The sequence below is a fragment of the Dama dama genome, chromosome 9, assembly GCF_033118175.1.
Source record: "Dama dama isolate Ldn47 chromosome 9, ASM3311817v1, whole genome shotgun sequence".
Classification (NCBI taxonomy): Eukaryota; Metazoa; Chordata; class Mammalia; order Artiodactyla; family Cervidae; genus Dama; species Dama dama.
In genome coordinates, this window is record NC_083689.1 from 75,504,674 (window position 1) to 75,648,852 (window position 144,179).

Consider the following 144,179-nt stretch of genomic DNA (forward strand, 5'->3'; position numbering starts at 1 on the left):
ATAGTAATAGTAATAATAACACAATATCAAATTAAAATAATCTTCATTCAGATAAAATTAGTCCACCAAACAATTTCCAATATATTGGCAATGGCTTGTTTGAATAAGAACATGCAGGTGGTAGTTTTTTCTTTCTACTTTTTAATAATTTTAAAATTTTAGTGTAAGTTGTGGCTCAGATGGAAGAGAGTCTGCCTGCAATGTGGGAGACCTGGGTTTGATCCCTGGGTCAGAAAGATTCCCCTGGAGAAGGAAATGGCAACCCACTCCAGTATGCTTGCTTGGAAAATCCCATGGATGGAGGAGTCCGGCGGGCTACAGTCCATGGGGTTGCAGAGAGTCGGACACGGCTGAGTGACTTCACTTTCACTTTTCATTCAGCAATATATATATTGTTTGCAGTGAAAATATGAACATAATATTTATCAAATAATGGTTGTTTAAATATGCATCAAACATAAACTTAAAAATGGGCAAAAATAAAAGGCAATTATACTCATAACTAGAAAGTGATTACAAAAAATTATTAGACAAAGTCTCTTATAAATACCAGTGAATATGTATGTGGTTAAATCTTAGAAAATATATTAAGATACTATTTTTTTTTTTTTTCAAATAGCAGCCACCAGATAGGAAAGTACCACCAAGGCAAATTGCAACTTGCAAGCCAGGAATAGCACAGTTAAAATTGTACCCAGATATTATAAATAGTAAAATATTCTCTATAGATTTCTCTTAATATTCTGGCATTTATTCCATTATTGAAATAATTTATAATTTACAGGGATCATTATGATACCAGTAAGGAATCAAATTTGAATTACTACTGTGTGAATGTGATAGCATTCATTCTCCCTGCTTCACTATGCTTGTCACTAAATTCAAAGGAAAAAAATAACTTACATTGGAAAATTGGAAGTGTTCTATTTGGAAGAAGACAGGATTGTCACATCAGTTTTTATTTGCAACTTAATGGTCTGTATATCTGTTCAGTTTGGCCTCCTTTGTATTTGAAAAATTAGGATATTTCTCATAATTGTATTCCTGTTTTCTCTGGCAACTGACTGGAACAGAACAGTGGCAACTCCATTCAGATGGGGTACAACCAGCCCAGTATGCATGGTTTCCACTACTATACTGATTCAGAACTAGCTCTTTTTTCTTTTTTTTTTTTCTCACTCGTCTCACTTGCTTGGTTTTTGTAGGCATGTGAACATGTAAGCTTTGGCCTACAAAAATATGATAGAATGTCTTAACTGAAAATAAATACACAGCTATTAACAACATAGACTTGTTTTCTAAAAAAAAAAAAGATAAATATAAGGAGGGCCAAAATTCCTTACAGTGCAGTAAGGAATAAGAAAATTGCAAAGGAAGAGACTTTCATCTTTTTTCTGTCTCTAATTTAATCACCACCACCAAAAAAAAAAAAAAAAAAAAGTTGACTACTACATGTGAATGCTGTTGTTGTTTTAATTGGCTTTTGTTCAAATGCCATAAATAACTGTCTAAGTTCTGAAGGCATGCAGGTTTCCAGGCATGTCTGTTAGGTGTTTTTTGCTTTAGTGTCAGAATATGTTTCCTCAGTCTAAAGGAAGCCAACAGTTCTCTCTGTTGTTAAGTATATTTTATGTTTGCAGATGAAGTGTGCATCTACTCATCCCATGTTCTATTCCTATGCATCCTGGACTGTTTACTCAAGTTCCCTACCAGGAAGACTTTATTGTGGAAAAAGCACTGGTTTTGGACTGACTCCCTGCTGTGTTCCAGGAAGGGGTCTGATTGGTCCTCTTCACTTGGAATTTTACGTGAACATCTTTGCTATGGTCTCAGTTTTGCAGGAACTTTGAAATACTCCTCCACTTGCTTCTCCATGATGAGTGAATGGGGTTTCCTCTGCAGTGGATGAACTAAGTTGACATAAAAGGATATCTCCTATGTATCAGTATCCATGGTAACATTCTAGACAAGAAAGCAGCATGCTAACACCACTCTTCCACTCCAGAAATTTTCAGAATTATCACCAAGCAGAACAACAACAAAAGTCAAATCCCACAGAGCAAATAGAATTCCCTTTACATTGTTAATGTCATCTTGACCTTCTCCTTTATCCACCATCCTTTCAAGAAGCAGGCCCCTATAGGCTTTAGGCAGCTTTTTTCATGCATTTATATTTATATTATTTAATATCCAAGTAGTTTGTATCTTTACACTTTCACTAGGGATGGAGAGCAGAAAGAGGAGGAGTGAATACTGAGGAGCATAGCTTCTTCTTGTTTTGTAATTCTATCAATGTTTTCTCCCTTCATTCAAATTAAAAATTCACCAAATCTGTTTTCTTAATGGGTGGTTTACAGAGAAACAACCACTCCTCCCCCACCCCCTGCTCTCCCTTCCCCTACGATGTAACCATGATTTCTAATGTTGCATGATTTTAAATAAGGATTCTTGGCAGATCTGAAGAGATACCTTCTGTCACTGGTGATAAAGTATATAAATTACTAAAGCATCTCTTGTCCCCAGGAAAGCCTCTCGTTGCATGCATGTGTGTGCAGCAAAGAGTTAAAAAGCGCTGGAAAGATACCACGCATGTGTTAATTCCTTCTGCAGCAGCACGCATCGCTTCCACTTTGACCTCATAGTTAATCTGCGTGATAGTTAATCACGCAGAGACTCGAGTATTTCTTTTAAACACATACACACACCCCCAACACCCATACATACTTGCTGCCCTCTAAAAGAAAAATCAAAACAAAGCAAACAAATAAACAAACCTAAAACGATGGACCTGGGAGAGTCTGTGTGAGTGGTGGTGGTGCGGGGGGTGGGGGGGACGTGAATATGTGTAAGAGTGTGCCCGCGTTTCTCATTCTCTTATTTGTCTCCTATGCGTCTCCCCCTGTACCCTCCCCCTGCCTCAATTATATTATTCCCCTAGACTTGAAAGCTGCTCCCTGAGCTGATGCTTTGATGGGATCTGCAAGCGTTTGTGCTGATGTTATTTCTGCCCTCTGAATATTAATTCCCGAAGCTGGTAGCAATACAGCTCCCCAGTGACGGACCTACTAGAGGCAGGTGGGGGGAGCCACCATCAGATCATAAGCATAATAATAATACAAAGGGGAGGGATTCTTCTGCAACCTAGAGGCTAGAGGCAGGGGAGGGAAAAAAAAAAAAAAACGATGAGTTTGACAAATATATGGAGCACAGGAAGCTCAGTCTACTCGACTCCTGTATTTTCACAGAAAATGACGGTGTGGATTCTGCTCCTGCTATCGCTCTACCCGGGGTAAGAGATGCCCTTTTCGGCGTCATTTTGTTTCAGAGAGGTGGGGGAAGGGGTGAGGACCAAGGAACTAGGGAGACCACCCAGATTTGAAAGAGTCTTCTGGGCTTTGGGGCTTTGTTATTTAGGAGAATGTGAACATGTGGGGCAAGAAAAGGAGGGAGAAAAAAGGAAGGTCACTTTCATTTTTATGTATTTATTTAATGGGTTTTATTTATTTATTTTAGAATGGAAAAGCTAACGTCATAAAGACTTTGCGTTTGGGGAGTAGCATTTTGATAGTGCTGCAATCTGAGGTCTAGGTGGGCTGTGCCGATACATGCTGGCATTTGAGGCCATGTTGGAGGCGTTTGGGTGGGGGTCTGGGAGAGAACACTGCAGATGGGGTCCTGGCATACACCCGGCAGATGTGTTTGTGTGTGTGTGTGTGTGTGTGTGTGTGTGTGTGTTGGGGGATGGGCTCTGCTCCTGTGACCAAAGTATCTCTTGTTTCTGCACCTGAGCATTCTTAAGATCAGTGAGCCAGGTTTTCCATCCAGCCCCATTGACCTGGCAGCAGACTCCCTGGTGGGTAACATAGTTCAGCACCAGGGACAGCAGTCCTGTTGGGGCCAAAGAAAAAGAAGCTTGTCTGATCCCATAAGACAACTTTATATTTACACAGGACATTGTCATAGTGAAGACAGAATGCCGGTGGAGCAAAGGAGCACTGATGATGTCTGGGGACCCTGTTTTGATTATCCATTCCCCCTCCTTGAGATAGGAGGAGCACTGTTGGGCAAGGGGTGGAGAACGTAGTTAATGCATGGAGGGATATAGGTCTGGGAAAGAGTTGGCTTTGCTGCAGTGTTGAAAAATATGCTGAGCCAGGTAAATGTGATGCCAAATTGGGAAGTTAGGCATTAATGTCTTAGAGCCTTATTGCACTGAATGGAAAAGATGGGAAAGGATTGTGTTGTAAAGTGTTTTGCACCTAATTTTTTTTTTAAACTTCATTGCCCCAAAGATATCAAGGATATATCCCTTCACATATAGTTGATCATTTATCTACCCACAAAAATAACCCCCTTGACCCAACACACACCATCAGGATTTCCAGCCAGATCCAAAGGCAGGTTAGAGGTCTATTGTACTTATATTAGTTGCACTCTTCTTTACTGTCACTTTGAGACAAAACTCTAAAAATACCACCCCTAACCCTTACTCAAAAAAAGAAGAAAAACTAGCTATAGAAGAAACCAAGCCATTGCCTAGGGTATTCCTGGGAGTTGATACTGTTATGTAGTAGTTGTAATAAAGGGAGATAAACGAGATGAAGATTAAAATAATTTCTTATTGTATTGAAAAGCTAACTTTGCTGGTCCTCCATTCTCTAGAGTAGATAATGAGAGGAAAAGATTTCCATAAAAAGGAGACCCAAGCAAAACAAGGAGTGAAAGTCTTCTCTTTGGAGTTTCTAAGTAGACAGAGGGGCCTGCTTAAACTACCAGTACTTTTCATACCTTCCTCCATTACTATAAAAATTGAATGCATTTTCTTTAAGAGTGTAAGATTAAGAAGCTTTCTCAGAAGAGGGCCTTTTACTGAAAATAGTTTATGTGTTATGCATTTTAGTGGCATACTGGAAAAACAATGTTTTTAATTAAACTTACACATACTTTACTATTTAATGTAGTATGTAACCTTTAATTTGTTTCAAAAATTGGGGAATTTATAGTTACTTGTTGATAGAAAAACATCATTCTCATGTTCCTACCATTTATGAAACCTGTGGATTAAAATATACTTTCCTTCCCACACACTTATATTCATTTTAGTAAGCAACTTTATAATTAAATAGATGAGCACATTTTTATGTATTTTATCTCCAAGGGACTTATTTTAACCAAAACCATGCAATTTTATTATTTGTAAGAGTATCAGATTTAAGATGTCTTCTTACAGCAACAGTCCTACCTTTTCTTTCTAAATATTATATAAAAACTAATACTTAGGGATACATTTTAATTTTCAATTCTTAGCATAGTAACTAGATGAGCTCTAAATAATGGGAGTTATGTGTCATGAAAACTCTTTAATAGGAGGATTTTCACATTTTCTCAGTAATGACAGAGAATGGAGTCATTGTAGTTTGGTGCAGAGAATGTGATCAGAGTTTTAGTTTGTTGCAATCCCATAAAAAGAAGAAAAAAAAAAGCCATTTGAATGGCTGACTAGAACTGGATGAAAATAGTAGCTTTGATCTCTGAAGCTGATCCTGAAGAAGGACAGCAAGTGACTAGAAAAATGTGAGTTTCTAGGAAAAATTCAAAAAAGGCTTTTTGGGTAAACAGTGGTAGTAGAATCAGAAAGTTGAAGGAATATTAAAAAAAATTAATGACTTTTTATTTACATAACTTCAAAGAATAAATTTCCCCAATTAAAAATGACTAATTAGATTGTGTCTCTACAACAGTAAAACAAGGGGGAATATGAATCATTGGTATGAGGATGTTTATAGCTAATATCTCTTCTGTGGGGGATAGTTAATTTCTGAACTATCTAAACTGTCACATATTTTTATACAATGCTATCATATGAATCATCTGGGAAACTTTATAAACTTGTATGATTCTTGAACCAAACAAGCTTGTTGTTTCCTATCTTTCCAGATTTTCCACTTGGCCTTATTAGAAAAGAAGAATCAAAATCACTTCCTCAGCATATTTACTTGCTTAGTTATAGATATAACATTTCAAATAGTGTCTACCCTGAGACAAACATCTATCTGTTAAAAAAAAAAAAAGAGAGAGAGAAATATTTATCACTCAGTATTTCCCAGGATCCAGCTGCCTACCACCTTCTAGACAAAACATCTGGATGGTAGGCAGAAATTTAAAAATCAGCTTTTAATTTAGTTACATAAATGCATCTGATATCTTAGACTCAGTTTAGAATAATCTCCTCAAGGTAATTGAATTACAAACTATTTAGCAAAAGAGGCCTCTGTTCTACACATTTTAAAATTTGCATCATATCAACAAGGATTTCTCCTCAAACTGGAAGAATGTAAGACTGAGTTTAGAGATTTTATCTTTGTTGTAAATATTATTTTGCTAGGACCATGACTAGAATAACTTCCTAGTAATTCCAAGACAGACTTTCCACAATCTAAGTACCAATGGCTTTACCAGGGCTTCCCTGATAGTTCAGTTGGTAAAGAATCCGCCTGCAATGCAGAAGACCCCAGTTCGATCCCTGGGTTGGGAAGATCCCCTGGAGAAGAGAAAGGCTACCCACTCCAGTATTCTGGCCTGGAGAACACTACTGAGTGACTTTCATGGGCTTTACTGAAATGACATATATTTGTTGAAAAGAAGCAGAATTTGTCAACCCAAAATATGCCTCTTCGGCATAAGGATTATTTTAGGCTTATTATTTTTAACAAACAGCACATACAGGTGTGAAGCTTAACACTGAGTGGAAGTTTCCTTTTGTAAGAGTCATTCAGATACCAGAAATCTCCATTTTTATGAGTATCTCCATCCCTGTACCAGAAAGAAGAGTTTGGGTAAATATCTCAAAACTTACAATGTTGAAGGCAGAGACCTGAATCTGCCCAACAACCATCCCCTTGTTGACAGTGCTTTACTCAATAACTGCCCTCAACTGGCTCCCCCTGCTCACATCTTTTGTCTTTAACCAGACACTGAATATAAGGAGGTGTCTTGGGCCATTTGAAGGACTTAGCTTTCCTGGGTATCTCCTGTGTATACCAAAAGTATACATGTTACTACATTTCTGTTCGCTTTTTTTTTTTTTCCTTCTCTCTCTTGTGAATCTTATTAATGCAATGATGTCTCAACCAAGAATCTACAAGTGTAGAAGGGAAATTATTTTCCTCCCCTACATGACTGTCCAAAGTACTTCTGCTAAAATCACAGACCTTGGAAGACTGGGAAAAACTTTATAGTTAGTGCATTTCAGGAACTGTTTGACCATCACAGATCCAAACAATTTAAGTGCTTAAAGATACAGGATTTCAGTTGTGATGGGCACATTTCTTATTCAGGCAATTATGAAAGAAAGAATTCATCTTCCTGCTACTGGTTATAAGAAATCCATGTGAGTTATAAAAGACTTATGTGACTTCTTCAAAGTCAGAAATAGTTACAATGAAACATCAATTTCAGATTTTCCAATCTACTTGTGTCATGTGTACACATACACGGAACCAGATTTTACATATAAATATTAATGTATAATATAGATTTTAATGAACATATGCCAAGTTATGCAATCTATTTCAGTGTATAAAATATATTTATTTTATATCATGTGTATATATACACACACACACAAAAAAAAAATTTTACCAACATTTGTTAAATAGTTTTTGTCAACAACATTTGACTTGGAAACCAAGATTATAGAGACACTAGACTTGCTTAAAAGCAACAGATAATTAGAAGTAACAAAATAATGATTAGGTATGTATGTGGACAGAAATAGAGATATATAACGATAAATGTGCACACTTACATACACTTCACACCACCCTGGGGTTCGTTCCTGTGTCTCTTGGTGGGTGTTTTCCAGGAACCAGGGTGCAGCTCTCACTCCAGTTAATAGCACTAATTTCCCCCACCCTCCTCCCCGCCCCAGCCCTACTAGTAGCAGTGAGTGGATGTGAGTTCCACGCATGACCTGCCAACTTCGTTGATGCAACTGGAGCTTTCTCCTTCCTGTGGCTGCCAGCACTCACAACTTATCATCTCATCACTTTGCCCCAGACCCCTTCTCCTGAAGCAGGTTCTCAGAAGGCCTGTCACCTCCCTGCCTTGTCTCTTGGGCCATAGCCACTCTGACCTTGATGTGTCCTTTGCTAAATACAACTTTTCTGTATAAATAAAAGGTGACTTGGCATGTTCTCTCAAAAAATATTTTAGAATTATATGTTCATACATGGTAATGATAACTGGCTACATTTTATATCTGTCACTATTTTCCAAATTTTGTTTTCTTTACTCTGATTTTTTTCATCAGGTTCATTTGCTCAGTACTGCTTGCTTATAAGTGTAGTTAACTGATCAATTTTAATTTTTATAATTGTCTGATTCTACCATCATACAATAGAAGCTAGTATGGATATACATTCTATTAGCCCACTAAATAACTTTAAAGATTGAATTTACCTAGTAGTGTGGCTTGAGGTCCTCAGTCTGCATTAGTCACTCCATTTTAAAATTTATCTTGCACTTTTGATTGAAAGCTCTAAAAGATATGCTTAGAAATAATCCAGTATTCAGTTATTTTATTAGTTTAATAACATATTAAATGATATTAATACCTGGGAAAAATGTTTAGAAAGTGTATTTTCTTAATGACTATGTGTAACTAAAGAGTAGTTTAATCTGCAATTCAGTCATTACCCAGAAAGTTAACCACTCCTTGTCATCCCATTTTCAAAAAAACTTTGTCTTCTATTGAGAAAATTTATAGGATGACTTGTTGATTGTTGTCACATAGTTTTCCTACAAAAATTCTATATTGAGGCAACCATACTGAATATGAAAGTAGAAAAAAATATTGCTGCTTCAATATCTGGATATCTTTATCTTCAGTGTATAGATATTTAAAGTTAACAGTTTTAATCACCTCAATCATACAAGCAACAGCTTGATTAACTTCTTTGTTACGTGAAAACTTAAAGCACTTTTTTCATTTCTGGAGGAAAACAATTTACACTTTCTAGATATTGGGGCTTTTTTTTCCTGAAAATGTTGGTATGCACACTTTTTCTCCTTCTATAGCTTTGTAAGTTAGATGAGGAAAATAATATTTTACTTTTCTGACTCTTAAAAACAAGATATAGAGCAGTTCTGAAAATGGCCCAGCTCTTCTGAATTTTGGTGGTGGAGTAGGGGTTAAGATTTCCCCAGTCATATATTTCTAGTGTAATACACCACACCATTCACCATTCACCTGTCTTTCTTTTTCTCTGTAAAAATAAGAAAAATACTTGGATTGTTTTGAGATGTAAAAGACTTCTCCAGTTTGCTTTACTGGGAAGGTTATTTGCTATTCATTTCTTCTGTATTCTAGAGAATATGTATCTTTTAAAAGGAAATTAAAAAAAAAAAACTACTTTTAAGTTACACATTAGTGATTTAGGGTCAAAATAAAATTTAACTCCAAATCACATTAATCCCTACAGTATAAAATAAGTGGGCAAATATGGTAATAATTCTATATTATTATGAAATTGTTATGTAACTCTCAAGATAAAGTACTATAATAATATAATACATAAATATGTAAATAAGTAGTCCTGATATTATATTCTCTACTCATTTATAAAGAAAACCTTATGAATACCAAATAACATAATAGTGGAGAAAACAAAAGATGCTTTTTAAGCCAAGGTCCTTCGTAATAACTGAAACCCTGCCATGAACACAAGTATCGTAGTAGCACCAAAGTCTATGTAGTGAGACAGATAAATAACAAGTTCTGTAATTTATTTAGGCACATTTAAATTAAATGGCCCAAACAAACTGAATATAACTTGTCAATATAACCTTGGTAGAAAGAAATAAATGAATTATTTGTGTTCTTTTGTGCAGGTTAACAGTCCCTTTTTATAAATTGCTTTTGAAAACACATTTGAAATACAATAAGTAAGGGAAAAACTCTAGATATAAGCTATAGAAGTAACTAGTATTTCAGCTAGTTCTATGCTAGTAACTACATAACTATGGGGTAGCAAAAGCCATAATTCTGTCCTCATGGAGTTTGCAGTTTCATGGGGTGGCAGGCAATGATCAAAGTTTTACTAAGCTTTAACTTAGATAAATACTACATAGCAAAGGCACATGGTGCTATGAGAGACTATGACAGTTTTCTAACTGGTGAAAGCATAGGACAGAGAAATTAAGTTAGATCCACAAACTAGCTAAAACTGATCTAATTTGTTGGTAACATCCTTTTCTTTGTTATAATAGTTATTGCTGGTTTTTTTTTTTTTTTTTTTTTTAACCTCAGTTGAAGAAGTTTTTTTCACTTGAAAATGAGTAGTATTTTTTGGAAGAAAAATGGTGAAAATTTTTTAATGTTCTAAAAACAATTTCTTTTTTTGCTATTTAAAAGTTATGCAGTAGACTAGAACTATATTAAGGATAATTAAATAATGTAACACATCATTTGTGCCATTATTTTAACACAAACTAAATTTACCTGTCAATGGCCAGTTGAAGGACTTATGCTCTACTCACCCCATCCAGTAAGTAGGTCTTCAAGTTACAGATGCAAAAAAGTAGACATTCTCCTACCACTGCCTCCAGCTGAGGCATCTTCCCTGATTCTTTGTCAATCCAATATAGTCAACTATGTCAAATGGGGAAAAACACACACACACACACACAACCATCTTAAATATAAATACCTGTTGAGCATCAATTAATTTCAGAGTTGGATACAATATGGTAAAAAATATAGTGAGAGTTTTGAAGATTTTAAAGTTATGTGCAAAATGTACTGTGTATGACCTTTAAAAATATGTACAGAAGGAGACTGGGGGGCATGTAGGATTTCAGTTCTCAGACCAGGAATTGAACTTGGGCCATGGCAGTGAAAGCCCAGAATCCTAACTACTTGGCCACTGGGGAACTCCCTCAGTTACTTTTAAATAATAATAAACTATAATCTTTCAGCAAAAGAATAGATGCTAGGAATTATGTTAATAAATTATCAGTTTTTAAAATCTATTTTACCTGTTTTAATCTAGCATCTCCTCCCTTCATCTTAGTCTTAGAATAAGCAAGTATATATTTAACTTCTTTAAAATAATCATCATTCTGAAAGCCTGGTGTCCTATACTTATGCATGTACACACAAACCTGCAACTTTGGATAATGCCTTTTTTAATCTTATGAAATATATATTATATAAGAGAAATTGAGTAAATACATGTTCTTAAATAATTCAAAATGAAGAATAAGACATTTTAAATTTGAGGTGGTGGTGGTTGGTGGTGGTAATAGTTTGAGATAATAATCATATATTTCTTATTTTTAATGGAAAACTAATTTTCCATAGTAGTTCTTAGAAGGAAAATTCAAAGTGATGATTTTTAAAGTCAATAGCAATATCTTTATAATTCCAGGTAAAAATTATCATTTAACCAAATTATCTCCCTTTAACTTTGTTAATAAACACCTACATTCTTTATTTTAAAATTAGTTCTTAATAATTTTCAGAAAAAACTTCCAAATTTTAAAGAAGTGTACATTTGAAATTGATTATTCTTCATTAACTTCTTCAACATATATTTAATTAATTACTTAAATTACTTAAATAATTACTTTATAAGCTTCATAAACCCATTATTTCATTAGTCAAATTATAAGAAATTAGAAAAATTTAGACACTTTTAGCTTATTCTACATCAAGGTAATTTTTAATTTGTTTTTAATTTTTAGAACTTAAAACAATTTTTACTTTATATTGGAGTGTCATTTATTACCAATGCCACAGTAGTTTCAAGTGTGCAACAAAATGATTCAGTTATACATATACAAGTGTCTATACTTTCTCGATTCCTTTTCCCATTTAGGTTATTACAGAATATTTAGCGGAGTTCCTTGTGCTATATACAGTAGGTCCTTGTTGCTTATCTATTTTAAATATAGCAGTATGTACGTGTCAATCCCAAACTCCGGATCTATCACCTCCTTGACCTTCCCACCCTGGTAACTGTAAATTCATTTGCTACATCTGTGAATCTATTTCTGGTGTGTAAATAAGTTTATTTGCATCAGATTCTGCATATAAGGGCTTCCCTGATAGCTCAGTTGGTAAAGAATTTGCCTGCAATGCAGGAGACCCCGGTTCGATTCCTAGGTCAGAAAGATCTGCTGGAGAAGGGATAGGCTACCCACTCCAGTATTCTTGGGCTTTCCTTGTGGCTCAGCTGGTAAAGAATCTGCCTGCAATGAGGGAGACCTGGGTTCGATCCCTGGGTTGGGAAGATCCCCTGGAGAAGGGAAAGTATTCTGGCCTGGAGAACTCCAAGGACTATAGAGTCCATGGGGACACAAAGAGTCGGACGTGACTTTCACTTTCACTTTCTTTCTGCATATAAGCAATTTCATATGATATTTATGTTTCTGTGTCTGTTACTTCACTTAGTATGATAATCTCTAGGTCCATCAATGTTTCTGTAAATAGCATTATTTCATTCTTTGTAATATCTGAGTAATATGCAATTGTATATATGTCCCACATCATCTTTACTCATTCATCTGTTGATGAACATTTTGTTGCTTCCATGTCTTTGCTATTGTAAACAGTGTGGCAAGGAACACTGGGGTGCATGCATCCTTTAAAACCAAGTTTTTCTCCATACACATGTCCGGGAGTGGGATTGCTAGGTCATGTGGTAGTTTTATTTTTAATTTTTCAAGGAACCACCATACTGTTTTCTGTCATGGCTGAACCAATTTACATTCCCATCAACAGTGTAGAATGGTTCCCTTTTCTCCACACCCTCCCCAGCATTTATTGTTAGACATTTTGATGATGGCCATTCTGACTGGTGTGAAGTGGTACCTCATTATAGTTTTGATTTGCATTTCTCTAGTAATTAGCAATGTTGAGCATCTTTTCACATGCCTCTTGGCCATCTGTATGTCTTCTTTGGAGAAACGTCTATTTAGGTTTTCTGTCTATATTTTAGTTGGATTGTTTGTTTTTTTGATATTGAGCTGCATGAACTGTTTGTAAATTTTGGAGATTAATCCCTCGTCAGTTGCATCCTTTGCAAATATTTTCTCCCATTCCATGGGTTGTCTTTTTGTTTTGCTTATGGTTTCTTTTGCTATGCAAAAGCTTTTGAGTTTAATTAGGTCCCATTTGTTTTGTTTTGTTTTTTCCTTCATTACTCTAGGAGATAGATTGGAAAAGACATTGCTGCAGTTTATGTCAGAATGTTCTGCCTACGTTTTCCTCTAAGAGTTTTATAGTGTCCAGCCTTACATTCAGGTCTTTAATCCATTTTGAGTTTATTTTTGTGTATGGTATAATTTGTAAACTAAATTATCTCAGGGAAGTCCCTTAACCCTATAATCACCATTTGTTTTATATCTGTAAGATATTTAATTGATATTGATATATTGTGATAGGTGATGTTCACCCCTAATAATTTGGAGAGTGAGTGGTAACAGAAATACAGTCATGTTTAAATTTAATGTTATTAATTTAAACATCTTTCATTGTGTGCCTTCTATTATGAAATTATACTTAAAATATGGTTGAATTTCTCTGTAACTGATTTATTGAGCATGATGGAATTAAATAGTCATGGTCCAGAAATTGTGTTTCTTTTTAAACATCATCTGTTGAATCTACCCCTCCCCCTGCCCCCGATACCACATCTGGACAATATATATCTAATGTCAAAATTTTCCATTCATTTTAGAGATTGCAATCTCATTTTCAGGTATTAAATTCATCTAAATTGATCCTTCAATCTCTCACTCACTTTAATTTTTTTATTTTTTTTTTATTTTTTCTGTTCTCTCATTAGGCCTGACTTAAGATTTCTGCAGCCCACCTATTACATCATGTTCTAAAGGCTCCTCCTCTTTTTATTAAGCTGCTTTTGGCTTTTTTTCAAGATTAGAGTCGAGCTAGGGAGGATGGTTACATTTGCAGAAAGATCTTACTGTACTTTCTGGGTGAAAGATGCTTAAATGCGGAATCATTCTTTCATGGGGGGGTTATATGGGTTCCGTGAAGCTAACCCTCCTCCTTCCTCCCCCTGGGAACCTTGAGACTTGCACTATCCCCTGACATGGGTCATGCTGTAGGGACTTGATGTTTCACGACAGTCCTTCGTTCCATTCCAAAAATACATCCACTCTGACTTTCTATTAGCATTTTCTTACTAGAGTTGCATTATAAGCTCTAAATAAACAGTCTTTTCAAGATGATTCCAGCATGACTATTTTTCTGGCATCCATTTAGCTCAGGAAGAATGAATGAATGAAAAACAGACTCTGAAAAATTACTTGTCAGCTTCTGAAAGTAATGGTGTTTTTCTGACTCAGATTCACTATAGGGATTGTTCAAACCAGCCTATCTTCTTTAGACTTTTTCAGGAAAGAATCAAGCTACATTAGTCACCTGGACTGCTTAAATTATAGAGACCACAGGCCAAATTTTGCTAAGAATTCTCTGTCTACGCTGTGCTGAAACAGCATTAAGAAGTAAATAATGCAAGTTCTCTGTTTTGGGTAGAGATAGCAGTTATCTCTGTTAGTCTTCGCTAAATGGTAGACATCTATGAGTAAGTTTCTTGACTTTGCTTTTCACTTGCCTTGAGGGAGAAGTGGAACATATGTCACTGTGAGGAGGGAACATGAAACTGCTGCAGCTCTTTCTGCACTTAGGCCAATAACCTTATTCCACAAGAAGTGCTCTCTCATTCAATCTTTTAACTTCCATTATATGATCCCAAACTGGGTGAAGGAAAAAGAATGCAGGACTGGATTTTGCTTTAGCAGGTTCTGCCTCTTCTTGGGAATCCACCACATTTGTGTTAAATGAGAGTATAACATCTCTCATGTTTTCTCAGTTCTGTTATGATAACATTTTTTTTTAGTATTTAAGAAAATATATTTAGTATTATGTTCCCTATTTGATTCATTTCTCCCTGCCTGATATCCACTACTTTATTCACCTTCTTCACATCTTTGCTCAAATATTGCCTTCTCAACGCCTACACTGATCATTCAATGCACTATTGCAAATGTCCCTCAATCCTATATTCATAACTCCAGTTCTCTTCTATGTTTCCCCTTTGCCCAGTATTTACAGTCTTCAGTAATTAGAAAATTTTTGTATTATGACACCTACTGATTTAGTATTTTAATTTTTTACTTTCTGTCTCACTCAGCTAGAATCCAGGATGCACGAGAACAGAGATGCTGTCTTGTCCACTGCTATACTCCAGACTTTTAGAGAAGTGCCTTGCTTCTAATAAATGTTCAGTAATTACTGTTTAATTAAATAATAATAATGGCATATCCCTTTCCCTGAAATTTATCTTCTTTTAAAAAAATCTTTTCATCTTTTCCATACCACCTAAGTTCAGCATACACGGCTGGTGACCAAAACAAACAAGCAAGTCCTATAGTATAGCGCAGTCCTTAAGAGCATAAGTTATGGACCTACACTTGACAGGTATTCATATTTCTACCCTTGACACTCACTACTTGATGACCCTCAGTAAATTTACTTAACTTCAGTCATCCTTAGTCTCTTTGTATAAAAACGAAGAAGATAATAATTCCTCCTAAGCTTATTTTGAGTAGTAATTGACATAATACATTGAACATGGCATGTATTAAGCTTCTCTTATATGTTGTTGTTATTGTTTTTACTACTACAGGATCATTATTTATTTCCTGGGATATCCCAAGAGGCACAAGTAGCCTCTCCACCCCTATTAAACTTTGAACTTGGGGAAAGTACAGGAGAGGGGTTTTTTGATAAAAATTCTGTGATTCTCTATTCCCCTGTCTTAATTTGTATAAGATGAGAAAATTGGATAAAGCCCCCTAAGTTTCTGGAATGACCATATTGTTCATTCATTTTTAGATCAACATTATATATAATAAAATTTCTATTATGTATGGACTAGGTCCCAATAACAATGAAATATGTGTGAACACATGGGACTTCTTCCTGAAGACAGTTTTTTAAACTATATGCGAAGAAGAGAGAGCTGTATTTTTCTATTCAAGTTTTTGACTGATTCCTCATTTTTTGTGTGTCCCTTATGGATCTGATAATAGGGTAAAATTCAACTCCATCTGTCTCCTAGGTTACTGTATCAGCCATCTAATGTACTTTTCTGATGCCAGTTTTGCTGCCTTCTGATTCATTCTCCATACAGCAGAGAAACATTTTTCCTAACAAGTATTTTCCTAAATACAGATGTAATTTAGATTCAATAAACTGTTAAGAATTTAAGTGTAGAGTTAAAATTTTCTCAAATGTGTGCACCAGGAAAACCACCACCTATGTGTATATCTCTACACATATATTAGTTTTCAATATAATGAACATAAAAAAGAGTCAAGCTCTCAAGTACTATGTTAAATGCAGAATGAAAATAAATGCAAAGTAGACAAATTTCCTCCTTCTTGCCTCCTGCCTTCTTGCTATAAATAGTTATTACATTCCTAATACTTGTTTGGCAATGTACTAGGGATTGAGATTAAAACGGAAAAATAGACATCTTCTTAATCCTCTTAGACATTGCAATCTAGGAACAGGCAGATAGTAAATAAACAACTTTTCAAATTGTGATAAATGTTACATAACTAAAAGGTGTGATGTGATGAAAAAAGAAACAATCTATATTAGAAAACGCAGGAAAGTCCTATATGAGTAATGGATAAGAAGTTGAGATTGTAAGCATATTAAAAAAAAAATAGCCATGAAAAGATTGAAGAGAAGCCCTTTCTTAGTATGGGTAACAGCAGGTTCAAGGGCCTTGGATAGAGGAAAAATTTGGTGTGGGTCAGGAAATAAAAATAGCCCACATGTCTAGAGGACAGTGATCATGGATGAAGAGGTCAGGATATAGGATTTGGGAGGCAGCATGCTACTTTGTATGGTACAGTCTTGTGGCCATAGTGAATATTTTAAATTCAGGAAAATACTTCATATAATAATACCATCAGTTTTGTTCTTATGGAAGAAGTGTGCCTCTATGATTTGGGGAATGGTGAGAGTTGCAGTTTGCCTAATAATTTTCAGTTGCTTGACAATTAACTAAACTGTTTACCTATAGCTTCCTTAAAATTATATATAGTGTTGCTCTACATCTTGCTGCAAAATCCTAGCAGGAAAAAAAATGAACTAATTGAATTGCTATTATATCAATTACTTAAAACATGGTATTATTTTGGCATTATTATGAATGCCATAAAATTATGGCACTATGAAATGATTACACTATATTTAACTTGTGTGTTTAAACATATATTTTTATAAAGATAAATGTTTTGCATCTAAAAAATGGAAAAGATAGTTTAATTCCAAATTAATAGGCTTTCTGGGAAACAGTTATTGGCCTGAATGATTTTTAAATTTTAACAGATTCTCACAGGGAACATTAACAAATGTACGTTTATTCCTATCCATAAAATATATTATTGAACTTTATCTACATAAAATAGAACCACAGAAGGTAATACTTCTTAGAGCTTGGGTGGAGGGGGAGGTGGAAGGGGGGATCGGGATGGGGAATACATGTAACTTCATGGCTGATTCATGTCAATGTATGACAAAACCCACTACAATATTGTAAAGTAATTAGCCTCCAACTAATAAAAATAAATGAAAAAAAAATAAAGATCTTTTGATTAAAAAAAAGAAAGATATATAAAAATATACACATCAAATAAGAAAAAAGAAAAACTACCATTTTATTAATAAAAAGTTTCCTTTTCCCCAGGAGATTTTTTAGTGCTTAGACTCACCTCATACTTTAGGAAATTTCACAAAAGTCTCATGTCAAAGAATATTTTGAAAAATTCAGTGATTTTCTTTACAGCATAATAGTTTTATTTTTAAGTTAACATACAGACAGCAAACTGACCTGTATCAGTGTACAGTTGTATGGATTTTAACACACATGTAAATTCTTATAATTCAGTATCCCAAGTCAGGCCGCTGAACAGTTCCACCAGCAGCCACAAGAGTTCCTCCTGTAACCCCTTGCAGCCACATCCTTCCCCCACTCTTAAGTCCTGGAAACAACGACTACTTCAGCACTGTAGTTTTCTTTTCAGGAACGTCATATATGTAGGTTCAGCATACTGCCTTTGAGATTCAGTTAAGTTAGTGTGGTGTCAATAAGCACATGAAAATAAATCCCACATTACCTTGAGATAAATGCAAGCTAAAACCACAATGTGGTTTTTAACACTACACACCGACCAGAATGGGTAAAACAAAACCAATACTGAACAAGACCAGGGGTTGGTAAGTATGTGGACCAAATGGAACTCTCATACATTACTGGTGAGAATTAAAAACAGGGAACAAAAAAAATAAAAATGGGGAACAATTTGGCAATTTTGTATAAGATTAGGCATATATCTAACATTACTGAACAACCTCACTCTGATTTGCATGGAAGAATTGAAAACTTATGTTCTAGAATAATGGATTTTATACTTATGTGATAATTTTTTTCAGAAATGCTTACATAAATATGATCATCTCAAGTTTTCCAGACAAAATGGTGTTTTCCTTTATTTGACTTGAGAATACATTCTTGATTGAGTTGATACATTTCTTAATGGTTATATGATCTGCTTTGATTCTACTTGTGACCATGTACCTGAGGATATTGGAAAGACTGGATAGAATAATGATAGAGGTAATGCAGAGAGAAGCATGGATTCTGTGGGAGCTCCTTTTTTAATATGTGCAATATGTTTGCAATCTCTTGAAAAAGGTAAAAATCCACTACTGAGAAAAGACAGTAAGTTATTCCCTTAAGACATATATTCTTTGCAATATGAATTCATTATCCTATAATGACAACGATAAAGCAGTCAATCTATTGCGTGACAAGTATCTAAATTTCTAAAAATATAAATGACACAAATTGACCTTTTTTCTATCATATAAACTTTTAGTTTCTCTACAAAGCCAGCATGCTGATTTAAAACACCTTTAAGCTTTGGGTGAAGCTGTGATATTTCAAATTCCACTGGGAATTTCTTTTACATTGTTCCAGAATTCTAAGAACAAAAGTAATTTTGGACTATGTTCACTGCCAGCATGGAACTTTTTAAAACAACATCTACTATATTTTCATAGGCAAAAAATGTAATATTTCCAAGTGCTGAGAATACTGTTTAGCTCATAGACGATGTCTGTGAATAATCACAAATGAGTGAATAAATACACAACTTCTGTGATCTGGAGTATTCATAATTCTTAATTATGTAAATTTACATGATGTGGCGTACAGACAGAATGGACTATTCATGTAATGAAGGAGAGGGAAGGGGAGGAAGAAAAATACAACAAAACTGAAACCTAAAACTTGATTAACTTTTTTAAGTGATTGATAACACATTGATTTTGAGAAAATGCTTACCTAGGAAGAGCCAAATAATGAAAACTTAAGAATAGTCTTCTAAAGGTGGTCACACCACAGGAACAAATTTCAAATTTGCCTGACTTGAACTTAAAGACTATAGGACAATTTTAGAAAAGAAAAAAAAGAAAATTTTCTTTCTCTAAAGAAAAATTCCCAGACTCATGGTCACTCAGATGTATACATATTGGTAAAATTCCCATGTGAAAATGAAAATTCAGTCAGTCCCCTAAACAAATTTGCTCCATAGTTCAACATCTGTATATTAACAAAATGAGGATAATATTTCATTTCTTGCTATGACAGAATAACATAAACTATAGCAATATAAATGTTCCATACATCTAAAGTATATTTGAATACATATCTGAATACATGTTGATAATGGATGCAATATAACCAGGCTTCATTTTTATAAACTGGTTCTCCAGGACCTGTATACTACTTTGGAGCTGTTTGACCTCTTGTTCAGGGACCATGAGAAAATCCACATTAGTTCTTCTATCCACCTGTTGCCCCCTTGTAAGTGAGAGGACAGCTTTGAGTGTTCACGTTTATTACCTTCTGTTTTGCTAGAAGAGGAAGCAAGAGTTTTATCAGTTCAGTTCAGTCGCCCAGTTGTGTCCGACTCTTTGTGACCCCATGGAATGATGGACTTTTTTTGGCAAAGTAATGTCTCTGCTTTTTAATATACTATGTTGGTCATAACTTTTCTTCCAAGGAGTTAACTGTCTTTTAATTTCATGGCTGCAATCACCATCTGCAGTGATTTTGGAGCCCCCCCCAAAATAAAGTCTGCCACTGTTTCCTCTGTTTATCTATTTCCCATGAAGTGATGGGACTGGATGCTATGATCTTTGTTTTCTGAATGTTGAGCTCTAAGCCAACTTTTTCACTCTCCTCTTTCACTTTCATCAAGAGGCTCTTTAGTTCTTCTTTACTTTCTGCCATAAGGGTGGTGTCATCTGCATATCTGAGGTTGATATTTCTCCAGGCAATCTTGATTCCAGCTTGGACTTCATCCAGCCCAGCATTTCTCATGATGCACTCTGCATAGAAGTTAAATAAGCAGGGTGACAATATACAGCCTTGACGTACTCCTTTTCCTATTTGGAACCAGTCTGTTGTTCCATTTAAGCAACAGTTCTAGCTGTTGCTTCCTGACCTGCATACAGATTTCTCAAGAGGCAGGTCAGGTGGTCTGGTATTTCCATCTTGAAGAATTTTCCACAGTTTATTGGTATCCAGACAGTCAAAGGCTTTGGTATAGTCAATAAAGCAGAAATAGATGTTTTATCAGTTCCCCCAAATATCTTATGCTCTAGAGAAAAATATTACTCTTACCATAGAAAGGGAGATGTGGAAGTGATTACAGAGGCATGTTGATACAAATAACCCTTCATATCAAGTTGGAGGTGCTGGCAGACAGAGATCAGTCACATTATACCATGTGACAATGTTTCTGTTATTGCCTTGCACTGTGATTTAAAGTTGCATTTTCTTTCCTAGCTGTTCAGGTATTTGTCTCCCAAAATAGATGAGAAGTGTTTTGATATCAGCATGTGTTTTGCACATCTTTCCATCTGCAATGGTACTTTGCACAAAAGATTCTCAAATACAGGCTGATTAACTGAAGGATAGAGAAATCTAAGTTTACAAGGCATTATATTCCAAATTCCACCACCTTCGTGACTTTTGCCACATTTCAGTGACACTAGGTTATTTTTTTGCTTACTATTTTTCATAAAGCATTGTCTTTTAAATCTAACTTGTGCTTAGTCGCTAATTCATGTCCTCCTCTTGCAACCCCATGGACTGTAGCACACCAGGCTCCTCTGTCCATGGAATTCTCCAGACAAGAATACTGGAGTGGGTTTCCATGCCCCTTTCCAGAGGATCTTCCCAACCCAGGGATCAAACCCAAGTCTCCGGTATTGCAGGTGATGCTTTACCATACGAGACACCAGGGAAGCCCAAGCCATCAGGAACCCCTTAAATCTAACTATTTTATTTAATAAACTTAACAAAAGTAATTAAACCCAGGAAATGGGTTTCATTTTTCATAATAGAAGAAAACTGTAAAGTAAATACAGTGAAACCAGAACAATGTTATTAAGTTTTCATTATACAGTATTGTCTACCAGAGGTGTAAAGCTTGTTGGTGCTCCTCTTGAGAAGGCAGGTTAGCGAATTGAAGAATGTGGGTAAAGACACATTACAGATAAACTGAGACTTAGTCTTTAATATGATTGAATGAGCAGGTAAAAAATTGAAATGAGGAAAAATTTCTAATTATAGATTTCAGTGTCTTTTGACACTGTGCATATAGGACACTTAAAATGTGTCATATTTGGGTACTATCAGCTAGGGTCTCAGACTTTGGGAAGCACTGATATAAAGTGATCTTAATAAGACATAGGATCTTGATTCAAAATGATGCTAATTTGAATTTTCAGTATACCTTGAAACACTGTAGTAAGTGGCATTTATTTGATCTGCTTACGAGCAGTTACCAACATGCTGTTGATTCAGAAAAGGAAGTCCAGGGAGCTCTGTCACACTCTTGCAGTAGCTCCTCATCCAGGCTGCACCTTAGATTTGGTGAATATCATTGTTTCCATCTCATCCTAGTCTAATTAAATTAGTATCTTAAGCAGTAAGCTTTCAGCACTGTTATTTTTTTAAGCCCTCTAGGTAATTTTAACATGCTGCCAGAGTGAGAACAATTGGTCTGTATCCAGTATCAGACATTCAGTGTAGGCTGGACATTTTACATTCCAAGTGAATGACACTCATCATATAAATGAAGAAATTCAGAGTATTTCCTTCTTAAACTATTTTTTTAGGGTAAATAATTATATTCTTCTCTGATATTAAGTTTATAGTTTGCTGTCTTCTGTGGTTAAAATTGGTCTTGGATGTTGGTAGTCAGAAAATAGCAAGAAAAGCAAACTTCACATGTGTTTCTAGAGTGAGGGTGAGTGACCCCCAAAATTGTGTTGGCCTCATTTATCACCATGTTGTCACAGTCCAATAACAATGCAAGTAAAGTGTCTTAAGTTCTGCTGCCTTGTAGAAAAATTTTTAGTGCATAAGAGCAACATACTTGGAGCTCCACATCAGCTAACTGCCTTCTAAAAATTCTGCATTGGTGTATAGTGTACAGGATGAGTTTTGTCCAAATAATTCAGGTTTTGAAGACGGCTTCCTATTTGCAGCAAAGTGTACACAAGCAAGAATGTGAGAATATTGTTTTTCCTTCTAGTGTATTTTTCATTTTAGTTTTTGTAGTCTTCATCTCTTTAGTTTTTCTTCATATTTTCTCTTTGTTAAAAATTACTCAGCCGTTAAAAAGAATTCATTTGAACCAGTCCTAATGAGATGGATGAAGCTGGAGCCCATTATACAGAGTGAAGTAAGCCAGAAAGATAAAGAACATTACAGCATACTAACACATATATATGGAATTTAGAAAGATGGTAACGATAACCCTATATGCAAAACAGAAAAAGAGGCACAGAAATACAGAACAGACTTTTGAACTCTGTGGGAGAATGTGAGGGTGGGATATTTCAAAAGAACAGCATGTATACTATCTATGGTGAAACAGATCACCAGCCCAGGTGAGATGCATGAGACAAGTGCTCGGACCTGGTGCACTGGGAAGACCCAGAGGAATTGGGTGGAGAGGGAGGTGGGAGGGGGGATCGGGATGGGGAATACGTGTAAATCCATGGCTGATTCATATCAATGTATGACCAAAAAATAATAATAATAATAATAAAAAATAATTAAAAAAAAAAAACGTATAACTTCTCACTCTCTGTATCCATTCTTCTCCTGAGTTCTTTAATCATCTTTAGATCATTTTTCTGAACTCTTTCTCCAATAGAATGCCTGTCTCTATTTCACTTAGTTTTTCTGGGGTTTTATCCTGTACCTTTGTCTGTTGCCTCATTTTGTCTAAGTTGCTGTTTGTATTTTTATGTCTCTGGTAGAATAGTTCAGTTTCTTGACCTTGGAGAAATGCTATGAGTCCCAGCAGAGCAGTCCCCTCTGGTCACCCAAGCTATATACTTTAGGAGTTTCCCCTAAGAGGTCTGCTTGGGTCCTTCTGCTGTGGCATCTGACTATGTGGATGGTCTGGTAGGCTTAGTTGGTCCCTAGTCTGGTTGGCTGCCAGGCCCAGCGTTGTTCGGATGCTGCTGGGCTATTTAGACTTTAGGCAGCCTGTCTGCTGATGGGTGGGGCCATGTTCCTGCCCTGTTAGTTGTTTGGCCTGGGGCATCCCAGCACTGGCACCCACAGGCTTCTGGGTAGGGCCAGGTCTCGGTACTGATGAGCTGATACGGCAGCTGCTGTGTTTCTGCAGTCCATCTGATGCCAGCCTCTGTGTCCCCAAAGTGAGGCACAGCTCACACCAGGAGACTTTCCAAGACCAGGTTAGGTCTGGCCCATGCTCCTAACAAATTACTGATCTTGCCCTTGGGTTCCAGTGTGCATGAGGTTTTTGAGTGCACCGTTAGAGTGAACTCTAGTTTTCCTTACTCCTGTGAGGCTCCTGCAGTTAAGCCCCCTTGGCCTTCAAAGCCACATGCTCTGTTGGGCTTAGCTTCCATCTACCAGAACACCAAGTTGTGGAACCTGACTCGGGGCTCATAACTCACTCCTGTGGAAGAATCTCTGCAATACAATTATTTTCCAATTTGTGGATCTGATTATATTGTGAGTCCACCCCTCCTACCCATCTCACTGTGATTCTTTATGTCTTTAGTTGGAGAAGATCTTTTCTGGTAGGATTTAGTCTTTTTTTTTTTTTCTTTTTTCTTTTTAAAATTATGATAGTATAATAATACATTCACATGAGACTTGGAAAATACAGAACAAAGTTACATATAGTTCCACTATAGTACTTATTTTTTAAATAGATAAATTAAAAATTTTAGTTGGAGTTTCAATATCAGACCCTCAAAAATTAATAGAATGAATATACAGGAAAGCAGATGGATATAGTAGACCTGAAAAGCACCATGATAGTGTCCAGTCCTTTTCAGCTATGGTTGTTCCACAGAGAGTTATGGTTTTGCTGTGCTTGTGAGACTGCTAAATTTTTCAGATTTGTTTTGCTGCACATAGCAGCAGTTCACTAATTTGTATTGTGTAACACTTCACTATGTAAATGTGCCATATTTTATTTGTGCATTCTGCTATTTATTTATGTTATATGAATTTCTATTATCAATAATGCAGCTATGAACATTCTTATCCATGTCTTGTACTAGATATATTATGCATTTCTTTTTGGATTAAATTGAGTAATAAACTTTCTGGGTAATAGGATACACACGTGTTCATCATTAGCAGATAATGCCAAAATGTTTTCCTTTCAGCTGTGCATGAGCCCTAGCTGGTCCATATTCTCTCACTTTTATTTAACAAATAAACAACAACAGCAGACCACAGTGAGGGGGCTAACCCAAGAAAATGGACTTTAATAATAAGCCTCGAATAGGACCTGACATGGACTTTTTTTGTTCCTGTTTACACCTTCTGTTCCTACTGAATGCTATGGTTGTCTTCTCCACATTTTCTCTCCTTATCTTAAATATCCCAATTTTCATTTGGTTTCTGAATTCCATATGTCATTGGGGATGACGATTTCATCTTTGATACTAGTGGTAGGATATATAATTACAGCAAAATACTGAACGTAGTCCCATCCTCTAGGTATAGATTTGGTTTCTTATGTATGAATTCATATGTACTCAGGCTAGTGATTCACAAAATGCAAACTTCTAGGGACTTTTAGAAAACTAAACATCTAGAAGAGTTTCTCTCTTTTCATGGATGTAAATAAGGAAGCATAGAGAGGATTTTGTTAGCATCTTCTGACCATACAGTCCTTCCTTGTGGCTCAGCTGGTAAAGGATCTGCCTGCAATGCGGGAGACCTGGGTTCGATCCCTGGGTTGGGAAGATCCCCTGGAGGAGGGAAAGGCTACCCACTCCAGCATTCTGGCCTGGAGAATTTCATGGACCGTATAGTTCATGGGGTCGCAAAGAGTCAGACATGACTGAGCAAATTTCATTTCAGTTCTGATCATACAATTAAGCCATCTTTGGGTTGAAGCTGATACCATGGAGGACAGAAGGACAAGACAGAAAAAATCCAAGTTGTTAAATGCATAGATGAGAAGCTGAATTGAAGCACCAGAAAGCTTATACTACACTAGGTTTAAAATTATATATCCCTCCTAATTTAGTCTGAATATTCTGATGCTGTTTGCTATTTAGTCACTAAGTTGTTTAACTCTTTGTGACCCCGTGGACTGTAGCCTGTCAGGCTCCTCTCTCCATGAAATTTCCCAGACAAGACTGCTGGAGTGGGTTGCCATTTCCTTCTCCTGGGGATCTCCCTGACCCAGGGATTGAGCCTGCATCTCCTGCTTGGCAGATGGATTCTTTACCATTGAGTCACCTGGGAAGCCCAAATATTCTGATACTTGCAATAAAATTCACCTTTGCTAATAAAACCCCTCAGACATTTATTTGATATGGGTCTTCAGCAATTGTTAATAAATAGTTTGCATTTTGTGCATTGGAATATATACATCTGATAGTTGACTTAGTCAAATAAGCACACCAACAGCTACTGACCTAATTATCAAAAAATTGAGCATGGTATGAGCTAACAGGGCGTCACTGTAAGTAGAAGAGTTCATCAGAATTGATCCTTAGATACACCCCTACCCTTACTCTAGCCTCTATGCATGTATACACTCGCTTACACACCTGTGCATAGAGCACCCTTCCGGAAGGTTCTGCACAGGCTCTTACATGTTCTCCCAAGGAGATACAGAATTCCATTGGCCACTAAAGGCCGCATGTGAAAGAGCAGCTTGTGCCCCGGTTCTCCTTCTCACTAAACCACAGTGTTTCTCAAGAATCCCTCATCCTTCAGGGAGGTACAGAATGAAGTCTCCTCCTCCTATGATCAGATTCGAAGTCCCCTCGACCCCCTGAGGATATATACTTACCTAGCATAGCTGCTCCTACACTTTATACCAAGGCCCACCTTTTGCAGTAGCTAGAGGACAGTCTTTGAAATACACATGCCTTACCACTGCAGCATGCACTGCTTTTCAAGTCATGAAAGAACTTAAGAGAGTAAGTTGATCACATCCATTAAGTTAAATTACGAGCTCCACTTTTATTCCTCAGTGTGAGAAGATCAAATCATTGGTATCTGCAATGGGAAGTTTATGAGATTTGAATGTTATTAACTTTGTGCTGAAGGTGCCATACTCTTATTGAACTCAGGCATAAACGGATTTATTGGCCTAAGGGAAAATGAGCTTGAGCAACCGTTTGTTTTAGATGATCTTACTTTCTGATAAGTGTAAAATCGCAGATTCTTTGGCCCCATTTCCTTTCTCAAACCCTTGCAGTATAATGGTTAAACATGTTGGTTTTGGCAAACTAAACAACTATTGGCAAATATCACTGTTCTTCTTCATCTGTAAAATGGAGATATTTATAGGAGCTTCAGGGTTTTAAAGGTAAAAGTGGGAGAATGTATGTGAAGTCCTTAAAGTTTATGTGTAGAACATGGTGAATACATAACAATAGCCATTGTTGGTATTATTTACCTTAGGAAAACTAGTCAGAAAAAATTATTCTTTTCATAAATTTTAATTATAAATTCCATATGCACTCATGGAATTTGTAGTTTAGTAGTGGAAACAGGCAATGTGCGAATCAGTAAATACACATTTTGACAAACGCTATGAAGCAGTCGAAGGACTGATGAGAAAATATGAAGGATCAGGTGGGTGACAGAGGCAGAGAAACCAATAAGGAATGACCTCTGCTGATACTGAGAAGGTGATTTCTGTGTTGAAAATTGAAAGCTTATAAGGAATAAGCCATGCTGCACTTTGGGAGGTGGAGGGAAGAGATTTTAGGTAGAGAAAGAAAAATATATACCCTGTATTTATCATGCCAAATACCAATGGATGTGAAGATACCCAAGGAAGAAGACAAATGTTTTTATTGTTTCTCATCCAAACATGTGCTCTTATAAGGCCCTAAGAAAGTACAATGACTAGATTTTTCTTCCTACAAAACTGAGAGCTTTATTGAATCTGTGAAAATATGAAGTACTTGGATTAAAATTTTAAAGTGTATAAACTTCATGATTATCTTCACAGTGTCAAGTATCCAAAATATGTACCAACATTCAGATATTTAAGATCTACTGTCTAATTGAGAGCAACCTCTCATCTCTTCACTATTTATTTTTTTGTCACTTTTTTCTTAAACTGATTTTTCTCATTATAAATATGAACTCATTACATTCAAATCATGCATGTAACTGTAAGGATGAAAATCAAAAGTAATATTCTAATTTATAACAGAGAATTTCAGTCAGAAAAGCTGAAGTAGGAAGTTGGAAATCTGTGCTTTTTTATAGAGCCTACCTCAACACACCATACACATACACACACACATATACACACAAACACTCGAGGGTAAGCACCCCTGGTTCACTCTGTGACTGAGATTCTCAACTTTTAATATGCATATGAACCATTTGAAGATCCTGTTAAAATAAAGATTCTGATTCAAGAGTCCAGGTTGGCCCAGGGTTCTACTTCTCTATAAATTTCCCAGGAAATTCTCATGCTGTTGCTCCAAAGCTCTTGGTTGGATGGCTTTCTAACAGGTTTTTTTTGAAAGTTTTCAAAGATGAAAACTTCTTAACCTTTTCTGGCACTATCTTTTAGGACTTATCACTCAGACAACAACAAAATGTTTTTCATTATGGTAAGTTAAGAGTAATGTTAATTTCAGTCCTTTTCCTCTGCAAGATTATATTTAGTTTATAAAGGGTACAAGAAGAAATAATCACTTCTGTAGGCCATTACATTTAGGTAGGTGCCTTTAGCCAGAAGTTCAAGTTTGCTCTCAGCCCACGCAACTGTTAATCAGTTTTCTCGCATCATTATCAACCTATTTCTGCCTAGGCTTTTTCATGGAGTTCACAGTTCCACAGAATGCCTTATCTAATTGTCATTATTACTAGAGCTCCCATCTATAAGTGAGGAGGCCTTGACTCCAGAGAATTCTGGAGAAACAGCCAATTTTGAATGAGAGAGGTTCTTTTTTTTTTTTTTTTTTAACAAATCTGGAAACAATCCCAGATTATTCATCAGCTCCATTAATTTAGACCTCAGCTGGGAACACACTAAAGAATAAAAACTTCATTTATTTATAATGTAGGGGTTCATTATTTTTCTTCCTGGATAACATCTGTTTTTAGTTCTTCTCAGCCCATATTAGATCAAAGCCTGGAAGCAGTGTCTGAAGATTCAGGTTTTAGTTATGAGGTTGAAACTTTTTATATGAATCTACTTTCAGGGCTATGTGTCAGGTTCTGTGCTAAGCACTTAACAAGCATTAGCTTGAAAGTGTTAGTCACTCAGTTGTGTCCAACTCTTTGAGACCCCATGGACTGTAGCCCACCAGACTCCTCTGTCCGTGGGATTCTCCAGGCAAGAATACTGGAGTGGGTTACCATTTCCTTCTCCAGGGGTTCTGCCCAACCCAGAGATCGATCCTGGGTCTCCTGCAATGCAGGCAGATTCTTTACTGTCCAAGCCACCAGGGAAGCAAGCATTATCTTAACCTTGCACAAAAAAACTGTGATAGAATGCTAGTATTAACTCTGTTTTAAAGATGAGAACTTTGTGAAGCTTAGCAAGATTAAATCATTTGCCCAAGATCTTAGAAGAGTAAGTGACAGGCAAGATATAAAGCCAAAAGTCAAACCTGGTACTTTCTAACTCCTGAGTATATGCTCTTGATTTCTGTACTCCACTTTACCTCTTTGTGGCTAAGTAGACATCCCACAGTATGCCCAAATCTGTCACTGACGCTTTTACCTGAGATAATTATTTGATTACTATTTTGGCATCCAACAGATGATGACTCTAGGAAAATTACTAGGTGAAATTCTAGAAAGTAGTATTCCTTTAAAGAAGTATCCCTTTTCTTTTCACTTAATGTATTTTTCCTCCTGGTTTTCCAGAAAATAGTAATAAAGGTAACATGGCACCATCATACTTGGATTATTTATTTGCTAGTATGAGTAAGTACTATGAATAAACATAGCTATTTAATACGTATTTCCTTTCCCTGAAGAAACTTTGATAGGGTACATTTTTTTTCAGAGAGGAAAGAAGGAGGGAGAGAGAGAAGCTTCAGGGGAAAGGAAGCAAGAGGTTGAGATTCTTTTGAAAAGGCACTTTTGCCTGAACAAATTAAACAGTGATAAAATTTCATAATGATGACATCCAACATCCAATGGGTCAACTACATTCTTTTCTCAATGAGTTATGAGAGGGATTTGAAATTTTCTTTATCAGATAACTTTTTTTTTCCTTCTTAAACTAGTAGGATTCAGGTCATGGGATTAGAACTCTATTACACAGGGTTCATCGTGCTCCAGAGAAACGATGAATTGAGGCTTAAGAGGAATTTTCCTTGCAGACAACTGCTCTCTGCCTGCACTGAAGTAGTTTTGAGTGCTGGCTGAAGCTTTGTCCAGCCCCTCACACATACCCTCTGTGGGTGATCTATGAAATTCAAATTTTGTTTAAGTTCTTATGCTAACTGAAGCGCAAGATTTAAGATTGGCTATGTTAGGTTTCATGCGAGTGTGTGAATCAGTTTTTATGTGTCCTATTGTAAAGCTTTGAAGGGATAAAAAGATTACTTACTTACTAAGTTGATCCATGCCAGTGATTACTTTTAAAACTTCATCTCCCATCCTCATTCTCAAACCAAATTAATCACAAAATCAGCTTACCATCTTTAGTCATCTATCTGTCTATACATACAAATATATATCTGTGTATATATATCTATATTGACAGTTGAGTATAATACATGGTTTGAGAATATGATGTATATTCAGGGTAATGTGACAGTGATTTGATTTCTGACAAGATTCATTCTTACCATATCTTTAAGAAAATAAACTGAAGATAAGGATTGGTATGAGAAAGTATTTTATAATTTTTAATTTCACCATAAACATCAAAAGTAACCAATATTTACTGAGTATTGATGAAAATGAAAATGGCAAGGTTTTGCATTCCCACTAGGTCTGGAAACTATGATCATCTTATGTGTATGTGTGTGCCGGGGGCAGTGGGATGGAGTTTGGGGCAGGGAGGAGGCAAACTATAGGAATTTCAGTATCCTTCCAAAATCAGCCTTAGCTTCGGGTTCAGTTGTGGGTTTTCTGACAGGTTTTGGCATAGAAAACTGAGTCACAGAATACTATGTCACTTTTTGATCATTCAAAATAGACAATTTGATTTCTATGATTATATAAATAGTACCTTAACCATCAGTATGAATTTCCAGCTTAGGAACTTAATACTCTAATACCATAATAAAGAGTGTTTTAAAGTCTACAGCTACATCTTTCTTCATAGGACCAGGTTCCTAGCAATCAAGGATAAATGAACCACACTGGCTTTTGGTGCAAGTGAGGGGAGAAAAGTACATATACACACACCCCGGAGGCAGAAAACGCAGCAAGGCTGAAGCTCTCTTTAGTAGTTCAGTTGAGGAGGAAGAGCTTTGTCTGGTGGCTTGTGGGAGTGAATCTAATTATCAGTCTCTTACTTTCATTAATAGGTTGGAACCAGTTAACTTCTCAAAGGAGAAAGAAGTAGACCTTATGCCTGAACCCCTAGACTAGATTATGATCATTTAAGCATTGCTTTCAGCAAAATTCTTGTAATTTTTTTCTTAGTAAGTGCTTTGTGAAGTTGGGCAGGTGGACAGGAAGAACATCAATTTAGGAAAAGGCAAAGATAACTGCTAAAGCATGGTATATTTACAGATGGGAGGACAGAGCATTCTGGAAAACCGCAGAGTACACCTGAATAGATTTTAATCTACCTTGGTGAAGTTTAATGAACTAGACTAAACCTCAGCTGAGAATTTCACTGCAATCCATTGTAACACATTCCCACCATCCTACTTTGTTTTTCATTTTCCACCAACAGTCTGTGACCAAAAGTCAACTTGGATGGAGTCTATGTGATTCTTGATCAATATTTTTTTTTCCTTAGCCTCACTAGACAAAAATCTGATGATGACTATGAAGATTATGCTTCTAACAAAACATGGGTCTTGACTCCAAAAGTTCCGGAGGGTGATGTCACAGTCATCTTAAACAACCTCCTGGAAGGATACGATAATAAACTTCGACCTGATATAGGAGGTATGTTAAAGCCTCTTGTGATGTGGGTTTTATACAAATGAAGAGGCCTACCACATTAGACGAAAGCATCAGCCTCTTTCAGTAAATAGAAGGATATAAATGATACTTTTACTCAATGTAAAAATAATGAATAAACTGCATTCAAGTCTGGGAGTAGATGGAGCATTGATTAGTTCAAAATGAAGAAAGATGATTTTCAAGCTAACTTGAGAAATAGGAATTTGAAATTTCCTAGACTGAGAGACTATAGAGAATAAAAAAGTGGCAGCTTCTTTATGAAGTAACACCAAAACCAAGTACACACCTACTGTATAGCATAGGGATCTCTACTCAATCTGTAATGACCTAAATGAGAACAGAACCTAAGAAGGAGTAGATGTATTTGTATGTATAACTGATATACTTGGTTAAACAGCAGAAACTAACACCACACTGGAAATCAATGTACTCCAATCAAAAGTAATTAAAAAAGAAAGGAAAGATATACTGATTACCTATAGCTCTGGAACAAGCACAAAATCTCAGAGGTATAGAGTAATAAGCATTTATTCGGCACTTTGCTGGGGGTGGCCTAATCTAAGGTCAGCCAGGTTGAGGCTGCTCATTTAAGAAAGCTTTATTCTCATTCCCCTCCTGGGGACTAGCAGACTAGCTAGGAGTATCCTTCTCATGATGATAGCAAAGAGCAAGAGAAAAAAATAGAAGCTCGTAAGGCTTAATGCTTGGAATTAGAGCTAGCACACTCACCTTTGTCCATATATTATTAACCAGTGTGAATCAAATGGTTAAGCTCAAAGTTCACAGTCCGAGAAGTAGCCTCACTAATGTGAAGGCAAGGATATAGGTGAAGAGTCCAATCCCCCACAGAGAAATGGAGTGTGGCACTTCAAGGAAAATGGATAAAGATGAGAGAGATGTACTTATTGAATTGAAGCCCAGAATGATGTTATGAATCCTTGTTCATTAAATATTAAATGAAAATGGAGTGCATTCATTAGACCATGGATGTAATACTACATGATTCTTACTATCAGTCCTCTTTGACAAATAGGTGTGTATTGGGTTTCCATATGGTTTCTCATTTGATGAGTCACGGAATTCATTAAATCATTGAGGAAGATTGATTTTGTGTTGGCTAGAGGTGAATGAGGATAAAGTGGTCATAAAAGGAATCAACAGGGAGCAATATTTCAATAACAATTCATAATACTTGTTGCTTTTTATGTCTACTTCATATTTCTAATGCAGTTTATTCTCTAGGTTACACAATAGTTAGCTATTTTTCTATATGGGGCATGTCAGGTTACAATGCCCAAATTGATTGAAGAGCTTTAAGAAAAAAATAATAAAAGTCATGATATCTGAAGAAGAGGAAAATCTGTGCAGTATTTTCTTACTTATTCATTTTTATATAGTCTTAAAAAGAAAATCACTTTCAAAACTGTGCTATGCTTAGTTAATGCCTTAATGTGTTTAAAAGGAAACATTTCTTTGAAAGCAAATAGCTAAGTGTAGTGAATTAGTCACTAACTCCACATTAGCTGTGAATAAATCACTTCTAATGTAGCAAAATAAATATTTCTAGAATAACAAGGACTAAAGCGTTAAAACATTATGCCTCTTCATATGCATATATTTCAATGGTTCTCTTTACAGTGAAACCAACATTAATTCACACAGACATGTATGTGAATAGCATTGGTCCAGTGAACGCTATCAATATGGTAAGTTTCTAATTGTTTATTTCATTAACAAACTAGAGAGGTAGTATGTTACCATGGAAATAACAAGGACTATCCTTACAAAAAATTTGAAAGAGAGAGAACCTTTCATATCTTTTTTTTTTTCCCTCTTGTAATATAATTATTTTTAATGATTTGTATTAAAAATGAAATGTGATCATGTGTATAAAATTAACTTGTGTAAAATGCTGTAATCTTAAAATTCAACAGTCATTGCTTATTTGGTAGGTATTGCTTACTATAAAATAAAATATAATGCTTTACTATGTTTTAGAATATGCATGGTGTGGAGAGGTCACACTTTACTTCAAATCAGAATTGTTTCTCAGAGGAGAAATAGTGCATTAGATTTAACAACAAATGTAACTTTATTTTTTATAAAGCTTTCTATCCAAATCTGAAATAACAAATTAGCTTGGAGCAGAAGAGGATAGAGTAGAATAGAGTAAAACAATGTAACATAACGTTAGTGATAGTGTAACTTTAAAAGACCATTTACCAAATAAGCAATAAGGACACTCTGCTAAGTCAGATATGAAAACCATTTATTGCTCTCAACGAGGTTGATTAAAAAAACTGTACCACCACCTGCACCCTCCATGCAAACAGGTTTGCTTGTTTAACCATGAAACAAATGGCAACATGTTTCTCAGACTGTTTAGAATTATGATGAAGATTGTGAATATCTAAGAAGAATCAGTTATACATGTAGTTTATTTTAACACAAAACTTATAATTTCAGGAATACTGGTACCCAGAACTACTGTTCCAGGATCATAGTTTATGAAATGATGGTTTAAAGACTTTTAAAACGTGTTTGTGTTCGCCAAAATGTAGGTCAGAAATTATTGAGTTACTCTATCTACTAGCACAACAGGTTCTCCTTTCATTACTTGTGGACTACAAATATAGAATTAAATTGTAAACAAAGTGGTGTGACTTAACCTAGTGGAAATGCAGCCAATTCCAGTGAGGTACAGGGCAGGGGTGCAAGGATACAATCCAGAACAACAGAAATCAGGCAAAGGAAGAAGATTCTAGTTTGATCCTGACAAGCTGTGTTTCTTAGGCAAACAAACAATCTCCTTGTGGTTTCTGGTGGTGTTGTTTTGTTTTTTCTTTTTTCTTTTCTTTTCTTTTTTGGTGTGTATCCTTCATCATAAATGGTGATAGCTTAAGGGGATTAGATTAGGAAATATGGATAGTTTCCATTCTTCAACTCTCATATTCTAAAAACACTAGGGTCATGCTCTAAGAACACTAAGGGTTTTTTCCCATTAATTTTCTCATGTGTATACAGATTAAAATCGAGCTGTAAAATAATAGTAAATAAAATCTAAATATGACAGCCAAATAGATCTTGGGTGTTACGGCTCCAGGTCTAAATCACATCAAACTTCCTTTTCTTTGATTAAAGTCAATCATGTACATGAGGGTAATCATGAGAGTCACTTGTCACTTTTTGAATATGTTTTGTGACAGATTCAGTTCAGTTCAGTTGCTCAGTCGTGTCCAACTCTTTGTGACCCCATGAACTGCAGCACGCCAGGCCTTCTTGTCCATCACCAACTTCCGGGGTCCACCCAAACCCATGTCCATTGTGTCAGTGATGCCATCCAACCATCTCATCCTCTGTTGTCCCCTTCTCCTCCTGCCCTCAATCTTTCCCAGCATCAGGGTCTTTTCTAATGAGTCAGCTCTCCGCATCAGGTGGCCAATGTATTGGGGTTTCAGCTTCCACATCAGTCCCTCCAATAAACACCCAGGACTGATTTCCTTTAGGATGGACTGGTTAGATCTCCTCGCAGTCCAAGGGACTCTCAAGAGTCTTCTCCAATACCACTGTTCAAAAGCATCAATTCTTCTGCACTCAGCTTTCTTTATAGTCCAACTCTCAAATCCATACATGACCACTGGAAAAACCATAGCCTTGACTAGACAGACCTTTGTTGGCAAAGTAATATCTCTGCTTTTTAATATGCTGTCTAGGTTGGTCATAACTTTCCTTCCGAGGAGTAAACGTATTTAATTTCATGGCTGCAATCACCATCTGCAGTGATTTTGCAGCCCAGAAAAATAAAGTCAGCCACTGTTTCTACTGTTTCCCCATCTATTTGCCATGAAGTGATGGGACTGGATGCCATGATCTTAGTTTTGTGAATGCTGAGCTTTAAGCCAACTTTTTCACTCTCCTCTTTCAGTTTCATCAAGAGGCTCTTTAGTTCTTCTTCACTTTCTGCCATAACCGTGGTGTCATCTGCATATCTGAGGTTATTGATATTTCTGCCGGCAATCTTGATTCCAGCTTGTGCTTCCTCCAGCCCAGTGTTTCTCATGATGTACTCTGCATAGAAGTTGAATAAGCAGGGTGACAATATATAGCCTTGACGTACTCCTTTTCCTATTTGGAACCAGTCTGTTGTTCCATGTCCAGTTCTAACTGTTGCTTCCTGGCCTGTGTACAGGTTTCTCAAGAGGCAGGTCAGGTGGTCTGGTATTCCCATCTCTTTCAGAATTTTCTTTTTTTTCTAAATAAGAAGAAATGCACCAATTAAAATATTACTCTACTAATCTGTCACAGTTTTTTTTTATTGTGTGGCTAACAATAAACTGTGACAGATTATTACAGTAATAAAGATTATATTTTAATTGGTGCATTTCTTCTTGTTTAGAAAAAAAGACATTTGTAATAGTAAAAAAATGAAATTAGTTACCGTACACTGAGTCTTTGCCATCTGCCAGACAGGGCACAAAGTGTTTTTTGTATAGGGTGTCTTCCCCTTTTCTATCTTCAAGCTGCTTAGATCTTCTGGCGTCCTCAATTTATTGTGAAGCAACCTAAACTGCAGAGTTCCAGTTTAGACCCATTTTTGCGTGTTCCGGACTCTGTTTTACTCTGAGGCAGTGGTGTTTTGAACCTGACTGATTTCCTCAGAGGACAGTTGGCGACGTCTGCAGACACTTCCGGTTGTACCGCTTGGGGGCGGGATTTTTTGTTGGTGCTTCTGGAATTTATTGGGTAGAAGCTAAGAATGCTAGTAAACACCCTAAAATACACAAAATTGCCCCCACAACAAAGAATTAGCTGGCCAAAAATGACATGAGAAACTCTTCTCCATAAATACCAAATGCAAACAACTGTACCAAGGCTATGATCTTTTGCCAGAATTCATTTACACAGGTCTGTTTGTTCATAATGTATTAACTTGTCTGCAAAAGATGGGTGTGTCTCCTTAGCCAAGCTTTTGCTTTCTTTTGGATCATTCAAACCCAAAGTAGCTTTGCTTTGTATTGGCAATGAGATCATAATTGATAAATATAAACAAATGATCTATAATACAATCCTACTATATTAAAGATATTCCATTTCACCTTTTTCTTTAAAACAGGAATATACAATTGATATATTTTTTGCCCAAACATGGTATGACAGACGTCTGAAATTTAACAGCACCATTAAAGTCCTCCGACTGAATAGCAACATGGTGGGGAAAATCTGGATTCCAGACACTTTCTTCAGAAATTCCAAAAAGGCAGATGCACACTGGATAACCACCCCTAATAGGATGCTGAGAATTTGGAATGATGGTCGAGTGCTCTACACTTTAAGGTATTCTTTTGGAAAAGGAAATGAGTAATTGTTGGGAATAAAACAAAGGTCAATTATGTTCTCTTAGAACAAAAAGAGCTAAGATGTCAAACCTAAATCAGGATTGGCATGCTTGAGCAAAATAGTGTGTGATGCTACAAAATTAGGTTGTTTTTTTCTTTTTTCTCTTATCAATGAACTTTTTCAAAGGATATAGGTAAAACATTTTCTGTGACTGACGTAGGAACTCTTTTCTCACAGGGATATGAAATTTCCCTTGCCTTTGTGAGATCTTCTGACCTTTACATCAGTCTTGGCTTTTATGTGTATGTCCTGCTACTTTAAAATATGGACGCTAAAAAATAGTAATCCTTAGGAGTTGATATGCTTGGAAATGTTTCTGTTTCCAAGGAAACCATTACTAAAGGAGAATTTTTTTATGTGGGAATCTGTACATCCTTTTCTTTTTAGCTGCACAATGGTGTAAGTAGAATGAATTCCATCTCCCAACATCCACCCCCCACTACATTGATAGGCTGTTTGACTTCCTTTTGTGTGTGTGTGTGTGTGCTATTTTTGGAATAGATATTCTTGGGGAAAACTTTAAAAGGAAGTATCATTTACTTTCTGAACTTAAATATTAAGCCAACATTTGACAGGTTTTTATCTTAAATTAATGCCATCATCTTAGCACTTCATAATTGCATAGTTAATTTTTTTATGTTGAAGTTTCTCATAGGTGAGAGTATGGTATGAAGTCAACATAATAGCTAAGTACACAGACTTAAGAATGAGACAAATCTGGCTTTGATGATTAGCTCTGTATCATATTGTGCTGTGTTCACTTGCTTCAGTTGTGTCTGACTCTGTGCAACCCTATGGACTGTAGCCTGCCAGGTATCTTTGTCCATGGGATTCTCCAGGCAAGACTACTGGAGTGGGTTGCCATGCCTTCCTCCAGGGGATCTTCCTGACCCAGAGATCAAAGCCATGTCTTCTGCATCTCCTGCACTGAAAGGCGGGTTTGTTACCAATAAGGCCGCCTAGGACGCTCCTGAATCATATTATTTGTAGGTATTAGGGCAATTCTCCAGGATTTCTACAGGAGTGGCAAGGCTTCAGAATATGTACAGAACTAGAGGCAGCTATCTGGTAGCAGGGGTCTAGCTGCTAGACATATCTCAAAGTTTTATTTGTATGGTAAGTTTGATGTTTTTACTTAGTTGCATTTTTATTTAGAGGAATGAGGTGAGAATTGATGGGGATTATTGGCAAAGAAGGCACCTCTACCGCCATGACATATGCCCCTACCCTAGTACTACAATTGAGCACCTTTCGTTTATTTTAAATTTCTATAAAATAGAGTTAATGATTTTTACCTTAGAGTAGTAGTAAGGACTAAATGGGGTGATATGCAAAGTGTTTAACATAGAACCTAGTAAAAATGTAAGCACAAGCAGACATTTAAATTATTTGTATATATTTTCAGTAATAAATATGAATAATGTGATTCTTCTAGATCTTAGTATCCATGATCTTATAGCTTCAAAATATTTCATGTTAAATGCCCTTCTGATGTATATTTTATGCCATATGTAATATTCAAGATATAAAATTCAATACTTTAAACTGGATCCATAGCCCTTGTCATCAGAGTTACATCAGTTAGTAGGAAAAATAGCCACAATTGCAAAAGAAACTCATTGCATATGTTTTGATTTCATAATGGGTTTTATTAAATTATATGTGAGGTAATGATTGGAATTAGAATCTAGTGGAAATCAAATTTTGCATGCTAAATAAGAGCTCAGTCTAGCTTCTGAAGTATTAAGTAAAGTTATGCTATCTGAAGTCCCTTTATCATTCCCATAATATTATAGTTATTTTTTCACTTCTATTAACTTGGAGAATCACTATACAATATTTAATTATGGAAACCACCTCAAAATTGTCACTCATGAGATTCATTCCAGATTTGAATGAGTTTGCTAATCTATATAAAGAGATGATTTTATTCTTGTTGCTTATCTATAATGAGTTACAAATGTGTATATATGTGCATAGATATATATCTGTGTAACTATCTGCAATCTGCATTATCTTCAATTTTAACAATTCCAATTTAATTGGAGAAATGATACTAATAAAATATCAAATTTAATTATAATTTCACTTACGAATAAAGCTTATCTTTTCTTTGGAAGAGCATGTAATTACTGAGTGACAATGATAAAAACTTCTAGCTTTGGAGACACAGTTTTGGGCTCACATCTCAACCATGACACTAGCTTTGTCACTTCGGACAAGTCCAAGTATAATAAAGCCATAATAACACTTACTAAATGAGAGAAAAATTCACCTTACCTAGTGCCATGCCAACAATTAAGGGCTCAATTATGATTAGTTATATCTTAGGACCAGTAATTGCTCTATTATACCATAGAAAAATTAAATTTATGCTGAACTTTTAATATAAAATGTTTATAAAATATAAAGTTTTTTACGTTAAGATTGATATTTGTAATTATAAGAAATATAGCTAACAAATACAGAATTTTAAATATCATTAACCTGTCACCATCACAATTTAACATTATAGTCATAGTTCCCCAAATGTGGTCAAAACATCTAGGACTCCTTTAAATTTTATCCTTCCTAGAGTTCTAGCCTCAGTTGGGAAAGAAAATCTGTATGTTTAATAAGCACCTCAGGGACTCCATGACAGACATTTTCTTATACATCTGTGCATATGTATTTAACATCTGATTCCTACTAGATACTCCTCTACTCTTTAACATCCTATATAATGGCTTTATAGTGTTCCTTTTTAAGAACGCTTAATACTCTGTTGTGAAACACAGGTATTTTTAAACTCACATACAGTAATTTAAAGCTAACAAGTACTTACAACAGTAGAAGGTTCTGCTGTAATTAGCAGATAAGTTCTGAGAATTATCTGCATTCATTTACATGCAAACAGTAAATGAGCGTAAGTTCTTAAAAGAGTTTGTTCTATTAAGTAAGTTAAGTGAATTCACTGAGAAATCCCATGTGTGCAGTTAATTTGCCAAAAAAAAAAAAAAAAATGGGATAATAAGTATTGAATAAGTGAAGTTGAGGTCAGTGAGAATTTATTGTTTAGTCTGGGAAAATAAATGGACATTAAGTCTTATACAATTTTATCCTGGACTTGGTGAATTTCTTCAGTGAGGATCACCTTGTGTTATCAATAAGAATGGGTGAGATACTGTCTAGGAATAAAAATGAATTGTCATTTGAAAGTGTACTAATACATATTTTAAAATTTTTAAACTGTCTAAAACCTTTGCATCATATCTTTCTACTTAGACTGACAATTGATGCTGAGTGCCAGTTACAGTTGCACAATTTTCCAATGGATGAACATTCCTGCCCCCTGGAATTCTCCAGTTGTAAGTAATTACTCATTTTGTATTCTGTATCCCTGCTCACCAGTAGTCTTTCTGATTGCAATATCAGTTAATTGGGAAACTTAGAATGCAAAATTGCATTATGCAGTGTTGTTGACTTTGAAGATTCTGATAATCCCTTTCATCATTAAAAATAGGATCTATTTTATCAGAAATTACAAACAGACTTCATTGGGGCATAAATTTGGAATAAATTGGCAGTGAGTTCCTGAATGCCTATGTTGGGAAGGATTGTAAAGCCTGGCCTTGTCTCAATAGAAAGAGGTAATAGTGGATTATATATCACTTCTTTCATGGGCCCAGAAAAGATTAGCAGTACATTTGTTAGTTGTTTTCTCCCTATGTGGGCTTCCCTGGTGGCCCAGATGGTAAAGAATCTGCTTGCAGTGCAGGAGACTTCGGATTTGATCCCTGGGTTGGGAAGATCCTCTGGAGACAGGAACGGCTACCCACTCCAGTATTCTTGCCTATAGAATTTCATGGACTAAGGAACCCAGTGGACTACAGACCATGGAGTTGCAAAGAGTGGAACATGACTGAGCAAATGAACAAACACAGCAAAATAAAATAAAAAATTACCTCCTCCATCTGGAGTTCTAGTAATATCTAAAACTAGTTATCTGCCAGTGAGCAAAAGATTGATTTGGGGGTCATGTGAAAGTGAAATTAGCTCAGTCGTGTCCAACTCTTTGTGGCCCCATGGACTGTCCATGGAATTCTCCAGGCCAGAATACTGGAGTGGGTAGCCTTTCCCTTCTCCAGGGGATCTTCCCAACCCAGGGATTGAACTCAGGTCTTCTGCATTGCAGGCAGATTCTTTACCAGTTGAGCCACAAGGGAAACCCAAGAACACTGGAGTGGGTAGCCTTCTCCAGGGGATCTTCCTGACCCAGGAATCAAACCAGGGTCTCCTGCATTGCAGGCAGATTTTTTTTTTTTTTTTACCAACTGAGCTATCAGGGAAGCCCTATTGGGTCCAGTTAAAATCCCAATCCCATCACTACAGACTTGAACAAATTACTAAATCTCTCAATGAGTCCACAACACAGGTGCCCATAGAGATTATAAGAGCTGTCTCACCTCAATATTATTTTGTGCATATATGTAAAATGTCTGCCTATGCTACCTCCCACATAATAAGATTCAACCAAAAGCTATATTATTTTATTGATTATTACTGTTATCATGAGATAATAGCCTATAGCAAGAAGATCTTGATGATTCTAATAGGAATTAAGCTTTAGTAACCTTCATAGGTATTTCCTGCCTAAATCAAAAACAAGCTTCATTTTCCCCCACATTTGCCTCACTGTTCTGTATTCATGTTAGATTGCGTACCTCCTCCTTATTTCTGAACTCTCAATTGTACATATTGGGTAGAATGAAAAACTATGAATTTTAAAAATTTAATATATGTATAATTTATCAGCCAGGAGTAATGGAGATGCCTAAAAAGAAACTGAATCATAATAACAATACTTTCAAAAAAAGATAAGAAAAGCAATCACCTGTTTTGATAAACATTTCCAGAGGGAAACAAAAAAACAAAACAGAAAAGTAAAACAGAGGGCGCTAAAGGAAAAATTCATTGTATATTATACATATTGAAAAAAGTTATCATTATAATTCTTATTCCATATGTTTTACTTTGTCCAAGGATAGAACATTTTTAAGTGAAAATTCCCCTAAGGTTTAGGATATGGGATTTATTTTCTTTTAATTTTCCAACTGAGGCTACTCCTTTCCTGAGTTAGCTAAAACTTAAGAAACAGTGATTTCTATGCCATCAGGTTGCTGATTGACAATTCTCTTCTGAACCCAAAATCAACTTAGTATTACTTATTGCTATCACAACAATTCAATCACCAACATATTCTCCATAGGAAGTTCCTTAATATTATCATTCTTAAGTTCTCAGTTTCCATCACATCCTGCCCTACCACCCTGCCACCACCCTCTCAATAGCAACCTGGGGATCCTGCTTTCTTTCTTTTAAATTAATAAATATAGTGGACAAAAAGTTGGACCAAAACCAAAGGATAAAAGAGACAAGGGATTTTATTCCAAGGAGTCAGTCAGCCTCCATAATCAAAACTTACCTTTCCACAGAATTATTAGAAGACATACAGTGGAGAAGATTTCTAGTTTTGTGGTCTATCTATTTTACTTGAGTTTACTCTACACTTTACTTAATAGTAATGTTTATCCATTCAACAAATACATATTGACCAGCAATTCCACAAAATAAGTACAGTCACCCCCATGTAAGTACAGCCATAGTTAAACAAATAATTTGGAAGAAAAATTGAGAAACTTGTCTAGGGTATTATGGCAAAGAAAAGGTACCAAACAATAATCACTACATTATCCATGTAACATTTGTTTCACGAATGCTTTCTGTTGTTTTGACTGAACATGACTGAACCTTAAAGAATCGACATAGTTCTCATAGGGATCTTCCCCTTGGCATTTCTACTTACTACTTTTAATTGTAATTATGTATTAAAAAGAAGCCTCAACAAATTGAGAGTGAGAATAATATGAATAGTTGAGGTAATTTTTTCCAGCCACCTTCTACTCCAAGGACATGCCCTGGAGAGGGATTTGAATCTGCTTTCCTTCCACCCAGGGACTGAACCTGTGGCTCCTGCCACATCTCATGCATAGCAGGCAGATTCTTTACCGCTGAGCCATTAGGGACGTCTTAGATACTTCTTCCATTATTTTCTGTTTCTACATGACTCAAAATCTCACCCTTTTGACTCCCTTTCACCATAAACAATATCCTGCATATGTAGTATTTACTATATGATATAGTATATAGTATTTACTATCTGCTATTTATATCTTACCCCAGACAATGTGAAGTATTCATACAGTATATAGAAACACTGTGTAGTATACCATATACGCAGTTTACATGCTTTTTCACAGGTAATTTTGACCTCATGATTTTAAAATCTGATTTCCCTGTTAGGATATGTTATTGTATTTATTTTCTCTACTGTAATGCTCTTTAATACAGGTTCATCATCCAAGTCACAACTATTTCTTTGGTTATCTCCCTCAGTTCATAGAAAGTGGTTGCTACGTATATTCATTTTTAATAATTTTAAATGTGTTTTCCTATCTCATGGCAGATGGCTATCCACGTGAAGAAATTGTCTATCAGTGGAAGCGTAGTTCTGTTGAAGTGGGTGACACAAGGTCTTGGAGACTTTATCAATTTTCATTTGTTGGACTGAGAAATACCACTGAAGTAGTGAAGACAACCTCTGGTAAGATGCACTTGAAAATAATTCTGAATGACCCTTCCAGAGTTTAAATTCTGGTGTAAATAATTTAGAAGCTTTCAGTATTCGTCTAGAAATGATATTCAGCCAATTAAATGTCTTAATTTACTAGAGACAACTATAATTGGTATTCTAGCATGATACATAAACATAAATGGATTTTATCAATTTAAAGCAAGTTAGATTCAAATTGGATAAGTAAATCATTTGCTTAATTTTCTTTAGAAAAATCAATGTCTATTATTTAAAAAGAAGAAAATATTTCTTAGGCATAGATATAATGTTTCTTTTAAGAAATATGTTTCATAATATATTGAAATAGCTGCATTTAAAGTATCACATGGGGAAGATTAACTTTTCAAAAATGCAGAAAAGTGGCCATAGTAGATATGGACTAATTCCCTATTCAGTAATGAAATGTTTTAAACTGACTCATTGTGAATAAGGGACTGGGTTTTGGTGTCAGGCAGGCCTGGGTTCAAGTCTCAACTCAATCAGTTACCAGCTATAAATTTTAAGAAATTACTGAATTTCTCAGGAGACCAGCTTTCTCAGAGAAACAGTGTGCACAAAAAGATCTGCCTCATAGGCATATTGCATGTATGAAAAAAACCAGACAAAATGCTTAGAATAAAACCTGAATATTCAATAAGTAGTAGTGCCTAATAATATTGATTATAATTATCAAGTACATCTGGGGCCTAATGTGGTCAGGGCTTCAGTTTTTTCAAGAAAAACTAAAAATCTATAATCTTATATCAACTGTCATAATTTTAACAGTATTAAAAACACGTGGGACAAATCAGACATATTTCTAGACCATATCTATCTCATGGGTGGGTATAGGTTCATACAAACCCTTTGCAATGCTGAGTACAAACTCCATAAAAATTACTACAGCTACTGCTTTTGAAAGCTATGTGAATTTAAATATTTCCTAATTTCAAATATAAACATCGTGTTCACAACTTACCATCTATTAAGATGTATCTTTTTGTATTTGTTTCCTTGAGTTAAGTCGCTTCCTGATTATTTATTTACACATACTAATTTTTCTTCCCCTGAAATTCATAGGACATTTTTGTGTTGACTAAAAGGCTTTGGTCTACTGTACAGAAAGAAACAAAAACCTAGACAAAAATGGAAATTTAAGATTCTACCTTCATAAATACCATCCTTTAAATCAAAGCTATCTGGCCCTAATATTGTTTTTGGCATTTTCAGATTTCTTTAAAAAAACAACAACAACAACAAAACACTCTTAAGTAGCAAATAGAATCTGAAAGAAAATCAAAGAACTGCTCTAGTCTATTTTTAAAAACGTGGCCTTATGTTCTCTTATTCACTGGAAATCCTGACCATCAAGTACTAGAACAGTCCTTATTTTGGTCCCTATTAACAGATTCAGGATTGTCTTAGAACAGGTCTTCCATCTGTGAAAGAACATATGTAAAAATATTCTCTAAGTCTGCATGCTTCCAGAACAAGAAAAAGGGTGTTAAATTCTGCTGTGTATTCATATCTCTATAGTTATTATAGCACCCTAAAACAGAACCCACAAACTTATGACTAGCAGATATTTTATTTAGTCATTTGAGCCCAGAATGGCCTTAAAACCAGCTAATGGTAAGGGAAGTGTTGATTTGACATCATAGGGTTTAATAGTATCCCCTCCCCAAAGTCTCATACTGAGAATGAGGAGTATTTACTGTCTAATAAGAGATACTTCCAAAAGAAAATAATCTGTTTACTTAAAGCATGGCAAGAAAATTTATCAAGGTATCACTAGGCTATTTTTCTTCCTAGAGAAATCAAAGCAAACCTGTATTGATATCAGAGTTGATTTTGAATAGCATCATTTATTGATTGCATCAATTCCTTATGAAATTTAATATGGAAGTTAGCCTCCATCTTGGTCTTTTTGTCCACTCCCAGCTCTTGCTGGCTTGTTTTTGTGTGTGGTACCGTTTCAGTTGCCTCTGTGAAGGAAACGGACTGAATTGAAACTTAACACCAATGCTGAGGAGCATCCTGATTCTTGTAACAGTTGATTGTGTAATGATCCAAAGTTTCTATGCGTTCCTTTGTTTTATTTCTGATGCCATTCTTATCTTCAGCACATAGCTCCATAACTAGTTAATACCTACAAGGAAGTTACATTAACAACTTTCTTGGGAAGTTATCAGAAGATCACAATTATAGATTTTTGAATCCTGGTCATTACAACAATGTGGTTTTCTCTTAGATTTACAGCGAGTGTGTCTTCTTTTGAGAAAACTGGCAAAACTAGGCAAGAATATTACCTGAAATTTGACCTAGTTTACTGTATGGATTTCTAACCTTCTCTCATTCAAGTTCACCTTTCATGATTTTGTTATATCTAAGTAATGATTATTCTGTGGGTTCCTTAGTATTTTTTTCTTTAAATTGATTCCTTGTTATTAATAAAATGAATTTTTTAAAAGGAAGTTCATATTAGGACCATAATTGGAAAACCAGAAGCATTTGACATAAATAGAAATTGATCAATATAATGAAAAATAAAGAAATGCTCTTAAATTTTAAGTGCACATATTTGTGTTTCCCAGATTCTGAATATGTTAGAGAAGAAAGAGAAAAGGGAAAAGATAACTAGCATCAAAGTAAAACACTTCTTTGATTTAAACTGGAGGATAGAAGAAGCAGGAAGGAATTCTCTTACATATAATTCAATGCTGTGTGATAATTCTATATACACCACCTGAATCATCTTTATCACTTATCTGCATCACTCTTGAGAAAAATATTGCCTTGGTGGTGGATTGATAAGGCTTGACGAATACCTAGACTCCATGATCAATACATCAAAATAGATTCTGGATCCATGATTTCTCTGCAAACCATCTCTTCCTGATTGTTCTATATCTGGTAACAGCACCATCATTGTCTCAGTGAGCCAGGCGTGAACACTCAGAGTCACATGCCTGCCTCCCACATCTAATGAATCACGAAGACACTCAGCCCTCTGAAATATCTTGTGTAACTGTCCTCTTTTCCATTGCCACTGCCACTGTCCTAGTTCACGATTTTGTCTTTTCTCATCTGGACCGTGTTGGGAGCCTATTAAACCACGTTCCTGCTGTCAGTCTCTTTCCTCCAGCCTATCCTTTATACATTAATCATAAAAGCTAGCACTTACTGAGCACTAACTACATGTACCATAGCAAACACTTTATATAAATGACCTACTTTAATTCTTATAACTACAGTCATTCTTAGTGTCATTAACACTGAGGGGACCACTGTGGATAAGGAAATGGAATTCTAGGGGTTCGTTTATTACAGGGATCAGATACGGCAGCTGGGACATGAATTCAGGTGGTTTGCTTTCAGACTCATGCTCTTAGTCACTGCACTATTTTTATTTGCACTGTGGCCCAGTGAGTCTTCCTGAACCACAACTTTCCTCATATCCCAAGAATTCAGGAGATTCAATTAAGCACAAGCTATCCTGGGCTTCCCTGATGGCTCAGCAGTAAAAAAAAATACCCTCCTGCCAAGGCAGGAGACACAGGTTCAGTCACTGGGTTGGGAAGATCCCTTGGAGAAAGAAATGGCAACCCACATTAGTATTCTTGCTGGGAAAAGGCCATGGACAGACAAGCTTGGCAAGCTACAGTCCATGGGATGGCAGAAGAGTCAGACGTGACTTAGTGACTAAATGAAAACAACAATAAAATTTGTTCCTAATATATAAGCCCCTGAGATCTTGGGAACTTCCCAGCTTGGTTTTCCATAATTTCTCAGCTGCTAACAGAACTACTCTATGTTTTCCTGAATATAAATAGCCAATCCTATATACATGTTGAATTTCAATCTTTTCTCTTTTGAATGGCTTGTCAGCTCATCCCTACTTTCTTTATGAATTTAAAACATAAATAAATGATTTCTCTTCGATGAGGCCTTTACAGATGGTAATGCCTAAACAACCCGGAACCGTTTTTAAGAATGTGCACTTTTACAGCTGGCAACTCAGGTTTCAACATTGATTTGTATACATTATTGAACACACACACATACCATCAAGGTTACAGGGTTACTCTCAGGAATAAGTAAAATAATCCATTACAAATACTTAAAACTGTGCCTAACACATAGAAAGGACTCATTAAATAGAAAGCACCATCATCATTATCAAACTCAGAGCATTTTCACCCATCTTATAAAAACATAATTTCTGCCTTGTATTTTTTGGACAGTTGTTCCCTCTTTTCTGCCCTCTCACTCCAATTAGTCTTCCCAGTGGACGCCTTCTTATAATCGTCTTTGTATCCATGATTCTACTAGTCTGGTGGTTTGCTTAGAGTTGTTGATTTGTAGGTAATTATAAAATGGATTGCTTGTGACAATTATATTGACAAAGCCATAAAATTTCTCTCAATTAAATAAGCAATGCAGAACTCTCTTATTTATTTTTTCCATTACTCATTGTTTGCTTTGAAGTTGGAGATCTGGTTATTTCTAGTCATATTGCCATGGCCAGTTCACCAAATTATCTATGTGAAATCAATATGGTATCAAGCAAGGCTTTATTCCTAATGTTAGTGTTTTGAAATGTGGGCTAGAAAAATAGGCAAATGAGTTTCTTAGGGGAGCCTACATTCTTGGGATCCCATTGCCATTATTATGAATCAAAAAGAAATGTATCATGTTGTTACTCATTAGAAAAATGTTGGATCTTCTTTCTTCTAGTTTTACTGAGATAAAATTGACATACAGAACTGTATAAGTTCAGGGCTTCCCAGGTGGCCCAATGGTAAAGAAACTGCCATTCAATGCAGGAGACGCAAGAGGCACAGGTTCTACCGCTGGGTTGGGAACATCCCCTGGAGAGGGAAATGGCAACCCGCTCCAGTATTCTTGCCTGGAAAATTCCATAGATAGGGAAGCCTGGGGAGCTACAGTCCATGGAGTCGCAGAGTCGGATATGACTGAGCACCTGAGCACACACTGTATGAGTATACAGCACAATGATTTGCTGTAAATAGATCATGAAATGAAATGATTATCCTAATGACTTTAGGGAACATCAATCATTTCATATAATAAATTAAAGAAACAGAAAGCAAATTTTTTTCCTTGCGATGAGAACTCATAGGATTTACTCTCTTGTAAATATAACATGATTTTGTGTGCTATAATTAACATATAGCAGTATTAATTAAATTTGTCATGTTGTACATTACATGTCTAGTACTTATTTATCTTACAACTGAAAGTTTGTACCTTTTGGCTACATTCATCCAATTCTCCCTCCTCCCACTTCTAGTAACCACAAATATCTCTTTTTCTATGAGCTTGTTTGTTTTTAAAGTATAATTGCCCTATAACACTATGTTAGTTCCTTGTACACAATACAGTGATTTTATATTTCTACACATTTCAAAATGATCACCATGTTAAGTCTCGAAAACCACTAAATCTTCCGTATCATATTTAGAAATGTAAACATAATTGTTTACATAATGGTTACAAATGTTTCATAACATTATGTCTACATAATGTTACAAATGTTTCATAATTTTTTGGTATTCCCATTACATTAAATATTACTTGCCTCCTTTTTGTCTTTAATCCACCTTTCCTGGCTTTGATTTCATGTGCAAGTTATGTTTTCTTGATTTCTATTAGAAGAAATGCATACATGCTAAAGTTAAAAAAAAAACAAATGTGAACTGCTAAATTCATCTTACTTTTCAAGAGTGGTATGCAGACCACAATTTTTAGAAAGCCAGCTCTGAGGATGAAGTTCATGTTAGTTGCTTGGTTTCTAAAGTGTATGTAATCCACCCTATACCTTCAAACCGTGTCTGTTCTTCTCCCACCATGCCCTTGACTGTCCTGAGGTTTTTTGGATGGGCTATACCTACTTCACATCTCAACGCTCTATTTTTTCTTCATACTAAGCTCAAATTTAAACTTCTTTGCTAATATTAGTGTATACCTACTGGCCAGATAATTCTCCAAATAGAAAAAGAGAAAAATAGCTCCCACTTTCTAGGCTGTATTTTAATTTATATGTCTTTGGCAAACCAAGGAGACACATGTAAACTTTATATCACTGAAGTAAACTATTTTGGGAGAAATAAAAAGGGAAATCAAAACATAAAAAAATTAATGGTAATTTTTTCATTAAGAATGTTTGGAATGAACAAAATAATTAAGTCTAAATGATAGAAGAAAAATAAACAACTTCAGCACCAGTCCTACAGTCTTCAGTTTTTGAGCCACAGTAAGTTGTGAGCCCATTTTAGTCAATAATAAGCTTTTCAAACTACTTGAAGCAACCTAATTTATTAAATTAAATCAGTATGAAAGACTGCAAAGTAAAAGATTTTTATTTTTAGCCTTCAATTTAGAAAATTAGTTTTGGTTTCAGGAGAGGAAAATGAATGCATTAGGTAAAGAGTGCTGGGCCAGGAATGGCCAAGGAGAAGTCATTTGTCCTTTCTGGGATGAAAATTCCTTATTTATAAAGATAATGTATTTGACTAGATGCTTCTTTAAAGTCCTTAGACTAATTTATACTCTTTGATATAACCAAAGTTACACTATAGATGTCTCAATGTAGGAGCAACTTTCTTTATAGTTGATGTTTTCCTAGAATGTTTCGCTTCATCAAGTTTTCAACATTTTCAAACTGAGTCAAATGCAAAAATATACTCCTTTAGACTTTTAACTTAAAAAAGATGACATTCCTACTTCATTTAAAGACCTGTTATTAGTGATATGACATTGTATTTATACTGAATATTAATATACTGAAGCTGAAACTCCAATACTTTGGCCACCCAATGTGAAGAACTGACTCATTGGAAGAGACCAGGCCCTGATGCTGGGAAAGATTGAAGACAGGAGGAGAAGGGGACAACAGAGGATGAGATGGTTGGATGGCATCACCGACCCGATGGACATGAGTTTGAGCAAGCTCCAGGAGTTGATGATAGACAGTGAAGCCTGGTATGCTGCAGTCCATGGGGTTGAAAAGTTGAACACAACTGAGCAACTGAACTGAACTAATTAATATACTACATTTAAAAATCCCACTTTAGAATGCAAGTTGGTATGATTATCATGGAAAACATTATGAAGGTTCTTAACAGTATGAAGTTTCCTTAAGAAATGAAAATTAGAGTTTCTTATGATCTAGCATATGATCCAGCAGTCCCACTTTTGGGTATATCTGGAGAAAACTCTAATTTGAAAATCTACATGCACCCCAGTGTTCACTGCAGCACTGTTTATGATAGCCAAAACATGGAAGCAACCTGAATGTCCATCAATAGATGAAGGGAAAAAAGATGAGATACATATATACAATACGATGTTACTCAGCCATAAAATAGGATGAAATAATGCATTTCGCAGCAACATGGATGGATCTGATGATCATGCTAAGATAAGTTAAAACAGAAAGACAATACCACATGATATCACTTACATGAGAAACCTAAAACATGATAAAAATAAACTTATTTACAAAACAGAAACATTCACAGACATGGAAAACAAACTTCTAGCTGTCAAAGGTTAAATGTGGAGGAGGGATTAATTAGTAGTTTCAGATTAGCAGATACAAACTACTACATATAAAACAGATAAACAACAAGGTCCTACCGTATAGCATAGGGAACTATATTCAATGTCATGTAATAATCTATAATGGGAAAGAATATGGAAAAGAATCTATATTAATATATATTGTGATATATTAATATTAATATATGTATATATATGGAGAAGGAAATGGCAACCCACTCCAGTATTCTTGCCTGGAGAATCCCAGGGAGGGAGGAGCCTGGTGGGCTGCTGTCTATGGGGTCGCACAGAGTCGGACACGCCTGAAGCGACTTAGCGGCAGCAGCATGTATGTATATATATAACAAAATCACTGTACAGGAGAAGCTAGCATAATATTGTAAATCAACTACACGTGCATGCTAAGTCACTTCGGTTGTGTCCAACTCTGTGAGACGCTATGGACTGCAGCTTGCCAGGCTCCTCTGTCCATGGGATTCTCCAGGCAGGAATAGTGGAGTGGGTTGCCATGTCCTCCTCCAGCTGATCTTTCCAACCCAGGGATCAAACCTGCATCTTTGAAGTCTAACCTGCATTGGCAGGTGGGTTCTTTACCACTAGTGCCACCTGGGAAGCCCCTACTTCAATTTAAAAATGATTTAACTATTAAAACAAATCCCACATTTGAATTTTAAATTCTAAGGTTTCTCTGACAGTACCTAGTGAGGATATAGCATTTTAGAGGTGGAGAGGGTCTGCATAGAGAAGTCATAGGAAATTGAAGAAAATCTAAGAAAAATTGTTTGGTTCCAGGGTGACACACTTCATTTCTTCTTATATTCCATTGACAAGAACCAGCTGTGTGTTACTGTGGAGATCAGATTGGCTGTGAAGTGTCAACTCAGTTGTGTGCTAGGAAGGGACAGTAGGTTTTACAACTTTCTAGCATCTGTGCCGCATACATGATATCATTGTTCTCCTCACAACAAGCTTCTCAAAGAGGTAATATTTTTCTCAGTTGACAGATGGAGCACCTTAAATCTAGAAGGGCTAAGTAATTTGTTCAGGACTATTCAATAAGAGTTATTTACCCAGATCCCAAACTTTTACCACACTGTCTCTTACAAGCACAGGAGATAAAGAGGTGAATTAATAAGATAAAAATTATTCCTCAGCTTGATAACAGCTAATTTTACCAAGACAATGCAATAAAGTAGTACACATAATATGATAACTATGTACATGTATTGATATCACTATTAATAAAATGTTTTAACTTATAGGAATAGCAATTATATTTACATAGAGCAAAAACCTTAAGTGAGAAACAATTTAGTGACAATATATTTTCCTTTTTCAGAAACACATTTATTGCTTATATTATTCACTTGCTGAATGAACCTATGGGTCACCATGCAAATCTGGCCTTAACTAAGAAACTATTGGATCCAGCGTATTTGTGTAAATGTATTACTTGCAGAAAAATATCATCAGAAAGAAGCATAATAGAAGGACTGCATGACTACTATTTATAGTAATTTTGAGGACTGATATCTTATTCTGTCTATCAAAACCAGTCAGGTCAAGAAAACATTAATTTTTGTCCAAGATATGGCATTTCCTAATTCAATTGAAATTCTTCTTTTGCTATGTTTAAAAGATACTTTCATCAGTGTGAGTGATCTAACTAATGGAACCCTCCTGTTAAGTTGCTGTCCTCATGTAAATGTAAAAGATGAAATAATGTTAAAAGATACCAAAATGTGAATCAGGGAGACTGACTACAGACATCACTGAAGGTTCCTTTCACTGTGTTTGATGCAGTCAAATATTTCCTTCATCTCATTTTTGCATTTTCAGAAAATAATGCTGCCCAGAATTGCACATATGCAAATCTAGGCATGTCACAGAATGGAAAGTGCGTCATATAGCAAGGAGGAAAATAATGTTTTTTCTTTTTATATTTAACTTTCTTTTCTCCAAAAGGAGGTCATTTTGAAGGTCACAGAATGTTACAGTACATAATAACCCCGAAAAGAATTTTGGGGGTTTACAAGTTGGGGCTGACCAGAATTTGTTTACTGTTCTCACTTGCCGTTTCTGTAATCTATCTCTTTTGGAAAATCAAGGACAGCTGGTTTTATTAATCCATTTCAGAGCAGCAGAAAGAGATCAGAAAAGCCCAAGGACTAGAGAATTGACCCATATATTAAACATGGCTCAGTATATTATTTTTTGTTTACTTTTATGTATGGTGTCTCTGCTATTCAAAAACTGACAACATTTCAAATTTAACATATAAACCACATAATAAATGTTTAAATTGATCCATTCCCAAATTACTCCTTGTTATTACAACATCTCTTAGGGAGATAAAAGAAAACAATAAAACATAGCATTTTCTCTAATTCTTGTCCCATAAACATGCTTCCCTGGTGGCTCAGATGGTAAAGAATCCGCCTGCAATGCAGGAGACCTGGGTTTGATTGCCTGGGTTGGGAAGATTCCCTGGAGAAGGGAATGGCTACTCACTCCAATATGCTGGCCTGGAGAATTTCATGGACAGAGGAGCCTGGCAGGCTACAGTCCATGGGGGTCACAAAGAGTTGGACATAACTGAGTGATTTTCACTTTGGGCTTCCCTGATAGCTCGGTTGGTAAAGAATCCGCCTGCAGTGCAAGAGACCTGGGTTGAATCCCTGGGTTGGGAAGATCCTCTTGAGAAGGGAAAAGCTATCCTCTCCAGTATGCTGACCTGGTGAATCCCAGGGTCTGTATAGTCCATGGGGTTGTAAAGAGTCAGACACAGCTGAGCAACTTTTACTTTCATTTTTCTATCAGCTCTATAAGATGGCAACTTTATTTGTGAATACTGAAGTACAATAAATGACCTTGATAACAAGATGAAAGCTTCAATGTAGATAATTGAGTTTACTTAGTTTCCAAATATGATTTCTAATCTGCCTTTACTCATATGATTTACATCATTATGCATCTCGATTTTCATCATTAAGTCTATTGTTCACTACTAAGAGTTGAAGAGCTTTGTAATATAAAAGGCCATGTGTAAATTATGAGCTTTGCAATACCTCCTTGCTAAAGAGATAATGTAATCACATCACTAATTGTAACTGCCTAATGATTATATTTTCTTTTTTTGATTTCTTGTTACCAGTGTTAGTGACTGAGAATAGAATTAGATTGATAGAAAAATAAAATTTTAGGGCTAAATATGAAAGATTAAGACCAACTATAATTTGACTTTGGGGAATTACTCCAAAGAGGTAAAATAATTTTTTGTAAATCTAACCTAGAGTGCAGATCATTAAACACGGACAGGATTAAATTTTATTTCCATCAACATTGAACAATTGAGAAATTTTATATGAAAATCTAAACATCTTTACACCCTAAATATCTAGCTTGTTGTTTGCATTTGAAAATGATTGGGTAGAGCTGAATTCTCACTTCTCCCAGTGGGTGAGGCACACAATCTCCCTTAACAAAATTCCTACCACCCCTGTTGTATTTTCAGGACTATATGATTTTCTTCTTGAATTACTGTTTCCTGTTTGCCTATTAATTTTCTTTGGAGTATAGTTGCAAAGTGAATCAGCTGTGTGTTTATATATAGCCCCTCTTTTTTTGGATTTCCTTCCCATTTAGGTCACCACAGAGAATTGATCAGAGTTCCCTGTCCTATACAGTTGGTTCTCATTGTTTATTTATTTTGTGCATGGTATCAATAGTATATATATGTCAGTCTTAATCTCCCAATTCTTCCCACCCCCTTGTATCCAAACACTTGTTCTCTACCTGTACACCTGTGTCTCTATTTCTGCTTTGCAAATAAGATAATCTATGCCATTTTTCTATATTCCATATATATGTGTTAATATACAGTATTCATTTTTCTGAGTTGCTCCACTCTTTTTTTTTTTTTTTGGTAGATCTACAAATTGGAACTAATTTTAATAGAAAATCAACATTGAAGAGTTAAAAGGGACTTATAGAAAGAGACATCATATCTATAGGTAGTAATTTAGCATGCCTATGCTTAAGTAAAATTTAAACACCAAGATATGTTTTGATTTTAAGATTTCCTATTGAATTTATTTTCTGTTTTTAAATTAATTTATTTTAACTGGAGGATAATTACTTTACAATACTGTGATGATTTCTGCCATACAGCAACATGAATCAGCCATAGGTATACATGTGTTCCCCTCCAACCCAAACCCCACCCCGACCCCTCTCCACACTATCCCTCTAGGTTGTCCCAGAGCACAGGCTTTGGATGCCTTGCTTCATGCATCAAACTCACACTGGTCATCTGTTTTACATATGGTAGTGTATATGTTTCAGTTCTATTCTCTCAAATCATCCTACCCTTGCCTTCTCCCACTGAGTCCAAAAGTCTTTTCTTTATGTCTGTGTCTTTTGCTGCTCTGCATGTAGGATTGTCAGTACCATCTTTCTAAATTATATATATATGTGTTAATATACATTATTTGTCTTTCTCTTTCTGACTTACTTCACTCTGTATAATTGGCTTCAGTTTTATCTGCCTCATTAGAACAGACTCAAATGCTTTCCTTTTCATAGCTGAGTCATAATCCATCATGTGTATGTACCACAGCTTCCTTATCCATTCATCTACTGATGGATGTCTAGGTTGCTTCCATGTCCTGGCTATTTTAAATAGTGCTGCAATGAACATTGGGGTATATGTGCCTCTTTCAATTCTGATTTGCTCAGGGTACATGACCAGCAGTGGGATTGCTTGGTCATAGAATAGTTCTATTCCCAACTTTTAAAGGAATCTCCATATTGTTATCCATAGTGGCTGTATCAATTTGCATTCCCACCAACAGTGTAAGAGGATTCCCTTTTTTCCACATGCTGTGCAGCATTTAGTGTTAGTAGACATCTTTTGTTTTAGTTGTTATTGTTTTTAATTTGTTTATTTTTTAATCGAAGGATAATTGCTTTACAGAATTTTGTTATTTTCTGTCAAACATCAGCATAAATCAGCCATAGGTATACATGTATCCCCTCCCTTGTGAACCTCCCTCCCGTCTCCCTCCCCATCCCACCCCACTAGGTGGATACGGAGCCCCTGTTTGAGTTCCCTGAGCCAGACAGCAAATTCCATTGGCTGTCAGTTTTGCATATGGTGATGTAAGTTTCCATGTTACTCTCTCCATTCACCTCACCCTCTTTTTCCCCACCCCTGCCTATGTCTGTAAGTCTGTTCTCTATGTCTGTTTCTCCATTGCTGCCCTACCAATAAATTCATTGGTACCATCTTTCTAGATTCCATGTATGTGCATTAGTATATGATATTTATCTTTCTGACATACTTCACTCTGTATAATAGGTTCTAGGTTCATCTCTCTCATTAGGACTGACTCAAATGCATTCCTTTTTATGAAAGTGAAAAGTGAAAGTGAAAGTCACTCAGTCGTGTCCAGAGACCCCCTGGATTATACAGTCCATGGAATTCTCCAGGCTAGAATACTGGAGTTGGTAGCCTTTCCTTTCTCCAGGGAATCTTCCTGACCCAGGAATCGAACTGGGGTCTCCTTCATTGCAGGCAGATTCTTTACCAACTGAATTATGAGGGAATCCCTTCCTTTTTATGGTTGAGTAATATTCCATTGTATATGTGTACCACAGCTTTATCCATTCATCCGTTGATGGACATCCAAGTTGCTTCCATGTTCCACCTATTGTAAATAGTTCTCTAATGAGCATAGGGGTACATGTGTCTTTTTCAATTTTTGTTTCCTCAGGGTATATGCCTAGTAGTGGGATTGCTGGGTCATATGGTGATTTTATTCCTAGTTTTTTAAAGGAATCTCCATACCATCTTCTATAGTGGTTGTATCAATTTACATTTCCACCAACAGTACAAAAGGGTTCCCTTTTCTCCACACCAGCATTTACTGTTGTAGACTGTTTGATGATGGCCATTCTGACCAGCACTTTGGCCACCTGATGCGAAGAACCGACTCATTAGAAAAGACCCTGATGCTGGGAAAGATTGAAGGCAGGAGGAGAAGCAGCCAGCAGAGGCTATTTTTGCCACATTGTATATTCTTGCCTCCTTTGTCAAAAAAAAGATACCCATAGGTGTGTGGGTTTATTTTTGGGCTTTCTATCTTGTTCCATTGGTCTGTATTTCTGTTTTTATGCCAGTACCATACTATCTTGATGACTGTAGCTTTGTAGTATAATCTGGAGTCAGGAAGGTTGATTTCTCCAGCTCCATTATTCTTTCTCAAGACTGCTTTGTCTATTTGGGGTTTTTTGTGTTTCCATATGAACTGTGAAATTTTTTGTTCTAGTTCTGTGAAAAATGCCATTGGTAATTTGATAGGGATTGCATTGAATCTATAGGTTGCATTTGGTAGTTTAGTCATTTTCACAATGTTGGTTCTTCCAACACAGGAACATGGAGTATATCTCCATCTGTCTATGTCATCTTTGATTTCTTTCATCAATGTCTTATAATTTTCTGTATACAGTCTTTGTCTCCTTAGGTAGGTTTATTCCTAGATGTTTAATTATTTTTGTTGCAGTGGTGAATGTGACTGACTCCTTAATTTCTCTTTCTGATTTTTCATTGTAAGTTTATAGGAATTTTTCATTGTAAGTGTTAAATAAGTGATTTCTGTTTGAGTGTGTAGACATTTTGATGATGGCCATTCTGACCGGTGTGAGTTGATACCTCACTGTGGTTTTGATTTGCATTTCTCTAATAATGAGTGATGTTGAACATCTTTTTATGTGTTTGTTAACCATCTGTATGTCTTCTTTGCAGAAATGTCTGTTTAGGTTTTTTGCTCATTTTTTTGATTGGGTTGTTCATTTTTCTGGTATTGAGCTGCATGAGCTGCTTGTAAATTTTGGAGATTAATTGTTTGTCAGTTGTTTTGTTTGCTATTATTTTCTCCCATTATGAGGGCTGTCTTTTATCCTTGCTTATAGATTCCTTTATTGTGCAAAAGCTTTTAAGTTTAATTAATCCCACTTGTTTATTTTTGTTTTTATTTCCATTACTCTGGGAGGTGGGTCAGAGAGGGTCTTGTGATTTATGTCTGAGAGTGTTCTACCCATGTTTTTTCCTTAGAATTTCATAGGTTCTGGTCTTACGTTTAGGTCTTTAATCCATTTTGAGTTTGTTTTGTGTATGGTGTTAGAAAGAGGTCTAGTTTCTTTCTTTTTCACATAGTTGACCAATTTTCCCAGCACTACTTGTTGAAGAGATTGTCTTTCCACCATTGTATATTCTTGCCTCCTTTGCCAAAGATAAGGTGTCCATAGGTGTGTGGATTTATCTCTGGACTTTCTGTTTTGTTCCATTGATCTATATTTCTGTCTTTGTGCTGGTACCATACTAACTTTATGTCTGTAGCTTTGTAGTATAGTCTGAAGTCAGGAATGTTGATTCCTCCAGTTCCATTCTTCTTTCTCAAGATTTCTTTGGCTATTCAGGGTCTTTTGTGTTTCCATACAAATTGTGAAATTATTTGTTCTTGTTCTGTGAAAAATACCATTGGTAGTTTGGTAGGGATTGCACTGAATCTGTACATTGCTTTGGGTAGTATATTCATCTTCAGTATATTGATTCTTCCAATCGAAGAACATGGTATATTTCTCCTTCTGTTTGTGTCATCAGTGTTTTATTATTTTCTGTATATAGGACTTTTGTTTCCTTAGGTAAATTTATTCCCAAGTTTTTTATTATTTTCATTGCAATGGTGAGTGGGATTGTTTCCCTAATTTCTGTTTCTGATTTTTTCATTGTTAGCATATAGGAAGGCAAGGGATTTCTGTGTATTAATTTTATACCCTGCAAGTTTACTATATTCATTGATTAGCTCTATTAATTTTCTGGTGGCATCTTTAGGGTTTTGTATGTAAAGTATTATGTCATCCACAAACAGTGACAGTTTTGCTTCTTTTACAATATGAATTCCTTTTATTTTCTCATTGATACAGCTAGGACTTCCAAAACTCTGTTGAATAGTAATGTAAGAGTGGCACCCTTGTCTTATTCCTGATTTTAGAGGAAATGTTTTCAATTTTCCACCATTGAGGATGTTTGCTGTGGGTTTGTCATATATGGTTTTTATTATGTTGAGGTATGTTCCTTCTATGCCTACTTTCTGGAGAGTTTTATCATAAATGGGTGTCGAATTTTATCAAAGGCTTTCTCTGCACCTATTGAAATAATCATATGGTTTTTATCTTTCAATTTGTTAATATGGTATATCACATTAATTTGCAAATACTGAAGAATCTACTTCACTCTTTAAGACAGTCTTTAGGTCCATATATCTCTTCAAATGGCACTGTTTAATTCCTTTTTATGATGACTGAGTAATATTATATTGTATACATGTACCACATCTTTATCCATTCCTCTGTTGATAGACATTTATGTTGCTTCCATGTCCTAGCTATTGTAAATAGTGCTGCAATGAATACTGGGGTGCATATATCTTTTTGAATTGTTTTCTCTGGGTTTATGTCCAGGAATGGAATTGCTGGGTCATATGGTAGTTCTATTTTTAGTTCTTTAAGGACTTTTCATACTATTCTCCAAGTGGCTTTGTCAATTTTCATTCCCATCAACAGTTTAAAGGGGTTCCCTTTTCTCCACACCCTCTTCAGCATTTACCATTTGTAGATTTTTTGATGGTGGACATTCTAATTGGTATGAGGTAATACCTCATTATAGTTTGGATTTGTATTTCTCTAATCGTTAGTGATGTTGAGCACCTTTTCATGCTTTGTTGGCCATCTATATGTCTTAGAGAAATGTCTATTTAGGTCTTCTGCTCATTTTTTGATTTTTTTTTTTTTTTATTGAGGTACACGAGCCATTTGCATATTTTGGAGATTAATCCCCATCAGTTGCTTTGCTTGTAAATATTTTCTCCCATTTTGAGGGTTGTCTTTTCATTTTGTTTATGGGTTCCTTTGCTGTGCAAAAGCTTTCAAGTTTAATCAGGTCCCATTTGTTTATTTTTGTTTTCATTTTCATTACTTTAAGAGGTGAGTCAAAAACTGTCTTGCTGCAATTCATGTCAAAATATTCTGCCTATGTTTTTTTCTAAGAGTTTATAGTATCCAGTCTTACACTTAGGTCTTTAACACATTTTGATTTTATTTTTGTGCATAGTGTTAGGAAATGTTCTAATTTCATTCTTTTACATGCAGTTGTCCAGTTTTTTCACCACCACTTACTGAAGAATCTGTCTATTCTCCATTGTATATTCTTGTCTTCTTTGCCATAGATTAGGTGACCATAGGTGCCTGGGTTTATCTCTGTGCTTTCAATCATGTTTCTTTCGTCTATATTTCTGTTTTTGTGCCAGTACCATACTGTCTTGATTACTCTAGCTTTGTAGAATAGTCTGAAGTGAGGGAGCCTGATTCATCCTGCTCCATTTTTCTTTCTTGAGATTGCTTTGGCGATTGGGGTCCTTTGTGTTTCCATACAGATTGTAAAATTTTTTATTCTAATTCTGTGAAGAATACCATTGGTAACTTGATAGGGATTGCATCAAATCTCTAGACTGCCTTGGGTCATAAAGTCATTTTCACAATATTGATTCTTCCAATCCAAGAACACATTATATCTCTCCTTCTGTCTGTGTTGTCTTTGATTTCTTTCATTAATATCTTATAGTTTTCTGTGTACAAGTCTTTTGTCTCCTTTGTTGTTGTTTAGTTGCTCAGTTGTGTCTGACTCTTTTGCGACCCTGTGGACTATAGCCTGCCAGGCTCCTCTGTCCATGGGATTTTCCAGGTAAAAATACCAGAGTGGTTTGCCATTTCCTACTCCAGGGATCTTCCTGACCTGGGATAGAACCTGTGACTCCTGCCGAATCTCCTGGACTGCAGGCAGATTCTTTACCACTGAGCCATCAGGAAAGCCCATCTTTTGCCTCCTTAGGTAGATGTAGTTCTAGGTATTTTAGTCTTTTCATTGCAGTGGTCGATGGGATTGTTTCCTGAATTCTCCTTCTGGTCTTTTAGTGTTAGTGTATAGGAATGCAAGTAATTTCTGCATATTCACATTTTATCCTGTAGCTTTATGAAATTTATTGGTTAGCTCTACTAGTTTTCCGGTGGCCTATTTAGGATTTTCTATATATAGTATCATGTCATCTTCAAACAGTGACAATTTTGCTTCTTCTTTTCCAATTTGGATATTTTATTTCTTTTTCTTCTGTGACTTCTGTGGCTAGAACTTCCAAAACTATGTTGAATAGTAGTGGTTAGAGTGGACACCTTTGTCTTGTTCCTAATCTTGGAGGAAATGCTTTCAATTTTTTACCATGGAGAATGATGTTTGCTGTTGGTTTGTCTTATATGGCCTTTATTATGTTGAGATAGGTTCCCCTCTATGCCCACTTTCTGGGGAGTTTTTTTCTTTTTTATCATAAATGAATGTTGAATTGTGTCAAAAGCTTTTTCTGCATTTATTGAGATGATCATGTGGTTTTTATTCTTCAATTTGTTAATATGATGAATCATATTGACTGATTTCCATATATTGAAGAATCCTTATATCCCTGGGGTTTCCCTTGTAGCTCAGTTGGTAAAGAATCTGCCTGAGGTGCAGGAGACCTGGGTTCGATCCCTGGGTTGGGAAGATCCCCTGGCAAAGCAAATGGCAACCCACTCCAGTATCCTTGCCTGGAAAATCTCATGGACAGAGGAGCCTGGTGGGCTGCAGTCCATGGAGTCACAAAGAGTCAGACATGACTGAGCAACTAACACTTACTTATTTCCTTACTTATATCCCTGGGATAAATCTCATTTGATCATGGTATATATTTCTTTCAATGATTCAGTTTGCTAGTATTTTATTGAGGATTTTGATGTCTAAGTTCATCAATGATATTGGCCTGTAATTTTCTTTTTTTATGATATCTTTGTCTGGTTTTGGTATCCTGGTGGTGTTGTAGAATGAGTTTGGGAGTATTTCTCCCTCCGCAGTTTTTTTTGGAAAAGTTTGAGAAGGATGAGTGCTAGCTCTTCTCTAAATGTTTGATAGAATTCACTTGCGAATCCATCTGGCCCTGGAATTTTGTTTGTTGGAAGATTTTTAATCAAAGTTTCAATTTCATTGCTTATAATTGATCTGTTTATATTTTCTGTTTGTTTGTGGTTCAGTATTGGAAAGTTGTACTTTTCTAAGAATTTATCCATTTTTTGCAGGTTGTCCATTTTATTGGCACATAGTAGCCTGTGTAGTCTCTTATGATCCTTTGTATTTCTGTGGTGTCATTTGTAACTTCTTTTTTATTTCTAATTTTATTGATTTGAGTCCTTTCCCTATATTTTCTTGATGAATCTGACTAAAGGTTTATCAATTTTGTTTATCTTCTCAAAGAAATACTTTTTAGTTTAATTGATCTTTGCTAATTTTTTCTTCATTTATATTTCATTTATGTCTGCTTTGATCTTTATGATTTCTATCCTTCTCACTTTGGGTTTTTTTTAGTTCTTTTTTCTCTAGTTGTTTTAGATGTAAGATTAGGTTGTTTATTTGAGATTTTTCTTATTTTCATGTAGGATTGTATTGCTGTAAACTTCCTTCTTTGAACTGCTTTTTCTATATCCCATAAGTTTTGGATCATCATTGTTACCTTATCTTGGAAAACTATATGCATCTATATCTCACTCAATATAGTGGGAAATGAAGGATTATCAGTTTCCAAATGAGAGCACGTATGTCTCTATGGAAATGCAGAATATTCATTTACTTTTAATAGGAGAGAATTTCTGTCACAAGACAATAAAAAAACAGTAGTAAGAAATGGTGAAGACTGTTAGTCAACAGAAGTTTACTGAGGATAGTAAGTTGCACAGAAGTGTCAGAACCTAGCCAACCTAGGTCTCACTTGCTTTTCACATTCTACAAAAGGCTTTGTTTATCATAAATAACTAGCATATACAATGCAAATAGATTTTAAGTTAATTCAGTTTATCTCTATGATGAGTTTTCACGGAAAATGGATTTTAAATAAACAGAGTTGTGAAGCACAATATATGGACATCTGTGCATCTGGTCTACTCTATTTGCTTCTTTCTGTCCTTTCAGCTTATATCTAAGCAGCTAGAAGCTTTGTTGCAATTTTCCTGCACATTACTCATTAGCAGTCTTGCATAACCAATTAACACTTTTCCGTTCATCCTCTTTGATGAAATGAGACAGCTGGATATAGCACATACACACAAAAACTATGATTCCTTTTAAGAGTTCCCTTTGTGGTTTTGCTACCATAGTTGAATGACCTTGAGCAAGTCATTTTCTCTTTTGATGCTCGATATCTTCATCTCCAAATAGAAAATTTAACTAGATTAAGTGTAAAGGTCCCCTAAAATATGCTCTTCTGTATTTCCTGATACTTAGCAGTTCTGTCATAATGCAAACGTATAGTGTATATTTAGGTTTTCCTTGTTCCCATGAGTTCCTAACAGGAATTTTTCATGTTTTCTTACTCTATAAAACTCAGAAATTAATAGGTTTATTTTATCTGTCAGGTATTGAGGACTCTGCTAGCAACTGTGGTGCAAGGGGCTCACAGGGTTGCCATAGATATGGTTGGTAAATTAGTTAAGGTGTGAATAAATGAACTTGGCCTGGGAAAAATAGGGCCACTGTGGGTATGAGGAGTGAGGGTGGAATTTCATTGAATTCACTGTGAATGAGAAAGTAAAAGGGACAAAGATAGGACAGTGGCTGTGACATGGCTTTCAGAGAGGAGAAAAGAGAGACACTGGGTATCCTCATACAGAAAGAACACTTGCAATCGAAGGTACATAGTATAAACTTAATTTATCATTTTGTGTTTCATTATATAAATCAGGCTGCTATGAATTGGCAGTCCATTAAAATAGTACTGATACTGCCAACTCTAATAATGAGAATATAATGTACTAGAATCTGTAAGCCCTTTCTATATACATCATCTCATTCACTTTTCCCAGTAATTTTATAAGGTGATGCTCATTTTCCAGGTGGCATTATGATGTACAACCTGTCTTGTAGAAAAGTATCCAGATAGGGTAGAGATGTTCAAAACCATAGAATTGGTTACTAAATGGACACCCATGTTTCCTGAGAGGTCAGTTTTCCAGTCTAGTGATGATTGAGCTATTTCTGAATTTGTGTTTGCAGAAAGACTTGTCCTTGGCTATAGTTTTTGTTTTTGTTTTACCTAGAGCGTAATTTGTTTTCTCATTATTGCTATGGCATCTATCTAAAGCTGACTGCATACAAGTAAGGTAGAATCAGATTGCATTTGTCATATTATGCTAGAATATGCTATAGAAGAGAATAAATCTCAGCGGTTTAAAATGTATACATACCACTATATGTGTATTCTGCTATTGCTCTTTCATTCTGTGGCCTGCCATTCTCAGGGCCAAAGGGTGAAATGATAGAAGATAAAACGATTCTTAAAATTTCTTCTTGATAGGTATATGTCATTTGTTCAATTTGCCAAAACAAGTCACATGAGCAAGTCTGATGTCTATAAGGTGGGATACATACTTCTCTTACACAAAGGGCCACCTGAAGGCTTCTATAGCGATGGATTTGGGAGTAAAAGACAGCAAATATTTAAAAATACAAAACTGTAACCAAACTTACCATTATTATAATCTTCATGCTATACATTGCCCACCTGGTAAGTACCTGTAGCTCAAAATCACATGTCAGGATAAGTCACACCCCAGCAAGGGAAAGGAATGACTTACTCCCAAAGAAAATAGAGCCCAGGCTTAAAAATGTCCCATATCCTGAGAATTCTCCTCTTGAAAAGTGAATTTTTGTCAAGCCCGCTTCACTTTGCCAGTGACCTAGAGTCATGCGTCCTATTTATGTGAAATTGGCTTCAGAAGGAGCAGGTAAAAATACACAATGTTAATGTGAAAATTATTGTAGGGTGATGGGAACTGTCAAGTTTTATATATCTGGGCAAGATATCTCTTGCTATACTTCTGGGACAGCTTTATTAATTATAATAAAGAACAAGTCTATAAATATTGGTCCCATGCTAAATTCAATTTTACAGATATTAGGTAGGGGTAACTTCTAAGAAACAATTAACTAGAATCACCCTCTTGTCAGGAGGAGTAAATAATTGAACATGATTTAATAATGAATGGCCACAAAATGATGAAAAGCTCAAGCTTTCTTGATTACTGTTACTTTTTGCAAGGAAAAATACCCTTAATATTTTAATGGTGCTATATAAGAAAAGAGTATAAACAGAGAAGTTTCAATGAGCTATAATTTAACTACTTCCTCTCTAAAACAGTCTTAAAATTAATTCTGTTCCTGTTTTATAGATGAAGTACATAAAATACAGTGCTACCAATAATTTAAAACATTTCCACACAGCTAGTTATTAGTAGAACTAGAGCTAATCAGTGGGCATCTATGTCCCCAAGGTACTATATCCTGGCCACTACCTAAGACTAAGCTAATATAAAAATAAATTTTCATTTCATTGGATGATACTGAATTAGTGAGTAGTAGGATATGTTTTCTTTAGTTCTAAAAATCTGCCACTACTAATCTACACAGAAATAAATAGAGTTGATAATGATATGATGATGTGTACATTAAAAACAGCTTTCATTGAGCATTTCACATATGAGAAGCGCTATACTCAGTACTTTACAAGATTATGTAAACCTGCAACGGCTTTTCAAGGTACATCTTACTGTTATTTCCCTGATGATATAGCTGGTAAGTGGCAGAGCCAGGATGTGAATGTATGCTCTGATGGACAGCCATAGTGTTTCTCTTGGGTCCCATTGGTAGGAAACAGTGATTTCATTTTCATTAAGGAAGAAGGCTATTCACATAAACAGGTGTGTGTGTGTGCAACATGTGTATATGTGTGTAATGTAATAAAGAACACATGTTCTTAATGTACCTTATGTGGTTTGCATGTTGCAACAACCTGGTATGTTTTGTTATTCAAGTTGATGGCGATATTCAAAATGTTGATAACTGACTATCCTGGTCGGTCCAACTTCTTTCTTACAAAGATAAGAAGAGGAACTAATAGAAGTATCTTGAAGAAGACTAGGCAAAATGCTTCCTAGTACCAAAAATACTATGACAGAAAGGAAAACTCTGGATATAATTATGTCAGTACTATATTAGTAAAACATCATTCTTAGTAAAATCTGAAGGGAAACAATTCTTGGCTTGGGGTAAGAAGATTTGGCCTTAAGTCCTAACAGGCCTTATAATAGGTACATACATCTGGGCAAATCATTTAACCTCTTGAACCTTCCTCTGGTTATCTGTAAAATAGAAGAATTATGATTGCCCCATCAGAGTTGGTATGAGACTTAACTGAGGTAAGCATCTGAAAATGCATAGGAAATTGTGAATAGCTTTGGAAATAGATGACAATGTGATCATAAAATAATTGTATTTTCTTCTCTTTCTCATTCCTTTCTCTAACTTTTGTAATTAAAAAGTTTCTGCATGAAAATTCTAGGCATATTTAATGACTCTGAGAAAAGGAAAGTTATTTATAATTTATTGAAAATTTGTAGAAGGTAGTGAAGGAAATGGCAACCCACTCCAGTACTCTTGCCTGGAAAATCCCATGGACGGAGGAGCGTGGTAGGCTAGTCCATGAGGTTGCAGAGTCGAACACAACTGAGTGACTTCACTTCCCTTCAGTGATTGATTCAGCGATCCACTCCTGCTTGTTTTGTAAACTTCCAGTGAGACCACGGAAGTGGAAGAAAGCTGAATTGTGTCCAAAAAGGGGCAGAAGTGGGAGTGGGAGTGCTCTTTTAATAGCTGTACTGTAGCGACTTACCAGCAGCAGCAGCAGAGTGGCCTTGAAAGAAAAGTGCTGGAAGATTTGGGAAGGTATGATTCAATTGCTTTGTTGACTGACCTGGACTAATCTGGAATGCCTGACACACACACACACATTTGCCAGATGCATCAGAGGAGTTCATTATTTTTCATTTCACATTTCTAACAATACTCTGTGCCGTGGTTACATAATAAAGACAAAACCATGCACGGCACAGACACCCTGGACTTGCCCAATCAAGTTACCTTACTCCCTAGATGAAGCTGGAGCCCCTTATACAGAGTGAAGTAAGCCAGAAAGATAAAGAACATTACAGCATACTAACACATATATATGGAATTTAGAAAGATGGTAACGATAACCCTATATGCAAAACAGAAAAAGAGACACAGAAATACAGAACAGACTTTTGAACTCTGTGGGAGAATGTGAGGGTGGGATATTTCAAAAGAACAGCATGTATACTATCTATGGTGAAACAGATCACCAGCCCAGGTGGGATGCGTTAGACAAGTGCTCCGGCCTGGTGCACTGGGAAGACCCAGAGGAATCGGGTGGAGAGGGAGGTGGGAGGGGGGATCGGGATGGGGAATACGTGTAAATCCATGGCTGATTCATATCAATGTATGACAAAACCCACTGAAATGTTGTGAAGTGATTGGCCTCCAACTAATAAAAAAAAAATTAAAAATTAAAAAAAAAAAAAACAAAAAAACGAAGCCTGGAGAAGTGAAATGGCTTGCCTAAGTTCTCCCAGCTAGTTTCATAGGAAATGAAGCATCTCACAATTGGTTTCCAGATCTCATCTAAGCCTCTCTGTTAAGTTCCATAACTCAAAAGTTTACTTTGACAGCTCCTCTCTCTTGCATCAGATATTGAAATAGAAGAAAATGGAAGAAAAATAAAAATTGAGAGAGAAAGAATGACTGAGTTAAAAGGTGACCTATGTCTACTTTCTGTGTTTTCTGGAAGATGTCGGCAGTCGTTGCTTTCTGAGGAGTAAGGTACTTGTGGCTCAGCATTTTCGATGGTGTTTGTAACTATGCAGTACTAGTTGAAATATCTTGGAGTGATGAAAGAAAGCTAGAGTAGAGAGTCTTAAAACCTAGATGCTATTTCCAGGCCTGTCTCTAACAGGCTCCATTGCATCCTTCACCAAAAACATTTGTGTGTCAGTTTCTTATCTGTCAGATATACATGGCATTAACTGGAGTCCTTTTTCAGAAAAGTATGGAGAGAATCAAATGTGAAATTAGAGAATGAGTGTGAACATTCTTCACAATCAAGTCAGGCATGCAGCACATGCAAAACATCACCAACATTGCTTTAATAACGATCCATGAGGACCCTTTACATCTGAAGTTCTAAAGTCATGCCTTAGAGTTCAGATATACACAGACACACCCTTGTACCAGTAAGGAAATTGAGACATGAGAAAAACGAATCATTCCTCCCAGTTCCAGAAGGTGCAAGACTGGGAATGTGACTCAATTTCCTGCTTCTCACTCCTGGGTTCCTGTGATCAGGTTTTGTCACCAAACCCAATAAGGAGGACAAGCTAATAACAATCAGGAATATTATTAAAGACACATAAAAGTTTTTTTGTTTCTTTTTTGCTACTCTTGAGAGGGCTGCTGCTGCTGCTACTAAGTTGCTTCAGGCCTGTCCGACTCTGTGCAACTCCATAGATGGCAGCCCACCAGGCTCCCCCGTCCCTGGGATTCTCCAGGCAAGAACACTGGAGTGGGTTGCCATTTCCTTCTCCAATGCATGAAAGTGAAAAGTGAAAGTGAAGTCACTCAGTTGTGTCCAACTCTGCTATTAAAAGATCAAGGCAAAAAGTGGAAATGAAAGGATGAAGGGAATTATATTCACAGGAAGACAGAGAAAGAAGGAATTTGGGTGACCCTCAGGATTCATCCTGGGAGTTTGGATGACCCCTGGCTTTCACTGGAAGCCAATAAGAGCCCTGAAGCTTTGACAGTGTTAAAAGTCCATGTGGATTTGAGAAGGAGCAGAGCAAGGAACATTCAGTTGCTTAACTTTCCTGGGGCTTGAAAGTTCAGCTCTGAGATGAGGAATGTAGGATGGAAAATATTTTGAAATGAAAATTCACGTAGATTTGAAAACAGATTTTAAGTGGATTATTGTTTCATTTCAAAACATTCAGTGCAGTCTCTGGCATCTACATGGTGATGCAAGGAAAATTACAACACTCTGCATTAGTGCTAGTTTCTGTTCTGTTTGGGACTGAGAGAAACAAATGTTCATCTCTTGAGAACTGATGGCTTTCTTGAACACCTCTATCAAGATAATTGCTGTATTTTGTGTTTTACAACATCACAGTTATCCAGCGTTATAATAATTAATCATGTGATTTATTGAAAGCATACTATGTGCAACAAAGTGCCTATGGCAATTTCTATAAAGTATCTCTTTCAAGCATCTCCATAAGTACCTCAAAGCAGATCTGATGAGTCCCCTACTTTCAGAGATAAGAAGAAACTGTTTTTTTCTGTTATTGAAGGAAATTAGTCTGAACCTTCACAGTCAATAAGATAAGTAGGGGATTTGAAATCAGATCAAACAGGCCACAAATTTCAGGTTCTTAAACATCTTGCTCAGTAAGATTCTTTCCAAAGATGCCTTTGGTGAGGGATGAGAGTGAAGAAGAAGAAGAAGAAAAAGAGTTCTGGATGTAAAATTTATTTAAAAACCACTGTAAGGTGAGACCAGCATGCCTAGGAGGCACTTGTCAAAACACTACTAGGTTATGTTGAAGGGCAGGTTCAAGGATGGTGTTCTGTTACCATTTGTTAATTGATGAAAAGATAAATTGTAAAGGTCACCTGTCAGGCACCTGAATGTGCTTCCTTATTTCTAAGGTTTATTTAGCACTGAATTTCACCAACTCTAGGAATAGAAACTCAATATAGGTTAGGGAATTAATGCAAATTAGTGGGTAAACTCACTCAAAATATATTGGATAGATATGGTTTCTAGACTTTTTTCTTTTAACTGACTCAGGAGTTTCATTGCTTTAATGAAAATATACCTTAATTTTAGGGAAAAGTTTTTTTTTTTTTTTTTTTTTTAATCCCAAAAGACTTTCCTTTTTTTTTTTTTTTTTTTCCTGCTATGGAGATTATTGATTCCTAGTGGCAAAGTTATTTATTCTCTTGGTCTATGCAGAGAATATTAATATAGCCATTTTACAAATTTAAAAATTGGAATCTCAGGATAAATAACTTGCCCAAGGTCACGCGGTCAGTGAGTTGAATAGCGAGAATTCAGGCTCAGTCCAGACTCCAAAATGCCCGTATTCATCTATGCAACACCACCAAACTCTTCCAGGAGTGGCTCCAAGCTCTGATTAGGTCCTTTCTTTGGGGTCAGCTAAATCTAACCAAATAACTAAGCTCCATGGTTATTTATTGAGGGCCTCCTATGTTCTAAGAACTCTATGTTCTAAGGGCTCAAGATGAGCAATTAGACATGGTCCTTGCCCTTGAGCAGCTCTCAGTCCAATGGGGTGACAATGAGCTGGATCTAATCAAATTGTAAATAGTTCTTACATGAATCTCTATGTAACAAGCCTGGTAAAATATCACACACAAAAATCTGTTACTATACCAGAACACATTAGTGCACATATGCTTCAATAGCACGTCACCCTCACTCTTATTTTTTCTGAATTAAAAAGCCATTACCTAAAAAATATCTTAAATCTTAAATACCTTAATATGTGTTTAGAATAGAATTTCAAAGTATTGGTACAGTCATCATCCAGTTTACGTGCTACTGTAATTTATAATTGTGACTGCTCCTGGGGCTTATTTTAGTGAATTGTTAACCTCCACCCGCCCCTTTCTGGCAGTCGGGATGCTCGCCCCCATGCCTGATGCCTCCCAGTTGAAGGTGGTAGGAGACAGGTGTCTGCAGAGACCAACTGCTATCCCAACCCTCTGAGAACTGGGGTTTGCTTGGGAACCCCTTAGGAAAACGTCAGCCAATGTGGCATTTCTATAGCTCTGCCTGCTTAATGTTGAGTGAGAAGCTGTTTGGTTTCTGCTTGCCTTCCCCCATCTTTTACATTCATTTTTGGCCCATGCAAATACCATCATGAGCTTTGCATGCAGATAGATTTAATGTGTCTGTAGCTTTAGATATGATAGTCATTTGATGTTGCTTCCAACCTTTGAATCTGTCCTCAGTGCCTAAGGAGTCTTTTCTGTGGCTTAGGAGAATATAATAGATAATAGTCAAGGACAGTATTGAGATCTCTTTGAGAGCCTTTGTTCTAGTGTTGCAATTTCATGTCTAAACATGAAATTATACCCACTAGACTTCTCTGTACAAAGGAAATATTAGGAAGTTACAGTCAGCACTCCATCATCATAGTTTTTAATTGAACAGTGCATCTTTCTAGCCTAAGAGGTAGACGAGAGAATTTTAGATGAAGATTCAGATGATATGAGTTCTGATGCCATCTCTGCAGGCTTCATGGACTCGGACATATTGCTAGCTTATCTGAGCCGTGATTTCCATGCCTCTAAAAATAAGAATTGAAATACTCTATTTGGTAAACCATATTCTATATTTACAAATCCCTTGTGACTCAGTGGTAAAGAATCCCCCTGTCAATGCGGGAGACACAGGCTTGATCCCTGGGTTGGAAAGATCCCCTGGAGAAGGAAATGGCAACCCTCTCTAATATTCTTGCCAGGGAAATCCCATGGACAAAGGAGCCTGGTGGGCTGCAGTCCATGGGGTTGCAAAGAGTCGGACATGACTGAGCAACTAACACATTCAGCTAAGCTGTGCTCAGGTTTTTTCTAGTTGCGGTGGGTGTGGGGCTTGCTATTCGTTAGCTGCAGTGCTCAGACTTCTTGCTGTGGTGGCTTCTTTATTGTGGAGCACAGGCTCTCGGATGCACAGGCCCAGTAGTTGTGGTGACCAGGACTAGCTGCTTCTCTGTGTGTGGAATCTTCCTGGAGCAGGGATGGAATCCTACAGGTAGATTCTTAGCCACTGGACCACCAGGGAAGTCCAGTTAAAATGCATTTTACAACATGGTATAAATCATCTATGTTAAAACATGATAACAATCACTTCTGATTAACTGATCTACCACAAGCCCCTTCTATGTGGTGAAAGGGTATCTCCTTTATAAGACCGAGGACAGACAAACTGCCAAAAAGTACAACTTCATTATCCTTAGCAGCTCTTACAGGACCTAACACATAGTAGATGCTTCATAAATGTCTGCTGTAAAATTGAAGGAAGATAGCTAGCAAAAACAATATGGAGATAGAAATATTTGAAGTAATCCTTGAAAATAGGAAAACTCTTTATAGAAATGTGGAAAGAGCAGTTGTTGTTGTTCAGTCACTAAGTTGTGTCCGACTATTTGTGACCTCATGGACTACAGCATGCCGGGCTTCCCTGTCCTTCACTATCTCCCAGAGTTTGCTCAAACTCATGTCTTTTGAATCGGTGATGCCATCCAACTATCTCATCCTCTGTCATCCCATTCTGCCCCTGCATTTAATCTTTCCCAGCATCAGGGTCTTGGATTCAGCATCAGCCTTTCTAAAGAATATTCAGGGTTGATTTCTTTTAGGATTGACTGGTTTGATCTTCCTTCTGTCCAAGGGACTCTTAAGAGTCCTTTCTGGCACCACACTTCAAAAGCATCAGTTCTTTGTTGCTCAGCCTTCTTTATGGTCCAACTCTAACATCTGTATATGACTACTGGAAAAACCATAGCTTTGACTATACAGACCTTATCGGCAAAGTAATGTCTGATTTTTCATATGCTGTCTTGGTTGGTCACAGCTTTTCTTCCAAGAAATAAGTGTCTTTTAATTTCATGGCTGCAGTCGATGTCTGCAGTGACTTTGGAGCCCAAGGAAATAAAGTCTGTCACTGTTTCCATTTTTTCCCCATCTATTTGCCATAAAATGATGCCACTGGATGCCATGATCTTCGTTTTTTGAATGTTGAGTTTTAAGCCAGTTTTTTCACTCTCTTCTTTCACCTTCATCAAGAGGCTCTTTAGTTCTTCTTCACTTTCTGCCATTAGGGTAGTATCATCTGCATATATGAGGTTGTTGATATTTCTCCCGGCAATCTTGATTCCCGCTTCCGCTTCATCCATCCCGGCATTTCACATGATGTAATCTGCATATAAGTTAAATAAGCAGGGTGTCAATATACATTCGCGATGTACTCCTTTCCCAATTTTGAACCAGTCCATTGTTCCATGTTTTTTGACCTGCTTTTTGACCTGCATACAGGTTTCTCAGGTGGGAGGTAAGGTGGTCTGGTATTCCCATCTCTTTAAGAATTTTCCACAGTTTGCTGTGATCCACACAGTCAAATGCTTTAGCATAGTCAATGAAACAGAAGTAGATGTTTTTCTGGAATTCTCTTGCTTTTTCTATGATCTAACAGATATTAGTAATCTGATCTCTGGTTCCTCTGCCTTTTCTAAATCCAGCTTAAACATCTGGAAGCCCTCAGTTCCCATAATATTGAAGCCTAGTTTGAAAGATTTTGAGCATTACCCTGCTAGCATGTGAAATAAGCACAATTGTGTGATAGTTTGAACATTCTTTGGCATTGCCTTTCTTTGGGATTGAAATGAAAACCGACCTTTTTCTAGTCCTGTGGCCACTGCTGAGTTTTCAAAATTTGCTGACATATTAAGTGCAGCACTTTAACGGCTTCATCTTTTAGGATGTGAAATAGCTCAACTGGAATTCCATCGCCTCCACTAGCTTTGTTCATAATGATGCCTCCTAAGGTCCACTTGACTTAACACTCCAGGATATTTGGCTCTAGGTGAGTGATCACATCATCATGGTTATCTGGGTCATTAAGAGCTTTTTTTGTACAATTCTTCTGTGTATTCTTTCTACCTCTTCTGCTTCTATTAGTTCAGTGGGAAGAGCATCAGTGTGTCCTCTTGAGAGTAAGGGATTATGGTGTAATGTAATTTAAGATGTGTAGGCATATAGCAGATAAATGATTTACCATTCTGGGCTTGTACTTCTCACAATTGTTGGTCTTCAACAGAGAAGCAAAAATATGACATCAGGAAAATTAATTCCTGTTTTTGCTAAAAAGATCTTAGTTTGGCACTTGAATGTCTAATGCATATAAAGTGGGCTTCTGTGGTGACTCAGACAGTAATGAATCTGCTTACAATGTGGGAGACCCAGGTTCAATCCCTGAGTTGGGAAGACCCCTGGAAAAGGAAATGGCAACCCACTCCAATATTTTTGCCTACAAAATGTGGAAGAGCTAGATATCAAAGGGTCACAGGAAGCATACATGCTTGCAGGGATAAATTAATGCTCTCCCCAACATTGCAATGCCTTTGTTTTTAAGGCAAAAATCAGATTAAAAATTATTAAAATTATATATAGAAGCACAGTACAATTTGTGGGATTGAATGAGATGAATTTAATATTTAATTAAATATTAATTATTTAATAAATTATTAATAATTAATAATTTCCATATTTCATTAGTCTAGAACTTAAAATATTTGCTGGCTATATAAGGTACATACAGAGACACACAAAGAAACACTCTGATGCGTATGCTTCTTTTATAATCTGACAAAATATCTACTTATATAACTGTAATAATTTTGAATTGTTCAGAGTTAAGTGGAAGTCTTACTGGTTAAAACTAAGGAGAAAGTTAAATATTTAAGTGCCATTCATAGGTCCTTTGTCCTAGTAACTATGAGAGTTAAGCCTGCTGCAAGATTATGCATGTAAGAACCAAATCAAACAAAAACTAAACTAATTGCCCTGTTCTTCTATAAAATGCAGTTAGAATTGTCTCTTAAAACAGTATTATCATGAGATGCTTAGGAACGCACTGTAGGAAATGGGCCTTGCCCCATGACTGATAGTAAATGATGGAGTGGTGTCCGTTTCTCCACTAGCATTCCACGACTGCTATATCCCACTTCTTGAAACAGTCATTGCCTCTATGGATAAATCACATACAACCTTCAAACCCAGGTCTAGTGATATTGTGACCAGTCTGTGGCCAAAGTACTTACCAGAACTTACCATTGTTTACAAACTTGCTAAAATAAGCCCCTGTAATACATATGCATGTGTGCATGTGGGGAGCGGTGGTGGTGGTGTTATTTCTCCCTTCCTTCATACACAAAATGTTGCAGACTATATTCTGTTCTATACTTTGACTTTTTTTTACCTGATACATCTTAGAAATTCATAGCAACTCATAGAGTTTGTCCTAAAGTCTTTCTTTATCACTGTATTGTACTCCACTGTGTGGCTAGTTTATTTAACCAGTCTGTATTAGCAAATGTGCATTGTTTTCAGCCTTTTGTTGTTACAAATACATGACTAGTAAACATGTATATGTGTGTGTGTGTATATATATATATATATATATATATATATATATATATATATATATATATATAATTTAGTGTTGCAGAGGTACATCTTCAGTCCTGCTTAGTGGAAGAGTATGTAAGTACGGACATATTTAATTTTATGAGAGATTGCCAAATTCCCCACAAAAAGGCTTGTGCCATTTTGTACTTCCCACCATCAGTGACGACAGCATATGTTTCTGTACAGCCTTGAACAGGGTGTTTCGTCAAACATTTCACTGTTGCTAGTTTAATAAACATAAAACATGCTGGAAGAAAAAATAAGCCCCTGGAGCTATCTGCATCACATGATTATCATGAGATGCTCAGGAACAATTATAAACTACAATAGCACTTAAAGATAATGACTGTACCAATACTTTCAAATTATATTCCAAACACATTTATTTAAGAAACATGTTTCTTGCCTCTTCAAATGGACTGTAAATACACTGAAAACCCATGTATTAAAGACGACTCTTGTGGCACAATTGTGAGTGCTCTCTGGTGGAAGCTCAGAACATTCTTGGGGAGATGTCTAAAGCCTAATCGGTCACTGGGTCTTCTCGAGGAAACGCAGTCAACATCTTTCAAGTTACGGAAATATTCTTACATTCCTTTTGTCTCAATGTAGTCTAAGAAAAAATTATTTTTAGAATCAAAATATGTGTCAGACAGGATTATTTAAGACACAAATATCAGATTCAGTAGCTCAAAAAACGTCTATCAAAGATCTGGCTTCTCTCCATGTCTTCCATCTTTTATCCATGATATTGGCTTCATCTTCAGACTCCACACAGAACCACTGTGGAGATCCAAATTCTCACTTGGTTATACTAAACGGCTGCACTGAGAACAGACCTCGAATCTTTATACTGCACTGTCAAAGACACGCTCTCTCCTTGGAGTTCCTGGTATTTCTCTTCTGTTGGCTTTACATTTGGTCAGGTTCACATTCCTAATCCAATGCTCTAGGTGCAGGAATAGGATCTTCACATTAATTTCCATCCTAGGATCTGGAATGTGGTGTGTACCATCCAAATGCAATGGCTGAGAAAGTAGCAGAGTAAATTTCCCAAAGGAAATTAGGAAAATTGGTAAAAGAAAAAGGGAAGGAGAGGCTAGTGAGTAAATGACCTGTAAAGATCCATAACATTGGTGCTGTTTTGCTTAAGCCCAGAGAATATTAGAATGAAATCCCAGTAATAATAAAAAAAAAAATAAGAAACATCAATTGAAAAATATGTTAACATCAAATTGACCATTTCTTATGTAGTATTAAACTTAGAATTAAAGAGCAATCTATGGTGTCAGACTTTAACCAGAATATATTTTCTTGTATTCCTTTGACAATATGTTGTTGGTAGAAATGGCTCATGGTAGGAAACAGTGGTTTTTTCAATAGCAAAATTATTATACAGCTTTATTAATTGGTGTTTACTTTGGTCACTTTATAGATTAGGAACAGAAACTAAAATCAATAATGTAGATGCAAAATGAGAAAGCTGGATAACAGCAGGTTATGAGTGCTGTATTAGTCCTTTGAGATGATGCTATCATAGCAATCACAGGCCATGTCTAACTCTATAGGGGATGAATGAGTGGTTTTCTGCTGTGGTCCAGAGAGAAAGGAGAATGGGAATACTTGTGAACTGTACAAAGAACTCTACAAAAGTATAACATACATTTAATAAAACATTTAACAGTTAATGAAAAGAGATTTTAAACTTGTATTCATATTACCACTGAAGCACACTTTTCTTTCATAATTCAGTTGTGAAGGGAGGACTTTGGAGCAAAGCAATAATACCAGGCAATAACAACAAAAATATTATTATTAAAGTCAGATCCGCTATGTCCTCAACCTGACTCTGCCACTCACTAGCCTGTCCTTGAGCAAATCAGCAAATCACTTTAACCCCCTGGGCTTCAGTTTCCTCATCTTTACAATAAGCCATATAAGACATTTTTCATAGAAATACTGTGAAAACAACAATAATGAGAAACCATATGGAAAACACTACATACAATGCTAGGCAGATATTAAGGATTCAATAAGCTGTAGTTTTTACAGTCCATAGTATCTCATCCACAATATTTGATTTCAAGTTACAGTATTTATTTGAAAATTTAAAAATTTCCCCATTGTCATAAAAATAACATGACTTGATCTCAACTCATTTGACAGAAAGAACTGACCTGAAAAGACAGAAAACTTGTCATAGACTTCATCTCATTTAAAGTATGAGCATCCATACATTTTCCTGAAGAAGCATAACTATGTTTGATTATGGCTCCAGACCCTTCTGAATTGTTCCATAACTGTGTCATATACATACTTATTTTTGTAAAATGTTTTTAGAAAATTGCTTTACAACATATCTATCCCCAAAGAGGTGTAGAATAAAGAATTAAGTCTAGAAATGAATTATTCTCTTAGCAAAACAGCTTCAGAGAGACAGGAAAATCAAGATACATTTGTGAGCATCCTCATGTATAGCACAAGCATAAGTTCCTAGCACCAAGAAAACGAAGCTGTAGCTGAACAATTTTTGAGTAACCTCTGTGGGTGTCAGTAACAACATGAATGGCAAAGCAAAAATAAATACAGGCTAAGAGATATAAATTCGTTTAGCAAGCTGGCTATTTGTAAACTCCACTGAGATCAACAATATGGATTGCAAAATATAGAGGAGTATGAGCTAAGAAGTATAAAATAAGAATCTTTTAAAAGAAATTTCAAAGATAATTCTTAAAGTTGGTTGGCTGTGTCTTTGTCTTAACATTCTTCCATGAGCATGTTGCAGTACATATTTTGAATTCTTCAACCAGAAGCCCAATCTGTTCAGTCAGTTCAGTTCAGTTGCTCAGTTGTGTCCGACTCTTTGCAACCCCATGGACTGCAGCATGCCAGGCTTCCCTGTCCATCACCAACTCCTGGAGCTTACTCAAACTCATGTCCATCAAGTCGGTGATGCCATCCGAATATCTCATCCTCTCTCGTCTCCTTCTTCTCCCAACTTCAATCTTTCCCAGCATGAGAATCTTTTCCAATGAGTCAGCTTTTCACATCAGGTGGCCAAAGTACTGGAGCTTCAGCTTCAGCATCAGTTCTTCCAATGAATATTCAGGTTGATTGACACATTTGATCTCCTTGATGTCCAAGGGACTCTCAAGAGTCTTTTCCAGGACTTCAAAAGCATAGTTCTTCAGCACTCAAGCTTTCTTTATGGTCCAACACTCACATCCATATATAACTACTGGAAAAACCATAGCTTTGACTAGATGGACCTTTGTCAACAAAGTGATGTCTCTGCTTTTTAATATGCTGTCTAGATTTGTCATAGCTTTTCCTCCATGAAGCAACCATCTTTTAATTTCATGGCTGCAGTCACCGTCTATAGTAATTTTGGAGCCCGGGAAAATAAAACCTGTCACTATTTCCATTTTTTCTCCATCTATTTGCCCTAAAGTGGTTGGACCAGATGCTATGATCTTAGTTTTCTGAATACTGAGTTTCAAGCCAGCTTTTTCACTTTTCTCTTTCACCCTTATCCAGAGGCTCTTTGATTCCTCTTCACTTTCTGTCCTTAGAGTAGGGTATCATCTGCATATCTGAGGTTGTTGCTATTTCTCCTGGAAATCTTGATTCCAGCTTGAGTTTGTCCAGTGTGGTATTTCGCAGATGTGCTCAGCACATAAGTTAAATAAGCAGGATGATGACATACAGCCTTGTCATACTCTCGTCTCAGTTTTGAACTAGTAATTTGTTCCATGTCTGCTTCTATCTGTTGCTACTTGACCAGCATACAGGTTTCTCACGTAATCTGGTATTCCCATCTCTTGAAGAATTTTCCACAGTTTGTTGTGATCCACACAGTCAAAGGCTTTAGTGTAGTCGATGAAGCAAGCATAGATGTTTTTCTGGGACTCCTTTGTTTTCTCCATGATGCAACAAATGTTGGCAATTTGATCTCTGGTTCCTCTGTATACTTTAAATCTTATTTACATTAGTGGTATTAGAAGCTCCAGAAATGAATCTAAGAAACCATTATTGAAAGTTTATTGTGGGGTCTAGGAAATTCTGTGAAATAAATGTCAGTTAATGAGATGTCTTATTATGACTTCTAAGAGATGTCATTTTATGACCTCTTGATTATGAATCAGGAGAGTCAAATAATTAAATAGATCTAGATACCACTTACAGTCTAAAACTTTGCTTCATATTTCTTTTCTAGCTGCAGCAGTATTTTACTGTAATGAACATTTTTATTGAAAATAACAGAAAAAACTGCAAAGACAATGTTTTCAGCTCAATGAATTTTTTTCAGCTCCATAAGATCACTTAATTTTTTTTCCGATATAGTTTATTACAAGAAGTTGAATATAGTTCCCTGTGCTATACAATAGGACCTTGTTAATCTATTTATATATATGGTAGTTTTTCTCTGCTAATTCCAAATCCCTAATTAACCCTCCCCTCCATTTGCCTTTGGTAGCCATAAGTTAATTTTTTATGTCTATGAGTCAATTTCTGTTTTGTAAATAAATTTATATCATATTGTAGATTCCCTAACACTTTAGATTCCACATATAAGGGATATCATATAATGTCTTTGTCTGTCTGACTTACTTCACTTAGTATTATACTCCCTTGCAAATGGCTTATTTCATTCTTTTTATGGCTTAGTAATATTCCAATGTACATTGGATATGTGATGCATATGTACATATATATGTATACATACATATGGACAGATGCAGGAGATGAGTTTGACCCCTGGGGTTAGGGAAGATTCCCTTGGAGGAGAGCATGGCCATTCCAGTATTCTTGTCTGAAGAATCCCATGGACAGAGGAGCTTGGTGGGCTATAGTCCATAGGGTTGCAAAGAGTTGGACATGACTGAAGTGACTTAGCAGCATACATATATATGTACATATATGTGTGTGTATGAGATATATATATATATATATGTATATATATATATAATTTTCTTTAGTCACTCATTTGTTGATGGACATTTAGGTTACTTCCATGTCTTAGCTATTATAAATTGTGCTGCTATGAACATTGGGTGCATATCTTTCTGAATTAGTGTTTTCTCCAGATAGATATACCCAGAACTGGGATTGCTAGGTCATATGGCAACTCTATTGTTAGTTTTTAAAGGACCCTCCATTACCATTCTCCATAGTGGTTGCACCAACTTACATTCCCACCAACAGTGTACAAGGGTTCCCTTTTCTCTGCAGTCTTTCCAGAATTTATTATTTGTAGACTTTTTAATGATGGCCATTCTGATCCATGTGATACCTCATTATAGTTTAGATTTGCATTTCTCCAATAATTAGTGATGGTGAGCATCTTTTCATGTGTTTATTGGCCATCTGTATGTCTTTTCTGGAGAAATGTCTGGTTAGGTCTTTTGCCCATTTTTCAATTGGGTTGTTTGTTCTTTTTGTTACTGAGTTGTATGAGCTGGTTGTATATTTTGGAAATTAAGCCTTTGTCGGTTGCCTCATTTGCAAATGTTTTCTCTTAGTCCATAAGTTATCTTTTCGTTTTGTTCGTGGTTTTCTTTGCTGTGCAAAAGCTTATAAGCTGATTAGATCCTATTTATTTATTTTTGCTTTTATTTCTATGCTTTGGGAGACTGGTAAGATAACATTGCTGTGATTTATGCCAGAGTATGTTTAGCCTATGTTCTTTTCTAGGAGTTTTATGGTGTCATGTTTTAATATTTAAGTCTTTGAGCTATTTTGAGTTTATTTTTGTATATAGTGTGAAGATGTGTTTTACATTGATTTATATGTGGACGTCCAGCTTTCTCAGCACCACTTGCTGAAGAGACTGTCATTTCTCCATTGTATATTTTTGCCTCCTTTGTCAAAGATTAATTGACAGTAGAGGGTGAGTTTATTTCTGAGCTATCTATTCTGTTCCATTGAATCCATATTTCTGTTTTTGTGACAATACCACGCTGTTTTGATTACTATATTAGCTCAATGAATTTTTAACAAAGGGAATGCACTCATGTTGTCACTAACCAGATTAAAAATACAGAGTTTTATTATTAACCCCACAGAAGACTCCCTAATAAATCTTCAATACCCACTTATCACTACTCCATCACTATTCTGATTTTTATTTTCTTAGCAGACTTTTTTAGTCTTAACATTGTCATAGATAGGATTATATAGTATGTGTAATTTTTCATCTGGTATCTTAGATTTATCTTAGCATGCATCTATATTTTGAGTAGCAATAGTTCATTTTTTTCACTGAAATATGCAATTTCATGAAGATATTCTATTCTACTCATGATGAATTTGTTTGGGTTTTAGTGCTATAAATAATGTTGCTATAAAAATTCATGCACATGTCTTTATGGTGCATTTATACATTTTTTCCATATATATATATTTATATTTATCCATGAGTGAAATTTCTGTATTATGATGTATGCTAATACTCAGTTTTTGTAGAAACTGCCAGTTTCTCAAAGTGACTATATCAATTTACATTCTCACGACAAGTTTCAGATACTCTACTAGGCGATGCTCGGATTTTCAGTGTCTTTTTAAAAATTTAATTTAAAAAAGTTTATCCATTCTGATGATTAAACAGGTGCATTCCATTGTACTTTTATCTTACATCTCCCTGATGACTAGTGAAGTTGAACAATTTTTCATGTGCTTATTGATCATTTGCCTAGTCTTCCTTATGAAGTGCTTGCTCAAGAATTTGTCCATTGTTTTTTTTTTTTTGGAAAGGGGATTTTCTGTGCTGTGTCTTAGTTGTAACATGTGGAATCTTTGAGCTGCATGTGGGATATTTAGGGCTTCCCAGATGGCTCAGTGGTAAAGAATCCATCTGCCAATGCAGAAGACTAGTGAGACAGATTTGATCCCTGAGTTGGGAAGATCCCCTGGAGTTGGAAATAGCAACCCACTCCAGAATTCATGTTTGGAGAATGCCACGGACAGAGTGGCCTGGTGGGTTACAGTCCATGGGGTTAAAAAGAGTCAGACATGGCTGAGGATGCATGCACACACACACAGGATCTTTACTTACAGCATGCAAACTCTTATTTACAGTATGTGGAATACAGTTCCCTGACCAGGGATTTAACTGGGCCCTCAGGAAAGGAGAGTCTTAGACACAGGACCGACCAGGGACATCCCTGTTCATCATTTTTATCTTCTTTTTCTTAATGGTTTTTAGAATTTCCTTATGTACTCTGGATATGTCTTTTGACAAATAAATGCGTATCTTCTATCCTCTGACTTCCATTCTCACTTGTAATGTCTTTTAGTGAACAGAATGTCTTAAATTTAAAGCAATACAGTTTTTTTTAGCAGTAGGTTTTCTTTTTTTGTTTGTTTGTTTTTGTGCAATAGGTTTTCTTTACCTTGTTTAAGAAATATCTGCCTATCTCAATGTCATGAAGAAATTTTCCTATGCTATATTTTAGAATTCACATTTTACAGTTAGACCTTTAATATTTGTGACCATGATCTATCTAGAATCATTTTTTATGTAAGGAGAAATGTATCAATCAAGAAATAAGTTTTACCAAACAGATATTCAACAGGGCTATCTGTAATTTTTGAGTACAGTCTTTTCCACAATGAATCTCAGTGGCAGCTTAGTAATACACTGAATGACTGACTGCATGTGTGCCTGAGAGGAAATCTAGTCTAATTTTCTTTTTGCCAGTGTCACATTGTCTCAATTACTCTCATTTATAAATAGCTTGATATTTAGCCTTATAATTCCTCAGCTTTATTCTTTCTTTTGGCTATCATTAGTTCTTTTGATTTTTATATAAATCTCAAAACAATCTTATCAGTTTTAAAAGTAGTACATGAAATTATGATTGATACTATATTGAACTATAAATTAGATTATGGATAACTAACATCTTTACAATATTGAGCCTTCCATGACCAAGGTATATACTGTATCCCTTTAATTAGAACTTGAGTGTCATCTCATTCACACTCTCTAGTTCGTGACTGCACTCATATGTGTGTTTACATGCATTTGTTTGTGTGAAGGTCCTACACATTGTTCATTAGACATCATAATAGATAAAGCAAAATAAGGCAAGCGAAAGGAGGAGGAGGAGTTGGGGGGTGTGGAGGAGGAGAAGGGAAGAAGGAGGAGGGGTGCAGGAGGAGGAAGGACAAGAAGAAAAAGAAAAACAAAAGCAGGAACAAGGACAACACAGTAAAAGAAGAACAAGAATGGGAAGAGGAACAAGAAATAAGAAAATGCAGTCAGTCTTGCTCATGAACTAAAACTGTAATCAAAGTACTGACAAATCTACTCCTATGTTACCTAAAAAGGATAGTATTTCATGACCAAAGACAGTTTTATTCCAGGGATGCAGGGCTGGCTATATATATATATATATATATGTATTTGCTGCTAAGTCGCTTCAGTCGTGTCTGACTCTGTGTGACCCCATAGGTGGCAGTCCACCAGGCTCCCCCATCCCTGGGATTCTTCAGGCAAGAACACCAGAGTGGGTTGCCATTTATTTATATATAAATTCAGACAATATCTGTCAAAGCCATCACCCTCATCTCTGTGGATGTAGAAACTTCATTTGGAAAACTTACTTCTCATGAATGATAAAAGGCTATTAGTAAAATGGGAATAGAAATGGTATCTAAAGCACAAACCTATATCAAACATTATACATTGTAAAATATTGGAAGGTTTTCCATTGGAATAAAGATTTAACAATGCCACTAAATCAAATGTCAATAGAAAATCATTTCTGTATACTATAAACAATAATTAGAAAATTAACTGAAAGCATAGGTTACAAGTATAGGTTATTTTCCAAAGCCCATCTTCTAGGTCTGTCCTGGAACTCTGACTTTTACTACCATTGCATCATAAAACTATTGACTTAAAAAGTGAGAGCTACTGCAATTTTCTTCTCTAACATTTTGAGAGAGCTTCTGGATGCCTCCTTTGTTCCCTTATGCCTTCAAGTAATATGTTTTCATTTCCTTTTTTAAAAATTTTATCCAGTTTTTATAGTTTTATGTCATCAAGAAGTTTGGTGAAATACAAGCTTCTCCTTTGTAACTTGAAGTAGAAGTCAGTATGATTATTTTTCTTCACTCTAATTATTATTATCATGCATTAAAATTTTATTTTTGAATTTTCTTTTTACTTACAATTAAGTCAAAATTAGCTATGAATAAAAATTTTTTATAAAAATCATTTCTTTTAAGCCCTAACTTTATTTCTCATATATTGCCCACATAATTTTTCCTGACATTCACGAGAGCCGGAAAACTGTCTGTATTAGTCTCTGTTTTACACCCTGGCATAGAATCTGAAATATTTTCTCAAAAAATATTGCTGAGACAAGTCATCTTATTTCATTGATTCTAAGGTGCATATTTATTTTACATTTTAATCTGTCTAAAGTTAAGGCATTTTAAAATCAATGTTATCTCACAATACCTGTCAGGCAAGTAGATTCTGGCACTATGAAGACAGTACTAATATTAAAACCCCTTAGAACATATTGAACACGATAATCATTATATAGTTGAAAACAAAGTGCTTAGTGCTTTTAGTTCAGAGATGACTAATTAAATGTTTGGATATTCTACAAAGCCTTAGCAACCATCTTTGGGGAAAGATAGGGCATAGATACAATGTCTGAAAATTATCTTTCTAATATTACTTCCTTTCTAAATTCTGCTGCCTCTTGCTTAAAGCACATATTGAATGCCAAGGATATGTTTATTTGGAATTATTGATGGGTGGGATGTAGTCATGCTTGTTGAAATCTTTCAAAATTTTCTATGTATAGATGAGACTTCCCTTTACCCACTGGGTAACTATTTTGTATGATTATGGGATTTTCATAAAATACTTGCCTATATTTAACAATGCTTTCCTTGGAATTTAACGGGCATTAATGAATAAAAAAAATAATTATGCCTTTTCCAAACAAATAAATATCTGGTTTAGCTCAATGCCTTGGGAATCATATCACAAATGAAAATGTATATATGCATGTACATGTCTGTGCACACAGATATATTTATAAAAGACTAATGTACGCTATCATTTATTGGCTATTCATTATGTGTTAGGAAATAAGCTAAGTGTCTTACTGCATTATACATTCTATTATTGCAGAACTATGAAGAATTATTATTATTCTAAAATTTAGAAACAGACAGAGAGGTTAAGAACCTTGGCTGAAAAAAAAAGAAAAAAAAAAAAGAATCTTGGATGAGGTCACCTAGAATGTGGCAAAGCCAAGAGAATTCCTTAGGACCTGTGTGACTCTAAGGAATATACTGTACTAATGCTTTTCTCTGTGTGTGAAACATTTGAAATAATTCCAGTGATACAAGGAATGCCTTTAAACAACAGTCATCATAAAATCCAGAAAATACATCCTCTTATTATGTCCACATAAGCAAATGAAGATTATGATTAACTGAAGTTAAAGCAATGTCCAGTATAGGTACAGAGATGCTTGATAAACTAAAGAAGGCCCCCTGGGAAACACAGTGCTTGAGATCATTCTGAAGAGAGGTTTTGATAGGCTTAAGAGAGAGAAGCAATTAGGCAAGGGTGGTAGCACAGATAAAGGCTCAGAAAGAAGGATCAAGCTTCCTCAAGCACTTGGGAATGTTGCGAGTTCAAGGAATTCAGTTAGTAGCACCTTGTTTTTGTCTCTCGTGTTAAAAAACAATTGGAAAATTAAACACATGGGTAAGTAGAAAATGAGCAAAGCATCCTCTTTGTTACCAGCAAAGCTGATAGTGAAAAATCTCATATACACCTGTGAGAGAGTGAACATTAAAATAGTAAACCATGGAACCAAAATTATCCACCCAGAAGAATTAAGAGTAAGCAGAGTAGAATGCATGTGCCCTGTAGGCCTCTGACCCCCAAGGAGGAGGATGAACCGGAAGAAATTGGATGATGAATGTCCTGTTTATCCTTCAAAAGCTCTTTATACTCATCACAGTAACTCAGTTTTCCTTGGGGTGGGCTGAAAGGATGTAGAGAGGCTAATAGTTACCCTAATAGAGTTCCTTCACAGGGACGGAGACATCAGGAGTGGCAATGAAGCATCGTCTACCTTGACCAACTTGAAAATCTCTACCTAAAATCCCCCAGGTTGTTGTTTTTTTTTTTTGGCTGTCCTGGGTCTTCGTGGAGGCATGTGGGCTCCGTTGTGGCATGCTGGCTTTCTCTGGTTGTGACGCACACACTTCTCTTGTGGGAGGGCTTCTCATTGTGGTGCGTGGGCTTCTCGTTGCAGAGCCTAGGCTCTAGAGTGCAGAGGCTCAGTACTCAGCACGTGGGCTCTCTGATTGTGATACAAGCTGCCCTGCAGCATGTGGGACCTCAGTTCCTGGACCAGGGATGAGCCTGTGTCTCCTGCACTGGCAGGCAGCTTCTTAATTACTGGACCACCAGGGAAGTTCCTTGGCTATTTTTCTACCTTACATAAAGGTAGAGATTCACTCCTTCATTACTAGCTCCTCTTAAATTTTCCCAGTGGCAATTAAATAAAACTGCAAAAAGCTCAAAGGATCTCCTAAGTGACCTAAAAAGAGCATTTTCTAAACATAACAGTCTTGATAGAAATAAGATCCCTTCTAATCCTTTTGGATTAGAAGGACATTTGTGTATATTTTCACCAAAGCATATGAAAACTTACATCAAGACATGGTTTCTCACCATGGGTCGTTCTATCTTTTCAGCCATCCCTCATCTGTGTTCAGTATTTCATATAGTTGAATCTGAAAAAGGTAAGATTTTGGATAAACATGCTGAATTCCAAGATGGAATTTTTACCATCTTAGCCACCAGGGCAGCCCAAAGGCTCATCTGGTAAAGAATCTGCTGGCAATGAGGGAGACCTGGGTTCGACCCCTGGGTTGGGAAAATCCCCTGGAGAAGGAAACGACTACCCACTCCAGTATTCTTGCCTGGAGAATTCCATGGACAGGGGAGCCTGGCGGGCTCCAGTCCGTGGGGTTGCAAAGTTAGACATGACTGAGAGACTTCACTTCACTTCACTTCACTCCAAGATGACAGAGACTTTCATCTGGTAAAGGAACAACTGAAGGAATCTATTGTCTGTATTTTTTTCTTAATTCCAAGAATTTATGTTTATTTGCTAAAGGTTGAATCTTCAGCTAACTGTATTTGATACTGGGGTCCTTTTTAATCCTCTAGATATTCACTGTTATCTTGCTGTCTCCTCATGTATCCTTTTTAAATAAGTGTCTGTTTTTACAAATCATTTGAAATTATTTTTATGACGTTATAAAATAATAATGTCTAAATTTGAGTGACTAAGCCATTTCCCACCGACATGATGGGAGACACAGACACCAAGGCCTCAGTATGAATGTATATAGCAGCTATACTTTAAGGACTGGTGTGTAAGGTTTATTGGGGTTCTGTACATGTTTTTTGGAGCCTCATGATTCCCAGATTTCTAGCCACCACTTGGCATTTACTGTAAAGTCAACAAGGCAAAAGGATTCCTGTGTTGCCTAAGGAACAGCAAGAGGTCATTCTGTCTGGGATTATGCATCAAGCACAAGGAAATTTGGGTCTAACAAAGGTGGTGCTTTGGCCAGATGAATCTAATGAATGGCAGTAAAGCTGAGAGAGTCAAAGAGTGACTGTGATGATCAAAGAATAGACACAGGTAAGGACAGACAGGACATTGATGGGGTGAGGTAGAGGAAAAGTGTTACAGAAACAATGGATTGAGGGTCCTCATTAGGCCAAAAGGTTGTGGGGACTAGACTCCCAGAGGGAGTTAAGTAGAAACAAATGAGATGTGAGTCACGTAGCAAGGTTCATAAAATGGAGATTATGGTCAAGATGCAGGTATTACATTTCTAAAAAGTGGTGTTGACTATGCCACACGAGTGTGTGAAAGGAGCAGTGCTGAGATCAGCATCACTGCATCATCAGACTAGAGAAATCCAAGCAACTCACAGGACAGAGTTTGGTGAAGAATTTATATCAGGGCTGTCACAGAGTGTGGCAGTGAGCTAGGATTAAAAGTCTTCAAGTAATTTGGGGAAGCAGATCTGGGCATATTAAGATTAGACGTGGTAGATTCAAGGTAGCTGGTATTGAGGTGCTTGCTGAGGGTATGCCTGGGGAGGAGTTATTTGCAACTCAGTCTTCCCCATCAATGACGAACAGCATTCTGGAGAAGCAGATGTTTTCCTGTGTGCAAGCCAACCTCCCACCTGAGTTGGTCCCTGATGAGTGAAAAGGCCTGACGAGTCATAGTCTGAGACTAGTGCATTGATTCACTCCTGACCTCTGACGGGGAGGATGGGATTATTAGTGAGTGTGAGACTCCACTTGACCCCTTTAAATAAAGTTGAAACTTTGGGGGAAGGCATGGAGTTTCACTACTCTGTCTGATAATACTGGTAGAAGGTCTGTAGCATGCTTCACATTGCACTCAGGACTCATTCTGCCTTCCTTAGTAGGGCATACATGAAACTGAATATCTACTTCTCTACCTACTCCTTCACCTAATTCCAACACTCTACAATAGTCACAATGACTGTTCCTAGTTTCCTAAATATGTCAGTCTCTCACTGGCATACTCAGGGCCTCAGGGAGTCTGCATTTGCTGCTTCCTCTGTGGAATGTTCTTGGACAGTTTTTGGCTGTGCTGGGTCTTTGTAGCTGTGCGAGGGTTTTCTCTAGTTGCGGCGAGCAGTGGCTACTCTTTGTAGTGGTGTGCGGGCTTCTCATTGCGGTGGCTTCTCTTGTTGTAGAGCATGGACTCTACAATGTGGCCTCAGGAGTTGTGGCACATGGATTTAGTTGCCCTGTGGCATGTGGGATCTTCCTGGACCAGGGATTGAACCCATAACCCCTGCATTGGCAGGCGGATTCTTAACCACTGGACCACCCAGGAAGTCCCCTTATGTTTTTCACTTGACAGCTGCTTTTTGTCCTTCATCATTCAGTAGAGATGAAGCAACCTCTGAGAATGTTTGCAACTCTCTTCCTTTATTCTCCTCTTTCATGACATTTATAACGAGCTACAAATCACCTGTTTATCTAGAGTGCATAAGTGGCACTCTGCACTGGGACGTTCTTATTTACTGTTGCATCATCAGTTCTTACCCCTGGGATAGGCTTATAACAGGTGATCAATAAACACTGGTTGCTATAAATCTATTTAATTCTCAGTAGTAATCTTCCTGAATTTTTTTATATTCGCTATTCTAAAATTCCAGATGTAATTCCCAGATATTATTCCCCTTTAAAATGTACCTCATTAGAATTCATCAGTAATGCTTTTAAATGATAAAAGAAAAAAAACTTAAGTATATACACAGAAGTAATGGAGATTAAGGGACCAAGATAGCTTGGAGCACCTAGATTCATATTAGGAATTATATTTAACAAAGTCATCAAATCACACACTGACAAACCTTTTGAATACGAATGTCATTTCTTTTGGCATGAAAGTCATCTCTTCACTACTGCCTATACTTGAGTTATTTGGGGTAAATGGCTCCCCCCCACCAAATTAAAACTATGCTAAAAATTCAGGTTATTATAGCTTCATATTATGATGTTTCAGTCCTCTTTATCTAATCACCTATATGACTTGCTTTAGAGTTTAAGACTAAACCTAAGCTTTTTGTAAGATTTTAGAATTAGGAATATTCTTACTCATCATGTAATGCAGCCACTGGAAGCTCACATCTTCAGACATGAGGAGTATTGAGGCGTGGCCTCAGTACTGGCCCCAAACCCCTGTATGAAGCTGGGCAGTAGGTGAAAACCTCGGGCTCAGTCACACAGGATAGAGTGTCAAGAGGAAAGACTCAAGAAACAGAAAACGTATGATATACTGTGCGAGCCAAAATGTTTGTTTGGGTTTTCCCAAAAGATGGCACAGCAAAACCTGAACAACTTTTTGGCCAACCCAATAATTTTACGTCGTGTCATGCTTTTGTTTAGAGCTTCAGAATTAAGCAGAAAAAAGGGAAACTCTTTTCTTACAACTGCTGGTCCAGCTTCCTGATTGCCCTTCCTTTCATGGGGATTAGCAAACATGTCTACATGCAAGCCAAGTCTCTCTTCTGCTTAGCTCTCCTGAATTTTCTTTCTTGGCTGAGAGACAGTGAGGAGCTATATTGATTACAGCTCAGATTTTCATCTGGGTCATTCAACCTACATTCAGCAAGTGGCATTCTTTTACTCGTAGAGGCAGAGAGATTCTGTCATCTCTCCCCGGAGGACAGTTGACTAAGTGTGGTGAGACTGTTTGTTGGCATCCCTTCCCTTGTACGGATTTGTTTTACATAACAGGATGCCACAGTTCTTCAAGGAAGAATGCTTAAAACTGCCCTGGCTTCTCTTCTCATGACATAGAGGAAGGAAGCATCAGCACTTGTAAAATACTTTTGCTCCAAGCCCAGCTCTCAGCAGGCAGATAATCAATTTTCCCCAAAGCGAACCTGCGCTCTCTTGTCTCTCTGCCTTCTTCCCCACTAACACGGAAGGTAAACTCTGACAGAAGAGGGACGGTGACCTTCCAGTTCTCTAGGAGGGGTGGGGGAGTGATGGGTCTTTCTTACTTTCCTCATTTATGAGATGAAAGAATTGAACAAGTTGAGGTCTAACATTGCAGATTTCTATGGTTTAGTTATTTTGCTATTGTTTCAATGTCATATACCCCCAAATCGGTGCAATGCCTTCACTGGAGATTCAGTATGAGAAAATTTCTGAGACTCAAGCTACTGGAATTTTATCTTTTAGATCTGACATTTTGTGCACCTGGATGTATAATTTTTAGTCTCTGAGTTCCAGCTATTGGCTAAATGAGATGGTGCTTACAGTTCCTTCCAATTTTAAATAATCTAAACTATATGCTATCTTTTTTTCTCTTAATACATATTTTACTTACTTTAAAGCAATAGTAGTTTAAAGGAATGATTTTAGAACTAGGGATGAAGGAAGTCTATTTATATTCTATTATCTATTTATCAGTGTCTTATCTTAGTAAGATCAATGACCAGACTATATAGGAGAACAATGAGGAAATGTGGACAATGTTTATGTTACCACAATTTTTTGATCTTTCTGCAGAAGGTTAGCTACACATAAGCTTGGTGACTTTGACACTGGGGTAGATAATAAATTGTCCACTAGGCTGACACATAGCAAAGAAAAAAAAAAAAAAAGAGGGATCATCTTTTTTGTAGAATATAAGTCCTAAAACATCACCAAGAATATCTTACCTAACTTTAACAAGGTTAAAGATACTAATATTTACTTTAAGGCAACTATTTCTAATTCGATAATGTCCTACAGCTGCAAACCAGTTTACAAATGTTTCCCATTACTCCTTCCAGGCCACAGGAAAAAAAAAACCATTCTGTGTTACAGAATTTACTGGGGGCAAATGAGTTATACATTAATGTTAATAAACTACAAAGTACACATCCTATAGAAACTGCTTGAAAAGAATGAGTAAAAAATTTTCTCCCTTCAAGAAGGCTGTAGATGGAAAGAAAGGGATTTCCATCTTCTCACTGTTTAATGCCAGATTCTAGTCGCTCACTTGCTCAGTCGTGTCTGACTTTGTGACCCCACGGATTGTAGTCCTCCAGGCTCCTCTGTCCATGGGATTTTCCAGGCAAGCATACTGGAGTGGGTTGCCATTTCCTTCTCCAGGGAATCTTCCTGACCTTCCTGAATGAAACCTGCATCTCTTGCATCTCCTGCAGGCGATTCCTTACTACTGAGTCACCTGGGATTCCAAGTGGGCTACAGTTTCATTAATGCCAACACCAATTCCTCCTTGGGAAATCTCTCCTGGTCAGCTGCCTAGGAGTTGTTACCTCAGTGCTGAAAGAACAATAGTGCTTAGCAAAGAATGTAACATTCTAGAATTAAGGATCATCATTCTTGTGCTTCTTTGCAAATCATAAAAGCAATTACAGCAAGGATTGGTTGACTGTAAATTTTATTCAGAAACTCAAACATAGGAAAGAAGAGAGAAAAATCTAACTAAATCTTTAATGCACGAAGCTATAGTTCAGTTTTACAACTCATAGTTTAGTTATTTAAATGACACACGAAACAGTTCTGGGGGGGTTGCAAATTGAGGGACCTAGCTCCTGGTGCAGGTGTCAACCTTGACCTTCAGGAAGAAGCTGCGCTCCTCAGAGCCCCACTTTCTCTTTGGTAAAATGAAGAGACTGGTCTGGTCTTTAAACTCTTTCAGCTCTGACACTGTAGGATCAAATCCCAATTCTAACTCAGCAGTGAAAGCACTGAAAACTCTCTATGTAAGGAGGCCGGGTTCAGTTTCGGTGAGCAGAACATTACACCATTGTTCTTGATGTTGATTAGACACGGAATACCATCTGCGGAAATAAAGCACGTGCCAACTCAAAAAAACCCACGTGGATTTGGACGGCTTTTGATAATCTCCTACATCACTCCTGCCATAGCAGAAATCAGATAGAAAGCAGATACCACATACCATAATTCACATGATCCTTCTTTCAGAGCAGTTGCTCCCAGAGGCCTATTTTGCTCAGAAACAAAATCCTCCTTTTCCCTGTGGGCAGAGAATGCTGGGCCTCAGCCCCCTAATCTAGACTGCCCTGTATAGAATGAAAAAGATGCAGCATTCCACGTGGACAACACATCAATGCTGGAATTCATTCTGTGGCATATAAACTGAAACCAAGACAGCCAGGAGGCCTGAATCCCAAATACAATCGGAAGTGGGTGTAGTTGCCGACCTTTTTCAAGCTTTCACATTACTTTTCTCAGTTACACAATCAAGTCCACAACAGGGGTGTTCTGGTGGACAGGCAGAGGCCATCATGCTGCCTGTGGAGGAGAGGCAGGGCAGAGGTGGACCCTTGCCTTGAAGGATTCTGCAGAGACTCATGCCCAGAGCTCAAGGCCTGCTGCCCTCCGGGGGCGGGGGGGCGGGGAACTTCTCTAACCTGGCTGCCCTGTGGCCTTAAGCTTTTGTCTATAACGGAGGTTTGTTAGGGGAAAGAAGTGAAGTTGCTTTCGATTTTATGACAGATGGAGAAAAACAGAAATACTACGGTAAATATAAATCAAAATGAAAAGCTCTATAGACAGTTAAATTCTCAAAGTCATAAGATTCTCTGAGTTATGTAAAGACATCTTTAAAAGAAAAAGGTAATAACTTTCAGGAACATGTATCAAGCACTTACTATATCTTAGTCTCTATCACAAACTCTATAGGAATCATTCTACTTAATCCTCATCACGACTCTGTGATTTAAGAGTGACTATCATCACTATGTTTCCATGTGGGAAAACAGACCAGAGACCTTAAATAACATGCTCAAGGTTATGGAGCAAATGAATATCCAACTAAGAAATAGCTAGTATTTTTTCTTTCTTTGCTTTTTCATGAAATGTCTTCATTCTTTCACTTTTTTTTTTTATTTTTTTTTTTTATTATTATTTTTTTCCAGTGGGTTTTGTCATACATTGATATCAATCAGCCATGGATTTACATGTATTCCCAATCCCGATCCCCCCTCCCACCTCCCTCTCCACCCGATTCCTCTGGGTCTTCCCAGTGCACCAGGCCGGAGCACTTGTCTCGTGCATCCCACCTGGGCTGGTGATCTGTTTCACCATAGATAGCATACATGCTGTTCTTTTGAAATATCCCACCCTCACATTCTCCCACAAAGTTCAAAAGTCTGTTCTGTATTTCTGTGTCTCTTTTTCTGTTCTGCCTATAGGGTTATCGTTATCACCTTTCTAAATTCCATATACATGTGTCAGTATGCTGTAATGTTCTTTATCTTTCTGGCTTACTTCACTCTGTATAATGGGCTCCAGCCAGCAATCCCACTTCTGGGCATACACACTGAGGAAACCAGATCTGAAAGAGACACGTGCACCCCAATGTTCATCGCAGCACTGTTTATAATAGCCAGGACATGGAAGCAACCTAGATGCCCATCAGCAGATGAATGGATAAGGAAGCTGTGGTACATATACACCATGGAATATTACTCAGCCATTAAAAAGAATTCATTTGAACCAGTCCTAATGAGATGGATGAAGCTGGAGCCCATTATACAGAGTGAAGTAAGCCAGAAAGATAAAGAACATTACAGCATACTGACACATGTATATGGAATTTAGAAAGGTGATAACGATAACCCTATAGGCAGAACAGAAAAAGAGACACAGAAATACAGAACAGACTTTTGAACTTTGTGGGAGAATGTGAGGGTGGGATATTTCAAAAGAACAGCATGTATGCTATCTATGGTGAAACAGATCACCAGCCCAGGTGGGATGCACGAGACAAGTGCTCCGGCCTGGTGCACTGGGAAGACCCAGAGGAATCGGGTGGAGAGGGAGGTGGGAGGGGGGATCGGGATTGGGAATACATGTAAATCCATGGCTGATTCATATCAATGTATGATAAAACCCACTGGAAAAAAAAAATAAAAATAAAATTTAAAAAAAGAAAAAAGAAAAAAAAAAAGAAAGCTGAGCACAGAAGAATTGATGCTTTTGAACTGTGATATTGGAGAAGACTCTTGAGAGTCCCTTGGACTGCAAAGAGATCCAACCAGTCCATCCTAAAGGAAATCAGTCCTGAATATTCATTGGAAGGACTGAGTTGAAACTGAAATTCTAATACTTTGGCCACCTGATGTGAAGAACTGACTCATTTGAAAAGACCCTGATGCTGGGAAAGATTGAAGGCGGGAGGAGAAGGGGACGACAGAGGATGAGATGGTTGGATGGCATCACCAACTCGATGGACATGGGTTTGGGTGGACTCTGGGAGTTGGTGATGGACAAGGAGGCCTGGTGTGCTGCAGTCCATGGGGTCGCAAAGAGTCAGACACGACTGAGCAACTGAACTGAATGACTTTTGACAGACATTTAAAAACTACCTTGAATATCACAAAATGTAAAACTTCCTGGTTGAGAGAATTCCAGTAGGAAGGAACAAAAAAAAGAAAACAGAACCTTTAAAATTCAGTGCTTGGGCACAGAGCAAAGAGCAAGTGAAGTCAAGTTCTTAAGCCTACAATTGTGCAGAGTATCCCCAGGAGTGATTTGACATCTTGGGGAACATTTTGTGATCTGACCTTTTGCAATCACTGCCTGCAGTTGCCTGAATTCAGATGTTCTTTTTCCAACTGCTTTAAAAGTCATTTTAGAAAGCTTGGTATTCTGGTAACATTAGGTTTCTCAGCCTCTGTGGAGTCATTTTTTAAAGCAAATGTCAATGCCTGGGTTAGACTCATCAGGTATGGATGGCTTCAAAGGCAAAGTTATGCTAGGCCCATTGAAAGAGGGAAAAAATTGAAAAAATAAAGAATTTTTGCTTGCTTATTTCTCCAGAAGAGCTTTCTGGGTTCTGACATATAAAAGTCAAAGTGAAAGTTGCTCAGTCGTGTCCAACTCTTTGCGACCCCATGGACTGTAGCCTACCAGTCTCCTCTGTCCATGGAATTTCCCAGGCAAGAATACTGAGTTAGTTGGCATGCCCTCCTCCAGGGAATCTTCCCAACCCAGGGATCGAACCCAGCTGTCCCACATTGCAGGTGGATTTTTCACTAGCTGAACCACAAGGGAAGCCCATGAATACTGAAGTGGGTAGCCTATACCTTCTCCAGTGGATCTTTCTGACCCAGGAATCGAACTGGGGTCTAACCTGGCCTTTGTATCTACAATGAGCGGCTAAGCCACATAATTATCAATATTTCCCTTTGTTTCTTGACTTAGAAACTGTTTGTGAGGTGCATTCATATATTCAGCAGAGTTCAAATATCATCTTCATTGCTGGTAGTATTGGTTTAGAGGATGAATTTGTAATCACACTTGGGATTCTTACTATATTTCATCCAAATCTAATCTTTGGTATTAACCAACTCACAGGAGAGGTGCGTGGGTAAGACCAGCATACTTGCTTAACTGCACACTGGCTCCAACTGCATCCCTATAGTAGGGACGGAGATAAAGCTCTAGATCAACCTCTAAAGATCAGTCTATTGCTTAACTCAGGATATCTAAGCAAATGGAGAGCAGACAAAAGTGATTGTTAGAAGGAAACACAGGTCAGGAAATTGTGTAACTGTCCCAATTTCATCAACCAGAGTACATAGAATGAAAAATTTGGGAAGAAGTCACAGGGGAATCTTTTCTTTCCAGAACTTCTGAAAGAGTGGAAATTCCTATGTAACAGGTCAGGAAAAAGTGATAGAAGACAGAAACTGACTGATGACTGCTAAAGACTTCATTCCCAGGGACTCAATTCTGAACCATGCCTTTTCCTGCTGGAAAATACTCCTTCCAAAGATCACAAATAGGATTTCTACTCATTTCCTGAGAAGTATCATCTCATCATTTCTATGCCAGAGTGACAAAATATAACATACTGGCTCCCTTTCTGTGGCTCTGAGATTATAAATATGACAACTCAAGTTGTTGCTGTTCAGTTGCTAAGTAGTACCTGACTCTTTGCCATCCCATGGATTGCAGCACACCAGGTTTCCCTGTCCTTTACTAGAGCTTGCTGAAACTCAAGTCCATTGACTCAGTGATGCCCTCCAGCCATCTCATCCTCTGTCGTCCCCTTCTCCTCCTGCCCTCAGTCTTCCCCAGCATCAGAGCCTTTTATTGAGTTGGCTCTTGGCATCAGGTGGTCAAATTACTGGAGCTTCAGCTTCAGCATCAGTTCTTCCAGTGAATATTCAGGATTGATTTCCTTTAGGACTGACTGGTTGCAAGGAACATAAAGTCCTTCCTCAGCTAGCATGTACCTAAGGTTGGCTGGAAGTAAATGACTGCATCGTTCTCAGGATTTCTCAGATTTCCACTGATACCTCCATTAAACCAGTCTAATTTTCTTATCAGAGTTGACAGACAGATATGACTCCTGTATGGTATGTGTTCATTATTGGTATCTCTCTTCTGAGCTATTAAAAATATTCTAGTCAGTAACATAAAGCCAGGAGAACTGGAATAGAAATTCATGTTGAAAAATTTTCCCTGAAATGAGACTTCTCAAAAAGATAGATTGTGAGATCTGGTGGTATCACAATAATACTCTACATAAGAAGTAACCACACATAAATGGGCATTTTGTTACCTTTGTCTCTCAAGCCATGTTACTATATAATTTATCTGTACTTCAGAGTCCAAGCTGGACGGAAAAGAATATGCAATCTTTGTGACACAAATTTTGCGAACTATATTAAAATGATGGCATCAGTAGTTTTGGTGAATATGTTAAAGGTCACATGAGCAAGAACAAGGTTGCCTGCTTTACTATCATTCCTCACAGTTACAGGTAGCCTTCTAACAAAAGCTACAAAAAAGAGAAAACCACTGAACAGGAAGCTTATCTACCAATGTCATAGAAGCTGTTTGGTAAGACAACTGTCCTCAGGAAGCTCATTTCTACCTCATCTATACATTGTCTCTGAAAGTTTACAAAAGACCTTTCCTATCATTAAAAATATGGTTTTTCACTGGAGCCTTGGTGGTGGGTGTGATTATCCCTATTTTACTGGGAGAATTTGAACAACTTACCCAAATCCCTGCACCTGGTAATGACATCTCTAGTACTTAAATTCTGGGACTGGATCCTGTATATTTTCTGCTACAGTGAACGACTCTGCCCTTATGTGAAACATGTTTTAGTATCTAGTCAGATGTTTGTAGGAGTTAGATTTAATTATGCTGGGACACTGCATTTCCTTTAGATGGATCAGAGTAGCAAGTGCATTCATTTGTGTCTTCAGCTTTAGCATTCTGAGCCAGATTTATATTTACATAAATCCCAAGGTGGATTCACTTGCTGCATTGTTGGAATTTGATGATGGGCTCAAAATTACAAAATCCACACTAAGCTAAGAATCAGCAGTGGCTTTTTCAGAGGGTTAGGAAGAGGAGCTGTTACAGTAAATCTCCTACATACAAACCTTCAAGTTGTGAACTCTGAAGATGCGAACGTCCACCTGGTTCCAGCAAAGAGCCAGGACCTGTGCCATCAATGGCAGGCATGAAATTGCAGCTTGCCCTCTGTCCGTCCCCTGTGCACCAGCTGTTGTCCTGTACATTTTAAGGCACTGTACTGCAAGATTAAAAATGTTCTATTTTTGTTTATTTAATGTATTATTTCTGAGAAGTGTTATAAACCTATTACAGTACAGTACTATACAGTTGACTGTGTTAGTTGGATATCCAGGCTAACTTTTTCAGACTTAGGAACAAACTGAACTTATGAACACGCTTTCAGGACAGAACTTGTTCATATGCAGGGGACTTACTGTACAGTAATAAAAAGTGTTCTATTAAAAGAGAAAAAGAACTGAGATCCTAGCAATTACCTGGATCCCGTGTGAATCTAGAGAAAACCACTGCTGATTTTGGATGGGTGCCGCAGTAAGCAGCAGTTTGCAGCAAGCAGCAGAGAGCGGCAGCTGGAGCAGTCTTGGCTTCCCAGCCTGGGAATCCTAATCACTGGACCTCAGGGACCAGCAGTGGGGCTAAGGGTCCCTAGCCTTCACCTGCCTAGTCAAGAACAAATTCAGGTGAGGAGGCAGAGGGTAAAGAGGAAAGTAAAAAGTTTATTGAAAAGAAAATTAGATGCGGAAAGGCCCACAGCAGGCAAGTTCAGAGAGAGAGAATCCTAGCTTTGGGAAGTTTAAATACTTTATAAAGGGTCAGTTTTCTGGGTCTTTGTCTTCCCTCAGGCCAATCATCTTGCTTTGTCCCAGTTCAAAAGCATCAGTTCTTCAGTGCTCAGTCTTCTTTATTGTCCACTCTCACATCCATACGTGACTACTGAAAAAACCATAGCTTTGACTAGATGGACCTTTGTCAGCAAAGTGATGTCGCTGCTTTTTAATATGCTGTCTAGCTTGTCATAGCTTTTCTTCCAAGGAGCAAGCGCCTTTTAATTTCATGGCTGTAGTCACCATTTGCAGTGATTTTGGAGCCCAAGAAAATAAAGTCTATCACTGCTTCCATTGTTTCCACATCTATTTGCCATGAAGTGATGGGACCGGATGCCATGATCTTCCTTTTTTGAAAGCTGAGTTTTTTAAGTCAGCTTTTTCACTCTCCTCTTTCACCTTTATCAAGAAGCTCTTTAGTTCCTCTTCACTTTCTGCATTAAGGGTGGTGGTATCTGCATGTCTGAGGTTATTTATATGTCTCCTGGCAATCTTGATTCCAGCTTTATACAGCCTGGAATTTCACCTGATGTACTCTGCATATAAGCTAAATAAGCAGCATGACATACTTGACATACTCCTTTCCCAATTTTGAGGCGGTCCATTGTTCCATGTCCTGTTCTAACTAGTGCTTCTTGACCTGCATATAAGTTTTGCAGAAGGCAAGTAAGGTGGTCTGGTATTCCCATCTCTTTAAGAATTTTCCACAGTTTGTTGTGATCCACATAGTCAAAGGCTTTACCATAGTCAATGAAGCAGATGTTTTCTTTTGGAATTCTCTTGCTTTTTCTTTGATTCAACAGATGTTGGCAATTTGATCTCTGGTTCCTCTGCCTTTTCTAAATCCAGCTTGAACATGTGGAAGTTCTTGGTTCACATACTGTTGAAGCCTAGCTTGGAGAATTTTGAGCATTACTTTGCTAGCATGTGAAATGAGTTCATTTGTGTGATAGTTCGAAAGTTCTTTGTCATTGCCCTTTTTTGGGATTGGAATGAAAACTGACCTTTTCCAGTCCTGTGGCCACTGCTGAGTTTTCCAAAGTTGCTGGCACATTGAGTGCAGCATTTTCACAGCATCGTCTTTTAGAATTTGAAATAGCTCAGGTGAAATTCAGTATGCATACTGATGGATCTCAAAGTGAATGCTTCTGGGAGGAGCAAGACTCACTTTGACCTGGAATTATCCCCTGACTTTTGACTCCATAGAGACTTTTCGTGCTTGTGTTGTGTCTCCCTCATCCTTTACTTAGACAGGGTTTTGGCCTCTCTTTGTCCTTGCCATGATTATTTCCTTGAGGTGTTTACAAGAGACAAAGACTGGCTATTTACCCTGTTTCTGTTATTACTTCCCTTTTGGAGAACAAACTGAAGGCTGATTATAAATTCCTTGGCAGAGCCCACCTATCTCCTGCCTCAGGAAATGCAGAGAGGAGACTGGCCGATTGTGAAATTCCAACCTGGAGCCTGTCTATCACCTATCGCACTACCTGGAGGCTTTGCAAATACTGAGCTTCCTTTCATCTAGAGCTATTCTCCAGAAGGAAAATTCTAGAATGGTTGTTGTGTTAGTCTGGAATTCTAGACAAATGAGTTTCCATTCTCTTAAAAGTAACAGGTCTATTATACAAGGTTTAAAAGCAAATGAAAGGAATTTTTCTTGTTGTGGTTGGGGCTCCTAGTCATCCATACCAGCTTTCTATATTAACCCTATTCAGTAATTGTTCCACTTCCTGTTTTGCTTTATCCCACTTTCTGTTTTGCGTTATCTCCATGATCCTCACCACCGGCTCAAAATGGGCAGGCTGTTTACTCCAAAAAGAGTATTGGTTTGGGAGGCAGGAGCCTTGGGTCTGCAACTCTGTCTTTTTCAGTGGATCTCAATTGTTTAACCTGTGAGAGGATAGAATTGATTGGCATGAATAAATGCTAGGCCCTTTTCTAATTTTTATTCTCTTCTGAATGTTTAGTAGCATTTCTTTTCTGCTTATATGTGCCAGAATGGTGTTAATTATTTCCATAGATTAAACCGGGCTTCCCTGATAGCTCAGTTGGTAAAGAATCCACCTGCAATGAAGGATACCCTGGTTCGATTCCTGGGTTGGGAAGATCTGCTGGAGAAGGGACAGGCTGCCCACTCCAGTACTCTTGGGCTTCACTTGTGGCTCAGCTAGTAAAGAATCTGCCTGCAGTGTGGGAGACCTGGGTTTGATCCCTGGGTTGGGAAGATCTCCTGGAGGAGGGAAAGACTACCCACTCCAGTATTCTGGCCTGGAGAATTCCATGGACTGCATTTCTTCTATGCTTATACATGCCAGAATTTTGTTAATTATTTTCCATAGATTAAACTACTTTGTACTCATAACTGAAATTAATGGACATTTTATTGTGTACCAGGAACTTACCAAGCACACTATATATGTTAATTATTTTTATGTTCATGATAACCCTGTGAGGTATAGTCTCTTATCATTTCTCTACTTGCCCAAAATTACATAACCAGTGAGTGACTGGACTAGAACCTTTGAGCCCAGCCTAACACCACAGTTCTTGCAGTGGACACTTTTGATGTCCCCTCTTTCACCTCACCTACTCTAAGCTGGTGCACCCCATTGTCCAGGTGCTACAAAGTTTGGGATGCTAACAGTGTATCCCTGTCCCCTTCTCTGGAGAATGTCCTTGAGCAACGTAGGGCCATCTGAACTTGGAGATTCAGACCACCCCACCTCAGCCTGTGGAAGACAAGCGACTGCCACTCTGGCCTCAAGTGGCCCTAACTCTGCTTGGGCACGTTGTGCCAGAACCTCCTGGAAGCTCTCCTGCTAGGGCTGAAGCAAATCCATGCTTTGCAGGTGCTCCCTGCCCCTGTGTGCTTTCCTCATCCTCCAGCAGCTGAGCCCCCAAACGTCCCCCCGGCAGGAATTCTGGACTTCTCCTTGCTTTGGACTTGAAGTGTCTCCTGTTCTTCACGACAACCCTGTGCGCCCATTCCTCAGTGGAGAAGTCAGAGGAAGTCTTGAAAAGATTGATTTAGCCAGGGAAAATAGTTACAAGTTACACTTTTTATTTTTCATTGTATTTTCCCCAATTGCTATGTTGTTCTTTTTCATCACCATATGAGCTTGAACAAGCAACAGGTTAAATAATAATGGTCAAGTTTTGAAAGGAAAACACACCTGTTAGACTTCATGTGGAAGACACTGACAGCTCTTTCCACAGCCAAGCCCCTTTGTCCTTTTCTCTCCCTAATTGCATCTGGTTGAAAAACTCAAATCACCAATTGATTCTCTAATAAGCTTTATGCAACCACTCTGATGTGGCTGATTTTCCTTCATTTCTTCTTGGCAAGCAGTCAGGGCTGCTAACAGCTCTCTGTGACCTTATATCTACATTGCTGGAGATTAAGTTCACCAGGGTATCCAGAAAGAAATATCTCCAGAAGCAATCATTGCTAAGGTAAAATTTAGTATTTTAAAAGCCCACCTTGATTTCTGCCCTGGTCTTAATGCTTTGGGTGTATAGTTCACCCATGATATTTTTCATGGCCGTATGAGCTAAAACATTTATTCATTTGACAAATAATTGTTGGATTCCTTCTGTGTGTACCAGTACTGTACTAGATACTGAAGAGTAATAGCGACAGTTACTTCGTGGAGTGCATGGATTAATTATAATCTAGAGTGTAATTCAAGATTCACACAAATCACATACTTCCTAGCAAGATCAGCACTATGAGAGTCCTATGGTGCTGTGAGATCTTACTGAGAACATCTGACCTACTAAGGGCTTCTCGGATGATGGGATACATTAATTTACATCTGAAGAAAGAATGGAGTTAAGTAGAGATGGAGATATTAGACTCTGAGCTGAGGGAGCCAGCATGTGAGAAGACTCTGGGGTAAGAGGTGTGTGTGTGTGTGTGTGTGTGCGCGCTCAGTTGTGTCTGAGCTGAGGGAGCCAGCATGTGAGAAGACTCTGGGGTAAGAGGTGTGTGTGTGTGTGTGTGCGCTCAGTCGCTCAGTTGTGTCTGACCCTTTGTGATCCCATGGACTGCAGCCCAGCAGTCCATGGGATTTTCCAGGCAAGAATACTGGAGCCAGTTGCCATTTCCTGCTCCAGGGGATCTTGCTGATCCAGGCATCGAACCCTGTCTCTCGTGTTTCTGTCTCCTGCGTTGGCAGGTGGATTCTTTACCGCTGCGCCACCTGGTGAGGGGTAGCAGGAGCTGTAAGAACCCCAGCTGGAGTGTAAAGAAATACTATTTAAGATGAAGCTGGAGGGTAGTCAGAGAAATGCCGTAAGAACTCCTACAGGACAAGCTAGAAACTTTTAATTTAGCTTTTAACATCAATGGGCAACAATGAAAGGGTCTGGAGATATAAGTGAATCATATGATTGGAGATGTGGAGAGTGTTTCAGAAATTGAAGACAACATAGGCAAATGAGAACAAAAGAATGAACAGTATCCCTTGGAAGTGCAGAAGGTATATCAGGTTGGGTGGGCATAAAATGGAGAGATTATGAATAGTGGGAGATACAACTGGGATGGTTCATTGTGGATCTGGGCAAAGTAGACTAGAATCATGTGTTGAGTAGTATGGATTTTATTCCAAAAAACTTGGAAGGGAATGGCATGAGCATAAATGCCTTCTAGAAATATTAGCTTAGACCAGCACTATCTAATTGAGCTTTCTATCATTTAGTAACTTTTATAATCTCTTCTAATATAATACTCACTGAAAGTATTAGTCCCTCACAGGTGTCTCACTCTTTGTGACTATAGCCCGCCAGGCTCCTCTGTCTACGAGGTTCTCCAGGCAAGAATACTGGAGTGGGTTGCCATTCCCTTCTCCAGGGGATCTTACCGACCCAGAGGTTGAACTCAGGTCTCCTGCATTACAGGCAGATTCTTTACCATCTGAACTACTAGGGAAGCCCATAGTACTCACTAGCTCTAAATAAATATTAAAACACTTGAAATATTGGCTTGATCAACTGAAGGAATGGAGTTTTAAATTTAATTTTAGCTTTTACTTAAGATTGCTACCACCTAGCACAGGTCTAGTCACAGTATGGGATGTGTGTGCAGTGTATGCTGGTGCTGGGGGTGGTTGGAAGGCTGGAATGAGTAAAAAGGATTAAAGAGAGAAGCTAGGAATCTGGGTGGAGAAGAAAATGGCAACCCACTTCAGTATTCTTGCCTGAGAGTCCTGTGGGGTCACACAGAGTCGGGCACAACTGAAGTGACTTAGCATGCATGCATGCATTGGAGAAGGAAGTGGCAACCCACTCCAGTGTTCTTGCCTGGAGAATCCCAGGGATGGAGGAGCCTGGTGGGCTGCCGTCTATGGGGTCACACAGAGTAGGACATTACTGAAGCGACTTAGCAGCAGCAGGAATCTGGGAGAGATACGATGTCAGGAAGAATAAAGACAGGAAAATCATAGAGGTGTGAAATGAAACTATTTATTTTGCTTAGGGCCTTGGGAACATGAAGGGAATGATGAGGGAGAGAAACCTAGATTAAATTTCAAATTACAGATAGCCTTGCAGGCCATTCTAAGGAGTTTGGACTATCTGTGAAGAGAGTGGATCTCTTTAAGGTTTGTGAAGATTAACATTATTTAAGCAGAACTTTTAGAAATATGCTTGCCAGAAACTTCATCTAATCAGGGTGTATAAGATAAACTAACAGCTATGTTTTATCTAGTCTTTGGGCCATGGGGTAGGGCTTCCCAGGTGGTGCAGTGGTAAAGAATCCGCCTGCCAATGCAGGAGACACCGCATGCCATGGAGCAATGATGCTGTATTCCTACGGCGTTCTTAGCCAGAGGACTGCCTGATGGCAAGGGTTACAGCTTAGTTGTTTTGCCCTCCCTTGACCTCCAAGGACCTAGCTGCTGGAAAAATGTTGAGTGTCATTTCAGAAGAGTTGCAGGCCTAAGCCATGCCTGGGAATGGTGGGCGAGTGATGGATGCAGAATACTTAGGGGTGGCATGCATTGAAGTAGGAAGAAGGCAATGGCACCCCACTCCAGTACTCTTGTCTGGAAAAGAGGAGGAGGAGGAGGAGCCTGGTAGGCTGCAGTCCGTGGGGTCGCTAAGAGTCGGACATGACTGAGCGACTTCACTTTCACTTTTCCCTTTCATGCATTGGAGAAGGAAATGGCAACCCACTCCCAGGGAGAATCCCAGGGACGGGGGAGCCTGGTGGGCTGCCGTCTATGGGGTCACACAGAGTCGGACACGACTGAAGTGACTTAGCAGCAGCAGCAGCATAGAAGTAAGCAGCGTGATTAAATTTGAAAGTTTTTTCTCTTCCACTATGCTCTATTCCACTAGGCACATACACTCAGGGACTGGGATTCTGCCCAAGGGCTGGGAATTCTATTCATACTTCTGGGCACAGAGCAAACCTTGAAAAAAAGACTTGGTGCCAAACGAAAGGCAATATTTAAAAACCATTTTTTCTATAGTGCTTATTCCAAATACAGAGAAGTAAAATGCATTTTATATGCTTCCAGGTTACCTTTCAGTTTATATCAGTGTACACCCCTACCAAGAGTATATAGCTTTGCTCTTCATTCACATTTTGTGGTACTGGAAATTACCAGTTTATTTTTTCCCAATATTATAGACTAAAAAGGAAATACTATTATTTTACTTTGCATTTCACTGATCACTAATGCAGTTGAGAATCTTTCTTTATATTTAGTGTCTATGAATTGTTCATTCATTTTTTTAGCCCAGTTAAAAATGTGGGTCTCTCTCTCAATAATTAATGAGAATTACTTACATATCAGTGACATTAGCCTTTGCTTTATTCAAATGCAGTATTTTGCCTTTCAAAATTATTTAAAGAAGTACAATACAGTTCTAAACATGATATACTCATATTTTTTTCTCCTTTATGCCTTCTGTATTTTATGTTGTGCTTTGACAAAGCGTCTTCCACACTAGGATTATGGTGTTCTCTTACATTTCTTTCTTGGGTGGTATTTATAATCATGCTTAAATCTGGATCTTCAATACATCTCGAATTTACTTTTGTGTGTTAGGTGAGGTATAGATCTAATTTCAGAGAACCCTTTTCCCCAAATGAAAACTCTCCTACCTTCCTGTGGTCAACACCAGCCCTGTGGAAACAGGCCTCAGATTCAAGTGTTTAACAAGGAGTGATAAAGGAAAATTCACTGCATTGTCTCAACACCTGTCTCTCTGAGTTGTAGAAGAGATGAAATAATATTGTTCTCATTTAATCCATTTAATTTAGAATCAGTCTGTGAGGCTTCATAGATCATAGTTTCCATGTTACCTAATTTAGTGCTCTTTGCATAAAAGTGATTAAAAATATTTATTGACAAAAAAGACACTAGAGAGAGGAAAGTAGAGTATATCAACACTAATTATCCTTTCAAAATTAATCCAGTAGAGTAATATATACTCTATTCAACTATATTTAAGTGGAGTAAGAATCATGGGAGAGGAACCAGGTGAAATCTTGGGTTTTTTCACCACTTTGACAAAATGTTTAGGAGCTTTAAAGAAAATAAATGTGAACTATTCAGCCCAGTGTCTGCACATAGTAGGCCCTCATTACTTGAAAACAGTTTTATTATTTCCTGCATTCAGGAGGAGCAGATGTCTTATCATGGAATCAAGTTTTGACAAGGAGGTAGTTTCATGTATAAGAGCCTAAACACTCCAAAAATTTTGAATTTTAAAGCTTTCAAGTTGTTAATATGACAGACAACTAAAAAAAATAATTTTTGAAGTCCATTATTCACTGACATTGCTCTCTTCCTAAAACTAGACATAAGAATCTTACAAAAAATAACGGGCATTAATGGGTGTTATTCAAATGATATGTCTTCTCAATCATAGCCGGTGTCTGCTGCTGCTAAGTCACTTCAGTCGTGTCCGACTCTGTGCGACCCCATAGACGGCAGCCCACCAGGCTCCGCTGTCCCTGGGATTCTCCAGGCAGGAACACTGGAGTGGGTTGCCATTTCCTTCTACCTTCTTAATTAGGAAAAAAACAGGGACCCAAACTAATTTTTTTAAGATGCTATGGCTTTAAGTATCATGTTAGAATAAATCAACAGAATAAATTTGAAGTGGCTGAAATAACCACCTTTGACTTGGTGGGCATTTAAATTTTTGGACTTGGGGAAATCACTGATGCGGCACTTTCAGGGGATTTGATTTTATAGGCTTCTCATCCTGAGAGTTTTTAAAAATACAAAAAGTGATGTAGCCTTAGAGATAAGACAGATGTCAGGCTGTCACTGTGAAGCTGCTTGGCTTTTAAATGGCCTGTTCCCAAGTTTGAATCCGTAATCTAGTGATAGAAAAGCTTCGGATTTGTTGGCAAAGATGAAAGATGCTCAAAAGCTATTACCTTAAAATAGGAATTGATAGATAAATAGGCTAGGGAAGTCAAGATTCTGACCTAAAGGGAAGTGGAGAATTGAATTGAGATAATTATCTGTTAACTTGAGGCAAAATTAAAGTTCACCTTTAAAAGAGTCAGATCATTAATGCCAATGTGTAGATTCTCATTTACTTGCATGATAGGCAGTAAAAAGATGTTACTAAAATTGTCTAGATTTATTTAAAATATTATAATTTGCATGCAGAGAAGTCTCAAGGACTTGAAAAATTAGGGAGAAAAAGTGCCCCCGAATATGATTATTTAAAAAGAAACCCTTTCTTTCCTTGTGTTTCTTAGGTAGAATAAGAAACTTACATTTGCCTCTGGTATTGTGGTCCAAGAAACATGAAAGAAAAAGACAGACACTAATAGAGATCATCTCCAATTAAATATCTTTATAATAAATAGAGGCAGGCTGTAATTGAAGAATATTCTAGATTAGAACAAAAGCAGAGACCAAACAAATATATGAAATGCTATGACTTTGAATAGCCTAAATCCAAATAAGTCAACGCAGAGAAGCATCATCTCAGGGAACTAACACAAATCTATCTATGATCAATAAGAAAATTCCTACCTTTAACTTTTCAAAGAGAATTGCTAAATAACGGCTAATTACTGCTCTCAGAGCAGGAACTGTGTGTTCTAATGGGAGCTTAATTCCATAATTAGTATCTGGGTCACTGTCACTGCCTTAACTAGGCCTGACTCAGACAAGTGATGGTCTGTCAGTCCACCGAAGGGCAGTGTTAGGAAGTAATCATAGCCCCACTTAGGAAATACCCCAGGGTTAGCAGAGCAGCTTTACTTCCTTGGAGAGTACCCAGTGAAGGGTCTTCTGTCTCAGCAGCTTAGAAGAATGTGGAGTGAAGCTGGAGAGAGGGAAGGAAGGAGTGGGCCAAGTAGTAATAACTCACTCAGCTCAGTCAGTCTTCTCTTTAGAAGCATGAAGCTTCTAAAGTGCCTTATTTTCAAATCAGATTTAAATCATCTAAGTAGAGAAACACAGACATGAAGTCAAGTAATTAAAATAAAAACTCATGATCTAGATTTCACTGTCCATTTATTTTAGGACAAATTATAAGGAAGGAAGAAGCAACATTTGAAAAGTAGTCTCATGTGTCGCCTCACATTAAGAGAGCAGATACAGTCTTTGAAAGTGATGTTCTCTTACATCAGTCTGAGCTATAAGTACAATCTGGTATATACAAGTACTTCATAGTTTGTACTGTAAAGTACTATATAGCACACCAGGATGCACTATAAAGAAGCATATAGTAACTGAGGTGTGTCTAGGATATTTTCTAACTTCAAAAATTAAAATTTCAAAAAATTTCACTTGGAAGTGAAAACAATGCATGTATCATGGTCTTAACAAATTACAGAGACTTGGGACTGTGTCACATTACATTGTTCTCATGCATAGCTGTATAGTTATTCTTGGATTGCTTAATTACTCTACTCTCTGGAATATTTACATAAATTCCTTTATAACCAAAATGTTCCAAAATACAACTTCCTGACTTTTGGTTTCTTTCTTTACAGTTAAATATATAAATACGTTGTTCATGTAATCATGTACTCACCAATGTTACTGAGTGCCTGCCTGGAATCCAGTGGGATGCTAAGTGTAGTGAGGGGCAGGGAAAGGCTAGGGTAAGCTCAGTCTGTGGACTCATGGAGATACAAGCTAACAGTGAGACAGATGTTACAAAGCAACCACAGGGATGAACAATAAATTACAGACTGAAGCAGCTGTTATAAAGGAAAACCACTCAATTCAACAGAAACATGAGAAAACGTCTCAGCACAGGAATCTGGTTATAAACTGAGTGAATAGTCATCTATTAGTTTCAAGCACAAGGGTGATTCTCTGGTTTATATGGAGAAAGGTCCTGAGAACAAGAGGAAAATGTAACAAATCTGAGAATTCATTGCAGGAAAGAGAGGCATGGGGTAAAAACAAAGATTCCCCTACCTCTGCACCAAATTAAAAAAACTTTACATTGTGTGCATTAAGTAGGCGGGGACAGCAAAATTAAAAATCACCTGAAAGAAGAAAATACGAACAATATGCTCAAAGATATTTCCTTTCATCTAGTAGTCACGTTACTTCTTAAAGGATCAGAATTCAGTACAGGCTGGGTATTTTTTATAACTTTTTATTTTGTATTGGGGTATAGCCGACTAATAATGTTGTGATAGTTTCAGGTGAACAAGGAAGAGACTCAGTCATATGTATACATGTATCTATTTTTCCCCAAACTCCCCTTCCATCCCAGCTGCCACATAAGATTGAGCAAAGTTCCAGCCCTGTACAGCAGGACCGTATTGGTTATCCATTTTAAATACAGCAGTGAATACAGGCTGGGTTTTGCTTTTTGTTGTTTTTGTTCTTAATGCAGGTGGATTAAAACTTTTAAGTGCACATGAGATTGATAGACAACTTATTTTCAGATGCTTTCTAGTTTTGTTAAGGGTCTTCATGGTCCATCTTTGTTCTGTTCCAGGGGATTATGTGGTCATGACTGTCTATTTTGACCTGAGCAGAAGAATGGGCTACTTCACCATCCAGACCTACATCCCCTGCACACTCATTGTTGTCCTATCCTGGGTATCTTTCTGGATCAATAAGGATGCTGTTCCAGCCAGAACTTCTTTAGGTGAGAGACAGTTCTTGTGTTGTAGTGTCCCAAGGTAAGTACTGAACAACACTCATCTTTATTCCCCCTTCTAAGTTGATTTGCTTTTAATTCAGTTAGTAATTACATAGAAATGTCATTTATTTAAAACTAGCACACTGAAACAGTGTTTAAAGCTTCTTAGTTCTGTTTTGCTAAATTCTCTCCTTGCTTTCAAAGTGTTAGTTGGTCAGACATGTCCAACTCTTTGTGACCCCATGGACTGTAACCTGCCAGGCTCCTCTGTTTATGGGTTTCTCCAGGCAAGAATACTGGAGTGGATTGCCATTCCCTTTTCCAGGGGATCTTCGCTACTAGACCTCCAGGTCTAGTAAGCTTTTAAATAAATTAACTGTGGATAAAAATATTAAAAAAACTTCTTTTTAGGAGATTTTTTGTTTGTTTTGGTCTCTGGGCAGTTGTATACCCATTAGAATTGGTTGTATTTATCCTTTCCCAACACTGTGTTTAGTGATGCCAGTTTGGTAGCTTGGAACATGGAAAGAGATAAACACATGGAAATAGATAAACACAAAAAATAAGGGGCACCTTTTTCCTAGGGAATCAGTTATTACACATGTACTAGCACACCACTCGCTACTGATTAATTTCAACATGCATAATTATGGTGATGACATTTGAAGGCATACACATACATAACTAGCTCTTTACAGAAGAGCTGTTGAAAAGATTATTTTGGAGAAAATAAAATTACCTATGAAGGATTATTTGCAATTTGCTCAATCTCTTGTTGGTGATACCTGTCTTGGAGTTTCACATCATTTTCCTCACATAAGGAAGAGGATTCAAAGATTATTACAAAGCCACAGACTCACAGGAACACTGGAGGCTAGGTCCATGAATAGAATTCTCATGCTACATAATATTTCCTAAAGACTTAACTAAATCTATTGAAAAATGAATTATGAGGCTGCTATCCTCTTTCATCATCTGTGTGACAACTAGGACCACATTTTCTGTCTACTCTTTGGCTAGAGGCAGTATCATGTAATAGTCAAGAGCTTGGATTTTGAAGTCCAACAAATGGATTTCAACCCTCATACACGGTATGGCCTTAGACACATCCTTTAGTCTTTACAAACCACATTTTACTCACATGTGAAGTATCATTTCCTGTATCTAACTGTTGGGGTTTGTATTAGGTTAAATAAGGTACTCCATGCAAAGAGCACAAAACATAGTAGGGCCTCAGAAATACTAGCAATTATAGTCATTTTCTGACAAAGTGATCTGCACCAGGTTATTAAAACTGAGAGCAGCAATGATTACTGGGAAAAAAAGACATCATTTGCATATTTGTTCTTCTCCAAACCAAATTTAGTCTCCCATCTGTTTCAAAATAAGGTTATTTTGATTTTTTCTGTTACAGGCAGTACTTTAGGTTACAGGCTGTATTTAACAATTATAATATCTTGTCTAATGCTACATGCTAAGACAAACCCAAAATATGTTGCTACTCTTTAGGACGATTACTTGTCATCGTGAGTAGAATGCACCACACTACTTGCTTTCTGTGTCTGTCACGTCGGGGTATCAGTCAATGTCGTCTTCACTCCCAGGACAGCGCCTGATCCACGGCAGGCACCTCTGTGATTAGTCAAGTAATGTATGCATTTATGAGTGGATGGAACAAGCACACTGATGCATTCCAATCTACCTATCCCAAAAATATCTTAAGGGAAAGATTTCAAATCAGTCTCTTCTCTTGAAGTCTAGATTCCTGCGGGTTAAAAACTCTCTTAAGGCTTTAGTACTAGCTCATTTCCAACCACTTGTTCACTGAGTGCTCACCGGCAAGACACCATAGCGGGAAAAGAAAGGAAGGTGAGTAGGCTGAGGAAGGAGGGACAGAGCCAAGAGCAGGTAGGTGCTCCTCTTACTCATAGCCAGTCATCCTCACTGTGGTCCTCATGCTCTTCCTGCTCTTTAGAATAACTGCATGTAGAAGCTGTAATGAAAACAAAGGTTATTATCACATTTTTAGAGCTAAGGAAGCAGAGGCGCCGTAAAGTTAAATGGTACTCACAAGGCCACTGCCAGCAGACAGCAGATGTGTGCCTTGGCTGATGAGACCTAGATTGGCTCTGGGTGTGAAGCCCTGTTGAAGGGCCACTTTTGGGAGAAGGTGGGGCGGTGAGCTGAGTCAGTTTCTCCACTTTAGCTTTGCAGTCTCAGGTCTCTAAATCACTGCTTCTTAAGTTCAGCTGTGTATTTAAATCAATAGAGGGCCTTCAAAAGGACAACTGCCTTTGTCCAACCCCAGGATATGCCTAATTTAATTTCTTGAGAGCACACAGTAGGGTAGGGGTGGGGTGGAATTTAGGATAAAAAAAGTTTAGGATTAAAAAAAACAATTCCTCAGGTCATTCTAAGGTGTGATCAGGTTTGGGCTTAGGTTTAGGAACACTGATCTAGATCATTGAGTCCAATTACCTTTTCCAATGTTTATAATCAAGAGTTGAACCAGATGACCATCAATGCCTGTGAACTTAAAGTTTATTGCCACAAAACAGAGAGCCACTGTGTTTGATGAGTGAGATAAATATATCCACGTGGCTGAGAGTGTGACTGCTTTCTAAGTGCAGATCACAGCATTCGAGGTCATTTTGTAGGTTATAACACTTGAGTATAGTTTAGTACACAGGTGGTAGCTGGTGAGGTTTAATCATGGTACAAGGATGATGGATTAAACAAGGAAAATACCTCTTGGCATTTTTCACCCAAGTGATGAGGGTGAAGCAACATGCCTAAAGAGCTTACTTCATGCCAAGACTGAAGGAACTGAAAAAAACTTATGGATATTTTTCATCTATCTCAAGTAAAAGAAGTCTAGTTTCTTTGCTTAGCAAAACTGGACTTAAAAACCACATCGAACAAAACACATTAGGCTATCTTGTTGCTGGTGAATCAGTTAGAATTACTACTTGTCCGTTCTTCACTGTTCTCTGTGGCTCCAAGCAGACCTGAAAATATCTTGAAGGAACTTTTCAAGATTCTTCTTTTACATGCCTGCGATGAACTTCCATGTAGCCTAATATCAGACATGCCAAATTTTCTTAAGTGAACTTATCCATGATATCTGCTATGAATACTGACATTTTCACTTCTCATAGGTCATTTGTGGTTTGAGGCCTGAGTGAAGACCAAAAGTGCCAATTAATTTTTGAAATTATCCCACAAAAATATCAGCTGTGATTAGGTATAATCAAGAACTTCTACATCAATTAATACATAGACAACCTAAGTGAAGCTTTTTTACTTTGAGAAGCAGATCTTTCTTCTCTAAAGTAAATGATAATAACACCTTCTATTTATTGAGACTTTACTAGGAATTGTCACTCTATGTTTATGATTTAATTTAATCTTCATGAGCACCTTATGCAGTCACTGCCATCCCCAGTTTGTACTTGAGAAGCTAGACCACTCTTATGTTTCCATCATGACAACATGGAAGATTCACAGATCCACATCATATCCCAAACTAGGGATTTGGGATAGCTAAATCCCTAATAGCCCCTAAGAATGTGGTACTTCATCCTGCACATTATGGACCTGTTTATAGAGAGGAAATACAACAATGTGGTTTAGAGCATTGCATTTAAAGTCAGACCTGCTGGGCTTGTAGGTTCTCTCTATCTCTTACGGGTTTACTCTTTATGTGCTCAGTTTTGTTTTTGTTTTTCACTTGCAAAAAGAAGGATAACAGTGCTTATTACCTAATTTTGAGGGTTTTCTGGGATTATTATACATATCAGGTACTTGACATAGTACCTGGTCAAACGAAGAGATTCTTAAATGTTAGCTACTGTTATGTACAACTAAAATGATCCTCCCAAATCATCAATATGGATTCCTATTTTCACATGTAGGTTGAGTCTCTTTGATCTTTCATGTATACACTATTCTTCAATTGTTTTATTTATTCAACAGATATTGAGTCCTAGCTCTATATTCACTATGGGGTTACAATGGACATCAAGATCCATGTTTTGTCTGTTGTCACAAAGTATGTAGACTAGACAGAGAGATGGATTACTCCATAATCGCTAATGATGGAACATGAGAGAGGCCTCAGTCTTTATGACTACACTTTCCTTGTGGAGGGCCTCTATTAAAGGCTACTTCTTTCTGTGAAGTTCTTCTAACCAACAATGATCCTTCCCTTCTCTAGAATTTCATGAAAGAAAGTGAAAGTGAAGTCGCTCAGTCGGGTCCGACTTTTTGCGACCCCATGAACTATAGCCTACCAGGCTCCTCCGTATATGGGATTTTCCAAGCAAGAATACTGGAATGGGTTGCCATTTCCTTCTCCAGGAGATCTTCCCAACCCAGGGATTGAACCCGGGTCTCCCACGTTGTAGGCAGACACTTTACCGTCTGAGCCACCAGGGACACACAGTGTATTAGAGAAACCTGATACTAAGCTAAGTGTTTGTAGAAACGTACCTAAACTCTTCAAAATGGCTCTGGAAAAAAAAACCTGAGCAATTAGGAAGAGAAAAGTCAATGTCCTTCTTTGCTTAACCTTTCTTCAAGAGTGGCTGGCTCCCCTTAACCATCTTTGGGGCATTCTGTACCCATGTTGTAAAGAGAGAAGAAAATCCTATTTCTCTTTTCCTGTATGGTGATACTGTTCTTAATCTCTGTAGCTTCCTTCCCCTGCTCCTCAAGTTTCTCGTGTCTGATTCCTTCTGAGTTTCCCAGCACTGCTCTTTGAGGCAGAGACATTGACTCTCTCCTAGAAGTATCTTGGTCTGAGTAATAGAATGAACACACAGCATTAGATAACAGAAACTTCCCCTCTCCCCTGCCTCTAACAAAAATGTTAAGTCACAAGGCTATAGATGGTAAAGGCTTGGGAAGACCATTTTTGGAGTACAGAAAAGTTGCATCCAGTCATGATAAGAAATATTGAATTAAAATCATAGCATGATAAGAAATGGATGGGTCTTCAAAAAGATAGTCAAACAGATGCAGAAACTGAAACCTAGAATACTGAAGTGAATTAAGTTACTATAACTGGAGCTAGAACCTATTCAGGTACTGAATCCATGTTGCCTTTGTTATAAATAACACAGCTGTGAATACATATAGGTTGTCTTAACTTTGTTGTTAAATAATTACTGGGGAGAACTATTTTTCTTGGGCACTGTTGTACAATGGGAAAAAGGAATGTTTTGAAATCGGACATTTAACTTCTGTGCTCACATCTTTCTACTACTTTACTGTCTGACACAGAGCTTGTCTTTTGGCTTCCTTTTCCTCAACTATAAAATCAAAATGAAAATATCTGCTGTAAAGATTCAAAGAGAGAATGCACATGAAATACTTATCATAGTGCCTGGACATTTTCAGTAAATACTAGTTATATCACTTCTGAGATGCCTATTTTCATCATATAATAGTCTCTAAAGAATTTATACATCAAAACATGTCAGTCACACATGAAGTACCTCCTCTATTTAATACCTTTAGAGGGCTTCTCCTTACACATGCAGGCTCTGCATAACTTAACTAGGTAAGTTCTATTTACCTAGCATCACTGTGACTTGGCCGCCCATCCCAGGTATTCTAAAAATTCAAAAGCAGATCAGGTTTCCCTTCTTCAGAACCTCTCCTTAATTAATTCAGTCAGTTCAGCCCAGTCACTCAGTTGTGTCCAACTCTTTGCTACTTTAGTGTTAATAGCCAGAAGGTTGGTTTCTTCTCATTTTTTAAGCTTCACCTTAAATATCACCTCCTCAAACAGGCCTTCCACCTAAGTTCTCACTGCCCCTGTCCTTCTGCACAGGGCATACCATAATCTGTCATTATACTTTTCTCTGCTTCCTTGATTCATGGTGGGGTGTCTCTCACTGAAATACATATGGGCATACATAAGGGACATATGGGCAGAGACCTTGTCTGTTTTATTTCTCAGCACAAAGTCAGCACATTCTTAGCACATTTCTCAGCACATACGGTAGATGACACATGGTAGGCAGGAGGTACATATCTGTGAACAGTGTGAGTGAATTCCAGTCAAGTCTCCTTTCCCAGAACTGAGGCCACTCCTCGGCAGTCACAAAACACATTTAGTCTCACCAGTGAGACAGTGATCCAATGTGCTGGTGTGGTCACAGGATCTGTTTTATCCTGCCTTCCCCCAGGAATCACCACCGTCCTGACAATGACTACCCTCAGCACCATTGCCAGGAAGTCTCTCCCCAAGGTCTCCTACGTCACAGCGATGGATCTCTTTGTATCTGTTTGCTTCATCTTTGTCTTCTCTGCTTTGGTGGAGTATGGCACTCTGCATTATTTTGTCAGCAACCGGAAACCAAGCAAGGACAAAGACAAAAAGAAGAAAAACCCTGTATGTATCATTTCTCATTGGGCCCTTTGACATTTTTATGCAGAAAGATCATCTGGTTTTGTTTTGGTTTGGCCTTGCTCGGTCTATCTGTGGGTTATCCACACTCTGGTCCCCAAGGTGAAGATAGCACGTGTGAGTTTGGCCAGGCTACCAGGATTCATGAGTAACTCGGGAGAGACCAGATTCACTGAGGCAGACTGTAGCTCTCTTCATTTCACTGGGAGAATAACCATGACAGGAAACTGCATTCATCTTTTAGTAGCTGTTAGTTTAGGTTTCACTGACTTTCAGCTGTCTGATTCTTAACTATAATATTTTAAAATTATTGATGTTTTAAGTCCTTCATCCAGTGCTTTCCAATAGGAAGCCATAGGTTCTTAAAGTTTCAGGGATCACCATACTTTTGCAAATCATTTAGAGTGTGTGTGTGCATTGCCAGAGGACTTCTGTTGGTTTTATACTCAAAATATATATTTTTAGCCTCCCTGTGTTATCATGTTCTCATATATAAATGAGTATTATTTTATATATATCTTATGAGGCTGCTGTGAAAAATAAATGTGGTAATGGATGTAAAAGACATTAAATAGTACCTGGCATTTATAATTGATGATGATGGCTGATGTTGATGATTTATATAGTTACCAACCTGGATTGAGTTCAGTGATTTGGAAACAGGTAAGATGATTTCACCTTGCCACCAAACTTTAAACAGAGTTGAAGAAGCACATTATAAAAAAGCCTAAAGTAACTTTTCTATTATGGATGCTGAAAAGAGCATGTAGCTGCCCATTTGCCCACTTAAATCCAGTGTTTGGTTCACAGGAGGCCCGATGAAAGTTAAGGTCCATTTCTTTCCAAAAATGGGGCAAAGGAACTCACCCACCCTCCTGTATTTACAGCCGTTCCTGGTCTTCTGCTCTAAAGGCTGAGGGCCATGCCAGTGGCTAGCTTTCTGACCCATGGGCTTTGGGGAGCTGAATTATAACCACTGATTCTAGCCTGAATCCTGATGCATCTTCAGAAACCCAGGTGAAATTTGACAAATGGCACATGTTATTTGACTGTAAAAACATTATAACAGGTAAAGAAAGATGCATCATTATTTTCCATGATTAATGCAAAATAAATGCTTATCTTCAATTTCCCAAATAATCACTACACTTTACGCAGCCCCTTCTTTTTCTGTATGGCCTCTCTTTCCCTTTGCATCTTTTCTATCCTTAGTTTATTTTCCTTGTTGTGTTGTTTTTGTTCCCTCCCCTTTCTTCACTTGCCATTTCATTTTCCCCCCAAAAGATGATTCTGTCGCCATGCAGCATTATTACCTGCCAGTAGTAACAAGGGAGTGAGGGCTGACAGTGGACAAAAGCCCTTTGGCCCTTTCTATTGCAGAGTGGGTTTTGTCGCAGATAGAAACACCTGGATTCCTTAGACCAGGGTCCTGGTCCTGAGGATGGCAGAGAGAGAAAACTTGACAGAGGAGAAAGGGAATTGAAGAAACTACAAAGATCAAATTACCCAAGAACTCTATGCACATTTCCCTTTTAAGCCAATTAGATGATTTATCAGAACTAGCTAGAGTCTAAGTTGTGACTGAGAAGCTAAAATTTCACTTTCCCATTTAATATGTTCTTGGGTTCATTATGTCAAGACTCTCCTGGTTAAGGCCTCCTTAATAATAATCAGAAAATAAAACCAGCATTTCTATACAGGGAAAATAGGCAACAAAGCTTCCTTACAAGTGGGCAGTACTGAATTTTGCAGTTAGATCACTGTAGATTAATTTATCAAAGATTTCACTAGGAATCTCCAAAATTTCATTTTCCAGCTTTAGGCATATACTTTATCCCAAGTTCAAAACTGTCCTTCTGTGTTTATAATTTCAGTTCATTTCACTTGCTATGTTTTCAAAATGTATTTTTAATTTATCTTATTTTGTCTCTTTTTTTTCTTTTTTTCCTTCTTTTAATTAAAAAAAAAAATGCGATTCTCTTTTCTGTCTACAAACCCAAAGCTTCTTCGGATGTTTTCCTTCAAGGTATAATGTTTTTGGAATGGAAATTCACTGCATGCAACTGCTGGATTTAACTATTAATGCTTACATGGTGTTTTATTTATTTTTTATGAATAGACATTTAAGCATTCTACTAGAGATAACACATTTAAGATGGAAAAAGTTCTTTAGAATTTTAGAGTTGATTCAGCAACCCTACATTAATTCAGAGGTTTTGACCTAACATGAGATTAAAAATCTCTAAGCTCTATGAGATGTCATTACTGAAGTGGGCCTCATTAAATATCAAAGCCAAGACTTACCCTCCTTTGCAGATAAAAATGGAATCCAGTTTCACTGGTTGTACCTACCAAGTTCCATTTATTTCCTAAAATTTAACTCTGTAAGTCCTAATTCAAAAAAGGATTATTTTTCAATAACTACATATAATAATTTCCATTGGCCTGAACTCCACATGTTGGTTCTACAAAAATGATGCTGTCTTTGAAATGTTTTAAATTAAAACACCCATCCCTTCCTTCCAGGGTTATCCAGGGGCCTTTTTAACTCTATCATACAATATTCAATGAGATTTCTATCCTCAGCTGAACTTTCTGATAGCTGATTTAAAGACAATAGGATTTGTATTTATATCATTCCTAAAACTAACTTACCAAATTAACATTAAATAAATTGAGTTTTCTAGAAATTTTATAATTGGTGCAGCAGGAAAGATTATCATTTAATTAATTGGTACTAGTTTCTTCTCAAATCCTCAAGAGAGTTTGACAGCTAGTAACATTTAAAAAATTTCACTCACATGTAGTTTAATATCACTGACATTCTGAAGCTTCTAAAGGGTGATGTTAGACAAAGTACTATATTACTTTAAAGTATAAGCCCTACCATTGTGGTATAAACTCAGGAAGCTTCTATATTTATATATAGCTTAACATTTTCTGTTAAAAGCATTTAACACATTTGCTCAGTGTAATGGGGTTTACTATTTGCCTATATAGATAAGCATGTACACAAAATTTGATTTCACAATTGACTCATTTTTATTTCTCTGTCCTACTCACATGCAACACCATTAAATGCCTTCATGTAACCAACCTCACATCTAATATTTACTAGAATAAGATTCCATGTAGTTGTTTGGTTTAAATCTTCAAACTTTGAGTTCTTTTGGTGTTCAATCTTCTTGCTATAGCTTATTAGCTTGGTGGTATTATTTTCAGCTGCACTGCTTAAGCTCAAAATTTGAAATCTGCAACTGCTATCCTTCTAAGTTCAATTTCACCATTGTAGATCATGATGTCATAGCAATTCCCTGAATACTCATTTTCAGATTCATCATTTGCACACTGGGGACATTGTGGAGACACGGTCTGGGATTTATCAGGTAAAACTAACTCTGATCCCTCTGCTTCCCTACTCCATCTTAGGCCCCTACCATTGACATCCGCCCACGGTCAGCAACCATTCAAATGAACAATGCCACACACCTTCAAGAGAGAGATGAAGAATACGGGTATGAGTGTCTGGATGGCAAGGACTGTGCCAGTTTTTTCTGCTGTTTTGAAGATTGCCGAACAGGAGCTTGGAGACACGGGAGGATACATATCCGTATTGCCAAGATGGACTCCTATGCGCGGATCTTCTTCCCCACTGCTTTCTGCTTGTTCAATCTGGTTTATTGGGTCTCCTACCTTTACCTGTGAAGAGGTAGGGGTGTTACTGATGTGGGTCTTACTCACTAAATCTCACGAAGAGATGTCCTTTCTAAGTCTACTTACATGACCCCCTGGGTAGTTCACTATACTCTGAATTTGTTTCTGTGTTGCAACCTGGTGAATTGTATTCATGTCATACTGTTGGCACCCAACTCTCCTATGGTAAGTGTAATCTGAAGTATAATGTTTGCCGTGTCTCAAAACCTGCAAGGCAAAGTGAAATTAGAGCAAGAAAACTGAATCAAAACAAGTTTTTCTTTCAGCTACAACAATTGCAATCATGAAAGCCATTATTATTTACAATGGTGGTATCCTTCCTGAATTCAAAATACAACTAGATGCAAAAGACCCAAAAGTGTACCCTCTGTTCTGGGATGAAGTTGTGGTAAATTTGATCCCCAAAGGATATCTCCCTAATTTGAGAAAAATCACAACCTGCTTTAAATATAGGAACCTAGACTAGAAATCTATTATATCTCCATTCCAAGATATGAAGGAAACTTCCTCCACATCACATGTACAATGATGTAAATATTTCAGTAACATAGAATGCTTCAAGTTTAATGCATGCATCTCTCTAGAGCTGAAACAAGTGGACTGAAGTTAACATCATATTGTCTTTTATTCTGTGTCTTTGGGCTCTAAATGATTCATGAATGTAATTATATGGGTTTGGATTTGGAACAGGAGAGAGGAATCTTCTCCCTCGCATGAAGATTCAAACATCTTGTTTTTTGTGTTTTTTTTTTTCCTTGTAAGACGTATTACAACACTAAGTAAAATGCAGAATGGATAATTGACATTTGCCACCTTGAAATATGCCCAATTTCATAGAGTATAAATAAATGTACGTGCTTGCTACTTTTTCTTCTTTTTAGGATAATAGGTCATCACAGAACTTATGCTCAAGATCTGCTTCTAGTGACTGTGAGTGCCTTGTGGGCAGAATCCTTGTAATTTCTTCTTTGGGTTCTTAGCACCGTGTAGAGTGCTTGGCACACAGCTGGTGCCAGTGAGTGTGGTTTGAAGTGAACTGGCTTTAGATGCCTCTGGTAAAGCTTTCTGAACTGGTCTGGAACCAGTGATTCATCTTTTCATACAGGCATTACCCAGTGCTATTTGATCTTGTAGAAGTAAACAGAAGGATCCAAAGAACTTTGACTATTTTTGTTCATTATTACACATTTTCTTTAGGCAAAGACCATATTCCTTTTAGAACAATATTTACGTCCTATGTTTCTGTACAGAAATGAGTCTACTAGGGCATAATTAGAATCTGTGTAGTGTGGTTCCAGGTCTGGGGGTGAGTCAGTCCTGACCCATCCACTTTTTCACCGAGGACATAAGACAGGCCCAGCAGGAGTCATACCTGACTGGTGTTCAAATGTAGTCTTCTTTGCTCTGGGGAAAGCAACATGTACTGAAGTTTACATTTACAAAATTAAGGAAACCTGAAAGACTTACAAGGAGGTCAAGCCTATGACTATGTCCTCATGTGACCGTCCTGCACTCACATCAAGTGGCTATCCCAGGCTTCACACTTGATGAGTTGAGCTCCATTTTCATGTATCCATTCTGAATTCCTATTTTTCTAAAATAGCATCCTTCATCAGTTCTGCCTTTTGGCAATCATTTCTTTAAGTCAGAATTTAATCATAGCTACAGATAATCTACAAAGAGTAGAAAAGAAGAGAAAGTATTATTGTTAATAGAAAACCATGTAAAGTCATCATCAGGTCATCTGGATGAATCTTGAAATACATATAGCTGCCAAATTTACAAACCTTTACTGTATCAGTGCTGTAGTATATAACCTCAAACAGGTGTAAATAGAATTATTTTCTTGTTTTGAATTGTTAACATATTAAATGTTGACTCTTTGGGAGAGTTGTTGGCAAATTTTTGATGACAAGAAACATGTTATTATTGTCAACTTGAAATGTATTCCATTAACAGGGACATTCAAGAAAAAAAGCTAGCTTTCCAATGTGTGCATAGTATTGGCAACATAAATATATATTATATATAATCTAATTCTTAATTATCAGCTGCTCCCAGTCTATGTATATGAAAACCTTTTCACAAAGGGAACTGCCTAATATGTGGACTTTTACAATAAAAATGCTGCATTCTAAGCCGTGGCATCAGGTCAGTGGTTGGTTGGACTTGTTTTGTCTTAAAAGAGACAAACTTCACTTTCTGCTTGTCTCTTCTCTGATCCCTCTTCTCTGTCTCACTCCCCAATAATGCCTTCCCTTTATGTAAATTTTAGTTGTGAGCAGTGTGATCATGTTTTGCATGATACTCACTTCAAAGAAATTAAGAGATGGTTTTTGGAGTGTGGAGTAGAGACATAAAGAAATGGCATGTGGTACATATATACCATGGAATATTACTCAGCCATTAAAAAGAATTCATTTGAATCAATTTTAATGAGATGGATGAAACTGGAGGCCATTATACAGAGTGAAGTAAGCCAGAAAGATAAAGAACATTACAGCATACTAACACATATATATGGAATTTAGAAAGATGGTAACGATAACCCTATATGCAAAACAGAAAAAGAGACACAGATTTACAGAACAGACTTTTGGACTCTGTGGGAGAAGGCGAGGGTGGGATGTTTTGAGAGAACAGCATCGAAACATGTATATTATCTAGGGTGAAACAGATCACCAGCCCAGGCTGGATGCAAGAGACAAGTGCTCGGGCCTGGTGCACTAGAAAGACCCAGAGGGATCAGGTAGAGAGGGAGGTGGGAGGGGGAATCAGGATGGGGAACACATGTAAATCCATGGCTGATTCATGTCAATGTACGGCAAAAACCTCTACAATATTGTAAAGTAATTAGCCTCCAACTAATAAAAATAAATGGAAAAAAAAAAAAAAAAGAAATGGCATGAAGGAGTAGCTCAAGACTTCTGTGCCTAAAACTTTGGTGAGGCTAACAATATGGACATTGGTGTCAGCCATCACTGGGCTCCCAACTCTACCAGAGACCAGCTGTTTCACAATTGTCAGGTCAGCCTTTATAAGCCTCCATTTTACCAGCTATGAATTAGGTGTAATAAGGCCACCCCATGTGGTGACACCAATGCTCTGCTGCTGGGCTCCTCCCACTCCCGTCAAATCAGCTAACAGCATCTGGCACTATTCAAATGTCTTAATCGAGGCCCTGTAGCATGATTTTTCATTTTGAAAGAGTAACTGAACTGCAAACCTTTCTTTATACTACAGGCTGACAATCCAAGTCTTTATTGAAAAATCTCACAGATTATTTTCAAGGCCAAAGAGGCCATCTCTGTAACCACCCCCTCAAATTAAAAATATAGGGATCCATGCTCCAAAGATGGTATCGGTATCATATTTTTGTTTTAAGTCCTCTGAATTCTTCAGAACACTTAGCAAAATCCTTTACAAACCCAGCTACCCTAACCTTCCTCTTGCTATCGTTCTCTTAGCCCCTTATGTCTTCCTGCATCCTTTAAACATCTATTTCTCACCTTCCAGACACATAAAAAAAATTAGTTTTCACTCGGTCTTGTTTCCCATCTAACTCAATGCCTTTATTTTTAGCTTCCATCCCCTTTTTAAAGTCTCAGTATTATTCTAACTAGTAGCAATGCTTTTTATCTCTAACGAAGGTCAAATTACATTTAGCCAAATGATGTGGTCACTGGGGATTATGTCAAAAATTGCTGTCTCTATGCCTTGTCACTATGGATTTTTGTTTAACATGTAGAAGAAAGAGAGAATGACCTACACCGATAGCTCTGCTATATAATTTTAATGCTCACTGAGTTGCCAAAGGTCACACAGCCAGTTAATGGCAAACATGGGACAGCCACCCAAGCATTACTTTCTACTGACCCTCACAGTGTTTTAGGATTTGGAAGTCAAATCTGGAACACATTATCTTCCTCTTCATGCTTTAAGATCTGCCAAATTTGAAGATGCCTTCTTTCTTTGATCTTGACTTCATTTTAATTGCAGTGAGACAAATTTTAAAATATGTAGCAACAGAGTTAAGTTGATGGATTTTACATTTATTTTCTTCTATTCCTAGTCACTTTCCAGTGTTATTCACTGCTCTCAGAACTCTGCTTGAAACAAGGGATCTCCAAGAATCTGAAAAGTTCTAGACCCAGACAGAGTTGCCCTTTTTTTCCTCTGTGTGTGGAAGAATAGAAAACCAGAGTTTCTTATATCTTGTCTCTACCTGCTCATTCTTTCCACTGTATCAGAAAAGTGGTAGGAGTACTCTCTTACTATTTGGTCTGAGGTTAGATACCAATTACAAAATCCTGTTGTGATTTTATTTTTCTCTATTTGGGTTTTTTTTTAAGTTTTCCCTTATTATTGTTTTTGAAACAAAATGGAAAGGCAGACACACTTACTCCAGATTACACAGGTTCAAATCCTGGACCTGTCAAGACTTAATATTCAACAATTTCTCTACAAGGAGTGACTGAAATAATACTGAGGAGTTATTGGATTGTTAGTAATTTTCTTTAGCACAGATATGCAATGTCAGAAAACAAACAGCATGAGGCTCATAGTCTACCTGGCTTGAGAATAATGCTTGTCATTTATGAAGTTAATTACTACATTGTTCTACTTTGTGGGAATGTGGTATTATTATCATCCCATATTTGGGAAATTCACGTACATAAAGAAAATTATAGAGCTAAGTGTTAACAGAGGACTACTCTCAAGTGGAACAGTATATTATTTAAATCACTATATGTGATATGTATGAAGATACAAACGTTGATACCTTTTGAAAATTAAACATGATTTCCCTTAAAATATTTAAATCCCTAAAAAGACTGTTAAATGAACATGTGAAACATAAATAAATATGTAGTTCTATCTTAATATAGTGTTTTTGCAATATAAATCAAATACATTGTTTTGCAGCTGTTTCAAAAATCCTTAGTGAAATGAACATAAGGACTCATTAATCACTACTGAGGGCTCTGCCCATAAAAAAAAGAAAAAAATGTCACTGGACCAAGAATAGAGATTTTAAGTCACATCTGAAGATCTTCCAATTTTAGTTCCTTCTCCTGACATGTCTTAGTTGTCACTCCTCTGCTGTTTATTATGGTATGATACTATTGATTACCATCTACCATTTAGATGCTCCTAAACTCTGCCATATCTCCATACAGATATCTGGACACATCTGTCCTATTTCTCTTTGAGTAGTCTCTAAAATAGTGCCATATTCCTAGAATACCTTTTTCAGCTCAACATACTGAAGAGTCACTAATTAAAGATTCTACCTGGTCCAAGAAGTCTTTCCAGTCTGACTAAAGTATAATAAGCTATTTTTTTTCATCCGTCCAGTACTTGATGAGATTTTTGAATAGTCTAATCCTAATATTTATCTCAGCTAAGCACTTAAATTCATCTAATCCTCTTAGTAAACACATTTTAAATGAACAGTTCTGTGACAAGAATATGATATAAATAATTCACTATCCATTTGCATCTTAAATCAGGTTATTTATCTTCCATCTATCTCCCTGCTATGCAAATTTGCCTCATAGGTTTCTTTTCTGTTACTTGTAATTTTTATGGGTCTGAAAATAAGTGCCCCATCAAAGAAGTTTTAATTAAGCATCTATTGCAATTCAATATAAAGCTTTCAATAAATGCATATTGCAAGCCTCACACAGGTCACTGTGAGTGTAGGACAAGATACATTTCAGGACATGGTCTGCTTCAAAATGTCCCTAATATGATAGAGGAGTCAGATAAGAATACAAGTAAATATAATGAAGCTGTGCAAAATAGTTGTAGATAGAAGGAACCGTTCTAATTGAGGGTGAAATCAGAAATTTCCTCTGTAATACAAAGCATTCCACCATGTGTGAGAAGGACCCATTACTGCTTTAAAGCTTTCTTTCTGGCTACTAAGGAAAGCCTTGTAGAAAATTTGAAAAATATGAAAATGCACAAAGAAAAAAATGTTATCCTTTATCCACTAGCAAGAGTTAACCTCTAAAAGCATCATTTATCTTTTCCTCCTTTTTCAGTTTTCTTTATGTATTTAAACAGATAGATAAATGATAGATAGATAAATACAATAGGTACACAGAAGCATAGGTAAAAATACACAATAGATATGTTTTGTAGCCTGATTTTTCATACAATTAGGCATGAATTAACATTTTCTGAAATTCTATTATATCATACATCTATATTATAATTTATTTAGCCAGTCCCTATTCTGTTTATTTTTGTTGTTATAAATAATTCTACAATCAATATCTACATTTATCTCAGGTATATCTACATATTTCCCAGAATTTTCATAGAACAAATACCAACAGTTGGCTTTGCTGAACATAAAGGCATAAGCATTCAACAGAGTCCTAGCAGAAACCAGAAGGTATACTCAGATAAGTGAAGAAAAATGAATGGAGGGGTTATTTGCAAGGTTATGAGCAAGGTTAAGATCCACCAGTAAAAGGATGCGGTGGTACCATGGGTCTAACAGGAATGGAAAGTCATTCAGTTCTGTTCAGTCGCTCAGTCATGTCTGACTCTTTGTGACCCCATGGACTGCAGCACTCCAGGCTTCCCTGTCCATCATCAACTCCTGGAGCTTGCTCAAACTCTTGTCCATCATTACCATCTGAATTAGTGTCCTATTGCTATTGTATCAGATAACCACAAACTTAGGGACTCAATGGCAGCACGAATGCATCATCACCTCTGAACAGTGGAAGTCTCACCGGCTACAACAGAAGTATCTTCTAAGCTGAGTTTTTGCTGGATACTCTTAAGGGAGAATATGCTCTTTGCTTTTCAAGTTTCTAGAGGCTCCCTGCACTTCTTGGCTAGTGGCCCCCTCTTCCATCTTCAAAGCTAGCAATCACATCAGTACAACCTGTTTCCTTCCTCACATGTCCTGTTCTAGCTCTGAACTCTGACTTGCAAGAACCGCTGAGATAACTTTGTCACTCAGTTGGTGTTAGTGGCTCAGTCATGTCTGACTCTTCGTGACCCCATAGACTGTAGCCCACCAGGCTCCTCTGTCCATGGAGTTATCCAGACAAAAATACTGGAATGGACTGCCATTTCCTTCTCCAGGGGATCTTCCCTACCCAGGGATCGAACCCAGGTCTCCCTCATTGCAGGCAGATGCTTTCGTGTTTGAGCCACCAGCACCCAATAATCCTGAACAATTTAAAATCTGTTCATCTCCAGTCCTACAAACCGATTTGCCCCCTTTTTTTAGCCAAATAAGGTACATTCATTCACAGATTCTGAGGATTAGAACATGAGCATCTTTGGGGGACAATCATTCTGCCTATCATACCTCACTAGTCCTAAAAAGAGCAAGAAGAAGGAGCAGTAATGAGACCAAGAACATGCTGCAGAACAAGCCAACAGGACCTGTGCTTTTGGACAAATGATACAGCCAGTGCCAACAGTGATCAGACAGAGAGAGGGTGAGGATAATCACCCAGACGTCTCTCTTCTCCTTCATAAAGCAGCCCATTATTTGATCACTTGGTCAAACCAAATAGATAGTGGAAGACAAGGAAATCCACCCAGATAGTGCGGGCAACAGAGGTTAGCCTCACTGGGGCATACTGCATAGTGAGAACGGTAGAAAGTCAGTCTGGAGGAATGGATGGAAATTATCCAGAAAATTGCTCCCCAAATTAGCACATATAGCACAGTCTCTTTGTTGTGTATACTAGTTATCATAATTCTCTGATGATAAAGGTGATATTTATGTCATTTCAATAGTTTCTATTGCATGAAAAAAGTAATTGTTAAAAGGAATCACAGTGGAATTCTAGAGACCCATATATTTTATACCATGTATTCTATTCAGCACAAATAACTTTCCAACTGACTTTACAACCATCAAGCAAATGCCTTCAGAAAACTGCTTTTTGAGAGTTAATGTGGGTTAATAGCCATGGCCCTCTGGTGAGCCCCATGGCAAGGATGCCAAGTCAAGCAGTGATTTGCAGTCCAAAGCAGCCTGGAGATGTTTTACAGAGAGTGGACCTTCTGATCCAGTATTTCTCATTTGCTATTGCTCAGTTTTAAAATAGCAAGGCTTCTGAGTCAGTGTGAACCCAAGGATACAATTCTGAATTCAAGGCTAAAAATAGCAAAATCAGAGTCTTATTTATATAAACAAAATGACTAAATTAAACAATTAAAATGGCAATTAAAACTTAATTGACATAACTTAACTGAAAGTGATTACAGTTGAACCATTTGGAGACCAGATAAATTCACAGGCTCTTTGAGCCTAGTGTCCAGCCATGTACAAGACTATGGCTGCCTCACTGAGCAGAGTCCTCACTCTTCTGAAAGTCATGAGAGGAAGTAAGTCCTCATTAGGACCAGATTTTAACCCTCCTGAACAGAAGACTGGGCAAGTCTACATTGTACTTCAATTTAGTTCCTTTCCTCTTCTAAACATCTACTGACTCTGTCTTCCCTTTCACTCTTTGATTTTTTTTTTTCCACCCCAAAAGACTTGATCCCTTTGGAAAGTAATGAAGATGTGATTCAATTCAGTAAATACATTAAGCACCCATCATATGCCAAACATTGAACTATGCTTTGGAGCTATCACGGCATAGTCCTTGTCTACATAAAGTTTACCGTATCACACCAAAAAGTATTAAATTTGATTCAGTAGGTGGTAAGAATTATTAATGCATAACTAATGATTCTGATTACAAAATTCTTACCCCTTCTCAGATCCAATATATGAGAAGTTTCATTGGGGCACAGTATAAAGGATCTTGATAGAAAATGAAATCAATTTTATTCCATCTCTGTTTTTTACAAGTAAATAAGCATTGTAACCTTAGGGGGTGGAAAATAGGCTCAAACTTTTCTAATGAGAGATATGGACCACATGGAACTGCCAAGTTTACCTGTTATATCACATATAAACTGTGCATGAAATTTCACATAAACATCACAAGTACTGGTACTTCCTTTGAAAAAGAATGAAAAGGATGGATATAGTTCATTATCAGCAGACCTGTTATTATGTTTATTTATATTTATACTAGTTAACTTTACAAAATGCAGTTCTTGTACTGGTCACAAGTTTTACTATACAATTCCATGTAGAACAAAATTAAAATAATATTTTAGCAGTTGGAAAATATTCTACAAAGATGTTTGAACAGAATAATCAAATTGTGAAAATATATGCATATCCATATCCATTCTTCATTTCTTAGCTTGAGATTATGAACTCTGACCAGATGAAGAACCCCTTAATGCTATTTACCCTAATCTGTGCTATATACATTTGCCAACCAGATTTAGGCACATAAAAATTGTCTTTTTCTCACGTGACCCGAAATATCAGTTTTCTCCATTCACAGCCATAACACCTTTTAAAAGCCTTATCACCCTTGACTAGAGTCACATGACCCTTGAGCTGCACCAAGATCTTAGTCACTTTGAAGGTCAGCTTTCAGAGAGAGCTTTCCAAGGAAAATCAAGACTTCTGCCACCCATCCCAAAATGAAATGTGAAAGTCACGTATGTTCAAAGCAAATCAGGATCTGCAGCTTTTCTGGGATCCTAACGCTGGGTACGTCAAAGTTCTGAGTAGACCACCTGGTGTATTTTAAATAAGAAAATCATAAAGATAACTTCCAAGTTTGTTAGTTAGCTAGACAGATAGATTGATATAGACAACAGACAAGTTATAAGAAAAAATGCTAAAAATATTTATGATGTTTACAGCATTGGAGATTATTGCTTTTTTAAAAAAATCCTCACCTGAGTTTTCTAAATTCCTCAGTTATTCACATGAATTAATCTTATAATCAGAAAAGGGATGTCTTTAAATTTTAAAACTGCTGTGATAAAATCTAGATTTTAAAAATACATTTTATGTAGTCAGCTTAGAAAAGAACTTTCTTAGAGAACAAGACACTCTTCTGGTAAAGCAGACTGCAGTGGTACATACATATTCATACAGACAAAACCACACATACAAGAGAAAGAGTTTCTTTAAATGTTCAGTGTTCTGAAAACCAGAAATAGAGCACATTCACTTTCTGCTATAGCTCACACACATTCCCTTTGTCCTCTTCTCCAGGCCCTTCCTGTGTCAGATGGCATTTCAAGAAGCTATTTGAAGACAGCCCTTCCTACACTCACACCTCCACTTTCATTATTCTCTTTCTGAAAAATACAGAACATGCTCAAGGGAAGAACCAGGGTAATAGCTCTGGAGATCAGAGTTCTCCTCTCATTCCCACCACTAGGGGGGCTCATGTGGCAACGGTCTGTGTTCCATCACCCCACAGTGTGGTGTTAAATGTTTCTACGGTGACAGGGCCCCAAAACTGGGTTATGGTAGCCCTCCTCCAATTAGTCACAGCTACTCTGCTGTGAGGCTGATGGAATATTGTTGAAACATTCCTTTTCCCTAATGTGGACTGCTTAAGAATGATTAAACAGTGTGCTTTGCCCTCCTTGGTACCCACACGGAGATAATGAAGTGACGTGTTTAGAGGACACGGTGGAAGGTGCATATTGATTTTTATTTTTTTAATATTACAAGGACCTTGAAAATCATCTACTTCATGCAGTGAGGATTTTATTTAATTTTTCAGTCATTCAAAGTATTTGTTAAGCACTTACTAGTGCTAGAGGCCCTTCATGGATCACAGCCTTGTCCTGGCAAAGGGGCTTGTGTAACTCAATGGAGCAATGAGCCATGCCATGCAGGGCCACCCAAAAGACTCTCCAAAATAGTGGAGAGTAATGACAAAATGTCAGAGAGAGGAGGGAATGGCAAACCACTCCAGTATTCTTGCCATGAGAATCCCATGAACATGAACAGTATGAAAAGGCAAAAAGATATGACACTGGAAGATGAGCCCCCCAGGTCAGAGGATGTCCCACATGCTACTGGGAAGAGTAGAGGGCAATTACTAATAGCTCCAGAAAGAATGAAGATGCTGAGCCAAAGCAAAAATGGTGCTCAGTTGCTGATGTGTCTGGTGGTGAAAATAATGTCCAGTGCTGTAAAGAACAATATTGCATAGGAACCTAGAATGTTATGGCCATGAATCAAGGTAAATTGGAGGTGGTAAATCAGATGGCAAGAGTGAACATTTACATTTTAGGAATCCATGAACTAAAATGGACTGGAATGGGTGAATTTAATTAAGATGACCAATGTATCTACTGTTGTGGGCAAGAATCCCTTAGAAGAAATGGAGGAGCCCTCACAGTCAACAAATAAATCCAAAATGCAGTACTTGGGTGCAATTTCAAAAATGACAGAATGATCTCTGTTTGTTTCCAAGGCAAACCATTCAGTATCAGTAATCCAAGTCTATGCCCCAACCACTAATGTTGAAGAAGCTGAGATTAAACAGTTCTCTGATGATATACAAGCCGTTCTAGAACTAACACCAAAAAAAGTGTCCTTTAAAATCATAGGGGACTAGAACGTAAAAGTAGGAAGTCAGGAGATACCTGGAGTAATAGTCAGGTTTGGCCTTGGAGTACAAAATGAAGCAGGGCAAAGCCTAACAGTTTGCCAAGAGAACACACTGGTCATAGCAAACACCTTCTTCCAACAAGAGATGACTCTACACGTGGACATCACCAGATGGTCAACACCGAAATCAGACTGATTATATTCTTTGCAGCCAAAGATGGAGAAGCTCTACACAGTCAGCAAAAACAAGACATGGAGCTGACTGTGGCTGGCTCAGATCATCAGTTTCTCATAGCAAGATTCAAGCTTAAACTAAAGAGTAGGGAAAACTACTAGTTCATTCAGGTTTGACCTAAATCAAATCCCTTATGATTATAAAGTGGAGGTGATAAATAGATTCAAGGGGTTAGATCTGATAGATAAAAGAACTATAGAGAGAGGTTTATAACATTGTACAGAAGGCAGTGACCAAGGATATGCTCAAAATCCTTCAAGCTAGGCTTCAGTGGTACATGAACCAAGAACTTCCAGATGTACCAGCTGAGTTTAGAAAAGACAAAGGAAACAGAGATCCAGAGATCTGCTGGATCACAGAAAAAGCAAGAGAATTCCAGAAAAACATCTACTTCTGCTTCATTAATTAAGCTAAAGTCTTTGTGTGTATCACAACAAACTAGAAAATTCTTAAAGAGACTGGAATACCAGACCACCTCCCGTCTCCTGAGAAACCCGTATGCAAGTCAAGAAGCAACTGGACATGAAACAGCAGACTGGTTCAAAATTGGGAAAGGAATATGAGAAGGCTATATATTGTCATCCTACTTATTTAACTTCTGTGCAGATACATCATGCAAAATGCCTGGCTAGATGAATCCCAAACTGGAATCAAGATTGCCTGGAGAAATATCAATGACCTCGGATATGCAGGTGATACCACTCTAATGATAGAAAGTGAAGAGGAACTAAAGAATCTCTTGATGAGGGTGAAAGAGGAGAATGAAAAAGCTGGTTTTAAACTCAACATTTAAAAAACTAATATCATGGCATCTGGTCCCATCACTTCATGGCAAATAGAAGGGGAAAAAGTGGAAGCAGTGACAGACTTTATTTTCTTGGGCTCCAAAATCACTGCAGATGGTGACTGCAGCCACAAAATTAAAAGACAGTTGCTCCTTAGAAGGAAAACTATGACAAACCTAGAAAGCATATTAAAAAGCAGAGACATCAATTTGCCAACAAAGGTCTGCATTGTCTCAACTATGATTTTCTCAGTAGTCATGTACTGATGTGAGAGTCGAACCATAAAGAAGGCTGAGCGCTGAAGAATTGAGGCTTTTGAACTGTGGTGTTGGAGAAGGCTCTTGAGAGTACCGTGGACATCAAGAAGATCAAACCAGTCAATACTCTAGGAAATCAGAAATCAACCCTGAATATTCACTGGAAGGACTGATGCTGAAGCTGAAACTCCAGTACTTTGGTCACCTGATGCGAAGAACCAACTCACGAAAAGATCCTGATGCTGTGAAAGATTGAAGGCAAAAGGAGAAGAGAGCGGCAGAGGCTGAGATGGTTGGATGGCATCACCAACTCAATGGACAAGCATTTGAGCATACTCTGGGAGGCAGTGAAGAACAGGGAAGCTTGGCATGCCTCAGTCCATAGGGTTGCAAAGAATCAGACACAACTTAGTGACTGAACACACACAAGTGCTAGAGATCATGTTCCATGATGAGGGCAGAATAATAAAGTCACAGAAATGGGCTTCTTCTTTTAGAAAATAAAGTATCCCATTATTTAATAACTAATTGAGTACATGCTGTGTATGAGACACTGTGAGGCATTAAGTCTAGAACAGTAAACCTACAGCAAAGGTAGAGATCTATACATATTGTATACTTGCCCAGCCTTCAACTGCCAGCTCCTGAATTTCTTTGCCTGGGTGCATTTGGGTTGGTTATTGGAGTTAATTTTGTTTTTTACAAGGTAGGTCACAAGTGTTAGGAAATTAATGTCCTCTCTTCCAATTCCCTGACCTCCTCTCAGTTACCTTCAAACGTTAACTGAGGGGAGCTGGTGGCAGGGTGATTAACGACACTGTTTTATCTGGGACAAAGGGATTATCCTGTGCTAAAAGTGTAACATAACCAAGATAGTATGTGAATATGCCAATTCTGTCCTAGCCTGTGTAAGGCACAGATTTTAAAGTGGATCCCAGAATGCCTCAACATGTTAATATCCACTTATCCAGAGTGGTAATGCACTTGAACTCTTCACTGTCTACTTAGCTTCCCTATTTCACTTCCTTATTGTCTCCACTTTCCCAAGATCACCTGCAAAATTATCTGCACTTGAATAATCCTTATCTAAGGCTATTCTCCTAAAGAAAACAAGGCTAAAATAAAGTCATGATGCCTAGTCTTGAAGGAAGATAAAGTGTAGTTACAAAGTCATACAAGAAAATGGGCAACAACACTGCAGGGTGATGAATTCTATTATCAGGAAAATTACTCTGCACTCTGGAAGAACAAAGGGGGATCTTGGTTAGAGAGAGAGAAGGCTTGTAAGAGAAAACTCCATCTAGACAGAATCATGAAGGATGGGTTGCAGTTAACTCACTGAATGGAGGAGGAAGGATAAAAATTTAGGCAGGAGGAAAAAAAAATCTTTTTAAAATCTTAGAATGGAAAAGAAAGTGCACCCTGCTTAGGGATCTACACATAGGGTCCAAAGGTTGGAGCTTAGAATGAAGTAAGTAGTTGGACAGAGAAGAAGAAATAGATTTAAAGATGCTAGGTCACTCACAAATGACCTTTCATCCCCTGGTAAGGAGAGCAGACATTATCCTGAGGGCAGCAGAATGGCATTGACAGGCTTGAAGTAAGCAAGGAAATGACATGATTGGATCTGACTTCCCAAAATCACTCAGACTGCATTGTGAAAAATGGATTGGAGGGGTCATGACCTGAAGCGGGGACACCAGCTAGGAAGCTGCTACACCAATTCAGGGGAGGGTTAATAGTGTTTTGAACCATGGGGATAAGTAGAATGTGCTGTATTTTCAAGGTATTAAGGAAGGAGAAGTTAGAAAATTTATGATTTACTAGATATGGTTTGTAAGACACAAACTCTTGCTTGAGTAAATGGAAGGAGATTGGAAAATCATTGCAATAGTAAAATAAGTGAAAGATTTCAGTTTAGGATCTGTTGGATTTGAGTTTTTATGGAGAAACCTTGCATATTTATCATTAGAAGCAGTATTAAAAATGGATAATGGTAAGGAATGGGGAATCAAACACATCTGGATTCTAGCCGTATGCACTGAGTAATTTATTAAACATCTTCAAGACTCAGTTTATTCATCTTAAAATGGGGACACTTTATGGTGAAATAACTCAAGAAATGGAAATTTCAAAGAGCTTGGTCCATGGTTATTTCTAAATTAGTATGATCTTTACATTTAATAGTAGTATTATCATCCAAGAAGTGATAACATAGTAGATGCTTGGATCTGAGATATTTAGATTGGAGCCAAGAAGGGGAAAGTGAGACAAAAGTATAGTCTAAATTATTAGAATATAAAACAGTACATGAAGATCAGGGAATGGATATGATAACTGAAGGGAAGTGTTTAGAATAAAAAAAGAGCAACCCTGAGTTAAAATAAAAGAAAATTCTTACAAGGAAGCCCAGTAGGGCACAGCAAGAAAAGTGTAGCATCTCAGCAACCTCAATCCCTCTGAAGTTCAGTGTGATGCAAGGAGACGTTCATGAACAGATCAGATTCTGCACAAAGGTTAACTCAACCTAGGACTGAGAAGCTCCCATTTAATTTAGTAGCCAAGAAGTAAACAGTGATTTTATCTACAACAATTTCAGCTGAGTGGAGGTGGCAGAAGTCAGATTGGAGGTGTCTGAAGCACAAATGCAAGGTGAAAAAAATAGAGACAGCAATTGTAGGCAACTTCTTTAAGATACTAGGATGTGGAGGGAAGGAGAGAGATAAGAAAATAGCTCTAGGGAGCCTAAAAGAGGTGAAGGGAAAGTTTAATCTTTTAAAGATGGGAGAGAATTTCATAGGTTTAAATACTGTTGGGAAGGAGACAAAGAAAAGAAAAGGTTGAAGACTAAGAAAATGAATTTTATCAGTGATGACCCAGATTCTTAAGGAGACTGAATGTAGTGGGACCTGATACACAGGTGAAGGAAAATGCCATTCACTTCATGATTGAAAAAGAACAACAAAAGATTGGTACTGAGGTATGTGTGTCGTTTGTCAAAATCATGCACCTGATGTATCGTAAGATCCAGGAAGGAGATGGAAGGCAATAAATATTGATGGAGATGGTGAAGGGTCACAGAATAAATCTAAGTCACACAAATTCACAAACACCAGTCCCGATACAAAGAATCAGAATCTCCTGAGCATCTGACCTAAAGATTATACTTTTAAACAACATCCTAAATAATTTTTATGAAATAGAAACATTTCCTGATTCATGAAGAAGCATTTGGGAAGTGACTTAGTTGGCACTAAAAAGAATAGGTGAGAGAAAGAGATGAAACATGACTACAGAGATCAGAGGAAAGAGATACTGAAAATAGCAATGTCCAGCTTACTGGTGTTAACTGAGATCAAAGGTCTTAGGAACTGATAAAGACTCAAGTTACGTTATTGGATGAGTGATCCATATAGAAACTGAGAGGGTTTTAGGACTCAGAGAAAGAAGCAAGGCTGTAAGTCAGACAATTAATTCTCCAGAAAATGATGAGCAGCAGTAGGAAGATCTGCAAATGTCACCAGTGAAATAAGCAGTGACATAGCTGAAAGTCATACTCCTCAAATGATTTTATTATTTAACTTAATGTTTATATTGATTAGAAAGGTGTAAATGCCTGGAATGGTTTCTCAAAATCAAGAATCATTGTGCTCTCATAAAGCAAATATGTTGGTACAGAATAAATAGAACCAGAGAAACAAAGTAAATTTTTCTGCATGAAATTCCTTTGATTCCTGCTATAATTTGTTCTCCCTTATGTCACCTCTATATTTTACAGACAAAGAAAGGGAGACCCATAGACTTAAGTAACTCAACAAAAGTTAAAAAGTTAGTCAATGGTAAATTACATCTAAGACAAAACTACCAAATGTGCTTGCCAAAATACCTCACTGATTTATATGAATTTTCTAGAGTCTTCTCTAGTTGTAAAGAATAGACAGCATTGTAGTCAAATTTGTCAGAGCTAGTTGACAGGATGGGGTTAGTTACTATGGCCTGAAGCAGAGTTAACCAGTATCGAGAAGACAGACTTACTGTCTAATCACTTAACCTGAGTACTTGGGAGCATCTGGCCCTAAGAAGTTAAATTGTTTTCACTCTGAATTAGTTTCCCAGTTGACAATGAAGGAAATTAATTCTCTCACAATCCACAAGGCCAGAAGGTCAAAATCAAGTTGTCAACAAATCTATGCTCTATCTAAAGGCTCTAGGGTAGAATCCTTTCTTGTCTCTTCCGGTTTCTGGTGGCTCCAGGATTTTCTTGATTTTCTGCCTGCATAACCCCAATCTCTGTTTCTGTCTTCATAGGCCTTTCTCTTCTCTATACGTCTTTCTCTGTGTGTGTGTGTGTTTTGATTTCTCCTGGATAATTAAATATATACAGTCTATTCAGGATGCTACAACAAAATAATGTAGACTAGATGTCTTATAAACAATAAAAATCTATTTCTCATTGTGTTGGGAGTCTGTGAAATCCAAGCTCAAGGTGCTGGCAGATTTTATGCCTGGTGAGAGCTCACTTCCCGACTCAAAGATGTCCATCTTTTCACTTTGTCCTTACATGGTGGAAGGAGACAAGGGAGCTCTTTGGGGCTCTTTTTATATAGGACTAATCCAGTCCAGCAGGGTTCCATTCTCAGGACCTGGTCATCTCCCAAATACCCCACCTCCAAAGACCATTGCACTGGAGAGTGGTTTTCAATGTACAGATTTTGGAGGTACACAGACTTCAGTTGCTGGCAGTCAGTCATCTGTCTCTCAGCTAGAATTCTACCACCAGTGAATTACAACACAGAAAGCTCCATTTCTTGCTTGACAAGCAGCTCTGAGGTATCTAAATTATTCACAGTCTCCCATAAGGACTCTGCGAGTCATTAGATGATTATTATATAATGTTTCCTTGTTTCCGACAAGGAAATAATATACCAGGGGTCCCTGGCACAGAAGTTAATAAATAGCCTAGAATATTAAGGGTTAGATCTCAGGGATTCTGTAAATTCTCTAAACTTGTGTGTATTTTTTTCCAACTCAAATCAAAAAAGAACCTTCAGTGTACATAATTTGAAAGAAATGTTGGTGGTCATGTTCATCCTGTCCTATCTACTAACATTTCTCTCCAAAGTAGCTGCATCAATTTAGACTCTCACCAGAAAAAAATGGGAGAGAATAATGTTTTCATACTCCTGCTGATACATAGTACCTTGCAATTTTTAATATTTTTTCTAAGCTACTAGGTGTGAAATTGTGCTTTGTTTTAAATTGCATTTCTTTTATATTCACGAGTTTCCAAATCTTCCCTTATCTTTGTGATCATGCAAATCTCCTTTGTAAATCAGCTATTCATATACATCATATATTTTTCTTCGTATCTCGCCTGTCTTTATTCTTCTTTTTGATCTTATTCATAGTAGGCTTTGTTTCTGTGTGGTCTGCATAGCTAGCCTTTGTTATAAATGTGTAGATGTTGTTAGTATCTTCTCTCAGTTTGTCCACTGTGTTTTAAACTTTCTGTTGTGGCATACGCAAGTTTTCAATTCATTGTAATTAGGTTTCTGTATTTTTTTTCAGCAAGTTTTCCCTAACAGTGAATGAAAACTATATTTGTATACTTAACAGTTCTGTAACTTTAATTATTTTTAAATTACTTATTCCTATTGGAATTTATTTTTATGTGATTTAAAGGATTTAGTTTATATGCTCAACTGCTTAATTCAAAAAATTATTCATGAACCAATTACTTCCCACATTAAAGTACATGCTACTCTGTTTATAATATCCAAGACACGGAAGCAACCTAAATGTCCATTGACAGAGAATGGATAAAGATGTGGTACATATATACAATGGAACATTATTCAGCCATTAAAAAGAATGAATTATGCCATTTGTAGCAACATGGATGGATGTAGAGATGCTCACACCAAGTGAAGTAAGACAGGGAAAGAGAAATATCATATGATATCTCTTACATGTGGAATCTAAAAGGAAATGATACAAATGAACTTATGCACAAACCAGAAACAGATTCACAGACTTAACTTATGGTTACCAGGGTGAAGGATGGGGGAAGGGATAATTAGGGAGTTTAAGATCAACATGTACACACTGCTGCATTTAAAATGGATAACCAACAAAGACCTACTCTACAGCACAGGAAACTCTGCTCAATGTTATGTGGCAGCCTGGCTGGGAGGCGAGTTTAGGGTAGAATTGATACATGTATATGTATGGCCTAATCCCTTTGTTGTCCACATGAAACTATCAAAACATTGTTAGTCAGCTATACTCCAATATAAAATTAAAAGTTAAAAAAATGTATATTCTTCTTCTGCCACACAATATCAATATATATTTATTTTCAGAATCTGTATCTGATCTATTTACTTACTGGTCTACCAGAGCATAACATAATGTCCACACAAATTTATAAAGGATATGGTAATATATAATATTTGCCTCGCTGAAGTTATGTTAATATAAACTTGAAGCAGCCATTAAGAAAAGATTGACTATTATAAGCAATATACACCCATGTAATATGTTACTATGCAGCAGCTAAAATAAAGATGTGGCTCTAAGCTCACTGACATTTAAAAAATCCATAATACATTGGTAAGTGGAAAAAGCACACCGTAAAATGATATCTATTTATAGATGGATATAAAAGTCACAAAGTTGCATTTTGCACTTATAGTCCATATGTAAAGAAGGCATACTACTCCTATATATACAGAAACACTGCACCATAAATAAATATTTTTCAAATATGTAAGGGTTTACACTAAATTCCTGAGAATGCTGATCTCAGCACAGTATGTCATGTCTAGGGTATGAGGAGGAAAGAGAGGAAGGACATTCAGGAGAGAGGAAGAGAAGCAAAAGGGAGGGCAGGTGGGTAGGTGGAAGGAGGAGGAACAGTTGGAAGGGGAATGCTATTTTACTCTTTCTACCTGTATGTATGGTTTTAAATTTAGACAACCTACAGGGTTTACTTTTATTATCAGAAAAAAGGAACCATAGATGTGCACATATCAGTTTCTATAATCATACCCACATCCAGAGCTACATAGTTAATCGGGTATTAAGTAAAAACAAAACATATGTTTTTTCCTCTCACAAGTTACTAGAACATGTGCAAACACATTAGCGGTATTAATTTGGAGAATTGTACTGAAAGGTATGTGAGATGTTGCATAAGCTGGGGTGGTTAGAATATCCTATTTGATGGGTGACATCTAAGTAGAAACCTGAATTGAGCAGGGTTAGGAGTGTCACCTGAAAGCCAGGGGGTCTGGTCTAAGACAACGCCCCTCTGCAGTAAGAAGTAAGACTTTCAGACAATGCACTAAATTCCTATTTCCCTTTGTAATAATTTCTCAAAAGAGATGCTATTATTCCCATTTTAGGAAATATACAAGATAATCTGGCTATCCTTCAGAGACAGGAGGGACCCCCACCCAAAATTTGGTTTGGGTGTAGAGAGTGATAACACACACACACCTACAGGTGCAAATTAAGCATTGCAATTCATGGGAAATCACTCTTTAGTTTCCTCATTTATTGAAGTGTGTTGTTGACTGATATTTTGTGAAAGGATGCTAGTCAAAGTCCATTCATATCATTTTTCCCCATCAGTTTTCTAGCCCATAACAAGGCACACACTTGTGCCCCACCTCTCAAAAAATACTTACAGATTTACCTAATTGTCTACATAGAAAATTCAGGGATGACCATCTCCCTGAAACAACCTTTTTAAAGAATGACCTTGAACAAGCCTACTCTAAGGCTCATTCTCCTCTTCTGCAAGGTAGAGCTGATAATGCCTCACAGAGCAGATGCAAAGATATATGAAATACTGTAAAAAAGCAAATAGAAAGCTTGAGCCCTAATACACATTCAAGAAATTAGAAATACTAATATTATTTTTATGAAAATGTTTTTCACACAGCACCAATGAAAGCTGATTATTCAGCAATGTCCTCCTCTAAGCTTTAGTTTTTTTAACTCTAGCTATGACGAGAAAATTCAGTTTACATATCATTATTAACGTAACATTTAAAATTGCATTTTAATGTGCTTTGTAAACTCCAACAAAACCAACTGAATGAATGTGATCTATTCCTTTGGGAAAACAGAATTCTAAGAGAAAATCAGAAGGTTCAGGCTTCAGTTCTCTGTGAGAACTACATCTTTTCTACTAGTTTCCACTGGCTTCCTGCCTACCCCCTCCCTGCTCCTCAACAAAGAAAACTGTGTTTGTTTCTACAATATGTCTTCTCATACTATCCACAGAGAACTGGAAAACTAGGATACTTTTTAATGTAGACTTTATTGCTCCCCAGAAATTGAGCTAAAAGAAGGTAAGAATCTATCACAATTGGCAAAAGAGAAATGTTTAGTGATAAATTATCTATCTGAGTATGTACACTGGACACACAAGATACCCTGCAAGTGTCAAACTGAATGTGAACATGATTAGAATAAAGCTGCTCTGTGTCAGGGCCTTGCTTAAATAAAAGTGACAAGTTCTGACAGAATTTCTGTCTGGTGTGAATGAAAGACTGAGCAAGCAGCATTGAGATGATTTCTGAAATAGCTTTTTGTGAACGAAACATTAAAAATCCAAAACTGTTCTGCTCTATACCGTCTGCAGATATACTCTGGAAACGAAAAGCACTATACTTTTCCAAAAGCCACCCATCTAACAGACTCTGATGGTGTGGTCTTTCTCCTGCCATCTCTCACTTCTAACCGGACTTGGGTCTTTGATTAACTGTGGGTAAAACACTGCAGGTTTTCAAAACTACAAGGGAAAGCCAGGCTTAAAAGGCGCCTGCACTCTGATCTCCAAGGTCTGGTCATTCTCTCCTCTAATTCATTTCCCAAGAGAGCACCTCACCTTCCCAGAGGCAGTCATATGCCTTCCCAGAAAAGAGGAAGTTTAAACATGCAGTTACAGTAGCTCTTGTTCCGGAGTAAATTGAGAACTAACAGTATGACTTGAATATGCCCTCTGCTTTATCCTTGAGTCATTTTACTTTATATAAAATAGGAATAACACTTTCAACAATGATTAGATCCATATACATGTTAGGAACTATGACAGACATGGAAAATGTAGAAGATGTACTCTCTGCCTCTAAAGGCTTCAAAGTCCAGTGACTATTAACTGAGCAATTAGAGATGATTTAAAACAATATTTAAACCATAAAGCACTATGTCAATGCAAGGATTCACCAGAATATTTTATTCTACACCTATTCAGACACATGCACATCAAAGATACGAGGAAAGAAAAACACACGGAGGGACAGAGTTAGAAAAAACGTAATTACGACCATGTTTGGTGTGCTTATATGTAATATTTGATTTTGTACTTGTGTTTTTCAAGAGGAATATGTATCACTTGCTTAATAAAATAAACAAACAAATGCTATTTCATCTGTATTTAGAAAGAAATAGATAGTCACACAAGGATACAATTTTGTCATTTCCTTCTGATGCCCATGTTCCCCAACTAACACAAATATGACCTCTCTCCTTTCTTGAAGACTATTTTCCTATAAGGTGAGGGTAAAGAAAATGAGAGAGGAATGTGATACAAATTTTGTCATGATGGCTTTGAAAATTCTAGTGATTGGGTAAAGGAAAATCAGACCTGGTGATCAATGCTGAATGGAGGCTGCTAGTTGTTTTGTTCAGTCTAATCCTAAGTGCTCATAAGTAACCTTGCCCACTAAATAAATAACAAGTGCTCAGAATAACCTTCACTGCAGCAAAGTAAGGATGAGCTCCTGGGCCCAGGTTTTGACACATAAGTCATGAGACTTTTTTCAAAAAGTCTTAGTTATCAAGGAAATGGAAAGACAAGCCACAAACTGAGAAAAAATACTGACAAAAGACACATCGTAAAGACAAAAGACACTGCTAAACCAAATATGCAAAGAACCCTTAAAACTCAACAGGAAAATAAACAATCAATTGTCATATGGGACAAAGACCTTAACAGACACCTCACCAGAGAACATGCACAGATGCCAATAAAAGGACATGAAGATACTCCACCTCATACGTCGCCAGGGAAAAGCAAATTAAAACAGCAATATGATACCATTTGGTATACACTAGAATGGCCAAATCTAGAACCTTGACAACACCAAACACTGGCTATGAAGTAAAGCAATGGGAACTCTCATGCATCACAGGTGGAAATGCAAAATGGTACAGCCAGTTTGTAAGAGAGTATGGTAGTTTCTTATAAAAATAAACATACTCTTACTATATGATCCTTTACTTTGGTATTACCCAAAGGAGTTGAAAACTTAGGTCCACACAAAAACCTGTATATGGATGTTAAGAGTAGTTTCATCTGTAATGACCAAAGCTTGGAAGTAACCAAGATGTCCTTCAGTAGGTTAATGGATAAACAAACTGTGGTACATACAGATAATGAAATATTATTCAGTGCTAAAAAGAAATGAGTTTGCAAGCCAATAAAAGACATGGGGGAACCTTAAATGCATATTCTTACCAAGTAAAATAAGCCACTGAAAATGTTACATACTGCATCATCCCAACTAAACAATATTTTGGAAAACACAAAACTATGGAGTTAGTAAAAAGATCAGTGGAGATAGTATAAAGGGATTGTGGTCTATGGGGAGGATAAACAGGCAGAGCATAGAGGATTTTGAAGTAAGTGAAACTACTTAGCATAATACTGCAGTAATGGAT

At 37.2% G+C, this 144,179-nt stretch overlaps 1 protein-coding gene across 3 annotated transcripts; it reads left to right on the forward strand.

Moving 5' to 3' along the window:
• The first annotated feature begins 3,182 nt into the window (after positions 1-3,182).
• Positions 3,183-121,199, forward strand: GABRG2 (gamma-aminobutyric acid type A receptor subunit gamma2). 3 transcript variants are annotated; one of them, XM_061149486.1, is made up of 10 exons: positions 3,183-3,289; positions 31,600-31,751; positions 33,408-33,475; positions 36,883-37,103; positions 40,431-40,513; positions 43,672-43,809; positions 110,420-110,572; positions 116,761-116,966; positions 118,984-119,007; positions 120,411-121,199. In XM_061149486.1, the coding sequence occupies exons 1-10, from the start codon at positions 3,183-3,185 to the stop codon at positions 120,684-120,686; spliced, it is 1,428 nt and encodes a 475-aa protein (XP_061005469.1). In that variant the 3' UTR covers positions 120,687-121,199. The 3 variants fall into 3 exon arrangements, with proteins under 3 accessions (XP_061005469.1, XP_061005470.1, XP_061005468.1); XM_061149487.1 differs by having other exon boundaries at positions 31,609-31,751; XM_061149485.1 differs by lacking the exon at positions 118,984-119,007.
• The last annotated feature ends 22,980 nt before the right edge of the window (positions 121,200-144,179 follow it).

Coding starts and splice junctions, on each gene's coding strand:
- GABRG2 (XM_061149486.1), top strand. CDS start 3,183: ATGAGTTTGACAAATATATGGAGCACAGGAAGCTCAGTCTACTCGACT. Junction 3,290..31,599: donor CTGCTATCGCTCTACCCGGG/GTAAGAGATGCC, acceptor TTTTTTCCTTAG/CCTCACTAGACAAAAATCTG. Junction 37,104..40,430: donor CGAGTGCTCTACACTTTAAG/GTATTCTTTTGG, acceptor CTTTCTACTTAG/ACTGACAATTGATGCTGAGT.